Genomic DNA, 111,647 nt, shown 5'->3' on the forward strand with positions numbered 1-111,647 from the left:
ACTTACACCAAGTCGCGTCCTGCAGAGCGTCGACAAGGTAATATGGCATCCGCACAGCCAGGAAGTCATTGAGCGCTGCGCCCTTGCAAGATACCAATGAGCAGGTAGAACTGGCCTTAGATGCTCTGGCAGTTGCAGACACTTATTTGAAGACGTGGATGGCGGAAATAAAAACTCATCTAAAGGCAATTCAGGCTGAGATTACCACCCTGTCATCTGAGCTGCGTAGGGAAATTGCGGCCTTGGGCCTCCGGATGGAGGAGGCTGAGACACATGCAGAGGAGCACACAGATGCTTTAGTATCCTTGGAGCAAAATTATAAGGACTGCAAGGAAACAGACACTTACCTCTTAGATAAAATAAAAGATCTTGAGAGCAGAGGCTGACAACATAATTTGCGGTTTCGAGGGCTGCTGGAAACCCCAGACTATAAGACAGAGGACCAATGCATGGTCTGTACCATATTGCAGAAGGAGAGCCCCTCGTTAGACCCTGTGGCGGTACAGTTGGAGCAAGCCCATAGATCTTTGGGCTCACCTCGCCCTAAGGAGCGGGTCCTTTCAAGGGCCCAAGCAATGGGGACTGTTCTTTGGGACTCCTATACTATTGAAGTTTTCCAGGATTTGGCGTGTATTACACTGCGCCACCTGACCCAATTACTGTGAGATGCAGGAAGCCACTATAGATGGCAACACACTTTTGCACTAGTTTTCTACAAGGATGGCAAGCTACAGCGAGTGCGGTCAAGGGAGGAGGCTGTTGCCTTATGTCTAGATTCGCAACTCAACATTAAAAGCCAGATTCATAAATCATCCCAGACACCCCTGGGAAAGTCTCCACATCTTAGGACATGGTCTACTCATGTGATAACCCCTCCGTGAGTAGAAGTATTCAGTGCACACGTTCCATTATAAAATTTGAAAGCAAATAGGAATTGTGCTCAGATCTACTGAATATGGCACACTGGGTGGGAGACAAAGGCAGTTAACTTACTCTAAATAATCACCATACCACACTACCATAAGTAAGGTTTGGATAGCATGATTGGAAATGGGTGTGAGGCCTCCCTGGAAAATTTGGTGCTGGATCAGCAGGAAGGATATAGCTTTGGCATTAATAATGAACTGGCATGGTATGAGTGAGGGTTTAGTCACCAGGGCATCCTTTATTTAATTCTGTGCAATGCTTTGGATTAGAGCACTACACAAAAGTACTAATAATATTTCATAACACTTTACAAATTGCTTCTGAGAAATGGAGAGCAGGCATCAAACCTGTTCCCAGTCCTGCCAGATTGGGATTTTTTTTTTAATCCTTTAGTACTGTTTATTATTTAAACGCCTAGTGTGTTATAAATAAAATACACAATTCTGGTGAAATAGCTTGGAGGTTTAATAATTGTAGGATTTGAGTGAGATCTTGCCCAGACAGCCAGTGAAGTAGAAGGGGTGGGGGGAAGATGGAGTTAGGCGGGAGGCAGCTGATGATCTTATTTGCATAACTCACAAGAATGCTTTTATTTTCCACATTGAACAGTTGACATAAATAATCCTACCCTGAAACAAGACCAATTTGATCAGATTAATTTAATATGAAATAAATACAGTTGGAATCTATGATATACAAGTATGTGGTTTTAATGCTGAATTTGATCTAGTTAATCAGCTGAAATAATATTTCAGCATTGAGTCTTCTCTCTTATTAACTTAGTGGTGCATCTTCACAGAGACTCACTGGAGCCATGGAGTTTTCCCCATTTGTGTCAATGCTGAAAGTGATCCTGTTTCAGTGCAAGACAAACCAAGATGTTTATTGGTGGACCAAGCGACTGTATGCCTCAAAGTTGCCCAAACTGAAAGTCTTCACCTTTCTCATCTCCACCATCTATATAAATTAGAGTGTTAGGAGTTATAACAATTTTTCATAACGTGGAGGGGCTTTTTCGATAGGAAGTCTGAATTTGGACGTTTTGGGAAAGATGTCCAGAAATCCAGTAGAGAAAATGTCCAGTCAAAACAGCAAGACATCTATTTTTATTTATTTATTTCTTTTTTGAGAATGATCTATGTAGACATTTTGGTCCTTTTTTGGCCATTCTCACATGTCCACATGAAAAACGCACAGAAGCAAGTTTTTTGGATGTCCAAGCAGCTAGCATTCTTAGCAAACTGTTCAAAGACAGCAGACCATTCCTCAGCACAGCAGAAGGATTACTCAGGGGAAATCATATTAAAAGTCCCAGGTTCAGATGACACTTTAACTTGCTTCTATTGTATGGTGTACACTTCAAAACCTACCCAAAACTTACTATACCCATCTGTACACCACAACAATATCCCTTATGCCTGGAATGCGCTCCCGAGAGAGGTGGTAGAGAGTAAAACTGTGACTGAGTTCAAAGAAGCGTGGGATGAACACAGAGGATCTAGAATCAGAAAATAAGATTAAATATTGAACTAAGGCCAGTACTGGGCAGACTTGCATGGTCTGTGTCTGTATATGGCTGTTTGGTGGAGGATGGGCTGGGGAGGGCTTCAATGGCTGGGAGGGTGTAGATGGGCTGGAGTAAGTCTTAACAGAGATTTCGGCAGTTGGAACCCAAGCACAGTAACAGGTAAAGCTTTGGATTCTTGCCCAGAAATAGCTAAGAAGAAAAAATTAAAAAATTTAAATTGAATCAGGTTGGGCAGACTGGATGGACCATTCGGGTCTTTATCTGCCGTTATCTATTATGTTACTAATGTAGGTACAGTAGGTTTTGGAGGGCTCACCATACAATATAAGCAAGATATGGCGACATCTGTACCTGGAACTTTTAATGTGAAATTCACTGCAGTAACTCTTAGATTGTCCCTCTGCTCTCTGGGCTGAAATGTCTGTATTAACATCTGAAGCTGCTTGGGCTGAGAATTTTTCAGCACCCCCTCCTAATACAGGCTAGGATATACTGGGGGTTTTTTTAACATCTTTGGGTGGTGGGAGGGGGTCAGTGACCACTGGGGGAGTAAGAGGGGAGTCATGCCTTAATCCTTCTAGTGGTCATCTGGTCAGTTTGGGCTACTTTTTAGCATTTAGATGCTTTTAAAACAGGTCTAACACCAAACATCTAAAAAAAAAGCCCAGGACCTTTTGTTAAAAGTTTGATTATGCCTGATGAGCATCCAAGTCCTAAGCCTGCCCAAAACATGCCTCTAACATGCCCCCTTAAGATTTGGACACACTGGAGACAAAACAACCAGAAAAACATCTAGAAAGTCTGTTCTGAGAATGCCTACTTGGGCATTTTGACTAGTAAGACGTCCATGTGCTTGTTTATGCTGTCTTTTGGACATCTGTCATTTTTGAAAATGAGCCCCATAGTCTATGATTTCCTCAGAGTGATCACCATTAACCACTACCCTCTGTCGTTTTCCACTCAACCAGTTCTTGACTCAGCCCATCACTTTGGGACCCATCCCAAGGGCACTCAGTTTATTTATTAGACGTCTGGAACACTATCAAAGGCTTTGCTAAAATGTAAATACACCACATCTAGTGCACTCCCTCTATCCAATTCTCTGGTCACTCAGTCAAAGAAATTGATCAGATTTGTCTTGACAAGACCTACCTCTAGTGAATCCATGTTTCCTCCTGTCCTGTAATCCACAGGATTCCAGAAACTTCACCATTCCTTACTTCCACTTTTGTGGAGAGGGACCACATCTGCCCTTCTCTAGTTCTCCGGTACCACTCCCGACTCTAGGAGCCACTTCCTATGGAAGTCAGGTACAACACAGTTTAAACGTACTGTACCCCTTTTCTTTGGATTTTTTAGGGGCTTAAGTCTAATTAACACTTCAAACCAGGTTTGAGCTGATGTTACTAGAGGGCAATGTCATTGTGACTTGTCCACTCATTTCCAGCTATTGCTGGCATTAGGAGAGAGATGCATATCTGTATATAGATATGGAGGGTCAGACTGAGGCAATGGAGAAGTGGGGTTTAGTTAGTTTTCTTGAGACATGCAGGGTCTCTGCACAGCACATTTTTTAATTCACTAAAACTCCTGAACATCTTTATGCCAGAAATGGCTTTCATTCCTAATTTTGGATGAATGGAGCGATAATGTCTTTGCACTGCTATGTTTTCTTCAGATCTAAAAGCTTTGTCGCCCCATGCAAGTGACGGATGAATGCATCAGGAAGGCTTCTATTTGCATATTCTCTCTATCCCCTTCCTTTGTACAGAGCCCTTACCAGGATTTGCATTTTGCTTACTCAGCACTTTTCTCCCTTTCAGCAAAGCTCAGCTCTATTAATCTTCAGTATGGAAAGTTTATACAATAGGGCACACGGTGCCTAGGTACTGAATCTCTTTGGCCATGAGTTGTGTTGGTAAGAGAGAAAATTAAATCTCACTTACGCGGTTTACATATAAACTAGGACCAGGCTGGAGAGAGAAACAGAGCATAAAATGTTGTCATCCTTTCAAGTGCTTCCAATTCTCTATAGTGTCCTTTCATAAAAGCAGGGTCTGATGTGATGATTACAAAGCAGTACAAAGACATTCAGAATGCCTATGACTTACAAAATAAAATAACTGAAACAAGCTTCCGCCTTACAGAAGAATGCTTGAATTGATGTACAGAATGTCAGGTGCAACTCTGGGAAAAAGTGAACTAGAAAGGGATCTGGGTGTACTGATAGATAGGACCCTGAAGCCGTCGGCCCAATGCGCGGCAGCGGCAAATAAGGCGAATAAAATGTTAGGCATGATAAAGAAAGGAATCTCGAGTAGATCGGAGAAAGTTATAATGCCGCTTTATAGGGCAATGGTCAGACCCCACTTGGAATACTGCGTCCAACATTGGTCTCCCTACCTAAAGAAAGATATAAAACTGCTGGAGAGGGTGCAGAGATGAGCAACTAAACTAGTGAAGGGTATGGAGAAACTGGAATATGAGGATCGACTTAAAACACTGGGATTGTTCTCCCTTGAGAAAAGGAGACTGCGTGGGGATATGATCGAGACCTTCAAAATACTGAAAGGAATCGACAAAATAGAGCAGAGAAGATTATTTACATGGTCCAATTTGACACGGACAAGAGGACATGAAATGAAGCTAAGGGGGGACAAGTTCAGGACTAATATCAGGAAGTTCTGCTTCACACAGAGAGTGGTTGACATCTGGAATACTCTCCCAGGGGAGATTATTGCGGAATCGACAGTCCTAGGCTTCAAAAGCAAACTAGATGCATATCTCCTTGAGAGAGGCATATAAAGATATGGTTGGCTATAAAATAAGCCAGGTGTATACCTGGCAGGGCCTCCGCGTGTGCGGATCGCCGGACTTGATGGACCGAAGGTCTGATCCGGAGATGGCGCTTCTTATGTTCTTATGATATCATATATCTGCATGTGCTACTATGTGCCTCATATACATCCATGTACATTTCCATGTGATTTTACTGATTTAGGGAACTGGACTAGAGAATCACATGAGGATAAAGTTTGTCCATGTTCCTGCCCCGTCCGCATCCCTGCCCCTTTTCCACGGGCTCTTTCCCCATCCCTGCAGGCTCCATCTCTGTTCCCACCCCATCCCCACAGACTCTGTCCTTATTTGCATAAGCTTTGAACAGTTATGATTTTATATGTAATTCATTTTTATATAAAGTATAAAAAGAGACAATATTATGTACTACTGTTTATAAATCACAAATAGATCCTTCCATTTCGATCTGGTTTTGATACAACCTTCCCAAAGAGTCAGTTGCTTATGTTTTTACATCATCTGGGAAGGTAACTAAATAGTTTTTCAGACATGGATGTGGAAGAGAACTTAAACTTGTGTAGTGAATGAACAGGAAAATAAGTGTCTATTAAATGTTGGAAATGTTCCTTGATGTCAGCAACGATGGATGAATCTGTTACAGTAACAGTAAGATGCTTGAGCAGCTGGGCACATGATGGAAGGACGTTGAAGATGGTAGGAATCTGATTAGTAAACAGGACTCTTGTTGCCACACAGCAAAGAAAGACAAGACACAAATGATGTCATTTAATAGTAGTTCTTTTTAATCCAATAGCAGCTTTAGTTATTTTTTTAATCACTGAATTCAGTTGCCAATTGTCTAAGATGTATTAAGTTTTTAGAAAATGACATGGGGCATAGTTTGTCCCTGTCCCCGCAAGATTTGTCTCCGTCCCCGCTTCAAGGTCTCTGTCCTTGTCCACTCCCCGCGGTTAACTGCGGGTACCCGTCCCCATGTCATTCTCTACTTGAAGTGATATGTTATATTTATTTATTTGGATTTATAAACCATTCTCCCAGAAGAGCTTAGAATGGGTTATAACTTTGCATACATAATAAAACATAACAAGGTATAGTAATGTAGAGCACATGTGGTCTTATATCCCGCCAAATCTTCTGAAGCAGAGGTAGAGGCGGGTTACAACAGCATGATCATTACATAGAATAGACATACAATGTAAAGTTAAATTTAGAATAAATTTCCAACATGGGCTTTGATGTATCACTTACAAACAGTATTTTCATTGTACACATATAGACATACAGTGCGAGATCACTGTCATGCTAAACTCATGACCAAGATTTCTGGAAAAGCCAGCAAAAGTGACTCAGCAAGCTGGAGATCCTGAATATTTTAAGGTAGATTCAAGAAAGAGTGTAAAAATTTAGGTGCCAAGATTGAAACAAACTCTCCTCCAATTCATTTACACCACAGAGGTATTTTAATAGCTTTATCATATCTTTCCTCTCCTGCTTTTTTTTACAAAGAATACACATTCCCCCTGATATTCAGCCATCTGGGAACGACTCCCAGCCGGCTACGTCACACTGAATATCCAGCTCACAGGCTAGTCCAGTGACTGGCTATGTCACGTGATATAGCTGGTCACCGCCAATTTTCATTGGCTGGCCAGCTAAGGCATGCAACCGGATAGACCCACCTATAAAGCAGGTTTCTCTTTGGCCATTAGCCATAGACGTTCAGTAGTGCGAGCTACTGAACTTTGAACCAGATATTCAATACTGGTGACTGGATATGACTCCCGGCATTGAATATCCGGGATTGCTGCTAACTATGGAAGGAAGCCGGGCTGCCCCATGTTTTAATATCGGGCCCATTGACATCTTTAAGTCTGTCCCATGTGCTTTGTGATGAAAACCAAGGACCATATTAGTAGCCGTCCTCTGCACCAACTCCATCCTATTTATATCTTTTTTTAAGGTATAGTTTCCAGAACTGTACACAGTACTCTAAATGAGGTCTCTCCGGAGATTTATACAGAGGTATTATCACTTCCTTTTTCCTACTGGCCATTTCTCTTTCTCTGCACTCACGCATCATTTTGGCTTTTGCCATGGCCTTTTCTGTTGTTTGTCCACCTTAAGAGATCTCTTATGATCTCTTTCATACAAAGAAGTACTTCACCCCTAAACCACTCCCTCATGTTTTTATACTCCAAATGCAATAAATCATAGCTGCCAATTTCTCAACTATCATGTATTATTTTTTTTATTTATATTCCGCATATCCTACAATTCTATATGGATTGCAAATTATTCAGGCACTCAAGCATTTTTCCCTATCTGTCCCGGTGGGCTCACACTCTATCTAATGTACCTGGGGCACATGTAAGTGGCTTGCCCAGGGTCACAAGGAGCAGTGCGTGATTTGAACCCACAATCCCAGGGTGCTGGTGCTGTGGCTCTAACCACTGCATCACACATTCCCCATCAAGGATGTCTGCCCTATTGCAGATTTTGTAAAGAAGCAAACCTTATCAGATAAACTTTCTGCAATATCGCTTTTATAAATGTTAATAAGAAGTAGCCCAAGAACCAGCCCTTGCTTCAGACCCCTTTTCCATTTACCACTTCTCTTTGCCGCCTTCCACTCAACCAGTTTTGGTTTATTTTTAAGACTGCAGAACTGTGTCAAAGGCTTTATTAAAATCCTAAGTATACCGAATCTAGTGCTTTCCTTTGATCCCATTCTGGTCAGCAGTCAAAAAAATTCATCAGATTTGTCCGGCAAGACTTGCCTCTAATAAAGCCATGCTGCCTCAGGTCCTGCTGCAATCCTCAATTTTCTCTGTTTTAGAAGCATTTATATTCATTTACTTACCACAGAGGTAGGACTAACTGGCATGTAGTTCCCAATCTCCTTCTTCCACTTTTGTGGAGAGCGTCCACATCCACTCTTCTCCAGTTCTCCTGGGACCACTCTTAACTCTACAGAAGCATTAAAAGGGTCAGACAGTAGAGCCACAAGAACTTCCCTAAATTCTTTCATTACCTTGGATGCAGTGGCATTAGGATAGCTTTGCTGGGTCAGATCAATGGTCCATCAAGCCCTGTAGCCCGTTCTCATGGTAGCCAATCCAGGTCACTAGTACCTGGCCAAAACCCAAAGAGTAGCAACATGCCATGCTATCAATCCAGGGCACGCAGAGTCAATAACAGACTATGGACTTTTCCTCCAGGACATTTTTACCTGGAATTTGTCAAAACCTTTCTTAAAACCAGCATAGAGAGGGTGAGAGGCATCCAGGGCAGTGGAACCCCATCCCTGTCCTCTTCTCCGCACATGTGCACCCCTTCCCTACTCCGTACCGCTTTTAACTTCCCTATGACGTCACCAACTTGCTGCTCGCATCGGTGTCGGCTCTCCCTCTGACATCACTTCCTAAGTTCAGGACCTGGTCGGGATATAAAAAACCAATAAACTTGAAACTTGAAACATCATAGGGAGATTTTACACTGGTGCAAGCAGCAGGTTGGAGTGGTTCCTCACGCCGGTGAAGAGATATAGGTATGGGGAGGGGGGGAGGAAAGGCACGTGGAAGAGGAGAGGAGTGGGAAGGAGCGAGGGAGGGCGAAGAGAAGGAAGGGTGCTGGTACCCTCACCAAGATGGCACCTGGGGCAGACTGCCCCCCTGCCCCTTTCCTTACTATGCCACTGCTTGGATGTATGCCATCTGGCCCCATCGCTTTAACTAGCTTCTCACAAACATAGTTTGGATACTTTAGTTCCAAATGGGCTGAATGCATTTTTTTAATAGTGTGTAATTTATGTTTTTGTGCCTTTTTAATTCGATTTAAATCCACAATTTAGGATCTGGTATACTCCTGTGTTTCCCCTTTAACATGATCTCATAATTTTTGGATCCAATTGGGCAGTTAGTCCCGATGGTAAGTCAACTGCTTTCTCTGTTTGTAATTATTTTTAAGCATACTATTGGATCAAGGTTGATTTTGGTTGGGTCACTTTTATTGTATACATTATTTGGTTTCTATCCTGTGGGTCACTTGTAACTGAATACACCCTTTGTGTATTGTTTTTAAATTATTTGGACACTTATTAAACTCCCCCTGATACCCTCCCCTGTACCTTTTTTTTTTAAAGTTCGATAGGAGGGATGCCCACTCTCTCCTACCAGCAGGCCCACCTCTTCAAAATGGTAGACCTTCCCTTTCCCAGTATGTCCTGGCGCTTCAGCCAATCAGAGTCTTAGGCCCCTCCCAGTGATGCACTGGGAGTGAGCCAATCAGGGCCCATTTTGAAGAGGCGGGCCTGCTGGCAGAAGGGAGTGGGCATCTCTCCTGCCGAACTTCAAAAATAAGTTACGGGGTGTGTTGTGGGGAGGTCCTGACCCATATGGCCATGTGGGGGTAGGGGTGTCCCACTGGACCACCAGGTGTTTTTTACTGTTAGGGGGGCTTGGCAGGAAGGGGGGCAGGCGGGAGCATGAACGGGGAAGGACGGAGGGTCTTTTTTTTTTTTTACTGACATAGCCTTTAACAGCAGGGTCTGCTGTCAAAGTCTTACTTTCCTGTTAGTGCCTGAGCCAATCAGCGCTCAGGCACTGACAGGAAAGTAAGGCTATGACAGCTTAGACCCTGCCATTACATTGGCATGGGAAGCAATGCGTTTCCTTGCTGTGCATTACACGGAGTTCTCATTAGAATAGTAATGAACTCCTTGTAGTGCATTAGGCTAGGATTCTGGGTGGCTGTTACAAGGATTGGTAGCAGCCACAGAGAACCCTTTAGTGCATCAGGAAGAGGGTTTTCCTGCCAGTAAGAATGCTTTAATGAGTCTTACTGGCACAAAACACCTTTTGTGCGTTGGGGCCTCAGTCACAGAAGAGGACCAGTAGGAGCTGAAGCAGATGTGAAGAGAGCCTGGATATTATTTTTATTCTTTCTGATTTCCCTTCCCTGCCCCCACCCTTTGATGCTGAATTTATTTATTTAATTTTCTATACCATTCTTCCAGGGAGCTCAGAACAGTTTACGTGAATTTATTCTGGTACTCGAGCGTTTTGTCCTGGCGGGCTCACAATCTAATAATGTATCTTTCACATTTTTTTCAACAATGTACTCCTCCTCCTCTACCTCTGATCAGTTTCCCCCCCTTCCTCTTCTCAGTTTTATCCATCATTCTTTTGCATAGCTGACCACATCTTTTAGGATGGGGCCACTGGCAGCTTCCATTCTCCCATCCAGCTGCAATGGGGAAAAGGAAACAGGTTCAAAAAGGCTCCAAGTCAGGCTCTGTCAGGAAACCCCAGCTGACAAGGTGGAAATTGGAATAAAAAATGACCATTAGTAAATGGATGCAGCTGTCTACTCTATCTGACCCTGTGGGAGGAAGTGGTGAAGACTTAAGTCACTTTTACCTCAGATTTCTTCAAGAAAACCCCATATCTTATACTATCAAGCAAACATGATACACTTCTCCCTCTATATTCGCTGTGATAGGGGATTCACAGAACTGCAAATACAGAAAAACCGCGAATAACTTTTTCATATGTTATTCGCTGTTTTCTATTAGAAACCATCGTGAATATAGTGAAACCACGAATAACATGGTGGGAGACCTAGTCTGTTCCTGAAGGAGAGGCAAAACACGGTGAAGAAAATGCTGGGAATCAGCGATTTTCTCTGTAAACACTTGGAATCAGCAATTTCTCTATGCAAGCTGATGTAATTTGGGGGCAGGAGCCAGCAAGCTAAAAACCGTGAATATTCGAAACTGTGAATGCTGAAACCGCAAATATGGAGGGAGAAGTGTAGTTTGTTTTATACCTTTCCAAAAAAAGGTAGGAAAAGGAGATCTGATGATGTCATACTGACTATTGTTTCCTAAGTCTATTATTGAATGGTCAAGAATTCATTTTATTTTGAGTTGTATAATCTTTGAATTAAAATGCAATAGTAAATTCATCAGGCCCTAAATAAATAATATGTGGAAATCAGGTCCACAACCAAGTTGTATGGGGCCTCTAATAGTGAGCATGAGGGGAAAAGGCTGAAACTGCTATCTTTAGAGATCTCCCTACCTTGGAAATGCTCAATATTTTATTTACTATTAGATTTAATTGACTATTAGATTTTATGAAACCACTTTAAAAATTAAAGATATAATTCTATTGAATATCTGTACTGTGATCCATCAGCCTCTATCATACAGCAATGTTTTCTGTTATGAAATCTTGTCTCAGCCAATGACAAGTCACACATCCAAGCTTGAACGGTTTTTGCTCTGATTCCATTTCCTCGATTCATTGCTATTTTGTTATTAAACATTCTTTTCCCCGTCATGTCTTCCTTCTCATTTGCTTCAAGTCCTCTCTTCCTGTAAGTCTCTCTCACCCTTTACTCACACAATGTCATGACAAAAGCATTCGGTTCCCAGGGTCAGCAGCAACAGAACCTAGGAATTCCCCCTCCCTCTCGTATACACTCAGCATTTCCCACCCAGGAAGAAACTGGAGATGGGAGGGCAAGTAAGAGAGGGATGCGGATACTTGAGATCACACAAATATAGCCACAAACTTTTCTGAGAAAAAAAAGTTGGAATCGTTCCTTCAATGTCAGTGAGAACCGAGATGGGCATTTACAACAACCAGGCAGTCCTCTGATATTTTCAGCTGCACATCTGGATACAGTAATCAGTGGATGAATTTTATGTAATGAACAAAGCCAGGAATTCCAGACCTAAGAGCATATAGAAATAGCAGGTCTACCCAACTTTCAGAGACTGTAACAGAGCCAAGAATTAGGACTGAGACGCAGGAAAATAAAAGTGAGTCTCTAGCAACATCACACTGGGGCTCATAGTGATGCCACATCCATAATGAAAGCAAGAGGATTAAATCTCGAGTTAATATAAAAAGAAAGAAAACAGCAACCCTAAACAAATTGGGCCCGTGTGGTCTTTACTATATGAAGTTGGCTGCTTTGGTGCTTCCACATGTGTTAAGTAGACTGAGAGGGATAGGATAGTAAAAGCAGAGTGTAGTACTTTTGCACCCAGAGTATTCGACTCATATTTTCTAAAGGCAACATAAGCATCTCTCTGCCTTTGTAAAACAGGCAACCAGTACCAGTTTCTGTAGTGTATAGAAACTGACACATACATTTCATAATATATGCCCAACTATTCCCCTGTGTGCATACTTCTACTTGTGTATATAAAACCATCCAATGTTATTAAAACCTCTGTCTACACACAAATCAAGCTTTACGGGCTGGAAACCCCATAAAGTCTAACCACTCAGTAAGTTCTCACTCCCCACTCTCACTAGAGAGTATGTCTGCTGGGTGAATGTGGACATTCAATCAATTATAATTTAAATTAAAAACAATTACTAAACTATTTACATCTAAACTTTCAATCAAACTCCACTCTTTAGCTCAATCTAGCTAAAATTGCAAAGTCCAGCGCATAAAAACTAATGTCCTCTACTGTAAAGAATCACTTAGTTACTTTCTATCTCTTCTAGCTACTCCCTAAGAGGTTCCCCAAGGGGCAATCCCCTTTGGATAGCCCCTTAAAAGTCATGCTGCCTCAGGCAGCAATGCCTTCCTGTTCAAACATTTGGGGAAGGGGGAGACGCTTGTACACTATGGGTGAGACAAAGGGCTGGCCGGGTATCTGATGCTCTAGTCAAACCTTCAACCATGCACTTTTCCGTAATTTAGCATCTCCAAATCCTGGCCTATAATAGCATCAGCTGGCTAGAAAACCAGAGAGGGTAATATAACTTTACCTAGCTCTGACATCTAAAGTACAAGTGTGAAGGATAGGAGCTCCCATGTGTTTAAAGAAACTATTCAAAGAGCAGTCAAAGTTCCTGGGAGCAAGTTGGGCAGGATGGTTTGAGTTTCTGGCATACAGTTGGTATATCTCTGGCATCCCAACTCTGTCTACAGCAGGGAGTCTTGAAAGGAAAAAATTAGAGCTAGAGAATCAGCAGCTCTCCAAGCAGCAGAGACTATGCTGAATTCAGGCAAAGGGGCATTTTGTATGGATTTTCCAAACACACATACACACCCATAGGCGTGTGCAGTAGTTATTAGCCTGTTATATAAATTTCAGCTTTGCTTTTTAGGACACTAGGTATTTGCCTAGAGTGGCAACATCTGAGGAGTGGCAGTTAGCAAATTCAGTCAAAGCAAAATAATTGAAGTCCTGAGAGTGACACAAATAAACAAACAAAAACCACTTATCAGTGCATACTTCTACCGTGGGGGTGGGAGAGTGGTTAGCTGAGTTATTATGGTAATCACTTTTGGAAATTATTCTCATTAGAGAGTAAGTTTGAAAAGCATTGTTGCGATGTAGCCATGTGATAAAGGATATATGCTTGTACTTGTTGATGGACTGTGTGGCGTAGAGGAGAAGCCTATTGATTAGTGCAGGCGGTTAAGAACCTGGTGAACTGGGTTCAATTCCGCCTGCAGCTTCTCATGATCCTGGCCATGTCACTTAACCCTCCATTACCCTAGGTAGAAACACTTAGATTGTGAGGCCGCTAGGGATAGAGAAAGTGCCTGCATATAATAAATGTAAAATCACTTTGATTATACCACAAAAAGGTGACACATCAGATCCTGTTACTCATTTACCCTGTGTTCAGGCATTCCCAGGGGCAGAATTGGAACATACAAGCATATTTAATAAACTATACGAGCATACATGTATAGGGGTAGATATGGAAAATACTGCAATAAAAATCATCACAGGCAAAAGAAAATTTGACCACGTCACACCATTACTAAAGAACGTGCATTGGCTTTCTATCAAACACAGAATAACTTATAAACAGGCGCTCATCACATTCAAAGTTTTACAATTCAATGCGCCGCTATTCCTAGACCGAGTCATTATTCCATATTCTCCTTTCCGCTCCTTACAAACCAAGGATAAAAATCTACTTACTATTCCATCCCTACGAATTATAAATACTAGACATACTACACTCTTCCCTGTCACTGCTCCCCAAATGTGGAACCTACTACCAGCTCAGGTAAGAGAAGAAAAGAACCTTAAAAAATTTAAATTAAAACTAAAAAGTTTCTTATATAGAGACACTTTTAATTAATTAGCCTTTTAAACTGAGTTACTATTCCCATTTGAAGTAGGCAAGTACTGATCTAATATAACATAACTCCTATTGTCGTATCCTTATGTGGTCTCTTTCCTATATCAAATTGTAGTTCTTCCCCAATTTCTCTATGAAATGTATGTCTGTCTATCCCTATAATGTATGCCTACCTCTTTTAAAAAATATTTATTGTTCATCGCTTTGTAATCTTTGAAAAAAGCGATTTTATCAAATACGAAATAAGCTTGAAACTTGATAATAGAGCAGGAGAGCCTCTGTTAAATCACAGCCGATATCTAGTGGCACTAAATGGATCGTGCTGCTGAGTATCAGCTCTGACCACGCTAGCAGAGTCTGGGCACTGCCAGGATGGTCCAGGATAGAGCCAGAAGATATGAATGCAATGATGTTATACAGTGCTAGTGTTTTTGCCCACATACCTAACCAGGTAAACAGAACCACGCAGACAGCAGGCCTTTGCCTGGTTAGGTATGTGGGGGCTGGTACAGTTTAATTTGATTTATTGGGACTTGATATTATTGGTATTATATTATGCCCTCACAGGCTTTTTTGTTGGCATGGTGGTTATACCCTGGCCAGGGGGTGCAGGCAATTAATAATTTGATTGCATTAAAACATGGATGAGAATTTTTGTATGTTCAATATAAGTCAAATAAAACTACAGCCTTATTTTGATCATCAAATGATGACTTAATATATTTATTGGGTATTGATTTTCTTGTCTCAGTTATGAAGAAACTATAGGTGGAAAAATCCTGGGTACCACTATTACTAGTTAAACATTTCCCCCCCATATTGTATTTCAGAGAACTAGTTGTTTTTGAAACAGGACAAATCAGAGCAAAAAGCCCAAATATAAAATCATACAAAAAAAAAAAAACAAATATAAAATCATAGGTGTCGGAATGGGGGAGGCTGAGTAACGTATTCTTTCCAAACGAGAAGATGGAGAGATGGAAGAGCCAAGCGAGATTGTGAGGAGCAGAGTCCTGCTTGGGACATAAGGTTTCAGATTTTTTTTCAAGTTTATTTAAAATTTGATTATATCACCTATAAAAACTTCTAAGCAATGTAAGGGGAGATAAGAGCTGAAAGATAAGGGAACCTACTATTGACCTGTGTGGGTCAAAACAAGAACTGGGACAACTCAGGCTAAGAAGGACAAGACCTCATTGAAGTAAACCAACCGTTAGAACAACCTCTAACACACAAGCATATCCCTTTTCAGCGGTTAAACCCCCAGAAGTCACACTAGAAGCGCTGTGGAACTTGGTGGTGAATTTGGGTAATTCTTTAAATCTCCAATAAAAAATTTGGACAGAGAAATTAATTCCTTAAAACAAGATACATCTTTGTTAAAAGTAGATATTCAGAAGATAAATAAAGAATTAACATCAGTAAAAAATAATCATGACCAGTTGGTTAAAGACAATACAATTATGAGGAGGAAATTGGAAGCTCTAGAGAATAGTAGTCGAGCTAATGATTTGAGGATCATAAATTTTCCTAAGATCTTATCAATTTTTTCCCGAGAAATGGTGAAACGATATTTCATGGAGATTCTACAAATACCTGAAAGTTCGAAGTGTCGTGTCGAAGGGACGTGTCGAAGTGGAAGATGATATTTTCTTTCTCAAGGGACCCTCGGCCACAAGAGGGCACCCGCTCAAACTCAGGGGCGGAAAATTTCATGGCGACACCAGAAAGTATTTCTTCACAGAGAGAGTGGTTGATCATTGGAACAAGCTTCCAGTGCAGGTGATCGAGGCAGACAGCGTGCCAGACTTTAAGAATAAATGGGATACCCATGTGGGATCCCTACGAGGGTCAAGATAAGGAAATTGGGTCATTAGGGCATAGACAGGGGGTGGGTAAGCAGAGTGGGCAGACTTGATGGGCTGTAGCCCTTTTCTGCTGTCATCTTCTATGTTTCTATGTTCTCTACCTCCTCTCACAAGGGCTTATTATCTTCCTATTAAATCCCAAGTGGAGAAAAAAGAAAAGGTTGGGAAGTTGCAGGATGATCCATTGGACATTTCAGCCATACTGGAACAATCGGATAGAGAAGTGGCTACATCAGCCACCCTCTTGCTGTCTGTGGCCTTGGCTCCAGACAAGGATTGGATCCTAAAACTTTTCATCAAAAACAGATCCAAGGACTTCCTGGGATTCCATATCCAGATATTCCCTGATGTCTCTAGAGAGACTCAAAAACAGAGGAAGAGAATTCCTAATTTTGAAACCTGGAGTGACTCAAATAGGGGGTCTTTTCTTTTTGAGATATCCATGCAAGTGTGTAGTCAGATATCATTCTTTGAAATATGTTTTTGAGACCCATCTCATTTGATAAGTTTTCTCTTAATGAAACGTCTTGAGAATGAAATAACAACTGCGCCTAATAAGGATTAGTTCTCTGTTCTGCAGTAGTTATTGTGCTTTCTTTGATAAATATGTGAATTTAATTTACTCTACTCTTTAAGTCTTGGATCCGAGATTAGAGGACTAGTGTGTGATCAAGCAAGCTTTTCCTTTTTTTCCTTTTAATAATTTGATTTATCTTTCAAGTTTGAAAGTAAATTTAAGTTAATATGTCTTTGATTACACTTTTCTGTACTTTTCTGTACAAGATGTTTATGCTTGGTAATTGTTTAAAAACTGTATAAATAAATAAATTTTAAAAAATAGTTCTTCAAACAATCATTAAGAAAAAAAAAGCCCCTACAAATAATGTTTCCTTCAGGCCCTTTTTAAATTTATGTAAATCAGTTAACAACCGAAGAGGTCCTGTCAAATTGTTCCATAACCACACTCCTGCCACTGAGATAGTGGAAGCCCTAATTTTCTCATAATGTACGGTTGGTAGCTACTCACTAACTAACCATAACGTCCCTTCTGATTTCAAGGATCTTGATGGCTGGTACACTTTTAACACCTGTGTCAAGAACTATGGGATCTCAAAGTGCACCACCTTAAATATCAACACTAAGACTTTATAAGTAGAGAGTTGCGCGGGGACAGAAATCCCACCCGTCCCCGCCAAAGTCCCACCCGTCCCCACCCGTCCCCGTGAGGAATCCTACCCGTCCCCACCCGTCCCCGTGAGGAATCCCTCCGTCCCCACCCGTCCCCGCGAGGAATCCCCTCCGTCCCCACCCGTCCCCGTGAGGAATCCTACTGAATTAAAGGCTCTGGTAGAAACCCATTTACAAATAAGCAAAAAGACTTTATTAGTTTGAAAATATTAATTGGGAAGAATACATACTTTGCAAATGGGTTTCTACCAGAGCCTCTAATGTTTATAAATTTTTATCAACACAACTAATATACTACTTTATCCTGAAGCAAAATAAAAAAAAATAAATATAATTCTTTTCCTACCTTTGTTGCCTGGTTTCTGCTTTCCTCATGTTCTCATTCAATTCCTTCCATCCACTGTCTCTCTTCCTTCTGCATCTTTCATTTGCTCTGTTACTGTGCCTCTCCCTTTCTTCCCCCTTCCAAATTGGTCTGGCACCCATCTTCTTCTCTCCGCTCCCCCCATAGTTTGGCATCTGTCTTCTTCCCTGCCAGCATCTTCTCCTTACTCTCTCTTCCCCATTTCCTTTCAGCGTCCTTCTCCCCCCATCTTCCCCATGTCCTGTCAGCGTCCTTCTCCCCCCTCTGTCTTCCACATGTGCTTTCAGTGTCCTTCTCCCCCCTCTGCTTCCCCATGTCCTTTCAGCGTCCTTCTCCCTCTCTGTCTTCCCCATGTCCTTTCAGCGTCCTTCTCCCTCTCTGTCTTCCCCATGGCCTTTCAGCGTCCTTCTCCACCCCCCCCCGTCTTCCCCATGTCCTTTCAGCGTCCTTCTCCACCCCTTTGTCTTCCCCATGTGCTTTCAGCATCCTTCTCCCCCCTCTGTCTTCCACAAGTGCTTTCAGAGTCCTTCCCCCCCCCGCCCTTCCCATGGCCTTTCAGCATCCTTCTCCACCCCTTTGTCTTCCCCATGTCCTTTCAGCGTCCTTCTCCACCCCTTTGTCTTCCCCATGTGCTTTCAGCATCCTTCTCCCCCCTCTGTCTTCCACAAGTTCTTTCAGAGTCCTTCCCCCCCCCGCCCTTCCCATGGCCTTTCAGCGTCCTTCTCCACCCCTTTGTATTCCTCATGTGCTTTCAGCGTCCTTCTCCCTCCTCTGTCTTCAAGTGCTTTCAGAGTCCTTCCACCCCTCCTCCCGTCTTCCCCATGGCCTTTCAGCGTCCTTCTCCCCACTCCTTCTCTACCGCCCCGGGTGCAGCACAGCCGGCCAGGTCCCCTTACTTTTGTGCCACTTCCCCGACCGACTGACAACAGCCCCGGTCCGACAAACCTTCCTGCCCTTAACTGCGAATCTAAATTACCTTATTACAGCTGCTGTAAGAAGATAATTTAGATTCGCGGCTACAGGGCAGGGAGGATTGTCGGACCGGGGCTGTTGTCGGTCGGTCGGGGAAGTGCCACAAAAGTAAGGGGACCTGGCCGGCTGTGCTGCAACCGGGGCGGGGTGTGGCGGGGCGGACCGCCCCCTCCCTTGGTAGCCACTCGAACCGCGAGGCTACTCTCCTCCTTACCTGCACTGCCTGCAGCACAGAGCCAAACGGAAGTCTTCCCGACGTCAGCGCTGACGTCGGGAAGACTTCCGTTCGGCTCTGTGCTGCAAGCAGAGAAGGTAGGGAGAAGAGCCGCGCGACTGAGTACATCCAGCCCCGCAGGAACCCCGCGACCCTCGGAGGCGTCCCCACGGGATCCCCGCGACCCTAGGGGGCGTCCCCACAGGATCACCGCGACCCTAGGGGCGTCCCCACGGGATCCCCGTGACCCAAAGGGGGAACCCGCGGGTCCCGCGGGATTCCCGTCGTCCCCGTTCCCGTGCAGCTCTCTATTTATAAGTGACACAATATTGTACTGGTAGCCAGTGGAGCTGTTTCAATAGTAGAGTTATGTGTTCAAATCTGCTCCCTCCACATATGTTCCATCCTATTTTTAGAAAACCCACATACCATATATTTTTGTGCATAAGAGTTTATTATCCCTACTTATAAGCCTAGGTAAGGAGATCTCCCACTCCAACCCCTTCCCCACCCCACCCCACCCCCCAAAACCTAAACCACCCTAACCCAAGCCAAAAAAACACAGAAAATTGATTGTTGTGTTTAATTATAAAAATAATGACTCAATACCACTTTTCTGAGTTTAATTATCAAAATCTTGGGGGTGGGGGCCTAAAAGGTAATTGAAAGGGGACACTTTGTCTAGAGCACTAATCCCATTCTTTACTAGGCATTCTAAGATGGTCCCCTATCATATTAATATGTAAGCACTAAATTTACCTCGTACCTATATGTAAATGAAGGAGCATCATATGCAAATAAAGCCTTACTAGGTCCACAGGTCTGATAAAAAGCAAAAATATATGCCTGTCTCAGACCAGTGTGACAGGTACAGGTTGAGATCCTATCATTCAGATGCCACAGAGGATATTTCTGGCTCCCTGATTACTTGAAGTTAAAACTGACAAAGGAAATGGTAGAGGAAGGAAACTACATTTCCCATTAGGCTTAGAGGTGACAAGTTCCAGAGCCCAGAAAGGGGTGGAAGAATTAGAGAGACTAGTATATACATACTAGCTGAAAGATAATTGGCATGTGTGACTGGAAAACTGGGACAGGGAAGTCTAATTGGAAACTTCCCATAGCTGGGAAGCCTAATAAGAAAGCCTGTTATCCCAACTGACTCAGAGAGGAAGTGTTTGCCATATTAGAAGAGGCCAAAGAGGAGAACAGGGTCCTAATAGGGGGGTAATAATGGGTCAGGTCAACCAATAGGTTGTGAGTTAAAAGGAAGGGAGGGGTTAATAGCCTAGATTCCCTTGAAAAGAGCTAGAGAAGCCTGAATAGAAGAAGGTGAGGGAGGAAAATCCTACAATCTGGGAAAAAAGGAAGCTTGCATGGCCTGAGATGCTTCTGCCTGGAAGCCTGTGAGGGAAGGTCCACAGACGAACAAGGTACTTACCTTAGAACTGGGATAAGGTTCTCTTGTAATTTTCTTTATACTTTTGAACTGAGATTAGCAGCTGGGTGGACAGGACAAGACATTAAAGTCATGTTGAGGTTTGTCCTATCCAGTGTTTGGAGGCTGGTTAACTAAGTTTCTACTAATTACTCAAAAGAGTGCACTCTCAGTGTTTTGTAAATTAATAAAAGAGGCATTTTTGAATAGAGAAATAGTCCCTCCTCCCCAAGCTGGTTAAAGGATTAAATGGGAGCTTATTTGCAGAAGGCTTGAAGGAATCAAAGGCCTAATTTGCCTACAACCAGGACTCTTAACAATGGTATCCTTTTAAAGTATAGGAGCAAGGAGGCTCCAGAATTGACTGGCCTGGTTCCGACTCACAGAGAGAAAGGCGTCCAAGGTGATGGCTGTGGAGATGAGGTATCATGGAAAGTCACCCTAAATGTACGTGATACTAAGAATAAGGGCTACCGATTGTGGATGAACTGAATGTGTAAGTGTAGCCTGTCTCTGATTCTCTTTATTAGAGGCAAGGTTCCAAAAACCCCAAGGGCGGCAGGATCTGAAACTGCCCCGAAGCCCTGGGAATTTGGGGCCTCATCATACCAGGTACTCTATTTTTACCAAGCTCTGAAAGTCTTGAAATGCCTCTGTCAAGTAAATGAACATTAGCAGTAAAGATTTCTTCCCTTTCATCCCTTCCCACTGGCAAATTTTATTGTGCCTTCAGAAAGATTTTATTGCATTGTAAGTTAATCATGCCAGTATAAATAACTCTTGTGTATTTCAGTATAGAGCCTATGTATTGTAACACCTCGCAGAAGCTCTGTGTAACTCCGTATGGTAACATCTCTACAGAAGCTCGTGTAAACCACTCTGATTTGACTCCCCAGTCATTAGTAGTATAGAAGCTCTCGCTAAATATAAGCATAAGTTCCATTTTAATGTCTACCCCTGTGTATAAAAATGTACTGTGCAACTGAGCTTTTGCATCCATCAATTGTACTGCACATCTCTTAAGTCACCTTGCACAAGGATAAAAATAGCCTATAGCAGGATGCAAGTACTGTGCATGGATTTTCACCCACCTGAACATATGTGCATAAACTTGTATATGTGTTCCAGAAGTTGTATTACATTAATGTGCATGCCTTACAAGCGATGTAATTTGGGGTGACGAGGAAGGAAGAAGTTTCACTCTGTTCCAGCTTTTGAAGGCTCTCGGAGGAAGCCAATGGCGAAACGCGTTAGAGCCTGCTGGAGTGAGCCTGCTTCCTAACCACCCATGCCAGCTAAGTTTCAGTACATTATTACAAACACGCTTTGCTTGTATTATATATATATATTTTTGACACCAGTTAAGTTTTTGCACAAGTTTTTCACGGACTTCTTTCTTCCAATGGAGAAGATGCAATGATAGCGCATTGAAACACTTATAGGGTTTTTTTCCCCAGTTAGTGTTTTTCATCGCCTTTATTCAAGGTTCTGAGCACCTCTCGGGTTGAAAGTCTTCTCTTCTATACATAAGGAGTTCGCCTTTATTTTTGTTTCTTTGTTTGGTTCTATTCTTTGGGAGTCTTCTTGCTCTACTATTGACCCAGTATATTTGATTGGGATGCCTTACAAGGTCAACAGGTACATACTCAGCCAGTATGCTGTTAAAGGACTTCCCTTTAGACCCCATTCTACCTCTCCTAATAGAACACAGACATTTCCCTGCCTAACAACTCCACTTTGAAAGCCCAATGTATGTAGCCCTTTAAACGTTAGCGGAGGCACCAGCACCAGCTGCATAAGCACTTTTTAAAACAACTTTTCAGCAGATCTGTGCATAACTTTGGCATTTGCATTCACAGAAGGCATACAGTCTGAGCTGGAGCAAGGGTGGGCCAAAAAGTTACATATTCAGCTGAAGAATGTATAATTTACACATCCAAGTGCCAGTGGGTAAATAGCAGGAATAACTCATTATAGAGGTAATTCTAGAACTTGGTGCCAGGAGTGCCAATAATTGGTAGTTACGTGCAAATGTGCACTAGACTCTATTCTATAAGGTACTGCTATAGCACGTAACTGCATGGGGAAGTGTGCACATGGGTGGCCATGTTCATGTCTTCAAGCGATACATGTCATTTACAAGTTACATGCATCACTTGGCACGTGTAGGCGTGTCCATTTACAGAATTGCCTCCTAAATGTAGATTTTCAAAGCTAGTACTTGCAGGCTAGTGCCACTGAAAATATGTATAATTGTAAATATACAGTTCTACATTTTACAGTTTAAATGGCAGCCTTCTGCAGCTTGGCATCTCACTAAAGTGGCTAGCATCTTAAAATAGGTCAATGGACAATGATCTCCATGATCAGTCAACCCATTTCCTCCTCATCTGCTCTTATATACTGCACCCCAGTGGTGCCCAGTTACCATTTCTACCTATTCCTAAATGTTAGTAGTCTGTAAAGATTCCCTTGCTTTGCAGATGACACAATTATTCAGAATCGTTAAATCACGTACAGACTGTGAGAAATTGCAGGAGGATCTTATGAGGCTGGAAGATTGGTTATCCAAATGGTAGATGGCCACTAATATGGACAATTGCAAAGTGATACAGATTGGGAAGAATAACCCAAATTAAAGCTACATGATATTAGGGGCTCCTTTTGCAAAGGCGCGTTAGGGCCTTAACGTGTGGAATAGCGCGAGCTAAATTTCCACGTGTGCTAGCCGCTACCGCCTCCTTTTAAGCAGGTGGTAATTTTTCAGCTAGCACGCACTATAACACACGCTAATCTTGTGCGTGCACTAAAAACGCTAGTGCACCTTAGTAAAAGGAGCCCTAGGTTTCACATTAGGAGTCAGCACCCACGAAAAAGATCTAGATGTCATCGTGCATAATGCAGTAGACTCTCTGTTAACCGGAACTCAAGCAACCAGAAAAAAAAAAAATCTAAGAAATATTGTAATACTTTAAATAAAACTGAAAATAAAATCAATTTCTGGTGGAAATTTAAGTGTAAACTTGGCATGCTACACCTGAGTATGCCCATGCTTTGCCTACCACATGTCCGGTAGTTTGAAACAGTTTATGATATAGGGTATAGTCTTAGTTAGGCCTATTTGTAATAGTAACTCTCAAGCACCCAGAAACTACTTTTATCTAGCATCTATCAATCCCCATGGGTGCCGGTTAACTGAGAGTCTACGGTACATTGAAATCTGCTGCTCAGTGTGAGACAGTAGCCAAAACAGCAAACAGAATGTTAGGCATTATTAGGGAGGAAATAGAGAATACAATGTAGAGTCTGTAGGTTTTTTTTATTTTGTTAATCTGCTGGATAAAATATCCCCACAGCCTCATCCAATAGCAATATGTTGTTTTCTCAGAACCTAAGACAAAGGAAACGCAAGTTTCTGCAATGAAAGGGGTCAAAAGAGAATCCGACGATTATGTCTCAAATGCATCCTTATACAACCAGCATTTTAACAGTCCTTTAAATTTATTTAACGATTTTTCTTCCTTAATAAATGATGATAAAGAGTGCCATATTCTGGGTGCTATAATCACAAAGATCGTATCTTGTATTTTGGATTTGTAGGTACTTGGAGGGCCTCCGAAAAAAAAAAAATAGTTAATGTCTTATTAAAGAAATGACATTTTTGCATGAGGTAAAACACATTATAGTTTATAAATCTTTCTTTTTGGCTAAGTCTTAATAATAATATTGTAATTTATAGCTAAAGAGACATATGACTGTTTTATTTTACTTTTGTGATTATGATAAACATTCCGAAGACCTCAAAATAGTACCTGGGCTGAGAGTTTGAGATCACTGATTTAGATGTTTGGAGCTAGACCTGCTTTAAAAGCAAATAGGGGCTAAAAAGGTACCTAAACTGACCAGATGACCATGAAGGCATGACCCCCCCAAAGATAAGAATGAAACAGCACATGGAATGGGAAATCCTAGCAGAGAAGCAAGAAGGTATTTGGAGTAGCCTGTTGGGCAGAGTAGTGAACCATAGAACATAAGAACATAAGAAGTTGCCTCCGCTGAGGCAGACCAGAGGTCCATCTTGCCCAGCGGTCCGCTCCCGCTGCGGCCCATCAGGCCTATTGCCTGAATAATGGTCTCTGACTAATTTTATAAATTACTTCTAATCCTATCCCTATAACCTACCTCTACTCCTATCTGTACCCCTCAATCCCTTTTTCCTCCAGGTAATGTCCAGACCTTCTTTGAAGCCCTGTAGCGTGCTTCTGCTTATCACATCCTCCGGTAGCGCGTTCCATGTATCCACCACCCTCTGGGTGAAAAAGAACTTCCTGGCATTTGTTCTAAACCTTTCCCCTTTCAATTTCTCTGAGTGCCCCCTTGTACTTGTGGTTCCCCATAACATGAAAAATCTGTCCCTGTCCACTTTTTCTATGCCCTTCATGATCTTGAAGGTTTCTATCATGTCTCCTCTAAGTCGCCGCTTTTTCCAGGGAGAAAAGCCCTAGCTTTTTCAGTCTGTCAGTATATGAGAGGTCCCCCATACCCTTTATTAGCTTAGTTGCTCTTCTCTGGACTCTCTCAAGTACCGCCATGTCCTTCTTGAGGTACGGCGACCAGTACTGGACACAGTACTCCAGGTGCGGGCGCACCATTGCACGATACAGTGGCAGGATGACTTCCTTCGTCCTGGTCGTGATACCTTTCTTAATGATACCCAACATTTTGTTCTCTTTCCTTGAGGTTGTGGCGCACTGCGCCGACACCTTCAATGTTGTGTCTACCATCACTCCCAGGTCTCTTTCAAGGTTGCTCACCCCTAGCGGTGAACCCAGGCCCATATCCCACTCTAACCACTACATCTATGATGGAAAGTGTGAGCCCAACCAAAATCCTATTGTACTACCATATAGGTGACACCTGCAGCCATAAGGGCTATTGAGGTAGTAGATAGCTGGGTATAGTAGGTTTGTAGGGCTCACCATACATTATAAGGGGATTATGGTAACATATATACCTGGCACCTTCACAGCAGTTCCCCCTAAGATGCCCCACTGCTCTGCTGGCATGTCTATGTGGCCAGTCCATTAAGAATGCTAGCCCCTCATATGCAAATGGATTGTTATGCACGTGTTTTCATCTGGACATCCTATTTTTAAAAAATGGACAAAAGTAATATGTCTTGCTAGGTCAAGATGTCTAGAAGGTCATTTTTTTTGGGGGGGGGGGAAAAAGACTTTTTGCAGTTTCAAAAATGGACATTTTCTCTACTGGATTTTTAAATATTTTTCCCAAAGTATCCAAACTCTGAATTAAATGTCCTATCGAAAATGCCCTTCCATAAGTTTAACTCCTTCAGAGTCAAAGCAGCAGCTTCATTTTTCTACATGAAACGATGTTACCCCACCATGAGACCTAGCTGTCAAAAGGTGATATGATATGATCCATACGAGAGACAAGTTTCTGCAAATATCTCTTAATCCTGTAACTCTTTGACATGCAGAATATCCTGAGGCCCTGGCAGACTTACAGTACTTAATGCTTCAGAAACTCAAGAGACCTCTGGCCAATACATTTATTACTAACAGCTAAGAAGCACACTGCAGTAAAACTTGCACCATTGAATATTTCTCAGTACTGTAGTTCGGAATGGGAGATAAAGTTGGGGCTAGTAAAGAGAGAAATAAAAAAAATCAAACATCATGGCAACAGGAGTAGTATAAAAATTAGCGACTGTCAACTGTTGTGATCCATGTGCTGGAAATGGCAGTATATCAAGAAAAAAAATAAACAATATAAGCAAAGGAGAGCACATTTTCAATGCAATGCAGTTTTGAGATGAATCTCTTGAGCAAGAAAGAACTGCAGGTATGATTCTTCACCATCCCCAAATAATATGGGGCTCATAATCGAAAGAGAAAAACGTCCAAAAACTGGCCTAAGTCGGCACTTGGACAATCATAAGTCAAAAACGTCCAAGTGCCGATAATAAAACTGGGTTTTGGACGTATTTAAAAGCAACCTAGGCCTTCATAGTGCCGCTGAACGACCAAAGCTAAACGGGGCGTTTCAGGAGGAGTGTCGAGGGCAGAAGTTGGGCAGGACGTGGGCCGGCTTAGACTTAGTCGTACAGCATGCATAACTGAAAGTTTTACAACAGAGCCTAGATAAAACACTGCAAACACATAAAGCAGACCCCCACACACTACCCCAGTGATCACCGACCCCCCCAACCCCAGCAAAATCGTAATCACACCTTTAAAATTCAGCCTCCAGACCATCATCACCTGGCAGCCTGGCATAGGAAAGCCTAGTCGTCTTGGGGGTGGGTTAGGGACCCTTGGAGAGGAGGACCCATGCCCATAAGCCCCTGTAATTGTGCACTCCCCTATACACCCAAGAAACCCTTTTCTACTGGCATATAAGTGGCTCCTGCAGCCATGAGGGCCATTAGGGTGGTAGATAATTGGGTCTAGGGAATTCTGGAGGTGGTTTGGGGGACTCATCGTGACCTATATGGGAGCTGTAGTGAGTTGAATGCATGGCACCCTTTTTGTGAAGTTCACAGCAGTGCCCTGTAGGGTACCCCACTATTTAGGTGCTATGTCTGGGTGTTTGGTCCATCACTTTGCAGACCCCTCTCACGTCCAACAGGGCTTGTTCTAGGTGTTTTTGACTTGGACGAAAAGTTGGACGAGAATGTGGTATAAAGATAGACGATTTAGCGACTTGGACAATCAGATCGGCAGGACGTGTAGTTAGACGATTTTTGAAACAAAAAAAATTTTTCGAAAATGTGTCCTAGGCTGTTTTTTTTACTTTGGATGACTTGCGACTTAGACAAAAACGGACTTAGATGTTCCTTTCGATTATGCCCCTCTATGTATCCAAGTTTATTCTATATTTGATGCACTGCCCATCGACAAGTATCTGGTCAGTTTACAATACTAAAATATTTAAGATACAATTTTATGTTCAAATATATTTTATTAAATTTCCAACTATAAGGCACGTAAACATTCATAAACAATCAGCAGAGTAATCCACTAGAACATAAATCCTAGCCCCCCCCCCCCCCCCCATTTCCAACCCCTAGGAGTCCAGTGCAGTGTCAAGAAGCATAGGGTCAATCTCACAGATTTAATAATCTACTATGGGCATGAGGCGTAAGGTCCAGCCAAAAACATTCCCAAGTCTGACAGAATCGACGGCCTGGACCACAGTCCAGATCTCCCACCAGTCTCCGCTCCAACGTGGCATGTATAATCATCAAGGATCTCCATTGAGCATAAGAAGGGGGATCCCGGGACAACCAGTTCGTGAGTATTGCTTTTTTCCCCAACAGTAACACTCTGGTCACAAAGGCTGACATCCCTTTAAGTTTAGGCGTGGCTATATTATAATAGCCAAATAATGCTCTCGGCTGTGGGAGCCATCGCCTTCCCCAAAGTAATGTAGTGTAGTGTCCGAGACGTTTCCAAAACTGTAGAATTTTGGGGCAAGTCCAAAGCATATGACCCAGAGAAGCATGAGCCCGATCGCATTTCGGACAAGAATGATGTGCAGTAATTTCCATCCGGGCTGCTCGCTCCGGGGAAATATAAAGTTTAAGATACAATTTTAAAAGAAAAGGGTCATTTACTAAATATAAGAGACTGACGAGACATAGACTTGGTACATGAGGTACTGGGGTTAGGGCTCTGAAAATACATCGAAATAAAAATAAATTTTAAGAGGAAGGTAAGAAGGGGAGGGAAAAAAACAGGGATGGGGGGGTCGCTTATCATTGATCTTTAGTGGAGTTGGCAGGAGATATCACCATCCACCACAATCCTTCCATTGCTTGCACACCCCATGCTATTCATATACACCCCCCAGCTGCTATCACACACAATGTGGGGAGTGTGTGGTGCAGTGGTCAGAGCCTAGCCTCAGCACCCTGAGGGTGTGGGTTCAAACCCACACTGCTCCTTGTGACCCTGGGCAAGTCACTTAGTCCCCCCCCCCCCATTGCCCCAGGTACTTTAGATAGATTGTGAACAGACAGGGAAAAATGCTCGAGTACCTGAATAAAATCATGTAAGCCGTTCTGAGTTCCCTTGGGAGAATGGTATCGAAAATTGAATAAATAAATAAACTTTGGACAACACTGCATTGCCCCAGGTACAAAATAAGTACCTGTCTAAAATAAGTAAACCACTTTAATTGTAACCACACAGAAAAAGCAGTATATCAAGTCCCACCACCCCTAATTAAACGCTGGAATTCATCACTAGATATCTAAATAAGTGCCTTAGAAGAAAGCTGAGAGAGAGGCATTAACACACAGAGGCAAGTCTCTTTCAGTTGAAAGGAAGCTCTGGAATGAGGGGGCATAAGATGAAGGTGAAAGAGGATAGACTCAGAAGTAACCTGAGGAAATACTTCTTTATAAAAACAGTGGTGAATTCAAGGAAGAGCTTCCCAGTGGAGGTTTTGGATATGAAAGCTGTATCTGAATTCAAGAAAGTTTGGGCCAAGTACATGGGATCTCTAAGTAAAAAGAAGGAATAGATAGTAGATGGTTTGGATGGGCAGACTGAATAGACAATATGTTCTTTATTTGTCTTCATTTTTCTCTGTTTCTATAGGACTACCATAGCAAACCCTCCATGGGATATCTACATACATGACTATTATACCAAGCCCCACATGGGACATCTACTTATGTGACTACAATAGCAAGCCTTCCATAGCATGTCTGCAGAGCTTCCAAATTACCCAGTTCTAAGAGGGAGAATTTAGGCCAGCCCTGGATTTTGGCCATCCTCATCCTGATGCACTCTGGGACCTGCACTCTGGGACCTGCAGCACTGATTTCAATGGGGTAGAATCAGGGGTTACAAATACCACACAACTTTGGGATGCAAGTTTAAAACCAGGCCTGACCAAAAGTCTCCCTTCTGAACCGAGTCACGTGGCAGCTCTGCATATGTGACTATTACATTAAATCACCCATGGAATGTCTGCATATATGACTACCATATTAAGCCCTCATGGAAGAACCCTGGGTTCGGAAACATAAGAAAATTTATAATCAATAGTAGTGTACCAAGTGTGTGAGACTGAACATAACATAACATAAGAACATAAGCAGTGCCTCCGCCGGGTCAGACCATAGGTCCATCCCGCCCAGCAGTCCGCTCCCGCGGCGGCCCGAACAGGTCACGGCCTGTCTGAGTCACCAGAAGGGGCCCCCTTGCCACCTTGGTTTCCCATTGAGTCCTATCTTCCCATCGAAGTCCTAACCCTCCGGTCTTGCACATGCACGACCTGGTTGGATTTCTATACTTATTACCTAGTTAGCTTTCTATACCTGTGTTACATCCCAGCACCTCTCTCAGTATCCCACGATCCCCCTATCCCTCAGGAATCCGTCCAATCCCTGTTTGAATCCTTGTACCGTACTCTGCCTGATCACTTCCTCCGGTAGCGCATTCCAAGTGTCCACGACCCTTTGTGTGAAAAAAAACTTCCTTGCATTTGTTCTGAACCTATCTCCCTTCAGTTTTTCTGAATGCCCCCTCGTGCCTGTTGACCCCTTCAGCCTGAAGAATCTGTCCCTATCCACCCTCTCTATGCCCCTCATGATCTTGAAGGTCTCTATCATATCTCCCCTGAGCCTCCTTTTTTCCAGAGAGAAGAGCCCCAGCCTATCCAACCTCTCGGCGTACGGGCAGTGTTCCAGCCCTCTTACCAGTTTCGTTGCTCTCCTTTGGACTCTCTCAAGTACCGCCATGTCCTTCTTGAGGTACGGCGACCAATATTGAACGCAGTATTCCAGATGTGGACGCACCATCGCTCGATACAATGGCATCATGACTTCCCGCGTCCTGGTTGTTATGCCCCTCTTTATGATGCCCAGCATCCTGTTGGCTTTTTTCGAGGCTGCTGCGCACTGTGCAGATGGCTTCAGTGATGCATCCACCAGCACACCCAAGTCTCTCTCAAGACTGCTGTCTCCCAACAATGCCCCTCCCAATTTGTAGTTGAACAACGGGTTCTTTTTCCCTATATGCATGACCTTGCATTTTTCCACGTTAAAGCGCATTTGCCATTTGTTTGCCCAGTCTTCCAGCTTGTCCAGGTCCCTTTGCAGGTCCTCACACTCCTCCCTGGACCTAACTCTGCCGCACAGTTTGGTATCGTCTGCAAATTTTATAACCTCGCACTTTGCCTCCTTTTCCAGGTCATTGATAAATATGTTGAAAAGTAACGGCCCCAGCACCGATCCCTGTGGCACTCCGCTCGTGACTCCCCACCAGTCAGAGTATTGTCCCTTTACTCCGACCCTCTGCAGTCTACCCGACAACCAATGCTCGATCCATCTGTGCACATCCCCTCCCACCCCGTGGTTCCACAGCTTCCTAAGCAGCCTTTCATGTGGCACCTTGTCGAAAGCCTTTTGAAAATCAAGGTAAATGATGTCTATAGGTTCCCCATTGTCCACCCGACTGCTTATTCCCTCAAAAAAGTACAGAAGGTTCGTTAAGCATGACCTTCCCTTACAGAATCCATGCTGGCTTGTTCTCAGTAGGCCATATCTCTCGATGTGCTCGCAAATACCGTCCTTGATCATAGCTTCCACCATCTTCCCTATAATTGAAGTCAGGCTCACCGGCCTGTAGTTCCCGGGGTCACCCCTCGATCCCTTCTTGAAGATAGGTGTGACATTCGCCAATTTCCAGTCCTCTGGTACCTCTCCAGTTTTCAAGGATAGGTTGCAAACATGCTGGATTGTGCCCGCTATTTCTTGTCCTAGTTCTTTCAGAACCCTTGGGTGGATCCCGTCCGGGCCCGGCGATTTGCCGCATTTTAACCTGTCTATCTGCTTGAGGACATCCTCCTTACTTACCTCTATGTGTTCTAATTTTTCAGCCTGTTCCCCACTCATGAGCTCCTCTGAGTCCGGTATATTAGATGTGTCTTCTCTCGTGAAAACCGATGAGAAGAACGTGTTCAACCTCTCAGCTACCTCTTTATCCTCCTTAATCACTCCCTTCCTATCCCCATCGTCCAACGGCCCCACCTCCTCTCTCGCTGGTCGCTTCCCCTTTACGTAACTGAAGAATGCCTTGAAGTTTTTCGCCTCCCTGGCCAGCCCCTCTTCGTATTTCCCTTTTGCTTTTCTAACTTCTCGGTGGCATTCCTTTTGGCATTTCCTGTGCGCCTGGTGATTTTCCTCCGTTGGGTCCTTTTTCCATCTCCGGAAGGACACTTTCTTGTCGTTTATTGCCCTCTTTACTTCTGTTGAGATCCAAACTGGGTCCTTTGACCGCTTGTTCTTGCCGCCTTTCCTGAAACTTGGGACGTACATTCTTTGTACTTCCTGCAGGGTGTCCCAGGCGCTTCCTACAGTCTCCATCCTAAGGATGTTTTTGAGCTTCCTCCCCACCATTTCCCTCATAGCAACATAGTTCCCTTTCCTGAAGTTGAGCGCAGTTGTTGCGGTCCTCCTTACTGTGGGTGTCCCCCTTTCTAATGTGAATCGGATCGCGTTGTGGTCACTGTTGCCTAGTGGTCCTCCCACTTCTACCCCTTTTGCAGGCCCCTCTAATCCCTTCTCAAACAATGGGGGACTAATATAACTGAAAATGCAGTGGGGTCCTGTGTATGTAACTTGCATTTGATGAAGTGGCCAAAGCTTATTCATTCCCATGAAGCCCTTTGAAAGAACTCTGGCAGGTTTTCAATCATTGGAAACAGACATGCAGTTCCCTTTTTTTTTTTTTTTACATTATGGACACCTTTGAATATGGCGGTGGGTACTAAAGAGAGATTCTGTGCTGCTTAATTCGAGGCAAGATCTCTGCAATCATAAGAACATAAGAATAGCCTTACTGGATCAGACCTATGGGCCATCTAGCCCAGTATCCCGTCTTCACTGAGGTCAATCCAAGTCACAAATACCTGGCAAAAACCCAAATAGTAGCAGCATTCCCTACCACCAATCCAGGGCCAGCAGTGGCTTCTCCCATGTCTGTCTCAACCACATTTTATGGACTTTGCCTCCAGGAACTTGTTTAAACCCTTTTTAAAACCAGCTACATTAACTGCTCTTACCACATCCTCTGGCAACACATTCCAGAGTTTAACCACTCAGTTTCCAAACTGTTCTAAATTCCAGTTGTTCTTTTTCTTATTCTGGGGCAATTTATTAAGTTTCCTGAATGCGTCAAAGTGTATCTCTGCTGCTCAGCTTGAAATTTTATTTACTCTTTGAAGGGGCAGCTTGGACTGAGAAGCTGTTGCTCTCCACTGATGTCTTTTATTCGTGTTCACATGTTCTTCCTGATAGCCATAGAACGCATTCCAGAGAAGATGGTGGTGGGGAGGGGTTTCTCTCTGTTGGAACTGTGTAGGAGCTGGGAGTTTCCCATGCCTGCCATGACAAGTGGTAGATTTTTTTTTTTTTTTTTTTTGCAGGCAATCTGATCTAAGTGGAACTACCTGAGAAAAGAGACAGCTGAGGGGAGATATGATTGAAGTCTACAAAATCCCGAGTGGAGTAGAACAGGTATATATGGATCGATTTTTCAGTCAAAAATTACAAAGACTAGGGGACATGTGATGAAATTGCAGGGAAATACTTTTTTTAAACCAATAGGAGGAAATATTTTTTCACTCATAGAATAGTTAATCTCTGGAATGCGTTGACAGAGGTTGTGGTAAAAGCGGATAGCGCAGCTGGTTTTAAGAAATGTTTCGACAAATTGCTGGAGGAAAAATCCATAGTCTGTTATTAAGACATGGGGTTGCCCCTGCTTGCCCTGGATCGGTAGCATGGAATGTTGCTTCTCTTTGGGTTTTGGCCAGATACTAGTGACCTGGATTGGCCACCGTGAGAACGGGCTACTGGGCTTGATGGACCATTGATCTGACCCAGTAAGGTTATTCTTATGTTTTTAGAAGCAGTGCAATCTTAGCCTACAAAACTCCAAAATCAGTAGAACTGGGTAGAGATTTTGCCTTTATACAGCTAATAAATATTTAATGTGTTTACATATGTAAGCTTCCAGTACTTTGAAGGATTCTGTCAGCACCTGGAATTACGATGATTTCCCATCAGTATCAAGAATTATGAGCACCCCATTAGCTTCTAAAAATACAAAGATTCCTTCCTTAGGCAATCATAGAAATCCACAAATCTTGGGGAGGGGTCGAACTATACAGCGGACTTCTCTTAGAATAATATCTTTAGAACATCCTTAAATGAATCCTTCCTGATATCAAAGGTTCAGACACGTTAACATCTTTGGATAATTTATAGGTTGATACAGTAACAGACAACTCACAAAGAATCCAATTGTTCCAAAATATGAATGAGATCACTCTTATATGATGAGACACTTTGGAATTCTGGTCAGGTTTTCTGATAAGAGTATTGTGACTATATGAATTTTTATAAACCAAAAAGCCCCAAATTCTTTGAATGTCTGGAGAGGGAGATGATCACCTAGCCTGGCTAAAATTAAGAGAAGACATATGTAAAAAAAAAAAAAAAAGTGTTTGAAGAGGGATCCATTCTGTACCCTGGACAGTAGAAGCAAACGGTGAATCTATACAGTGGCTTAGAAATTTCTCCCGCCTTCACCAGATCAGTCCAGCGCATTTCTTGTGGAAGCCTTCTGGAAGGAACCTCACAACTCCAGGGGTAACTTGAGTCAATGCTCAGGAGAATGTGTTCTGTTGTATATAGTAAGTGTAGCAGTTTATTTCTGATTTTTGAATGGTGCTACCCAAAGTAAACAATTATATCAATATTCTTTCTAACGCTTTTGGGGGGTTTTTATACACAAATGCAGCTTTGATATTCCGTATTGGATTCTGGGTCATTAAAGAGGTTTTCCCAGGGTCCTCTGTGCAAGGAAGTTCATAAAGTAATTCTGCTGGACATGAAGAGAATCTTCCAAGTGCCCATTCTGCCAGGGAGCTCAGGAACAGCTCTGCTGATCACTGACCCTGCAATGAAGAGCTTGACATGAACCCTCTTAATGCCTGCCCACTAAGTTCACGGACAAGCTCTTCTGGACAAGACACTCATCTAATGAACACCATCCTAGCAGTGGAGTTGATTAAGAAGTTCCGAGGGATGACAGACAAATGTTCTAAGTGCTGACTTACCCATGGAACCAACAAAACTGTTATGTTGGCTTAATAAAGATACTTTTGTGCTAAATACAAAGAGGATTGTGTTGAAAATCTGAGGGGTACTAAGCAATGTTGCTGTCTCTGTACATAAGAACATAAGAGTTGCCACACTGGGACAGAGCGAAAGTCCATCAAGCCCAATATCCTGTTTCCAACAGTGACCAATCTCAGGCAAGATACCCCCAGAACAATAAGAATGGCTTACATCTTGCTGCTTGTGAAAATGAGATTTCAATGCGTTTTAAGCATGGGTTGAGGAATCTTGACTGTCTGCTGGGGTACTCTTGGTGTGTCTGCTGCATAGATGGAAAAACAAGACTTTAGGCATTGTGATTCCTCAGTTATAGGTACCTGTTCCTTTGACAAGTGACAAACTCCTCTGAGGTGGAAGGGAACTCCTGTTCTAGGATTTCTCTTTCTTCATGCTGGAATGTGAATGCTGAATGTGGAGGGCAGATGCGCTGGCGCTGTGTATTGGTGAAGAAGGTGTAGGCGATCTGGAGATGCCAACAGGGTGTGATTCCAGGTGCAGATTAGCCAGGACAACAGGACAATACAGCTGTCTAAATAACAGAAGGCAAAGGAAAATGTTAAAACAGCACATGCCAAGAAAGATCAAATGTCTAATGAGCTTTAAACAAATTAAACTCCCTAAAGCTTCTTTTCCAGATTTCAGATTATATTATCCTTATCATTTGCATGAGCTTGCCTAGTCTATGCAACAAGCTGGGCTATCCTGCTGCACTTTTAAATAGATGCTGGTGTGGGTAGTCAGATTAGTTCTGATGGGTTGGGAATGATAAACCTTGAGACAGCCTCACTCCTTCCAGAAAGACAGAGCAGTGCGATAGCCCTGTTAGTCCACTTGAACGTGCAGAAAAAAAGATTATCGAGACAAAGAATAACATAAGATGAAATGTTTTTATTGGACTATCTTAATGCAATGCTTGATTAGCTTTGGGGATTTAACAACCCCTTCCTCGGTCAGAACAGAATGAGCAGGGTCAGAACCAGATATACAGTACTATAGTCAGAAAGTATAAATGGAAGCAGGAGTTCTAACGATTCATTCCGTTTGGAGTGAACCCAACTAGGATATGATGGCAGTTCTGTGCAGAGGACCCAACTTTTCATAATTATTGGGGTGTTAAACTCAATGAAAATTACCTCTCTCTGATGTATGTTCAATATTGGGAGTGTTGTCAAGCTCCCATAGAGTTGGCTTCTTTGACTCTGTGGATGCTAAGCCTTCCTCCCTCCCCAACACTAAGAAAACTCCTTCATTATATCCATAGAGGGGCAATTTGTATTGTGTTTGGCATAGGATTAACAAATTTTTCCACGGAGAAACCTGGACATATGGGCCCACCCCATTCTGCCCCCTGCTCTGCCTTGTTCCGCCTCCAGCCCCGCCCCATAAAGCCTCATCTTTCTTTTCTGACCTCTGGACCACATATGGAGGGCCTCTGAGCATGCACGGATGTGTGTGATGTCATCCATGCATGCTCAGAGGCCCTCTAGATGCATCTGGGAGGTCAGGGCTTTGCAAAACCATCTGAAAGTCCATCTGGGCACCCAGACTATCCTCTAAAAAGAGGATATATCCGGGTTTTCCCAGATGTCTGGTGATCCTAGTTTGGCACCCTACTCCATTTGAAATGTTGGCACCCATGGACTCAAGAAAGAGGGTGTTAGCTTTTGGCTTAGTGATTAGAGCACCTGCCTCAGCACCCTGAGATTGTGAGTTTGATTCCCATTGCAGCCCCTTGTGACTCTGGGCAAGCCCCTTAACACATTATTGCCCCATATAAACCGCTTTGATTGTATAAACCACACAGAAAAAGTGGCATATCAAGTCTGATCCCCTTTTTAAGACCTAGTCAAAAAATATATTAAGTTAGTCCATTGATTTCACCTTAGGTACTTTTTCTGTTTCTCAACCCTTATTTGTGTGAGCTCACCAGTGAGGTCTTTACCAGTATCCAGAGTTTAGCTGAGACCTGAAGGGAATACATGCATTCAGCACAATCATCTTCCACCCAGCCCGAGTCCAAACAAGCTCAAGCCTCAGCCTGAGCCCGCTGTTTCCTTCCCACCCACTGTTCAGTTCTAGCTCTGCTTTCAGCACTTTGTGCTGCCAGAAATGTTGCTAGCTTGACAGTTTTGTTAAGGAAAGGAAAAACATCCAGCCTTAGCACAGATAGAAAGCTGGTGGGGGGATTAAAGATGAAGCAGCCACATCCTGCACTATAGACTATTTGAGAAGCTTCAGTGACTACTCAGGTTATAGGTGTGTCTTCTACTGCCTAGGGGCAGTAATGCTTGTGACAAATCAGAACTTTCCATATCATCAGCAGAATGAAGTTTAATTCTACTAAATAGGGACACAATAATAAGAAATCCAGCAGTGCCCCCAAATGGTACTTCTCAGGTATTGCAATTAATTGTTCTTACATGATTGGAATCAACTACTGTGCAAAGCTGGTGTTAAATATCCAGGAACCCCAAAAGAGTAGACACCTGCAACTTATATCTCCTTCAGGTTAAAACCAGACATGAGGGCTCTTTGTGACATGGGAGCCCAAGGTAATTACACTATTTGCTACCCCCTAATGTCGACCATGGATGAGATGTGCACAAAATTTGGCTCCTAGAAATTTGACAGGGATTTTGATGTGGACATGTTTGCTATGACTATGACCCCCAGAACTCAACTCAGACCACCAACTCATTTCCCACATGACCAGAAGTTGGCCTTAATATTGAGTGGGAGGAGTTAAAGTATTCACTGAGAGACTTGTGGCATTTGTACAGGATAGATCTGGAGGCCTATGTTCTCTCTTTCATAGCTCCTTTTGTGCATCTCTGCACATCAAGCAACAGACTTTATCCATCTGTCTTGATTGGCTGCAATGGCTTCAGTTTTCTCATAGATTGCACCTCCATTGCATAGATCTCTCTAGATCAGTTTCAATCTTCCTCTTCTTCTTGATCAACTGGCTGGTCTTTGTTTAATACTACTTTAGGCCAATGATGATCTTGCATAAAATAGGCCCTATCAACTAGACCAGTGGTCCCCAATCCTGTCCTGGAGGACCACCAGGCCAATCGGGTTTTCAGGCTAGCCCTAATGAATATGCATGGAGCAGATTTGCATGCCTGTCACTTCCATTATATGCAAATCTCTCTCATGCATATTCATTAGTGCTAGCCTGAAAACCCGATTGGCCTGGTGGTCCTTCAGGACAGGGTTGGGAATCACTGAACTAGACTATGCATTTGCTAACAAGATCCTGTCATTTTCTGGAACTGCTTCCTCAGTATTTCATCATTTGTGATGTGAGGTAAGTAACACCTAAGATTATTCTCAGGCATTGCTGGTGAAATCATCTAGTTTCTTTCCTATTTTCGTTGATATCTTCCAGGCTTCATTGGTATATTATGAAGTTGGCAAGACAATGGGTGAGAAAGGTGCAATTTTGTTTTGATACTGATCGATGCTGCTGCCAAGCAGTGAGAGCTAAATGCTGAGCCACTCATAGGAATAGAATGGGCAGCTTGGCATTTAGCTTGTGAGGCTCGGCAGCACAGTTTGATAAAAGAAGGGTATATTAAATGCTGTATCTACTGAGAAAAGTCAAAGCCAAAAGTCATAACATAGGATTAGAACTGAACATAAACAAGATGAAGATCATGAACATGGAAAATGATGAAGATTATTAGCTTGAAGGCAGTAGAATAGCAGTTGTAAAGTATTTCAGTCTCCTAAGCTCTTTTGTATACTAGCAGGGAGGAAATATTCTGCAGAATAGCACTTGGTCCCTCTTCAATGAAGGCTCTTGACAAAGTATTCAAGGCAAGGAGGTAACACTCCAAATGAAAATCAGACTTGTCTACACACTCATTTTCTCAGTGGCCAGTTACGGATGCGAAAGCTAGACATTACAAAAATAAGACAGAAAGAAGATTGTCTCATTTGAGCTTTGGTGCTGGCTAAGGATTTTAGACATGCCATGTACTGCCAGGAGACACAGGAGAGGAACAGAGGGCGAACAGGAGAGGAGAGAAGCAGGAGAGAACAAGGGGCAGTGGTGAAAGTTAGCTCCGCCCACCCCCTGATGTCATCCACTGGAGCTCCCTCTTAAAAGGGGAGGGGCCAACGGCGCCAAGTTAGAGGCTTTTAAAAAGCTAGGAGTCACAGGAGAGGAACAGAGGGCGAACAGGAGAGAAGGGAAGCAGGAGAGAGCAAGGGGCAGCGGTGAAAGTTAGCTCCGCCCACCCCCGAAATCATCCACCGGAGCTCCCTCTTAAAAGCAGAGGGGACAACGGCACTCAGCCATTTGGCGTGCGTCAAAGGTGAACGTTAAAGACGCTCGCCTTAGTGAGAGCACATTTGCGAAGGGTCTTAAGGAGGGATGAGTCACTGCAAAGAAGAGCAGAGGGTAACCACAGCAGACACGGAGGACACACAAGCAACAGGCAAGCAAGAAGAGCAGGCTTAAAATCAGGCGAGGGACCTCACAGTAACACCAAGGATGCTACATAAGGAACCAGAGAAAAGCCACTTCAGACAGCAGACCAGCAAGCGAACAGCAATGGAAGCAGCAGACAGAAGCAGGATGTTGAGCTACCCAGTTTTCTGCACCGTTTGCCATATGTATGACTACCTCCCCTCTGGGAGGCGGTCTTAAGTATGCACTCGATGCGAGGAACTGGAGGGCCTGAAGAAACAAGTTAGACTCCTAGAAGGCAGAATACTGGAATTAGAAGCTCTTCGAGAAGTGGAGGAGGAGGACAGAGAGGCAGAAAACTTCAAGACAGAGGAAACCATTGAGGAAGAAATCTGGGAGTTAGAGAAGTTCATCGAGGAGGCATACAGGGAGGCTGTGGAAAATCACCAGCAACAGTGGAACTGCCAAGATACACCAACAGTAAGTAAGGAACACCTGGAGCACAACCACAAGGAAGAAATGGATGACATAGCAGCAACACCTGGAAACAGCGGAGGGATCCCACAGGAAGACAAGTCTGGTGCAAGCCAACACCAAGTTGAGGGAAGATGGAAGTGCACAGAGGACACGGACCTACGGCTGAAGAGATGGACATACACCGGGACACAGACCTACAGCTGGATAGAGAAGACAAAGAGGACAGCAATCGTCGGGGAGGGGGGGACACTCCATTATCAGACAAGTTGACAGCCACATAGTGGGAGGAAGACAGGATCGGCTGGTGACCTGCCTACCGGGAGCCAAGATAGAAGTTATAGCAAGTCACATCGACAGGATCATCAACAGCGTGGAAGAGGAAGATACGGTGGTGTATATACCATGTATCAACAAGGGATCCAAGAGGAAAAAGAACAAGGAACCAGCGTGGCTCACTGTAGCGGTGAAGGAAGCGATCAAAGACAAGAAAACTTCGTTTAAGGAATGGAAAAGGTCAAAAATTGACAAAAACTGGAAAAAGCAAAAACAACATCAAAGCAGGTACCATAAGGTGGTAAGAGGGGCCAAAAGAGACTAGGAGGAAAATATAGCCAAGGAGGCAAAAAAACTTCAGGCCGTTCTTTCGATATATTAAGGGGAAATGACCTGTGAAGGAAATAGTGAGGCCGTTGGATGACCATGGAATAAATGGAGGGCTAAAGGAGGACAAAGCCATTGCCGACAAACTGAACACATTTTTTGCATCTGTATTTACCGAAGAGGATATGCACAACATACCAGAAGCCGACAGGTTATATACAGGAAACGAAGACGGGAAACTGACAGGGTTGACGATCAGTCTAGAAGCGGTATGCAGGCAGATTGATAGGCTTAAAAACGATAAATCCCCGGGACCGGATGGCATCCATCCGAGGGTAATCAAGGAATTGAAAGGGGCTATAGCTGAACTGCTTCAACTAATAGCCAATCTGTCGATCAAATCAGGAAGGATTCCGGAAGACTGGAAGGTGGTGAATGTTACGCCGATCTTCAAGAAAGGTTCGAGGGGAGATCTGGGAAACTACAGACCGGTGAATCTGACCTCGGTACCAGGAAAGATGGAAGAGGCGCTGATAAAGGACCGCATCATTGATCACCTTGACGGACACGATCTGATGAGGACCAGCCAGCACGGTTTCAGCAAAGGAAGATCTTGCTTGACGAACTAGCTGCACTTCGAGGGAGTAAACAGGCAGATAGACAAGGGTGACCTGGTCGACATTGTATATCTGGATTTTCAGAAGATGTTCGACAAGATTCCGCATGAACAACTACTTTGAAAAATTGCGAGCCATGGAATCAAGGGTGAAATACTCACATGGATTAAAAACTGGCTGGCGGGTAGGAAACAGAGAGTGGGGGTAAATGGACAATACTCAGACTTGAAAAGCGTCACAAGTGGAGTGCTGCACGGTTCGGTGCTTGGATCCGTGCTCTTCAACATATTTATAAACAACCTGGAAATTGGTACGACGAGTGAGGTGATTAAATTTGCAGATGATACGAAGTTATTCAGAGTAGTGAAGACGCAGGAGGATTGAAAAGACTTGCAACATGACATAAACACACTCAAGAAATGGGCCGCAACATGGCAAATGAAGTTTAATGTGGATAAGTGTAAGGCAGGGGTGTCCAATGTCGGTCCTTGAGGGCCGCAATCCAGTCGGGTTTTCAGGATTTCCCCAATGAATATGCATGAGATCTATTAGCATACAATGAAAGCAGTGCATGCAAATAGACCTCATGTATATTCATTGGGGAAATCCTGAAAATCCGACTGGACTGCGGCCCTCGAGGACCGACATTGGACACCCCTGGTGTAAGGTGATACATGTTGGTAACAAAAATCTTATACACGAATACAGGATGTCCGGTGCAGTACTTGGAGAGACCTCCCAGGAAAAAGATCTGGGAGTACTGATCGACAAGTCAATGAAGCCATCCATGCAATGCGCGATAGCAGCAAAAGGGCAAACAGAATGCTAGGAATGATTAAGAAGGGGATCACGAACAGATCGGAGAAGGCTATAATTCCGTTGTACCAGGCCATGGTACGCCCTCACCTGGAATACTGCGTCCAGCACTCGTCGCCGTACATGAAGAAGAACACAGTGCTACTTGAAAGGGTCCGGAGAAGAGCGACTAAAATGGTTAAGAGACTGAAGGAGTTGCTGTACAATGAGAGATTATAGAAACTGGGCCTCTTCTCCCTTGAAAAGAGGAGACAGAGGGGACATGACAGGTTGTTCATCCTCTCCAAGGCAGAGAGAACGAGAGGGCACTCTCTAAAGTTAAAAGGGGATAGATTCCACACAAACGTAAGGATTTTGTAGACTTCAATCATATCTCCCCTCAGCCATCTCTTTTCTAAGCTGAAGAGCCCTAACCTTTTTAGTTTTTTCCTCATACATGAGGAGTTCCATCCCATTTATCATCTTGGTCACTCTTCTTTGAACCTTTTCTAGTGCCACTATATCTTTCTTGAGATAAGGAGACCAGAACTGAATGCAGTACTCCAGGTAAGGTCGCAACATGGAATGATACAGAGGCATTATAACATTCTTAGTCTTGTTAATCATCTCTTTTTTAATAATTCCTAGCATCTTGTTTGCTTTTTTGGCCGCCGCCACACATTGGGTGGAAGGTTTCATCATATTGACTACAATGACACCTAGATCCTTTTCTTGGGTGCTAACCTCCAAGGTAGACCCTAGAATCTGGTAACCGTTTTTCGGGTTATTCTTTGCATTTATCCACATTAAATTTCATCTGCCGCTTGGATGCCCAGTCTTCCAATTTCCTAAGGTCTGCCTGCAATTTTTCACATCTTTGAACAGTTTAGAGTCATCTGCAAATTTAATCACCTCACTTGTCATTCCAATTTCCAGATAATGGTTACTATAGATGGGCCAATTGGTCTTTATCTGTCATCATGTTTCTATGATTCTGGAAGAGATCAAACCAGCTATGTCACTCAAAGCCCAAATAACGAAGTTATGACTGTCTTATTTTGGTCACACCATCAGAAAAGAGAGATCACTGGAGAAAGACATGATATTTGGGAAAATTAAAGGAACCTTGCGAAGAGGGTGATCTTCAATCAGATGGCTGGACGCATTGAAAACAACCATGGGGATAACGCCGGAGGAACGTTCCGGACTAGCATAAAACTGATTTCTTTTTAGATCTGCAGTTCATCAAGTCACTAGTACTCGAGCATGATGGCACCTAACAACAATATATTACATGCAATTAACGAATGCTTCCGCCACCTTTCTAGTTCTACAATTCATATCTGCCTTGGTGGCACCATTGTTTGACAATATATTCCAAAGAGCGGAAAATCATTCTACATCTTCAGCTGATTTCTGCCAATAACTGTTTGTGGCTACTAGTTCCAATCTGCATAATCTTTTTTGTTTCTCACTATTTAATATCAATCCTAATTTTCCAGCAACCTCTTCTAATCTAGTTGTTAAAGTTTGTAAACATTCTCTTGACCCATTAAGGACATATCTTCAACAAAATCTAGATCTGTAAGTCAATCCAGTCGCCGTCATTCGATGCCAATGTTTGATGTGGCCAGATGACATAGCCTTGTTGTACCTCCAATTTTTCACATCTTTGAACAGTTTAGAGTCATCTGCAAATTTAATCACCTCACTTGTCATTCCAATTTCCAGATAATGGTTACTATAGATGGGCCAATTGGTCTTTATCTGTCATCATGTTTCTATGATTCTGGAAGAGATCAAACCAGCTATGTCACTCAAAGCCCAAATAACGAAGTTATGACTGTCTTATTTTGGTCACACCATCAGAAAAGAGAGATCACTGGAGAAAGACATGATATTTGGGAAAATTAAAGGAACCTTGCGAAGAGGGTGATCTGCAATCAGATGGCTGGACGCATTGAAAACAACCATGGGGATAACGCCGGAGGAACGTTCCGGACTAGCATAAAACTGATTTCTTTTTAGATCTGCAGTTCATCAAGTCACTAGTACTCGAGCATGATGGCACCTAACAACAATATATTACATGCAATTAACGAATGCTTCCGCCACCTTTCTAGTTCTACAATTCATATCTGCCTTGGTGGCACCATTGTTTGACAATATATTCCAAAGAGCGGAAAATCATTCTACATCTTCAGCTGATTTCTGCCAATAACTGTTTGTGGCTACTAGTTCCAATCTGCATAATCTTTTTTGTTTTTCACTATTTAATATCAATCCTAATTTTCCAGCAACCTCTTCTAATCTAGTTGTTAAAGTTTGTAAACATTCTCTTGACCCGTTAAGGACATATCTTCAACAAAATCTAGATCTGTAAGTCAATCCAGTCGCCATCATTCGATGCCAATGTTTGATGTGGCCAGATGACATAGCCTTGTTGTACCTCCATTATAACATCAAAAGAAGTCTGTAATGCCTTCCTCTGTTCAAACAGAGGAGATTGAGAGGGGACATGATTGAAACATTCAAGATAATGAAGGGAATAGACTTAGTAGATAAGGACAGGTTGTTCACCCTCTCCAAGGTAGGGAGAACGAGAGGGCACTCTCTAAAGTTGAAAGGGGATAGATTCCGTACAAATGTAAGGAAGTTCTTCTTCACCCAGAGAGTGGTAGAAAACTGGAACGCTCTTCCGGAGGCTGTTATAGGGGAAAACACCCTCCAGGGATTCAAGACAAAGATAAGTTCCTGCTGAACCGGAACGTACGTAGGTAGGGCTAGTCTCGGTTAGGGTGCTGGTCTTTGACCAGAGGGCCGCTGTGTGAGCGGACTGCTGGGCACGATGGACCACTGGTCTGACCCAACAGCGGCAATTCTTATGTTGTTATGTTCTTAACTGCAGTTACCCCAGAAGAAGATAGAGTTCCAAGGCAGACCTAGCCTCCACTGAACTCTTCCAAAGAGAACAAGCCCAACTTTATGGAATCTAACAGTAAGCAGATAGGTGGAAAGCCAAGTCTACTATAAATTTTAATAAAAAGGAAACGAACCCCTTCCTGCCTCTTGCGTTCAGATCTATCCAACTAGGGGGAAAGTCCAAACTCTTTAATCATAGAAAGATGAATCCCCTTTACCCACATCATCCATGAGAACTTCCCCATTGTATATGCCCTGGTTCCTGTCTCTTAATTCCACTTCTAACAAAGATGCCTGTTTAAAAATTATTTATCAAACTTTGCTATACAAGTTTCTGGAATACAATATGGATGGATGGAGCCTCTTGTCCATGACAATATATAAGTTTGCAGCAACTTCCTTGAAATGAGTTAAATATATACATACTAGGGATGTTGGACAATTTAAAATTTGTAATTGTGATTAATCTCATGATTTTAAAAAATGATTTTAACTGTATTGCATGCAATGCATTTGTTTAGAACATATGCAGGTTTTCAGACAGGACACTATACTTCCATTTAGAGAATGACACGGTGAAAAAATTGGTCCCCGTCACCGCCCCGTCCCTGTCTCACCATCCCCGTCACCGCCCCGTCCCCGTCTCACCATCCCCGTCACCGCCCCGTCCCCGTCTCACCATCTTCTTCACCGCCCCGTCACCGCCACTGCCACCCCATTCACCGCCCCGTCACCGCCACTGCAATCCCATTCACTTTTCTTTATTTACGTATAAAGGAAACATTCTTTAAAACTTTAAAACTTAGTTAAATATTAGTTAATAACTATACAAAAACAAAACACGCAGAGAAAAAATTAATTAATATAAATTCCCTGACTTCCCTGCACTGTCCCCCCTTGAAGGTCTGTCCCCATCCTGAAAGCCTGATGCCCCCCCCCGACGTCCGATACATCCCTCCCCCCGAAGGACCGCCGACTCCCCAACAATATCGGGCCAGGAGGGAGCCCAAATCCTCCTGGCCACGGCGACCCCCTAACCCCACCCCGCACTACATTACGGGCAGGAGGGACCCCAGGCCCTCCTGCCCTCGACGCAAACCCCCCTCCCCCCAACGACCGCCCCCCCAGCCGACCCGCGACCCCCCGGGCGACCCCCACGACCCCCCCACCCCCCTTCCCCGTACCTTTGGTAGTTGGGCCAGAAGGGAGCCCAAACCCTCCTGGCCACGGCGACCCCCTAACCCCACCCCGCACTACATTACGGGCAGGAGGGATCCCAGGCCCTCCTGCCCTCGACGCAAACCCCCCTCCCCCCAACGACCGCCCCCCCCAGCCGACCCGCGATCCCCCTGGCGACCCCCACGACCCCCCCACCCCCCTTCCCCGTACCTTTGGTAGTTGGCCGGACAGACGGGAGCCAAACCCGCCTGTCCGGCAGGCAGCCAACGAAGGAATGAGGCCGGATTGGCCCATCCATCCTAAAGCTCCGCCTACTGGTGGGGCCTAAGGCGCGTGGGCCAATCAGAATAGGCCCTGGAGCCTTAGGTCCCACCTGGGGGCGCGGCCTGAGGCACATGGTCGGGTTGGGCCCATGTGCCTCAGGCCGCGCCCCCAGGTGGGACCTAAGGCTCCAGGGCCTATTCTGATTGGCCCACGCGCCTTAGGCCCCACCAGTAGGCGGAGCTTTAGGATGGATGGGCCAATCCGGCCTCATTCCTTCGTTGGCTGCCTGCCGGACAGGCGGGTTTGGCTCCCGTCTGTCCGGCCAACTACCAAAGGTACGGGGAAGGGGGGTGGGAGGGTCGTGGGGGTCGCCAGGGGGATCGCGGGTCGGCTGGGGGGGCGGTCGGAGGTTCTTGGGGGGGGCGGTCGTTGGGGGGGAGGGGGGTTTGCGTCGAGGGCAGGAGGGCCTGGGATCCCTCCTGCCCGTAATGTAGTGCGGGGTGGGGTTAGGGGGTCGCCGTGGCCAGGAGGGTTTGGGCTCCCTTCTGGCCCGATATTGTCGGGAAGTCGGCGGTCCTTCGGGGTGGGGGTGCGAGTGGTCCTGCCGGGGGGGGGATGTATCGGACGTCGGGGAGTCGGCCGGGCAAGAGGGCTTGGGCTCCCTCTTGCTCCGATCGCGGGTGCGGGTGGGAGCGCGTTATATGCGTGAAAATACGGTAAATAGCGGTTCCTAGAAGGGGGTACATTGGCCCGCGGGGACAAACCTGTTCACCGTTTCCGCGGTCGGTGAATGGCCTTGTCCCCGTCACCGCAGCGACTGCTAGTTTTCTTCCCCGTTTTCGGCGGTGACCCGCGGCTTAAATGCGGTGGCCGCGGGTAAACCGTCACCGTGTCATTCTCTACTTCCATTCTCTCCCCAGATGTTCAACATCTCTTTCTCCCTTCCCTCCTCCACTTCTGGCAATTTCTAAACTTGCCTGTTTCACAGGCAGCAATTTATCTTCATTATTAGCAGGTTCCTCTGCTGGCCCTGAGAGCCTCAGCCTTCCCGCAGCTACATCCCACTCTTACAGAAACAGGAAGTTGCATCACAAGAGGTATGGTGTGGCTTTGGCTGGTGGAGGAAGCTTGCTTGCATTGCAGATGCTGCCCATGAGTCAGGCAAGTTTAGAAAATGGTTGGAGTAGGGAAGGAAGGAAGAGAGAGAACTACTGGTCCGCCGAGGGGGAGTGAGGTTGGAGGTACAGTGTCAGTGCTGGTAGGATTGTATACTAATACATATATACTGACAAATGCTGATTCCACCTCCACTGTGCCTGTTCATTTTTATTTTTTTTTGGGGGGGGGGGAATGCCTTCACATATATCCCATTCAAAAAAGACACTATGCTCTCCTAGTGTCTACTTTTGTATATGTAGATGCTGGCACCTGTGGCTTTGGCTCACCCAAAATTTGTACTCCTGTATTGTGGCTGGTGGGGGATCTCCAAGCCCTGCAAGCTGAAGACCTCCTCCTCACTGAATGAACCTACACTTTGGGTGGCAGGCAGCAGGGTTCCTGAGCTGCCACTGCCCCGCACATTCTCAGATTCCGTACAAATGTAAGGAAGTTCTTCTTCACCCAGAGAGTGGTGGAAAGCTGGAACGCTCTTCCAGAGGCTCTTATAGGGGAAAACACCCTCCAAGGATTCAAGACAAAGTTAGACAAGTTTCTGCTGAACAAGAACGGGCGCTGGTAGGGCTAGTCTCAGTTAGGGTGCTGGTCTTAGACCAGAGAGCCGCCGCGTGAGCGGATGCTGGGCATGATGGACCACTGGTCTGACTCAGCAGTGGCAATTCTTATGTTCACTGCTGCTGCCTGTCCAAGATATAAGTTTGCCACTGGCCATTACAGTTTTATAAACATTTAACATGAGCATGAAAAACACTGTTCTATTCACTCAAGTTGCTTAAAAAATTAATTCCAAATTTATCTATATTCAAGTAGTTAAAATAGATAGCAATTAGCAGACAAAAAGGTCTAACTTCTGAAATTATGTTACACTTCCAAAAGGAAATTGGGTTTGATTTTAGATTTACTTACCACACACTAGACCTGTTAGAGAGATGATACAGGAGAAAGAAGTGGAATAGAGAATGACACAGGGAGAAATTTTTCCCTGTCCCCCGCAGAAACTCAATTTTACCATCCCGTCCCTGCAAGTTTTGTTGCTGTCCCTGCCCCATTCCTGTATGCCAGGGGTGTTCAATGTCGGTCCTCGAGGGCCGCAGTCCAGTCGGGTTTTCAGGATTTCCCCAATTAATATGCATGAGATCTATTTGCATGCACTGCTTTCAATGCATATTCATTGGGGAAATCCTGAAAACCCGACTGGATTGCGGCCCTCGAGGACCGACATTGGACACCCCTGCTGTAAGCTCAGCCTTAACCACACAGTCCTCGAACACTTATGATTTTAAACTGTTTGAGGCTTGTGCAGATGAGGACAGAGCTTGCAGGAATGGGGCAGGGACAGGAAAAGAACTCGCCGGGCCGGGCCAGGAAAATAAGTTCCAGTGGAGACGGGGAAAAATTTGTCCCCATATCATTCTCTAGAGGAAAAAACAGACTTAACTTCTCTGTCAGGGATGAAGCAGGGATGTGCCCAGATGAGTCCTGTTCAGAATGAGGCACTACCTCTATGTTTGCAGCTGTACCTGTGGTGTTAAATAGGAGGTGTTGGAGAGTGCACAAGGTAATTCTGTGCTGGTCCTTTCTTTAGAAATGTCCTCCTTACCAGCTTGTGTGGAAAATGTGCCTGCAAACATCAACAAGTGACTTTCAGAATACCACCCTCTACAACAAGCTGCATGCATATTTCGGGCCATCAATGACTGATTCCTCAATATACTTCTCCATGTACTCTTCGCTATGGCTAGTCTGGTCTCTAGAATTAGATCTGTGATTGTTTACTGTAACCTATTTGTTGCCATGACTAGTCTGTCTTAAAACAATTGTGTCCGTCTTAAAATGATTGTGAATGTCAATTTGTAACCCGTTCTGAGTTTCTGGGAGAACGGGATAGAAATCGAAATAAATAAATAAATATTTCCAAACTGTTCATCAAATTTTATCCCCATGAGGGGAAGGGAACTGCAGTCCTGTCTAGAAAATAGAACTGTAGTCTTCCAAAGCTCTTCCAGGTAAACTTACCTGATGCTAGTGAAGACCTTGTTGGACTGGAGCGGTGTACAAATATTTTAAGTAAAATTCAATTAAATTAATAATACATTTAGGTTTCTTGGCTCCATAGGAGCCAACATTTCAAAATTATTGAGGGTGCTAAACCCAATAGAAATGACCTCTCCTTGGATACAGTCAAAATGTTTGCTCAAGTACCCATAGAACCTACAGAGCTGGCTCCTATGTCCATATCTACTTTATAACCTGTATAACTCAGGCAGGTACATTCTCCATCCTACTGCTGTTCTTCAACTGTAAAACTGAGATGATTTATGGTTTATTTAATTTAATATACCGCCCCTCCTTATACAATAACAGAGCAATTCACATAATCAATAATACATACAGTAAAATTAGCTAAATCACGAGTTAAAAAAATGGAAGACAAAATGTAAAATTAAAAATAATAAAAGTTAAAAACAAAAGGAAAAAATTATAAAATAATAAAAAAAATTGCAGGCTGATGATAAAAAAAAGAAGCATTGGTCACCCAAGAACCTAGACAATCCATTGCTAAGAGTGTTTCCAAAAGGAATGGCTTCAGAACCTGAACTGGCTGAATGAGAATTCCATTACTTTGGTATCTTGAGTCAGAGCACTGTTACATTTTACCTACCGGTCCTGTGCTAGCTGAGTGGGGCATTCTCCTCTGCTCGTTCCCATCTTTCTCTTCAGAGAGATCCATGCATCTATGGGGTGATGAGGATTCTGGGAAAAGGGCTCTCTTATTACATATGGAAGTGATGACAGGATGGTGTATGCTGGGTGTATACTTCTCTGCACTAGGATATAAGGAAGCAAAATGAGCTGCAGGCCTGATCCAAAATACTACTGACATTTCTATACTATAAAGACCAGTTTAAGTACATCACACAGGACTTTTTTGTGGTTTTCATGGTCTCTACAGTCTCGTATCTCCATCCTCCTAACTTTTACCTTGAGACCATCATTGGAATGCTTTTATGTTTCACACATATTCTGATATATCATTTGCTCATTTCTGAATTTCTGATCTGAAAAAGAAGGTATTGCCTTTTGAAATCTAATCAAATAATGTATTAAGATAGAATAAGATAACTTTTTTTATTGAATTCTTTGTTTTATTTCTTTTTATTACCTATAAAACACAGTAATGCCTGGAAGCTCTCACCTTATGTCTTTGGCTAATCTTGATGATTGTTTGAGTGGTACACAATTTTGCAGCTCAGAGGTGACACCTGTCTTCCTGGTACTGCTGCCTGAACCCTCAGCTGAGCTCCTCCTTATATAGCTCTGCAAAGTTTTTTTCACTTTACTGTATAAATATGAAAATTCCTTCACTAAAAGGAAAACACAAGCAAACAAAGAATGCACACAGCAATCAGTAGTGAGTTTGTGGCAGGGAATTTAAATGTTGAGAACAATTAAAAAACTACAACTTCAAAATCATTTTTCTACAAGGGGGTGGTGAAAAGTTCTCAGCCCAACTAACCAACTTCCTAAATTCTGAGCGTTATTTTGCCACTGTGGCTGAAAAGAGTATTATTTTAATTCATCAAGTGCCTATTTCCAGAAACAAAATTCTATGTTTTGACATTGTTTCAGATCATTGATTGAACCATATCCATGCCATTCTCTTCTTGGTTGAGCTAAGAACTTTTCAGCACCCCCTGGTATGTGCCACTATTGAATTAACCCTATTTGTGCAAGCACTCTATCAGGACACACAGTAGCATTATTTTGGATACCATGTATTTGTAATGAGTCTATTGATTTTGTTCTTAATTACTATATACCTGTATACTTGAGTATAAACTGAACATTTCTTTAAAAAAAAAATTACCTAAAAAATCATGTCAGTATAAGTTACGACAACGGGAACAATTTTGGATTTACAAATTGCAATCTCTTGAGCCTATGGGGTTGAATAATGCTATTGAATGGAAAGCATTTTTTAGAGGTTAGTAGCTTTTTTTTTTTTTTTTTGAGGGGGGGTGTTGATGAAATTTTGAGTCCATTTATTATCAGCTGTTTGTGATGTAATTCATATTTACTTGTTGCTGATTGCTTAATTTTGAAACAAAACTGTCCGCCCCTTTTTGAGCATGGGTGTGGCAGTTTGTAACTCTTCTTCACAACAGCAGTATTTGCCAGCTTCCTTCTTTCCTGAAGCAGCAGAATTCAGTGAAACAAGGCTCTTGTTGAAGGGGGAAGAATGTGATCAGCTCCCTGACTCTAGGTGGATTACAAATTCACGTGTGGGAAAGGGTTGTTTACAGGCACGGGTGGATCCCTTGGAACTACACAGTTGCAACCGTCTGGAGATAAGTACTGGTGGAGCTTTTTTTATATTCATATTTTTGTGATTTTGATTTTTGTTTTTATGCTACTACACTGTGATTACCATGACTAAGTTCTGGGAACTTTGGGGAGATATTATTGCTCATCTGGTAGGTGCAAATGCATGTTTTTCTCAGCGGGCCCTTTGAGTTTTTTTTACTGCGGTTTCTCCCCCAGTTAGAGGAGCCTATGATTTAACAATTTTTTAGCCTATTATGGCTTAATGTTCAGCTTGATGGTTCTGAGGCTCATTTTTTAGTGTGTGGTTCCATCTCCCCAACTAATCCTGGCAGATGTTTGGCTGCCAAGTACGTAAGTGTATACATTAAGTAGTTAATTTTGGTAGCTGCAACCATTTTGTGGATTTAGTATATATTTGAGCCCAGGACTATCCCAAGCTGGAAACATGCTCCATGCAACACGCCTCCTTGAGTTCCTATCTCGCCCACTGCATCGCAGCCAAAAAGGGAAAACAATGGACAGGACACAGTTTTGGAACCCTTGTCTCCCTTGTGCCCTGTGCAGCTGCACTACCCATACATAGCTCTCTATGGCCCTACTCAAGCCTCCTATCACCAGCACTTCTCTTTTTCCCCTCTCTTCCCACTTGAGGTATTCCTTCCATACCCAGCTCTCCCAGCTTGCCACTGGTGTATGCAGCAAAAATCAGAAGCATCACAGTTGGCTGGCTTGACTCTGTGCATGCTCAATGCCTGCTAGCTCCTGCCCACTAAAACTTCCTGTTTTGGAAAGGGCAGGAGCTGGCAGGCCTTGAGCCTATGCAGATACTCAAAGTGCCATGCTGGCTGACAGTAATGCTTCTGGTGTTCAACAGTTCAAGAAAGGGATAAAGATCATCCTCTTCACAGACTACTTCAACTATAATGCAACATAGAGGAGACAGCTGGCTAGTCCCCACTAGGAACATGATAAGGTGAACACAATAGAGATACCCAGAATTGCTGAGGATTAGGGTTACCAGAGACGTAAGGGATGTTCCGTCCCAGGTCCGCCCTGCCCCCCAAACCCAGTCCCACACCAGCTTTTCAAAACCCAGACAAAGTGCTGAGTTTTGAAAAGTGGTCTGAATGCCCAGACATGTCCCGGGAAATCTGGACGTCTGGTAACCATTCTTAGGATATGATAAACAAAGTGCAAATAACCTAATACTATCAGGTTGTATGTACATCTAAGATAAACATGGAACATGATACAGGTATTATGCGTGCAAATAAGTAGGATGGAAAGTTAGCCTGGACTCACAACTTGCTCCATTAGGGTTTCCAGTTTAATTGGAAGTAATCTCTGTTGGTGCTGTAACACCAGGAACTATTTATTATTCATGAGAACTTTTCAAGTGTCAGTAGCTAGTGAATTATTATTACTGCTCTTTTTTCCTCTGCTGATTTTAAACTAATTTAATTATAAGACATAGTCAGATCATGGAGATGGTCTCCGTACATTGAAGAAGGATAGCACAAATTTAATGTGCTTGGCTATATTGCAAGAGAAATAATATAAATATTTGCTTAAGATGTTTATTTCTCCACAAAGCGCATTTTTGTCTAAAATGACTGATGACTCACAATGTCCCAAGTGTCACACTTCTAATGCTACATTGTTTTGGACCTGTGAGAAAATAGAGTTTTTGAATACACTTAATGACTTATCTCAATCATATCCTACATAGAAGAATTCCACAATGTGTGGAAATACAATTGCTCACAAACTTTATAGACTTGGGTCTGAGAAAATGAATACATACCTTATTGAAAAAAAGGCTTTCCTATTAGCCCGTAAATGTATTCTGTGTCAACAAAGGAATTGGCAAGCACCTACAATGACTGGTTGGAAGAATGAGCTATATTACTTGATAAAGCTTGAAAGATTGGATGCTTATGGGAATCTACTTGAGCCTGGAGGATGTTTCAGTGGACTTGGTCAACAGTTTGGGAAGGACTCCCTCACAGAGCCCATAGCTTCCTGTTAAATCATAGAAGCTCATGTAAACCGCCCTAAATTGACTACCTAGTCATCAGTAGCGGAATAGAAGCTCTCAATAAACAATATTGAGCACTAGGAAGGGGTTTATAATATAGTTTGGGGTAGTAAGGATAGATGGGATTGAATACTATGTACTAATTTTCTTCTAGGATCATCATAAAGGAACAACTCATGTGACTGCAGACAAGGGAGATTTTGCAAACTTGGGGTGGTCAAGGGAGTGAGGGGGAATAGAAGTTCAAACTTAAAAGTACAACATTTGTATGTTTTTTTAGACATATAATAACTGGATGATAATTGGTGAGAGTTCTTATTTCCCGGTGTTGTACATATGTACTGTTTGGTTGTTGAAGTGGTTCAATAAAAATATTTTCCCCCAGAAAAAAAATCTAATTTCATTTTTTATGCTAATTTCAATGAAGAGAATACAATATCATTAATTTCATGTTTGACTAACACAGTGCTGCTCTTTTGTCTTCTCTCACTAGAGGTCACCATCTAGTTTTAAAATTCTGTTCTTCCCTTTTGTGATGTCTCCTTTTCTCTTTCATGTTATGCATTACCTCATGGTACCTTTAATGTGACTCTTCTGCTCTACAGCACCAGCTCAAAATATATTACTGAAGGATAGAAGTAAAGGAACATGAGCTCTTCTGTACCTGAGTGCTGTTTCCTGACTTCGGGGCTTCCCATCAAGGGCCAGTGATGATTGCAATCCACAACTGGAGTGGAGGCTGGGCTGTGGGCAGATGAGCTGACTTTCAACATCAGAGGCTGGGTCTGCTTTAATGCAGCTCCTGACCAAGTCTGGCCTGTTAAGACGGTTTCTAGTGAAATCTGCACTTTTTCCTTGGGTGTTTTGGATTGTGGGACCTGCAATCTTGGTAAATGTCTTCTTATATCTCTTTTACTGCTGTGGAATGTCTCCAAGCAGCTAAGGTTGCCATCACTGGGGTTGTCTGCATTTTTCAGGGCTCTTTTCTCTCCATGGTTCTGCCATTCTGTAGGCGTTAAACTAGAAGAAATGGGAGAATGGCTGTGAAAGTTAAGACTAATTCCGCCCAGAGTCACTAACTCATTCTCATTGGGCTGTGCAATATTTTCACCATCCCTACCCTGATTAGCCACAGTGAAAGGTAACGCTTGGAGGTTGGAAGAGTCATCAGCTGGTTGTCTGGCCATTCCCTTTGACCATGATAGTGACCTTTGACCAGAAACCTCATTGATATTCATCTCCTCTGGCTGTGAATGATCTTTGGACACAGAGTATTCTACCACACTCTCACTGCCCTCTTTCCTCTTTCTATAAAAGGCCCTTTCCTGATAACGACACTCTGCATCTTTCAAAGATTCATCTTCAAAGCGTACACGAGGTGTTGGCACTCGTCTCCCCGGTTTGATGCCATCATTTGAGCTGGTTGTGGAGGTGGTTGAATCAGAATGGATTGTCACACTCTCTGTTACCTCTACAGTCTGTATTCTATGAGAAGAAAATACAATATAAACAAAAAAAAAAAACCATAAGAAATTACAGCAGATAACACCTACTGTATATGACCTTTCTAATCTGCCCATCCACACTAGCTACTAAGTCCTATAAACCTTCTCCCTCTGAGATTCTTTCTCTTTCTTGAATATCCAATGACCCCTCTTCCCAGAAATTCCTTTCAATTTAAAGAAGCCCATCTCATGTGCATTTATATTATGGGGCTATTAAAATGTTTCTATCATCTTTCCTCTTCTGCCTTTCATCCAAAGTATATTGAGATCTTTAAGTATATCCCTATATGCTTTATGACAAAGACTGTTGACAATTTTAGTGGCTGTCCTGTTTAGTCTTTTGAAATTGTAGCATCTACATTGAGGGGGACCAAGAAAAACTGCATTAAAAAAATAAAAAAGACAGAATCACATGAGCAAAGCCTCCGTTTCTCTTTTAGTGTAGTTTTGGAAGAATTTAGAAGTTTCAGTTTCTAATGAAATAGCCTGCCTGAGCTCCAAGGTGAGGGAATCTCTTTGCTGTCTTCTGAAAAACGATTATTGGGTTAATGTAACCCTCATCCCCTCTCCCTAAAATAAAAGAATGCTGCTACCTTATAGAAAGCTTCTGCGTCATATGGCATATCCAACATAAGAGAGGTCAGAAAAGACAGAGTGTCAATACTGATCATGAGTACATCAAGTAATGTAATTTCAAGGGATCAAGCACACCTCTCCAAAGTGACTGGCTTTCATTTGCTTATGTGGCAGCACAAAACCAAAGGAGAAATTGCAGAGATAATGTACAAGATTCAGGAGATTTTATTGAAGTCAATAAAATCTTGATTTCCAAAGGATGGTTCACAATATTAGAACTATCCTTTGGAAATCAAGATTTTATTGTCGTCAATAAAAGCTCCTGAAGCTTGTACATCATCTCTGCAGTTTCTCCTTTGGTTTTGTTGTTCGACTTCCACTGCAGACTCGTTGGACTCTTCCTTGTGTTGTCGTATGTGGCAGGAGACATGAAGTAATGCCTGATATAGTAAAAGGCTGGCAACTCAGTGGATTCTTTTCACTCAGAGAAACCTGGAAACTTACAATGTGTTTTTTCCTATAGTATGGTCCGCTCTCAGGGGCCCAGAAGCAGTTTTGGGTTTAGCCGAGAACCTCTTGATGATTTTGGTCTGAGTGGGACATCTTTGAGGGCTCTTTGGCTTAGGCCTTAAAGATAAAAGAGGGAAAAATAAAGGGGCAACACTGGGACATGCTGTACATTCTCTGTTTGGCCAGATGCATCTGATCCTTCAAGCTCTAAGTTAATATCACCCATTTGAAGCTGAATATCTGACTGGCTCAGCCATTGGAAGGGCTGAGCTTCTCATTAAGCACAAAAGATATGTGTCCAGGGGTTTGAACAGACTCAACATAGTGTAGCTCTTAACGAATGTCTTTACTTTGTCTCAGAAGTGTTTTTTATTTAGGAGACAACAAAATGCACTTTCTATGCTTTGATTTATTTTTGACATTCGTTAAGAGCTACAACTACATTGAGTCTGTCCCAACCACAAGATAATAGAGGGCTGTTTAACAAGTTCCAAATAACTGTAAAGACTCCTGATGCAGGCTGTTTAGGCCGAAACATGGAGGTGTCGAGTCTTTATTGGAAAAAAATAACATAAAATACTCTAGAACCCAGAGGTCACATTCGCTGTGCTTTTTGTTTTCTCCGGTGTGAGAAGGGACTTTCTCCTGCGTTTGTCACTGCTATCAATGATTGTGCCACTTAAAACCAGTCAAAACACTTAAGTTAGGCATCAGCAAGTGCAATCTAGGTGCCTGCTGGCGTCTAACTTTCAGCAACCATTTTGAGAATTCGGTCCTTGATGACTCCATTGAATGGAATCCTTAGTTTTTTGAATAAAGTTATTGTATGATGTCATCTGACAGTGGCAGAGGCAGGGCGTTTCCTTCTGGTTAACGCCACCACAAACAAAGTGCTTGGGATCCCTGAGAGCATGATGATATTTAATACAAATTGCAGGAGTTCCTGAAGAAAGAGGCAGCACTATAGAAATGATAAATAGTAGTAGTATTCTGTGAAACCGAGCTCAGTAGAACCAATCCATAAGGAGCTAGTTTGTGGGAAGGAACCAAAGAGAGATGGAAGATCCTTCATATGGAGACAAGCTGTAGATTTTTAATGACTTTGTCTCATGGGGGGATTAGACTGTTGAATACTGAAGTGAACATTCTGTCTGAGGGGATATTTTGTTTTTCATTTTTATTTTGTCACTAAATATTGAGTGTCACGGACACATATAATACACGCTTGGGATCTGATGATGGTGTGTGGTATGAGTTGGTGAAAGTAAGCCAACTCCCAGCATCTTGGCTAGAGATAAACATTTGAGCTTTGTTCCCCTTGCGGAATCGGCTCATAATAGTTTAAAACTTCACACTGAGGATCCACATACACTTCTATTAATTCACTTTGTTGGATTTATTTGTTATTTTTCCCCCTCAGAGTGAATGTAATAGTGACTATTAGAGTAATTTGTACACTTCCCCCTCCGTATTCATGGTTTCTGTATCTACAGATTCGATTATTTGTGGTTTTGTAACAAAAAATGCTTTTTCATTTTTGGGGCTATTTTAAGCCCTGTAAGCCCCCCCCCCCCTCCCTCAAGCCTTACCTGGTGGTCTAGCGGGTTTTCGGGGCAGGAGCGATATTCCCACGCTCCTGCCCCGCGCAGATCGCTCACAGGAAATGGCTCGAGAGACTACGGGAGCTCAAGGCAACCATTTCCTGTAAGCGATCTGCCTGAAAACCCACTAGACCACCAGGTAAGGCTTAAGGGGGGGCTTTCAGGGCTTAAAATAGCCGGGGGAAGTGATGGTTAGGGGCAGAACTGGCCCAAATATTATTCGAGGATTTTTTAATATTCATGGGCCGGCTCTGCCCCTAACCACTGCGAATATGGAGGGGGAAGTGTATATCTAGCTTACGTTTGCTGTACACTGCTGTGGGTGAATTTCTACCAAAAAGTCGGTAAATGAGTCCCAATAAATAATAAAATAAATAATAGGGTTTGGCTCTAACTGTGATGTAAAAGGATGCACTAAACTAAAGACTTCTACACAAAGACAGTATATTGATTATTAAACGAAATCACCCATGCAATGTCTGAATAATTAACCTTCTCCCACTAGGTTCTGCTGCTTATGTCTCTACAGTTCATTAAGAAACAGGGCAAAAAAGTTCTGGGTTATCGCTGAACTCTGTGCTGCAGACGGACGGTACCTGAAGATTTTGGCTGGTGAAGAAATATAAATCAGAGACTCACAATCACCATTCAGATGGCAGCTCTCTGGGGAGAGAAAAAGAAAGAGCTGTATGAAAGGGGAAAGGAGACCCACTGAAACATTCCATTAATGCTCATACTCCGTCTCAGCTCCAGCACTGGCCCAGTTAGCATACAAAACAATGAAGGAGTGAAAAAGATTAACCAAAAACCATCAGATCCACACAGGGTTAATCAAATGGAGATTAATTCATTAATTAAATGAAGGGAAGAATCTCAGAATTGCCACTCCAAGGATCATAATGGTATCATCCATATAAGGAATTGTGGCATCGGTATCTTTCATCGATCCAAAACCTTCATATACTAAAAATGACTTTCTTTGTCAATTTTAATCAATTTAATATCCAACGTATGGTGTGTTAATGCTACAATCTGCAAACCCTGCAGAAGCCTTGTGTTAGCGGCGAAACGGGTCCCCATTGGCTATACCCTGAATGGGGGATATACACTGAATGGGGCTAGAGCGGTAGACTTTACAGTGCCGCTTGACACAAAAGTTAAAGCAAAAGATAAGTGTTCATGTTTACAACTATTAATGCTGGTTGTGATTCCATACTATCAAAGATATTTATATCTATACATTGAGACTTTGCTATATATTTTTAGTATTGAACTATAGCACGGAATGTCTATAACCGTTAACATTGGTTGAGACTTTAAAAAGTATTTTCTATGGTGTTATATACACAAAAGAGAAAAAAAGAAAAACAAGAAGAAAAATTTAAATAATGTTTGAGTAGCAATAATTTATTAAATTGATTAAAATTGACAAAGAAAGTCATTTTTAGTATATGAAGGTTTTGGATCAATGAAAGATACCGATGCCACAATTCCTTATATGGATGATATCATTATGATCCTTGGAGTGGTAATTCTGAGATTCTTTCCTTCATTTAATTAATGAATTAATCTCCATTTGATTAACCCTGTGTGGCAGTTAGCATACACACAGTACCACTAAAGAGGTCTGTTTAGCGCAGTCCTCTGTAGAGCCATTTTCAAGCATACCTCCAGATCTGTTTCAGTGGCTGCATTGCAACCCTATTACATGTTCTTTTGATCTCCCATCTCAACTTTGGCAATTTGGTTTATGCACGCAACATAGGACCGTAACAGTCTGCCCAACAGTCACACTCATTAGTCATTCATAATTAAATTGTCTTTCTTTGGCATTTCTGGCACATCTCAATATAATATCGAGCGATTGCAAACAGTTCAGAGTGAGAGTTTGGGGTATCCTGTCGAAGTATGATCATATCACCACCCTCTTTTTAAAATGTCATTGGATACTGGTTCAATATAGAATCAATTTCAAAATTTGTGCAATTTCTCTTAAAGCATATTATAATAGAACCCCTTAAAACCCAAATAGGCTTGCTATCCCATATACCCCTGCAAGAGCTTTGAGATCACTTCAGAACTACAAAAATGGTCCTGTTTCTTGTAGCCCATGCATAGTGGGAATCTATACACGTAAGCACCTTTGCATGTCTGGCTCCACCATTATAGAATAATCTACCTAAATCAATTTGTATGGAACCATCTATAAAAAATAAATAAATATATATATATATATATATATATATATATATATGTAAAGTTCTATGTAAAATGTATCTATGGGGTTGGAGGGGGAATGGGGTGGTTTTTCGTCTTCTTTTTTTGTTAGGTGGGGTGGGTGATGATACAAATGGGGATTGTTTTGAATATACTCCAGGGCCTATAAGAACACAAGGTCTTAGATATTGATTGGAATAATTGGTTATAGATGGGTAGCTCCCGAGGGTGGGGGAGGAGGAGGTTCTTGGGGGGGAGGTTCTTGGTTGCATCATCTTTGTTGAACTTTATTTCATTGTATCATCGATGTTCATATGTATCTCTCTGTTCTCTTATCAATAAAAATTGTTTCAAGTTACAATTTTTCTATTTGCATTAGCATTTGACGTTCAGTCTAGAAGAGAATGGAAAATCGATGCACCAATGTAAAGCAAAGTGGTAGTGAATTTATAATAAATCTGTAATAAAGTAATTTCTTTCATTCATTCATTTATCTATTCCCTCCCCCCCCCCCTTTAACTAAGCTGCAGTAGAGGATTCTACCGCAACCTGGAGCAATAAATGCTCCAATGCTCATTGAATTTTTATGAGTGTCAGAGCAGCTTTGGGGCATTTAGCGCTCCGGGTCATGGTAGAAACCTCTATCGTGGCTTAGTAAAAGAGGGCCTTTATTTAAGGGGATGAATGAGTTAGGTCTTTTTATTTTAAATTATTTTACGGTGTTCTTTTCTAGTTCTCTATATTATATTGTAAATCGCTCTAATCCGTGAAGGCTGAAAGGTACATCAAATTTTAATAAATTGTAAAAGGTTTAGAGGCAGTTTTCAAACTGGCAGAAAGACCACATGTACTTTTTACATCAACTCTTAAAGCAAAACTAAATGGGGACTTTAGCTTTGAAATTTGCCACAAGCACAAACCCCCCTAATTCTATAAACTTGGGCTCACAATTTTGCAACTATTGTGTAAAACTGAACAGGCAGGTGATAGAATAGCACCTAACTTAATTGCTTAAGGGGCGCTAATCGGCTTTAACTGCTAATAATGACCCTTAAGTGGATTTAATTGGCAGTTATGCATGTAACTGTACTTAGGGCTAGATTCACGAAGCAAACTGATCATTTACCAATCGGTTTGCGACCCCTTTACTATCAAATTTCCATCCGGCCTAATTCACTTACCTGTCCTGCGATCCGCTTTGAATCTGTGCATGCAAATGAGGTGAAACGCATGCAAAGTAGGTTGTATAAAGTATGTTTCAGGTTTTATTTTGCTACTTCTCTTTTTCTGCTCGTTTAATAATTGCTTTGCATCAATCTGCTTATGTTTTTTAAAAAAAACTTATCTTTGGTTTATTTAACTCCATTTTTCTAGCATGACATTCAGTTTTACCTCATGTATTTGTTTCTCATTATTTGTTTTTATGCATTCAACTTTGTATTAGAGGTGCTCTTCATGTTTTGAGTTTTATCTCTGTTTTATGCCGTCATTGTTTTATGCCATTCAGGTTTACTTTGTGTATATTATTTCTTACATGCTTTGGATCCTCAATGGTTGATTTGTACCTTCTTATGTGTTTGTTCAGGGTTTATGTTATATTTATATTTGTAATACACATATTTATATATTTACATATTTTTGTTTTTTGTTTTTAGTTCAAGTTTATTAAAAATTTGATTATTTGCTTATTCAAAATTCCAAGTGATGTACAAAAATTAAAATTACAAATTTCAGGGGGACAGAATAAACAATTTGGACTAACCAGACAGAACATACCAAACAAAAGAGAGAAAAAAAGGGGAAAGAAATACAATTGGAAAAAACAACAAGGAGGGTAAAGGCGGAAGACTTGAAATAAGTCAGAAAATAAAATTTGTTAAAGGATCCTAATCTAGCTTACTAACAGTCAAATGCATCTTTAAAAAGAAAGCATTTTAACTTGCTCTTGAATCTGTCAAGAAGGCGCTCTTCCTTTAAATAAATGGGGAGGGAATTCCATGTTTGGGGCGCTGTGACAGAGAAGATAAATTGTCGACGTGTGTTAATGTTTTTGAGAGAGGGAACAATTAATAAATGTTGGTCATTTGATCTAAGTATTCTTGCTGGGGTGTAAGGAATCAAGAGTCTATGAATGAAAGCGGGGAGAGACTTGAGAGTTAGCAAACATATTTTATATGTTATGCGATGAACAACTGGAAGCCAATGTGCCTTCTTAAGGAGGCAGTTTATACTGCTGAAACTGGGATCCTAGTTGGGACCTTAGTTTTTACATTCAGACATATCAATAAAGGAACTGTTGGTTGATTTAGACCTCTCACTTGCCTTCTTTGTTCTTTGTGACACAAGTGGTGTCCCCATAATTTGTTGTGACTTCATACTAGTACACAAGGAACTACTTTAACCTTTTAGGCTGGTCTCAGGCGTGATGCACTTATTCTGTGTACAAATCCAGAGTTACCAAGTTCCACTCATTAGGAGTATGTCGCTCTCATTTGAAAGCTTTCTCCTTCTCACACTCTTTGAGCCCTATTTCTCACTCATCATCAGAGCTTCAGAACCAGAGTGCACTGATCCTCATCACGGTTTTCATGATCGAGAAGCCTTAAAGAAGTAAACCAAATGGTCCAACCAGTAAGAAAAAACCTGAGTGCACCTTGCTGCCAACTGCTTCCTCTTGGCCTGTCCCTTTTCCCTTTACTGCAAGTACATGTGCTCTGAAACTGATATAACCATTAGATGGAAGACAATTTTCAGCTAAAAATATTTTTACCCAAATTGCTCCTCACTTTGTTTTCTTTTAGAGGCTCCAAAGAAAAGCCAATATCATTTAATGTTGCCTTGATTCATTTGCAAAGCAATACTACACTTAAATCATTCTAGATATTTAACCATCTGAAAAATTTCACTCTTTGGCTTTCAGTCTTACTTCTTGGGGTTGTAAATCTCACTCTTGGGCATCTCTGCAAACCAACACTTGGGCACACAAAGATTGAAACTGAAAAGAAGGTTATTACCAGTAGTTGTAAGAGAGGCAGGTGCAAAACATATTGACCATGCTGAGAATTCACAATTCAGGTGAACGTACAATCTCATTTTTATCCTTCCTGTATACCATGTGACTAAGACTCAGGGTCAGATTAATAAAGCTTTTTCTCCCATTTTCATGTTTAAGGAATAAAAACTCCCTCAGAAATGTGTGCCTATCCTACACCAGTATAAACATTATGGAGTATCACAGTAGCAAATCAAAGATCAGCTCTCAATGATTACTGAGCTCTCCCAGAAAAGATTCTATATTAATTCAGATCTAAGTCTGTCACTAATACAGAATAAGTCCAATATCAGGAAAGATCTTACCATCTCTGCTCTGTCCCTCCTTTCTGTCTTTGGGCAGAAGCTTTCCTGGTCTGTTGGGAAGAAGTTCTCTCATAATGGTTCCTAAAGGATCTGGCTTTCCAGCAAAGATTTTCTTCTCCCCCTCATCTATTTTCCTTGGAGATTCCACATGGTGTCTGATGGATCTGTGGTGATTTAAAGTTTTAGACTCCAGAAGATACTGTGTGCTGAAAGAACACTGCTGAAGTGGGTCACTGCCCCTCACAGATCCACTTGGTCCATTGGTTGTTCTGTTTTGAGAGTGCAGCCTGGTCCTGAGTTCTGCCTGATTTTGTTCAATTTGTGACCTTAAGTTTGGCAATTGAACAGAGTGACCAGAGGTAGCCTGCCTATTGTTCTGATAGGGCACATGAATGGCACTGTTGTTGATGATGAGTGGACTGGCTTTTTGTTGAACAAAATCTGCTGAACATTTCTGGATACTGTGAATTTTCTGGAATTGCACCTTGGAGAAAAAGTTATTTGTTGCCCATTTGGCATGAGGAAAGTCCTGTGGTATTAGCATTAGTGATTTTCTACCAGGTATTATGGTATCTTTGAGCTCCAGTGCTGGCAGTCTCTGTAGGGGACCCCTTTCCTGTCCCAGGTCAGTAACCAGGGTGAAGGTATGGGGATATTTTTGTCTGAGCTCATCATAAAATTCATCTAGACTACTAGAGACACTTTTAACTACCATCTCTCTTCACTGTATGAACCTCCTTTGTTTCTTCAACTTCATTGGTAACTGGTTGACAACTTCATTGTGACCTAAGGAAAGAAATGAAGTGTGACAATCGTAAGTCCATTTCTGAAAATGGCCCCATCATTTTGGAATACTTTGTCTCTTCATTTAAAAGAATTGATTGCAGGAGGTTATGTGGAGTATTAGTAGAATTTTAAAACATTGTGTAACATCTTCTCTGGATGTGCATCACTGGGTTTCAGGTCCCCACTTTCCTGAGCTGCTTGGGAAAATCTGGTGCCCCTTTCTATAGGTGTGAGAGAGGGAGTAAAAGGAATATTTAATGGACAGGTCATGTATTCCTGCACAGAAAATATGCAAGCAGATGCCTTAAGATATGCACAAATTACAAAGAATAACACACAGACCAATTGAATATATACCAATAGACTAGGGGTAGGGAACTCCGGTCCTCGAGAGCCGTATTCCAGTCGGATTTTCAGGATTTCCCCAATGAATATGCATTGGAAGCAGTGCATGCAAATAGATCTCATGCATATTCATTGAGGAAATCCTGAAAACCCAACTGGAATATGGCTCTCGAGGACTGGAGTTCCCTACCCCTGCAATATGCAATGTTAGGAAATTCTACTTTACGGAGAGGGTGGTGGATGCCTGGAATGCGCTCCCGAGAGAGGTGGTGGAGAGTAAAACTGTGACTCAGTTCAAAGAAGCGTGGGATGAACACAAAGGATCTAGAATCAGAAAATAAGATGAAATATTGAACTAAGGCCAGTACTGGGCAGACATGCACGGTCTGTGTCTGTATATGGCCGTTTGGTGGAGGATGGGCTGGGGAGGGCTTCAATGACTGGGAGGGTGTAGATGGGCTGGAGTAAGTCTTAACAGAGATTTCGGCAGTTGGAACCCAAGCATAGTACTGGGTAAAGCTAAGAAGAAAAAATTAAAAAATTTAAATTGAATCAGGTTGGGCAGACTGGATGGACCATTCGGGTCTTTATCTGCCGTCATCTACTATGTTACTATGTAGACCAAAGTTAAAATTCACCTGGGAACCAGCCTTGTGTCTTATTTTTCTTTACATATTTAGAAAACTGGTCATTTAAAATCAATTTACTTGCTAGACACACATTTTAATACAATCATGCTCTAAAAGTCTAAAAGAAAGAGATTGGATTACATACTCTGAGTATAGTGTGGCAGAGCAAATGACCTACTCACACTTTTCTACTGTTTGAATAAGTCTCATTCCTCTGGTGGATATCAGCTGTCTCTCAGGTCCCTTTAGTCCAGTGGGAAGATACCTTTTCTTCACAGACTCCCAAAAGTTACCAGTCCTGGTACAATTGTTAGATTACATGAATTTTATTGTTTGATTATTTACAAAATAGTTATAGCCCTTGCTGGAGAGAGCTGTGATTGAGCCTCATACCTCAGTGGGGTGTGACTGTTGTGTCCTGGTGTCATGGTTGCAGAAAGTAGATATGATCATTTCCCGGTCCCATCATGAGTACAGAAATAGTACTTTAACAGGTCACCCTATTATTTGAATCATAAATTTGAAAATAACATGCAAACAGAAACAAACTTGTGGAATTTTCTTTTTATATGCAACTATACATCACCAAGTGACAACTGCACAGTTTTAAGACAACAAGAGTTGCTTTTGATTGAAACCTGATTCCCCAGTTATGTTTCAAGCTGAAAAAGGAAAGAGCTAATGGATTGTTTCATCCTTAATAAGACACTCAATGTGCAGTGGCTGTTAAGAAAGCAAATAGAATGTTAGGAATTATCAGGAAATGAATGGAAAACAAAGATGAAAATGTTATAATGCCCTTGTATCGTTCTATGGTACGGCCACACCTCAAATACTGTGTGCAGTTCTGGTCGCCATATCTCAAAAAAGATATAGCGGAATTAGAAAAGGTACCGAGAAGGGTGATAAAAATTATAAAAGGGATAGGACAACTTCCCTATGAGGAAAGGCTAAAGCGGCTAGGGCTCTTCAGCTTAGAGAAGAGACGAATCAGGAGTGATATGATAGAGGTCTATAAAATAATGAGTAAAGTGGAAAGGGTAGATATGAATTGCTTGTTCACTCTTTCCAAAAATACTAGGATTAGGGGAAATGTGAACAAGCTGCTAAATAATAGATTTAAAACAAACCAGAAAATATTTCTTCACCCAATGTGTAATTAAACTCTGGAATTCATTGTCAGAGAATGTGGTGAAAGCATAGAATATAAGAAATGCCTCTGCTGGGTCAGACCAGAGGTCCATCACGCCCAGCAGTCCGCTCACGCGGTGGCCCATCAGGTCCAGGCCTGTATAGTAATCCTCTATCTATACCCTTCAATCCCCTTTTCCTTCAGGAAATCATCTAATCCCTTCTTGAAACCCCAGACCGTACTCTATCCTATCACACCCTCTGGAAGCGCATTCCAGGTGTCCACCACCCTTTGGGTGAAGAACTTCCTAGCATTGGTTCCGAGTCTGTTCCCTCTTAATTTTTCCGAATGCCCTCTCATTCTTGTAGTTTTCGAGAGTTTGAAGAATCTGTCCCTATCCACTTTCTCTATGGCCTTCATGATCTTGTAGGTCTCTCTCATGTACCCTCTAAGCCTCCGCTTCTCCAGGGAAAAGAGCCCCAGTTTCTCTAATCTTTCAGCATATGAAAGGTTTCCCATACCTTTTATCAATCATGTCGCTCTTTTCTGAACCCTCTCGAGTATTGTCATATCCTTCTTAAGGTACGGCGACCAATACTGGATGCAGTACTCCAGATGCGGGCGCACCATCGCCCGATATAACGGCAGGATAACATCCTTCGTTCTGGTTGTAATACCTTTCTTGATAATACCTAGCATTCTGTTCACCTTCTTTGAGGCCGCTGCGCACTGTGCCGACGGCTTCATCATCTTATCCACCAGTACCCCTAAGTCCTTCTCTAGGCTACTTTCACCCATTACCAGCCCTCCCATCGTATAGCTGTACATCAGGTTTCTGTTTCCTATATGCAAGACTTTACATTTCTCTACATTAAAGTTCATCTGCCATTTATTCGCCCACTCTCCCAGTTTGTTCAGGTCCCTTTGTAAATCTTCATAGTCCTCTTAGTCCTAACCCTACTAAAAGGTTTTGTGTCATCTGTGAATTTTATAACTTCGCACTTCGTCCCTGATTCTAGGTCATTAATAAATACATTGAACAGCAGTGGTCCAAGTACTGTGGAACACCACTCATGACCCTTCTCCAGTCTGAGTAGTGGCCCTTCACTCCTACCCTTTGCTTCCTACCCGCCAGCCAATTTTTGATCCATCTATGTACATCTCATTCCACCCCATGGTTCTTCAGTTTCCGTAGTAGGCGTTCATGGTGTACCTTGTTGAAGGCTTTTTGGAAATCCAAGTATACGATATCTATGGGGGCCCCTTCATCCATTTGTTTGTTAATTCCTTCGAAGAAAATCACCAAGAGTTAGATTTGGTCAATAAGTTTTTAGAGGAGAATACCCGTTAATGTCTATTTGTTATAATGATTTGCTTGTTTGATATATAAGTCTTTATTTGCTTTGGGCCACCACACTGCATTTTAAGTTGGGGTCTAAGAAGAAGTTATGAATGTTTTTGTTTTATTAATATTATATTATCTTGTATTTTGTTTCCTTTCGCTTTGCCTAAACAAGCGTTGATGCTTGCTTTATACTTTAAAACATAATAAATAAATAATTTAAAAAAAAAAAAAAAAAATTTATTCGAAGAAGTGCAATAAGTTCGTTAGGCAAGATCTTCCCTTGCAGAAGCCATGTTGGCTTGTTTTCATCAGTTTATTTCTTTCTAGATTCTCTTTGATGCTTTTATCAGCGCTTCCCCGGGACCAATGTCCCAAGATTTACCGGTCTGTAGTTCCCCGGGTCACCTCTCGATCCTTTTTTAAAGATGGGTGTAACATTTGCTATCTTCCAATCCTCCGGGATCACCCCTGTTTTCAGGGATAGATTGCAAACCTGCTGTAGTGATTCTGCTGTTTCTTCTTTTAGTTCTTTCAAAACCCTAGGGTGGATTCTGTCTGGGCCCGGAGATTTGTCAGTTAGCTTAGCGGGGTTTTAAAAAAAGTTTGGATGATTTCCTAAAAGAGAAGCCCCTAGGCCATTATTGAGATGGCTTTGGGAAATTTATTGCTTATTCTTAGGATAAGCAGCATAGAATCTGTTTTGCTACTTGGGATCTTGCCAGGTACTTGTGACCTGGGTTGGCCACTGCTGGAAACAGGATTACTGGGCTTGATGGACCTTTGGTCTGTCCCAATATGGCAACTCTTTTATTTTCTCAGCCCAACCAACCAACTTCCTAAATTCTGACATTGGTTATTTTGCCACTGTAGCTGAAAAAAGTTATCTTATTTTGTAAAATGCAAATTTGTAGAAACGAAATTCTCTGTTTTAACATTGTTTCAGATCATTGATTGAACTATATCCATGTTATTCTCTTCTTGCTTGGGCTGAGAACTTTTCAGCACTTCCTTATATACTACATTCATATCCCTTCCAGCCCAGCCAGGCCTATCCATACCACCCACACTCAGGCAAGACGACTGTTTTATTTTTTGTAAAAAAGGAACACGATGTTCCTCTCCATTTCTCTTTTAATCTGAGGCTTGACATTAAGTTCTCTCCATTACAGAACTTTTTCAATGGCATCAAATACTGCCAAATCTCCTTCTGCTCCCCCATGTCCTTTCAGTAAAATAACTTATTTATCCTGGTGACTGTAGTATTGTAGGAGAAGGGTAAAATACTAGCTATTCCTCACCCTTCATCCAACCCAATTAGCACAAAAATCTTTACTTTTGTGTCTATAGTTTGTTTATATCATTTGTTGCTGCTTATTCTTCCTCTTTGCCATCATGTTCTTTGTCTTTTATGAATTCATTTTCAGTCTTCTCATTTCTTTCATTTCTCTTTTCTCCATGTGATTGACTCTCCATAGTATGTTTTCCTATCTTCTTTCATCTCATCAGTGGTATACCAAGGGAGGGACGGGAGACGGTCTGCCCCAGGTGCAGCTCATAAAAGGGTGCTCTGAGTGAGGGCCAGCATCACGGTCCAACTCCGGAAATGTCTTCCACCAGCGGCAGTATTCAGAATTCGCAGCTCTGCCGGCGTTGGGCCTTCCTCTCTGCTGGGTCCTACCTTCGCAGAAACAGAAAGTAGGTGAGACCCAACAGAGAGAAAGGCCCACCAGCAAGAGCAGTGAGTTCTGAACATTGTGCTGCCAACTGGGGTGACAAAGAGAGGGAGGGAGTGGGAGAGAAGTGCTGCACCTGATTGGGGAGAGGGAGGGAGAAGGAAGACCAGGGAAGGGAGAGAAAAAAGAAAGAGAGATGCCAGACCATGGGGAAGGAAGTGAGGGAGAGGAAGAGATGCCAGTGCATGATGGGGAGGGAAGGGAAGGAGACAGAGATGCCAAACCAGGGAGAGAAAGGAAAGGAAAGAGAGGAGCTACCAGAGCATGGAGGGGGAGGGATAGATGGAAGGGAAAGAGAGGACAGAGATGCCAAGTTAGGGGAGGAAGGAAGGGAAGGAGACTTAGATGCCAGACCATCGGGAAGGGAAGGAAAGGAGATGCCAGAGCATTGTATCTGTATTGATAAACATTTATAAATAAAAAATGAAAATAAGGTAATCTATTTATTGAACTAATTTTAATACATTTTTTTACTAACATTTGGAGAATAAAATCCCCTTCCTCAGGCAGTGGCGTACCAAGGGGGGAGCAGAGGGTGGTCTGCCCTGGGTGCAACTCCCTTTTTATATGGGGGGAGGTGTTAAAAAATGATTGGCTCTGGTGTCACATACTCTAGGTACGCCATGGCATCTCATTTCCTTAAAATGTTACCCATTCATGCCACTTCTCACCTTTTTCTTCATGTCTCTTCCCTCCATCATGACCCCTCTTTCCTCTCAGCCTCTTTTTTCCCAATCCATCAGAGATACACTCCATCTCTTTCAGTTCCTTTTCCTTCTGCATCTTATGTCCCTTCTTCCTTTTTCCCAAATTATGTCTCCTTCTCCCAGCTCCCTTCCCCATCACAACCCATGCTCTCTCCCTGAGTTTCCTTAAATCCTCACAGCCTGTTCTTGCCCCTATACAGCTATACTCCCAGTTGCTGTCCTCATTAACCAGCCTCTCTTTCTTCCCTTTAGCATTTTCAGATACTTCCAGGACTTTACAGCAACACTCTTTCTCCCAACAAATAATACCTTTCAATTCCCTTCACCCCTTTGTAGCCCCTTCTAATTCTTCCCATCATTCAACATCCAGACTTTGTCCTCATTACCCAGCCTCTCTTCCCTTTACAACTATTTTCTGCCTCTTACAGCCCTTTCACAGCAGAATTATCTCTCCCTACCAGAAACTCCTTTCAATTCCTTTTACTCTGACCTAGCACATTCTATTCCTCTCCCCACAGCTTCACTACCCAGCCTTTCTCCCCCTTACAGTTCAGTTCTGTTTCTTCCAGCCTTTCACAGCAGCATTTTCTCCCAGACAGTAAACCCTTCCTCTCCCCAAAGCTCAACTCTCAGCCTGTCCCAATCACCCAGCCTCTTTTCTCCATACTGCTCCTTTCTGCCTCTTCCAGTTCTTCCCAGCAAAATTCTTTGTTAGTAACTCCTTTTAGTTCCTCTCATCCCTTCCGGGCTCCACTCCCAGCCTTTTCCAAGGGTGAACCATCCCAAAGTTTACCATGCCAAGGACTGAGATTGAAGGCCAAACTGTATTTTATAATCACATAAGAACACAACAATGGGACATGCAAATAAACACTTAATTGATACATCCAAAGTATAAATTTAGAATGATTTAAGTGTAGTATTTCTTTGCAAATGAATCAAGGCAGAAGTACATGATATTGGCTTTTCTGCCAAGTCTCTAAAAGAATACAGATAAAATGAGGAGCAGTTGGGAATTTTTTTAAGCTGAAAATTGTCTTTCACTCTGTATTTAAAAGTATGTACATCGGTTTTACGAAGTCTGACAATTAAGTTTGCACAAAAAGACTCTTTCCTGGAACTGAGTAACTTGGCAGGAAAATCCATTTTAGGATATTTCTCTTGTCAAGAATCAACATTTGCTTGCGATTTTAGGAAGAAGTGTTTACGTTTTTCTGGCTTTCACTGTGTTAAATGAAACTTAAGAAATTCAATAGATAAAAAATAGCAAAACAGACTTGTGTCTAAAAGTAACGCTTCCAATAAAATCGTTTTAAGCCGATTAAATAAATACTGCTAATGCTTTTCTGCACCCCAGACACGAAAACTTAAAGCAAACGACATCATTTTTGCTGCCTTATGAGACTTTAGCAACGTCATCAGACACGCGAAGCTTTAATCCTCCACGTTTTAAGTTGCCTGCTCAAGAGTTAATTCACGGCTGAGCCAGGAGGCGGGTCCGGAAGTGACGTGCAGGTGGGTGGGCGGGGCAGCTCGAGACCGGAACAGCATGTATTGGAGCACGGCGGAGGGCAGGAGGAGGTGAGAGGTAGCTGCGAAGCGGTGGAAGGAGTGATTTGGGGGGAATCACAGGGAAAGGAATGGCAGAGTGAGAAGGGTGACAAAACGGGGGGAGGAGGTTACATGGAGGCTCAGGAAGAACGCCTCCAGGGCGGGGATCACAAACAGGTTGGTAGTTGTAATCTAAGAATTGACGTTGGTGCTTGTCTGCTTCTGCAGTGGCAGCATGTTTTCAGTAATAGACACGTTGCTGCCACAGAAAGTTAAATTGCCTAAACAAAGTGCACGATTCTAACTACAGGTTCTATGTTTGCAGGGACGCACTTTTACGCTGATAGTTGTGGTAATATGGTGGGGCATTACTCTGAATTTCTGTGCATTTGGTTTATGTTCATAACAGTACTCAGGGAATGGATCTCCTCATTAGGATCTGTTAGATAGTTGTTGTTTTTTAAGTGATCCAGATTATTACTGCTAGACCCAAGGGCACCAACAATATTTTTTCTAGTACTGCTCAGGCAGCAGAGTTGAAAATTTTAGGATACAGATCTCCAGGGGAAAGCAGGAAATAAGGTTGTGCATCCTAAACCACTGCTCCCACTTCCCCCTGGAGCCTCCCTCTCCCATCTCCCCCCTTGCACACCTTTTCACTTACACAGAGTCCAGTGCTTTCAATTCCAGATGATTTCAGCCAGCTAGCTGGCCATCAATAGAGATCTGGCCACCATACCTTGCTAAATGCTTCAACTTCCCCCAGCCTCCTCATCTGGAGGCTCTTCTGTCTGGCATTTGCCATCTGAATTGAGGCAATTGGTACTGACCCCACACATGATGATGTTGATAATGCTGCTTTGTTCCATATACTTCTTGCACTGTAACCACTTTTCTATGCTTCCCCTGAATTGTGATAAAGAGGCTAAAAGAAAACAGCCAGCAATATCTGATATTTGCTTTGCAGGGCTGCTAACATCTCTTTAAATTATTGGTATTTTTTTTTTTTAAGTAAGAGCAGCAAGGTCCTGAAAAATATCTACTTTGTGATTTTTCCATACCAGCACTCTTTTTTCCCCCCCTTTGGCTTTTCTCCACAATGCTTCCTTGTCTTTGTAGTGGCGCTTTAAGCCATAGTGTTTCTCAGGAGATCTTTATTTTTCAGTCCCAGTGCTGTAAGTTCTATCCACTTTAATTTGAATAATTTCCCTCCATCTGTTATCTCCCCAGGGTCCATCAGTTCCATATAAATCTGTTGTACGACCTACTCAGAATTTTGGTAGACTTCTTTATCGGGGATCCCTCTGATTCTGGTATCAGGGCCTATTTTCTAATTCCTCCATATGACAGAGAAAAACAAATTGTTTTCTGCAATCCCTGCACCACTCCATCTGAATCTGTAGTCAGTTCTTCTTAGAAAAATAGAAAAAAAATGTAGGTAAGATCAGATGGCTTATCTAGTCTTCCTAACTCTCCACTTCTAGCCTGCTTGCCAGATCTGCAGTGTCCTTTTTTTAAATTTATTTTACAGCCTCTTTAATGCAGCTCCACACTAGCTGGAACTAATTTTTTAATAGCAGCCATCCACGCATGCAAGTTCCCTTTGATAAGGGCTACTGTCTCTGTCAAATTGTACTGAGATCCCCACAGCTCTGTCTCTTCCTCTGAGTTGCTCTCATCTAATGCCAGCATCTCCACCATTTTGGAGGTGTGTGCTGTCTATAGGCTCCCTCGATCTACGCTCATCAGAACTCCTCAAGCTGATTTTTTTGCTGGCATCACCACACTGTAACTGGCATCACCGCACATTAATGGGGACCATACTGTACTGGTTCTATGTTTGATGAAAATATGCTTCATTTTTAAAGGGGTGTACACTCGTAATAGCCCAGAACTTGCGCTTCATGTGGCCACATACAGTGCTAATTTTACTGGAAGTCTTTCCTTGCAGCCTATTGGATAATTAAGGAAAGTCTGCCCAATAGGTTAACAGGGGAGCAGAGAGCAGTAACAGTGTAGGTCAGATTTCTGCCGAAGAACGAGGGAGACAAAAGAGGCATGAGAAAGGGAATGAACTGATAGAGGAAAGGGAAAGGTAAAAAAAAGATTAAGAGAGGGGCAAAAACCTGTGAGGGATACAAGAGAACTACTGGTGGAGGAGATGTTAGAGGGACTTGAAGAGGAGAGGCTATCTAGAAAGTGGGTCTAGATTCTAGAAGATACTCCTCTGGACTCTTGCATCAGTATTATAACCAAAAGAATGAGTTCTTGCTGGGAAAGAGGGGAAGAACTGGGGGGAAGAGGATGAAGAGGCGGCTAATAGTGAGACTGAGGAAGAGGGAGAAGAATAGACATAGACACTGAGAGCTGGAAGACAAGGTTTGTGAAGAGAAAAGAGTACAAGAGAAGAGACATGGGCTGTGAAAAGGAGAACAGAACTGAAGTCAGTGCAAACTGAAAAGAAGGGGGGAGGGAAGGGGGGTGCATGCATGCATGGACTATGATACAAAAAGGAGTGGGCTTAAAAAAGAGAAACTGTGAGAATAGGGAAAAGACTTGGGAGGGAGGGCTATTAGAGGGAATAGGCTTAGAAAATAGCTCTGAGAAGAGAGAGTATCATAGAATGTAAGAGGACTAAGGTAAAGAAAAGGGTGGAAGTGATGGGAGGAGTGAGGCTAGGAAATGAAATAGAAAAAGAGGATATATTTGAACCATAGGCTCAATTTAAAATTATCAGCTTCTTCCCACAAATGAGCAAGTATCACTGGGGGTAGGAGATATAATATTGCTAATTGGGCTGGGTCAGTTGAGGGGTGGCAACTGATATCTGGGGGGGGGGTCCTCCAGCCTTGCAGTTACTTGGCTAAATAAGGTATTTTGTTTAGATTGGGGATATGGAAAGGGGAGGAGCTTGTGGTAGCATGCAGTACCATGAACTAAAAGTCTCCCCTTTAAAATTATTTTTCTTTGCAGCTCTACTATTGAGAGGAACTATGTTTAGTTGAGGGGGGAATGGAGAGTAGCACTGTTCCTATCCTTCACAAAGAAGAGGTGACAGGAAACTACTGGTTCTGGGAGTAACAAGAGACATATTACTTCACAGATGCTGTGTGTTTCCTGGTTTGGCTCCCTGGCTTGGTTTTGAAAAGGAGGGGGGTTAATTACACGTTGAGTGAAGAAATATGTTCTCCGTTTGTTTTACATCTACTACTTAATTAGCTTCATTGCATTCCCCCTATTCTAATATTTTTGGCTGAAAGTGCTGATGATGACTAGTTAGTGGGGAATTATGGTACGTGGAAAGACTAAAGGGAGAGAGAGAGAGATGTAGACTGGCTGCAGGGAGTGAGGAGGGAGGAAAGACTGGCAAGACTCTAGCTTTTGACAAGTCTTCATGCCCACATTTCCAATTCTGCTCTTGACGTTTAAAATATAGGTTGACAGTTCCCAACTTGCTATACTTTGTTGTTTGTGGGTTTTTTTTGGGGGGGGGGGGTTGGGGGGGAGGGTTCTGAGTGAGGGGAAATTTTGTGTTGAGTTCATGAGTTCACTTATGATTTTTAAAGTGTTTGAGGCTTGTGGGGACAGGGACAAATTTATCCCCATGTCATTCTCTAGACTGAACAGCTGAACACAGCCCTGGCTATCCAGTGGCTATAGAAGTGCTACCAATTTTGGTTGTTTGCTGTGCTTGGGCCTTGTCTGCCTTCTTCCTTAGTAAGGAATATACTGTGAGATGGTTCGTGATAAGCTTTCCAGAGGTTATTTTGGGCAGGAGATGTAGTGACTGCAGTTATATTTAGAAGAGGGGCTTGTCCTGTTTAAAAGGCTTCTAGAGCCAGAATTAGAGTGGTACTGTTCCATGTCAGCTATGTATGTACAAGGTTGTGACTGGGAGGGTCTTGGAATCTTACGAAAGTTGGAGATAGGGCTGCAGTGTGTATTGATCGAGCACAACTTTGAAATAAAAAAAATAAGGTCTGCTTTTGTTTGATGACTAAGGCCAAATTCACAGGCAGGAGTAGTGGAAAGAAACTTGCGAGGCAGTGATGGATGATGCATAAGAAGTGTTCACATATGCCTTTTGTTCTAGAAAACCCTTCCTCTTTTGGGTGTGGTCCACTGCTTTTTTCTCATCCAGCAGGAGAGAAATTTCTCAGAGTGCATGACAGAGATGCCCCTTCTGATGTCCCTGTCAGCACAGGTTTTATAGTTCAGACGAACATAAAATAGGCTCCCAGAACCAGCCCCAGGACTGCACAGATTTGCACCTGCTCCAAAGATGTGACGTATGTCTACACATACAAATCACACACACTTACAGGGCTATCTGGTTTCCCCTACTAGTGAACACGATCTTGGGTATATTTGGCTGCATAGTTTTAAAGGAGCCTTCACTCTTCCACATGAATGGAATTGCCTTCATTGAGTGTACCTGACATCAGCAAAGGATGTTTTCTTATTAGGCTGTTCTGTCCTGTGCACAATGAGAGCTGGAAGCCTTTCCATTCTTTCACAGAAACGTACTAGATTGAAGTACTGTCCCCGTTTGCATAGTCTGTATCTGATACCACTTTCTCAGAGCATTGTTTTCCTTCTAATTGACATCTAATTTTACATTAGGAAGTGAAGAGCAGTCTCTTTGAGCAAAAAGTAGCATGTCGGAGGAGATGGTGGAAGATGAGACACAATTCTATCGCAAAGCTAAAAAGTATTGGAAAGCAGTTCCAGCCACTGTGGATGGCATGCTGGGAGGCTATGGCCACATTTCTAGCATCGACATCAATAGCTCCAAACGCTTTCTTCAGAAATTTATTCGGGTAAGTAGAATTGCATTTGTAGTGGAAGCCAATATAAAAAGCAATTAGTATATCTGGCTGGTATACAAATCTGTTTGTTTTTACAAGGAAATATCACTGAATCATCTAAGGTGATACTGTTAGTTCACCCTTTCTACCTTGTATCCAAAAGAAAGTGTAACGTTTGTTTTTAGACCCTCAGAGACACCACTAGAAGATCACATTATCATATCCTCTGGCTTTACGCACCTGATCCTCACCGGGTCAATGGACCCGGTGAGGATCAGGTGCGTAAAGCCAGAGGATATGATAATGTGATCTTCTGGTGGCGTCTCTGAGGGTCTAAAAACAAACGTTACACTTTCTTTTGGATACAAGGTAGAAAGGGTGAACTAACAGTATCACCTTAGATGATTCAATATAAAAAGCAAAGCACATTCATGCGATTTACAGATGGCATGATAGAAACATCATGCACTGAATAGTCTAAATGTATCTCTGCAACAGAACGGCAGAAAACAAGAAAGCAATAGTCGATACAGTACTGAAATGGTCTATTACCAGCAGTGTGTTGACACTGAACTCTGCACTGTACACAATTATCACAAGATTAGTCCATGCCTCATAGATTTATAAAGCCTACTAGAGTCTGATAATGTAAGATTATGGAAGCTAGCAGAAAAATTAGATGGGGCCCATCCAGTGGTGACCCATTTCATTTTAATGCAGTTGCAAGAATGCTTCCTGTACAGTTTAAATGAGTTTCTAGTGCAATAGCCGTGCAGAAGGAATCCACTTCAGCTTTTGAATCTCTCCTCTTTCAGTAGAGAGCTCTGCTGCCCCCTCAGTTTTTCCTTTTGTATGTGACCCAGAAGGTGTCTTTCTGATCTGCTCAGTTTTTCCTTTTGTATGTGACCCAGAAGGTGTCTTTCTGATCTGCTCAGTTTTTCCTTTTGTATGTGACCCAGAAGGTGTCTTTCTGATCTGCTCAGTTTTTCTTTATTTTTTTCAGTTGGGTGTTTTGGTTTGTTTGGGGGTTTTTGTTTTGTTTTTTTGTAATATTTTGATGGATTTGATGCTCAGAGCTCCCCTAGTCAAGGGTCCAGCTCTGCATGGAGGAGAAGCAGACAGGTCTGCAGCTGACTGACCCCTCTGTGGTACCTGTTGGCCAGCCTGCAGAAACCCTTTGGAGCTTGAGCGTAGGCTGTCGGGCATCTGTAGGGGACTCAGCGGGGGTCCCGCAGGGTGCTGGTTGTGTTTCGCCTCCCTCCTTTCTGAGTTTGAGGCTCTGTCAGACACCAGTCAGACTGGCAGCCTGCAGATTCAGCGCTGGAAGAGCAGTCTTGTTTGAGGCAGTGATTTTGTCTCCCAGATCCAGCTACCTTTGGAGTTGAGGCAGGCATTTCCAGCACAGGTGAGTAAGGCTGTTACTATCTATGAGGAAAAGTTGAGGGTGGAGGGCGTCTTTTAAAACTTTTTTTTTTTAGATTTCTGCCCCTTACCCTAGGATTCCCCACCTCAAAAATCTTATAATCGCTGTTTTTTTTTATTTTAGTTAAGAGTTTTGGTATCATTTTTTTAACATCAAAATACTGCTACAGTGGCATCTTAGATTTCCCAATTTTTTTTTTTTTTAATTTCTCTAGAAGCTTAAAATTGCCTTGTTTTGCCTCAAAGCTGGCAGAGATGGAGTCCTCGGGCTCCTTTACCCCTAATTCATGCCACGTTTGTGCTGGATGGGCACCGAAAGAGCGCCCTTGCGCCACATGCCATGTAGCACGTGAAGAGGGATGGGAGCGGTTGGCTTAGCCTCCCTTTTTGCTCTCTAGGACTGAGGAATGGTTGGGGGTGGAGGGTGATTTCCATTGGTTGGGATTAAATCCCTTCCAGAACCCCGGAATGGCAGTCATCCTAAACGCAGGGGTGCAGAGGCCAAGAGTCGCAATCTGGAGTCATCTAAAGGAGACTCTGTGCTGCCTAATACAGCATTTTCTCCGGAATTTGTCAATCTAATGTGGAAAGCTTATCTGGATTGTCGAAATCCCTGTCTGGCAGCGCACCAGAAGGTGCATGAGGGGGCTGAGGCTCCCACAGCATGTCTGCCTTGGTTTCAAAGGCTGACCAGGATCTGGTGGGCATTTCAGAGGGAGACTCAGAGCATGAGAGATCTGTTTCTATGCTTTTACTGTCACAGAGCGAGCCTTCCCTTTTGGGAGATGCGGGGTTGCAGGCAGATGTGTGTTTTCTAGATCAAGGGGATCGGCTATTCAGTCCATCGGCTATTCAGACCCTTCACTCTGTTAGAGCTTATCACCGACTCTCTGGAGGAATTAAATTTGGACTCCCAGCAGGTTCCCTCTACTCCTGCTGTATAATGAACAGAATGAGAGCCCAGTCGTCTTCGTTTCCCTGGCATCCTAATATCAATGTATTGGTCAGGGAGCATTAGGATGCTCCTGAAGGGTCCCTTTAAAGTAGCCAAGACAATGGCTCGGCTGTATCCGATGGCACAGGAGTTTCAGCAGCTGTTCGCTCAGTCCAAGGGAGGCATGGTATTAAAGGATATGCAGAACCACAGAGTGGATGTGATTCTTTAAATACCATCTGAATGCTGGCCTTGGGAATCAAAGCAGTTGCAGCAGCTTCCTTTGTGACACGTGCTTGTCATACTAGGTTGTGGAGTCTTGAGTTCGCAGAGGGTGAGCTTTTACCTCAGCTCCTGTTAATTGGAGTGGATTACATAGCCAGTGCTGTCTATGACATCATCAGTCATGAGCAAAGTTTCGGCTTAATCAGACCACAGAATGCTTCTGATCAGGCAATGGGCAGGTGATTCCACTTCTAAGGCTACCCTTAGCAGACTTTCTTTCAAGGGACAAATGTTCGGAAAGGGACTGGATGATATTATGACCAGCATGGCGGATTGCCGGCCAAATCTCTTCCTGACATCAGACCACAAACCTCTAGAAGCTCTGCACATTCCCATATTTCTGGACCACAAAGTTCCTGAGATTTCATGTCCTGGAATACCATTACCAGTTCTCGTCCCTTCCTTTTTGACTGCAACAGCACCTCGCATATTTACCAAGGTGATGGTAGTGGTAGCTGCAATACGGGCTAGCAGGTTTATTCATACCTGTACAACTGGCTGATCAGAACTTGGTTTCCCAGAAGGAGAACAAGCGGTGTCTCACGTGACCAGGTCTTACAGAGCCTGGATTGGATAGTGAATTTCCAAAAGAGCCATCTGGTTCCATCTCAATCCCTGGAATACCTTTGGGTCTGCAACACAGCAGAAGGTTGTGTCTATCTTCCAGAGGCATGCAGACAGAAGCTTCGCACGCTGATAACGAGTTTGTTGGCCAGACTAGCTCTGCATGGCACTACCTCCAAGTGCTAGACTCCATGGCAGCCACGATAGACATGGCCTCCTGGGTGAATGCTCACATGTGTCCTCTCCAGGACATGTTGCTATTGTGGTGGTTTCCTCAGTCGACCCTGCAAATGTCTCTGCCATGGATATTGGAAGCACAGTCCAGTATGAACTGGTGGCTCCATCCACAGGCGTATCAAGGGGCATGCCCCTCAGAATAGCTTTATGGGTAATTGTGACAATGGATGTCAGCCTGTTTGGCTGGGGAGGGCTCACTGCAATGGCCACCCAATCCAGGGGCGTTGGTCAGCCTCCCAAAAAAGGTTGCTTGAAGTTCTATTCTATTGACGTTGCAGAGGCTGCAGAGGAGTTTGGAAAGAACATAAGCATGGCCTCTGCCGAGTCAGACCATGGGTCCATCATGCCCAGCAGTCCGCTCCCGCGGCAGCCCCTCCAGGTCCATGACCTGTAAGTGGTCTTATACCTAAAACATTCTATTCTATTCCTTAATCCTTTAATATCCTGTATGGTAACCCTCTAACTATACCCTTCAATCCCCTTTTCCTTCAGTAAATCATCTAATCCCATTTTGAAACCCAAAATCGTACTCTGCCCTACCACCTCCTCTGGTAGCGTATTCCTAGCATTTGTTTTGAATCTGTCTCCTTTCAATTTTTGCGAATGCCCTCTTGTTTTTGTTGCCCCAGCTAGTCTGAAGAATCCGTCCCTCTCTACCTTCTCCATACCCTTCATGATCTTATAAGTTTCTATCATGTCCCCTCTAAGTCTCCGCTTTTCCAGGGAAAAGAGCCCCAGCTTCTCTAGCCTTTCAGCATATGAAAGGTTTTCCATGCCTTTTATCATCCTTGTTGCTCTTCTCTGGACCCTCTCGAGTATCGCCATATCCTTCTTAAGGTACAGCGACCAGTATTGAACGCAGTACTCCAGATGCGGGCGCACCATCGCCCGATACAGTGGCAGAATAACTTCCTTCGTTCTGGTAGTGATACCTTTTTTGATAATGCCCAACCTTCTATTCGCCCTCTTTGAGGCCGCTGCGCATTGTGCCGCCAGCTTCATTGTCCTATCCACTAAAACCCCCAAGTCCTTTTCCAGTTTGCCTTCTCCCAGTACCATCCCCCCACATCGTGTAGTTATACATCGGGTTTTCTTTCCTTATGTACAAGACTTTACATTTCTCCACATTGAAGCTCATCTGCCACTTGTCTGCCCACTGCCCAGTTTGTAGTTTTTTGCATTCCTGAATATATTGAACAGCAGCGGTCCCAGTACTGACCCCTGCGGGATGCCACTCGTGACACCTTTCCAGTCAGAGTAGTGTCCCTTTACTCCTACCCTCTGTTTCCTGTCTGCCAGCCAATTTTTGATCCATCTGTGCACTTCCCCTTCCACCCTGTGGTTCCACAGTTTCCTTAGTAGGCGCTCATGGGGTACCTTGTCAAAGGCTTTTTGGAAGTCCAGATATACGATGTCTATGGGGTCACCTTTGTCCAATTGTTCGCTTATCCCCTCAAAGAAGTGCAGTAGGTTTGTTTGGCATGATCTTCCTTTACAGAAACCATGCTGGCTTGTTCCCATCAGATTATTTCTTTCTATATGCTCATTGATACTGTCCTTGATCAATGATTCGGCCATCTTCCCTGGAACTGAGGTTAAGCTCACCGGTCTGTAATTCCCTGGGCTTCCTCTTGATCCTTTTTTAAAGTTAGGTGTAACATTCGCTATCCTCCAGTCCTCCGGAATTACCCCTGTTTTCAAGGATAGGTTGCAAATCTGCTGCAGCAACTCCACCGTTTCGTCTCTGAGCTCTTTCAGTATTCTCGGGTGGAATCTGTCTGGGCCCGGAGATTTGTCAGTTTTTAATCTATCTATCTGTTTGAGTACGTCTTCGAGGCTTACCTCCATACATGATAATTTTCCCTCCTGATCCCCCTTGAAGATTTTTTCTGGTTCCGGCATGTTGGATGTGCCCTCCTTTGTGAAGACCGACAAAAAGAACGTGTTTAGTCTGTCTTCCACCTCTTCTTCCTCCTTCACCACTCCCTTCCTGTCTCCCTCATCCAGAGGTCCCACCTCCTCCCTCGCTGGCTGTTTTCCTCTCACATATCAGAAGAATGATTTAAAATTCCGTGCTTCCCTGGAAAGTCTCTCTTCATACTCTTTTTGCTTTTCTGACCATGCGATGACATTCTTTTTGATGCTTCCTGTGCTCTTTCCAATTTTCCTCGGTTTTATCCTTTTTCCACTTCCGGAATGATTTTTTCTTGTCCCCTATCGCATTCTTGACTTAATTGGTTATCCATGCCGGGTCTTTTGCTTCATTCTTTTTGCACCCTTTCCTAAATCTGGGTATATATAGGTTTTGCGCTTTGTTTACCGTGTCTTTGAATAAGGACCAGGCTTGCTCCACCGTCTGTGTTTTCCTGGAGCTGTTCCTGAGTTTCTTCTTCCCATTTGTCTCATGGCATCATAGTTCCCTTTCTTGAAGTTAAACGTTGTTGCAATGGTTTTCTTCCCCTTTGGCACTCCTATTTCCACTTTGAACTGGATCATGTTGTGATCATTGTTTCCTAATGGTCCCACTACTTCCACTTCCTTGGCAGGTCCGTTCAGCCAATTGAGGATTAGATCCAGAATAGCTGACCCTCTCGTTGGTTCCTTGACAAAATGTTCCAAGAAGCAGTCCCATACAGCCTCCAGGAACTCCGTTTCCTTTGTACATTTTGAAACTCCAAAACTCCAGTCTATCCCGAGATAGTTGAAGTCTCCCATAACTATGGTGTTTGCGTTTTTGCGTTTTTGCATTCCCGCCTCAACTCGGCTCCCAGTTCTGTGTCCTTTGCTTCAGTTTGCCCTGGTTGTCGGTAGTACAGCCCCATCTTTATCTCGGCTCCCTTTCTTCACGGTATTTGACCCATAGTGATTCCATTTGGTCATTTGTCGTTGCTGCATCCACTCCGGTTGAGTGAATAGTGTCCTTTATGTAAAGTGCTACTCCTCTTCCTTTCTGATGTGTCCTATCTCTTCGGTAGAGCTTGTACCCTGGCAATACTATGTCCCATTTGTTTTCCTCGTTCCGCCATGTTTCCGTGATCGCTATGATGTCTAGGCTCTCATCTTTGGTCACGACTTCTAGCTCCCCCATTTTGTTCTTTAAGCTTCTTGCATTAGTGTACATGCAGTTCAGGTCTTGGTATTTTTTCCTCTCTGAACTACAGGGCTCATTCTTGCAGAGAGCCTTTCCTCAAATTTGCAGAGGCCGGAGTTTCTTTGCACACCATTTCATCCTTTTTGCCAAAGGTTGTTTCGGCTTTCCATGCCGGCATTCCAGTCCACAGGTTCTAAGATGAAGGCAGGATTCTAAAAAAGTTTGATGTGTGAAGAATGTTTCTCCAATAACCTGAACTTGTTGGAGACCTCAAGATATCTGATCATCTTTTTTTGCTCGCTAGTCAGGCTAGATACGATGCACCGGCTTCCAAGGCCACCATCTCCAGATGGATCTGTAGGGTCATTTAGTCAGCATATATTGCTTGTGGAAAACAGTCATCAGTCTCTGTAAAGGTACATTCAACTAGAAGTGTGGCTTCTTCATGGGCAGAAGCTTGGGCAGTTTCCTCTGAGGAGATTTGTAGGGCAACGACTTAGTTCACTCCACATACATTTTTCAAAATTTTACAGAGTGGATGTATTGGCAAGAGAAGACTTCACCTTTGGGTCGTGTTACGAGCTGGCACAGTGGTCCCACCCTAGATTTCTGGGCCTGCTTTTGTACATTCCGTCCATCTAGAATGACACACCTATTGCACTAGAAAAACAGATTAGGTTCTTACCTTGCTAATATCTTTTCTAGTAGTTAGGGCGGGACTCCAGAATGACACATCTATCAGTTATCTCCTGCGCCTGTCTACTGTCTCAATCAGAAAGTTCAAGTCCAAAACTGAAATTTTAGATGTCAGTCAGTCAGTGTATGAAGAATTATCTTTTGCTACACATTTGGGAATTATTTGAGCTCCATAAAAGATTGTTTTGATTGTTGAGTGGAAATGTTTAACATGTTTGTTGTGTTTTCAGAGCAGAACATAATTGTAGTTTGAAGAGTTTCCCCATACCCCTCCTTCACATGTTTTCCTATATGGGGCTATCACCTGCTTTGGTTCAGACTGAAGGGGGCAGCAGAGCCCTCTAGTGAAGGAGGAGGGATTCAAAAGCTAAAGCGGATTTCTTCTGCATTGCTCCCGAGCACTGGGATATTACCCGTCTGTCCAGAATGACAAACCTATCTATTAAAAAAGATATTAACAATATAAGAACCTAATCTCTTTTTACAGAAAATGCTTCTGCCCTGTTTATTGCATGTACACTTTATTAAACTATGTTCTAGCAGATGCCCACAAAACATTGATGGTGGCCTCTTCTTTCAGCCTACCTCCCAACCTGACCCATGTATTTTCTCTCTTTCCTACATCCATCTTCCTGTACACTACATCTGTGTATCCCTTCAGCTCCCTTCCCTCTCATAAAGCACACAATCTTTCTTTCTGTCCCCACAGCACACATCTGCTGTGGCTCTTCTTTGCAGCTGGGTGCTTTGGAGAAACGTAGCTCTTTGCCTCTAGCTTTTTGATATAGCCTTCAATCCATAACCATATTCCCCACTGTCTACCAAACTAGCCAGAAGATTAACCATTCCCCTTAACTGTATCCATGACATCCTGTTTGTTTAGCTTCTAAGCTCTTTTGAGCAGGGACTCTTTTCTTTGTGACTCTGTACAGCGCTACTTACATCTGGTAGTGCTATAGAAATGATTAATAGTAGTAGTAGTTCCTGATATCTACGAATGAAGCCCCATGGCAAGATCTGGCTGTTTTATTTATTTGTCAGGACCATCTGCCTTTGGGGTGTGGGGAATGGCAGAGGTTTACCCTATTCTATAGAAATACAGATGGTGTAGTGGAAAAGTCATATAGTTATGATTAGGTAACATTAGACCATAGGTTTCCAAACCTGTTCTGTGGGAACCCCAGCCAGTCAGGTTTTCAGGATATCCACGTCGAATATGCATGAGAGAGGTGGATCTTCTGAAAACCTAACAGGCTAAGGTTCTTCAAGGGCAGGTTCAGGAATCACTATTAGACAAAGGGATTAGCAGCCCAACTCTGCACATGCTTGCTATGATCTTTAAGATACAGCAGGTAAAGTATTTTAAGTTTGGTCATTTTTTTTTCTTTGTCCGCTGCAGGATGGACCTAACAAAACAGGGACATCATGTGCCCTGGACTGTGGAGCAGGAATTGGCAGAATCACAAAACGACTTCTTTTGCCTATTTTCAAAATGGTGGATATGGTGGACGTAACAGAGGATTTCTTAGTCAAGGCAAAGTCCTACTTGGGAGAGGAGAGCAAGCGTATTGGGAACTTCTTCTGTACTGGCCTGCAAGATTTCACCCCTGAGCCAAATCATTATGACGTGATATGGATCCAGTGGGTAATAGGTGAGAGCTGCACATCACCCACTCTTTTATTACCCTTTCAATCTTTGTTTTCTTCCAGCTGTGTGTGTGTGGGGGGGGGTTGGTTTTTTTGGGGGGAGGGGAAAAATAAATTATTCACTGGTTGGGGGATGTAGGGTTCCTTTAGTTTGAGTTTAGCTTGGTATCTTTTCATTGATAGTTCAAGGTGAGCTACACTTGGGTATAGTAGGCATTTTCCTGTCTGAGAGGGCTGTATTTACTAATGCACATTGTTAATAAAATGGGACCTACGATAAATAGCACATGTTAATGCATATTAGTGAATGTTAATAGCACATTTCAGTTACCTCAGATATGAACTGAGATTAACAGAGGATGAAGTGCCCTAAACAGGTTGGGGCTCTTTAGCTTGGGGAAAAGACAGCTGAAAAGGGGCAGAATGGAATGGTTTAAATGTGAAACAGTGAAAAGACAGAGAGAGGCCATGGAACTAGTAACCAGCAGATTGAAAACAAATTGTAGAACGTCTTTCTTTTTCTACTTGTAGTGCATAATTAAGCTAAGGCATCTGATATAAGGCCATATGGTCAGGGCAAACGAGTGGGATTCAGAATAGGCTTGGACATAGTTTGGGGGAAAAGTCAATAAAATAAAATGATTAGCCAGGTAGATTTGGAAGAGCCATTGCGCATCCCTGTAATTAGGGGAAACGAATCTATTTTGTGGGTTATGCTGGGTCCTTGTGACCCAGACTGGCTGCTGACAGAGACAGGATGCTGGGCTTGATGGACCTTGGTTTGACTCGGTATGATTTCTTTTTTTTTTTTTTTACATGAGTAATGTGCTCACAGTTACAAGGTGCAGGTACTGAAGCAATCACCTGTATTTTGAGGCTCAGAATCCCCCTCTAAAACTTTAGAGCTCTGTGCTGGAGGGTCTTTCTGTTCAGTCAAACACATTCAAGCCTGTCAAGCTACTGAGCTTCCCCATAGAAAGAGAAAATGAGGCAGATTGACTGACCCTGTTCATCCACATCAACTACTAAGCTCTACTATCCCCTCCTCTCCCTCAACGGTTTTCTGTTCTTGTTAAATGCTTTTATTGAATTCTGATATAGTCTTTGTCTCCTTTTTTCAAGACTACTTGGCAGCATGTGGAAGCTGTTAGATAGTTCTTGTTATTATTAGTACCTCACTTATGGAGAATTTTTATATTTTGACATGGAATACTGGAGTACCTTTGTTTATAGGTTAGAGCCTCTTTCTGTGCAGACTAAAGTGCTTTTTCCATTCCATTAAGCAAGAAATGTATTGTGATTAGCACAGCAATTTAACATGGTAATCGCAATGACAAGTTTATTCAGCTAAGTCTTTACACAGATTTTATCCAATAAATGTTAACTTAAGTTCTTTCACTAAACACACCCTGACACACTCAGACAAAAGGGTAACCTGAGTATGTGTATTCAGCTAACTAGCAGAGGAGGGTAAGGAGTATGTATGGCAACACAGCCCTGGGACAAAAAGGGGTAGGTTAGGTGAACAAAGTTGTCCAAATTTGCCACTGGCTTGCTGTAGAACCTGGTCCTATTTACCAGTGTTTCTCAACTCGGTCCCAAAGTACCCCCTTGCCAGTCAGGTTTTCAGGATATCCACAATGAATCTGCATGAAAGAAATTTGCATATAAGGGAGGCCGTGTATGCAAATCAAGTTTATGCATATTCATTGTGGATATCCTGAAAACCTGACTGGCAAGGAGGTACTCCAGGACCGAATTGAGAAACATTGCTCTAGTCCACACTTTTTGGGCTTGTGAGCTACTTTTAAAATGACCAAGTCAAAATGATCTACCAACAATAAAATAAAAAAAAAAAAAAACAACAACACAAAGCACACTGTACTCAGAGAAAATGTTAATTATCATTTATATTCTGGTTTTTTTTTCAAAGAGGTCAAGGCAGATGACTCTATGCACTGTCACCTCAGTAACAACTATACAAAAATAGACAAATATACCCCCCTCCCTTTTTACTAAACCGCGATAGCAGTTTTTAGCGCAGGGAGCTGTGCTGAATGCCCCACACTGCTATCAACGCTCATAGGCTCCCTGCGCTAAAAGGGGGCCATAGTGCAAAATATAGACAGCAGATATAAATTCTCAAAACGGACACATTTTGATCACTAAATTTAAAATAAAATCATTTTTCCTACCTTTGTTGTCTGGTGATTTCATAGTCTCTGGTTGCACTTTCTTCTTCTGACTGTGCATCCAATCTTTCTTCCCTTCTTTCACCCTGTATGCTTCCTCTCCTCCAGACCTCATTCCCTCCCCCAACTTTTTCTTCCTCTCTCCCTGCCTCCCTTTCTTTTTTTCTCTCTTCATGCCCCCTTTCTTTCTTTCTCCCTCCCTGCCCGGCCCCAAAGCCACCGCCACCCCAAGCTCTCCGTGCATCGGGCCAACCAGCATTCCTCTCCTCGACGTCAATTCTGGCATCGGAGAGGAAGTTATCCCAGGACAAGCAGGCAGCATATTCCCACACATGGGTGACGTCACCGACGGAGCCCCGCAGCGGACAGCCTCGAAAGCATCTTGCTTGAAGATCTCGAGCTTTCGATTGCTGCATCGCGCATGCGCGCGTGCCTTCCCGCCCAAACTAGGGGGCGCATCTCCTGAGAGGATCCTCAGTTCAACGTTTTCCGCGGAGCCGAGAAGACTTGTCGACTTGGTTCCCGTAGCGTTGTGCCTTCTCTTCACCGCGGCTGAGTACTCTTTATTGTTTTCGGTCGCTGTGTTCGTAATTCTATTTCTACTTATATTTTATTTAAAAAAAAAAAAAAAAAAGATACATCTTTTGGTTTTTCTTTAGCGTCGGGTTAGAAGATTGAGGCCTAGGCCTCTCTTCTCCGTTCTCGACACGGACTTTGTCCTATCTATGTCCCGGCCTGTTACCGGGTTTAAAAGGTGTTATCAGTGTGGTAGAACTATTTCCATCACTGATCCACATAGTCGGTGTATGATCTGTCTTGGGTCGACTCATCGCCCCGAAGATTGTATTCGCTGCCTCACTCTTCAACCTCGTGCTTTTAAACGTCGCTGCGACAGATTTTTGGAGCTTTTTCCTCGTATGGAGCCTGAAAAAGCTGTGGCCTCGGTCGAGGCATCTGTTAAATCCTCGACTCCGGGACCAACCTCGAGTACTAAAACCTCGACCTCGCCTCCTCGACAGGCCTCGGCCTCGAAGACCTCCGGGTCCTCGGCCTCGAAGGCCTCGACGATGTCCTCGAAGCCTGGATTGGGGGGTAAGTCTCCTGCTTCCTTTTCAGGTACCATCTCTAAGAAGCCGACAGAGTCTACCTCCATTCAGCCTGGGGCCCCAGGTTTGACTCCGTCTTCCAGACCTTCAAAACGTGCTTCCAAGTCCAGGGAATACTCTCGATCGAGGTCGCCCTCCTTGGAACGCACGAGACCTCCTGTGACTCCGAGTCCTTTGGTCTCCGTCCCCATGTTTGAGGATATGCTGAAGTCAATTCTGACTACGCAAATTTCCTCAATAGTGGCTCAGTTGGTACCGGTCTCGACTCTGTCTGCGCAACACCAGCCTGAGCATAAATCGGCACCCTCTCGGCGATCTCCTCGTCGCAGGTCTCGATCCAGGGTTTCCTCGTCAGACTCCTCGTCTGAACATGGAGCTAAACAAGCATTACCTCGATCGAAGCACAGGTCTCGATCTTCGAAGCTTACCTCTACAAAGAGCTCGAAGCATTCTGATATTACTTCTAAAGCTCATACTACCATTGCCTCTTCAATATCGTCGAGGCATTCGAGGTCGAGGACACCACCTTCGAGGCATTTGTCTCGAGAAAAATCTCCTCTTACTAAACCTCGTACTCCGCGCACTTCTCCGACTCGGAGCCTTAAGCGGAAACATTCAGCCACTCCTCCCCTGACAGGCAGTGGAACATCTTCCATCACTTTACATCTTGAATCTGAGCCTCTATCTCAGTATTCACGCGAGGCTTCTCCATCTTTTTCAGTGACACATCGTTCTCGTTCTCTTTCTCCTGAGGAAGCCTCGACCTCGAAGTCTGCTTCTTTTGCTAAATTTGTCTTCGACATGGGACAGGCTCTTAATATTGATTTACATTCTGATTCAAAATACACGCCTGAATACCTTGCGGATATGGAACTTTCTCATCCTCCTAAGGAGACTTTACGTCTACCCATGACACCGGTGCTGAAGCAGACGTTTCTACGTAACATGGAGACTCCTTATTCTGTGACAGCTATTCCATCGAAGCTGGAGTCTAGGTATCGTACTGTTCCATGTAAAGGGTTTGAGAAATCCCAACTTTCTCATCAATCCCTAGTGGTGGAATCTTCCCTGAAGAAGGCTCACCCATCTAAGGTGTCTGCAACAGTTCCACCAGGACGCGAAGGGCGTACTATGGACAAGTTTGGGCGCAGACTTTATCAAAATTCTATGATGACAAATAGAATTTTGAATTATAACTATGTCTTTACTTCATATTTTAATCATTTTTTGAAGCAGTTGTCATCTTTTTGCCCAGACTGGCCCAAAGAACGCCTTTCTGAATATAAAAACATTATTCAATCTCTGTCTCAGTTACGTCTATTCATGTTGCAAGCATCTTATGATGCTTTTGAGCTATCCTCCAGAGTCTCGGCATTTGCAGTGGCTATGAGACGTCTTGCATGGCTCAGGATTGTAGATATGGATCCCAACTTACAAGATCGTTTAGCAAACCTGCCGTGTCAAGGTTCTGAGCTCTTTGATGACTCTATTGAAGCAGCTACTAAAAGGCTTTCTGAGCATGAGCGTTCCTTCGCCTCTTTGATTCGTCCGAAACCAAAACCTTCTCTGACTAGAGCTTACAGACCTCCAGCTCGTCGTTACCCCATGAAGTCCACACCGGCTTTTTCTAGGCCTCCACCTAGACGGCCACAACAACAACGTCCTCAAAAGCCTCAGACACCTGCTCCAACCAAAACAGCTCCGTCTTTTTGACGGTCCAGTGATGAGCATTCCAACCTCTTTGCATCCAAATTCCTCCCTACCAATCGGAGGTCGTCTTTCCCTTTTTTCATCTGTCTGGGAAACCATTACATCGGACCTTTGGGTCCTTACGATCATCCGAGAGGGATACTCTCTGCGCCTGCTTCAGGTGCCTCCAGATCACCCTCCAAGAGAGTGTCTTTCCAGTTCCTCGCAACTCCCTCTTCTTCTTCGGGAGGCTCGAGCTCTTCTTCACCTTCGAGCAGTGGAGGAAATTCCTCCTCCCGAACGCAACCAGGGGTTTTATTCCAGATATTTCCTGGTTCCAAAGAAGACGGGGGATTTGCGACCCATTCTGGATCTACGAGCTCTCAACAAATTTCTAGTCAAAGAAAAATTTTGCATGCTTTCTCTCCCGATCCTGTACTCCCTCATGGATCAAGGGGATTGGATGTGCTCACTGGATCTCAAAGAGGCTTATACTCACATTCCTATTCATCCAAATTTTCGCAAATATCTCAGGTTCAAGGTGGGGAACCTTCACCTTCAATACAAGGTTCTTCCATTTGGCCTAGCAACCTCTCCTCGGGTCTTCACCAAGTGTCTGGTTGTGGTAGCCGCGGCTCTTCGAGCCCAGGGATTGCAAGTTTTTCCTTACCTCGACGATTGGCTTATAAAAGCCCCTTCTCGTTCAGGGGTTACGCAAGCGACCCTTCAGACTATTTCTTTTCTTCAAAGTCTGGGGTTTCATATCAACTTCCCAAAATCTCACTTAGTTCCAACTCAATCGATTCAATTTATTGGGGCGGTGTTGGATTCCATCCGCATGAGAGCTTTTCTTCCTCTCAATCGACAGAATACTCTCTTAAACCTTTGTCATCATGTAACTTCCCTATCAACTATCAGAGCGCGTCAAATGATGGTCCTTCTCGGTCACATGGCATCTACAGTACATGTGACTCCTTTAGCAAGACTACATCTTCGCATCCCTCAGTGGACTCTGGCATCCCAATGGCAGCAAGCTCTAGATCCTCCTTCTCGCCATATAACGGTGACGCCTTCTTTAAAGAAGTCTCTCCGCTGGTGGATGCTCTCTTCAAATCTTTCCAGAGGTTTGCTGTTTCACCATCTTCCTCATCAGAAAGTTCTCACAACAGATTCGTCCGAGTACGCATGGGGAGCCCACGTAGATGGTCTCCGTACGCAAGGATTATGGACGGCCACAGATCGTCGATGTCATATCAATCTGTTGGAACTCAGAGCGATATTTCTGGCTCTCAAAGCTTTTCTTCACATCCTTCACGACCAAGTAGTCCTTGTTCGGACGGACAATCAAGTAGCAATGTATTATGTCAACAAACAGGGGGGAACGGGTTCCCATCCTCTGTGTCAGGAAGCTCTGAAGTTGTGGCATTGGGCGATTTCACACAACATCTTTCTTCGAGCCGTTTATATTCAGGGTATTCAGAATTGCCTTGCAGACAAATTGAGTCGTCTGCTTCAACCTCACGAATGGACGATCAACTCCCCCACACTTCGTCAAGTATTCAACCGATGGGGGACTCCTCGGGTGGATCTTTTTGCGTCACCCAACAACTTCAAACTTCCTCTGTTTTGTTCCCGCATCTTCTCCCCTCTTCGTCTCGAGGCGGATGCGTTTCTACTAGACTGGAGGAATCAGTTCCTTTACGCCTTTCCTCCTTTTCCTCTGATTCTCAAAACTCTTGTCAAATTGAAGTCGGATCATGCCACAATGATTCTCATAGCTCCTCGGTGGCCCCGACAACATTGGTTCTCTCTTCTTCTGCAACTCAGCATCAAGGAACCTCTTCTTCTGCCAGTTTTTCCTTCTCTGCTCACTCAGAGTCAGGGATCCTTACTTCATCCAAACCTGCAGTCTCTTCATTTGACAGCATGGTTCCTTTCCACCTGATGGATTCTGCTGAATTTTCTCAGTCTGTTCAGGATGTTTTTCTGGCTTCCAGAAAACCGTCAACTCGTCAATGTTATAGTCAAAAGTGGACCAGATTTTCTTCTTGGTGTTCCACTCATAATCTTCAGCCAACTTCTTCTTCTTTGGCTTCTGTTTTGGATTATTTACTTCATCTATCCCAGTCGGGTCTCCAATCCACATCTATTAGAGTTCATCTTAGTGCAACTGCTGCTTTTCATCAGCCTTTAGAGGGGAAATCACTCTCGGCACATCCTCTAGTTTCTCGTTTTATGAAAGGTCTTTTTAATCTCCATCCACCGATCAAACCTCCCCCTGTGGTATGGGATCTTAATGTGGTCTTGGCTCAACTGATGAAACCTCCTTTTGAACCTATTGACTTGGCTCATTTTCGATATCTTACTTGGAAAACTGTTTTCTTGATTGCTCTCACTTCAGCTCGTCGAGTTAGTGAGTTACAAGCTTTGGTTTCGGATCCACCTTTTACTGTTTTTCACCATGACAAGGTGGTACTCCGTACACATCCCAAATTCTTACCTAAGGTAGTTTCTGATTTTCATATCAATCAGTCTATTGTTCTACCCGTATTTTTTCCTAAGCCACATTCTCACCCTGGTGAGGCGGCTTTGCATACTTTGGATTGTAAACGTACGTTGGCTTTCTATCTTCAACGTACTCAACCTCACAGAAGTTCTCCTCAACTTTTTATTTCTTTTGATCCAAATAGATTGGGTCATCCCGTTTCGAAGCGTACTATCTCCAACTGGTTGGCTGCGTGTATTTCTTTCTGTTATGCTCAGGCTGGTCTTCCTCTACAGAGTCGAGTAACGGGCCATAAAGTCAGGGCTATGGCGGCTTCGGTTGCTTTCCTCAGATCAACTCCTATTGAGGAAATTTGTAAAGCTGCCACTTGGTCCTCGGTTCACACTTTTACTTCTCATTATTGTCTGGATACTTTATCCAGGAGGGATGGCCATTTTGGCCAATCTGTGTTACAGAATCTTTTTTCTTAAATTGCCAACTTCCCTCCTCCCTTTTGATTTAGCTTGGAGGTCACCCATGTGTGGGAATATGCTGCCTGCTTGTCCTGGGATAAAGCACAGTTACTTACCGTAACAGGTGTTATCCAGGGACAGCAGGCAGATATTCCCACAACCCTCCCACCTCCCCTGGTTGGCTTCTTAGCTTGGTATCTGAACTGAGGATCCTCTCAGGAGATGCGCCCCCTAGTTTGGGCGGGAAGGCACGCGCGCATGCGCGATGCAGCAATCGAAAGCTCGAGATCTTCAAGCAAGATGCTTTCGAGGCTGTCCGCTGCGGGGCTCCGTCGGTGACGTCACCCATGTGTGGGAATATCTGCCTGCTGTCCCTGGATAACACCTGTTACGGTAAGTAACTGTGCTTTCTGGGCCAGCCAGGCAACGATTGGCTGGCCCAGAACTTCCACTCCGATGACAGAATTGACAGCGGGGAGAGGAATGCTGGGCAGCCCAGTAACGGGATGATCGACTCACTTTGCCTTCGCGATTGACGTATTGGGCATCCCTGCTCTAGTCTATACCATGTCCCTAATAAAAGAAAATTGCAGCTAACTGGGTAAAGTGGAAATGCAACAATCTTGCATCATAGTGCAGTGTGGCTTTGCCAAGGACCAAATCCACTCAAAGCGTAGTTTCTGCCGAGGCCTTGAGAAATTTTGTGACTGGTAGGATTACTTGCTGTGGCTGCATGGCTCTAGCCTGTATCTTTCTGCTAATCTGTTTTGTATTTTTCATGCCAGGACACTTAACAGACGAGCACTTAGTAGATTTCTTGAAACGATGCAAGACTGGGCTTCGACCTAATGGGATTATTGTTATCAAGGACAACATGGCCCATGAAGGTGTCATTATGGATGATGTGGACAGCAGTCTCTGCAGGGACCTGGATCTAGTCAGGAAGCTCATCAGACAGGCTGGACTTGGCCTCCTGTGCCAAGAAAGGCAAGAGAACTTCCCCGATGAAATTTATCATGTTTACACTTTTGCAATGAGATGAGCTTCTGCTCCTGGTCTGAACTGGAAGAGACTCCCACATAAGGCTACTGACGAGCCATTCTAGAAGTGTCATTGCCAAACCTGAGTGCCATTTTTTGAGCATGCTCAGTGGGGGCGTGCTTAAAGTGAATGTTTAGACTTAACAAGCTGCTACTGTTCTAAGAATTGCACGAGAGAAGACGCACCCTGTCTATTCTGCTGTTTACTTGTAAGTTTTCCAGGGTCTTGGCAAGGTCTGTTTCCAGCTCTGTGTTGAAAATGTGTGAATTTTAAATCTATAAAGCAATGACCTTAAACATTACACTGTCCTGTAGAAGAGGTGACTCAGAATGGGTAGGGTAAGAGCCCTGTTCTGTAGGAAAATTAAACTGTCCATTGTTCCTGTATATATCCCAGCAGTACTAGAGTTGGCAGGTATGAGAGTCCAGGGTAGGCTTTGGCTAGCAGGAAGCTGCGACCCTTGACTTGGTGAATGCGCACTAGTGCATTTCCAGCTGCTGAAAATTTTGGAGTATTTCAAAAGCCTCATACCACTACTTTTCTCCTTTCAATGGTGTGCTTCTATAGTAAAGTAGAAGGTGATGGAGCATAGTTTTCCTGTCCATACCCCTGAGGTTTCTAAGATGTTTCTCCTTGTCTATGACAGAAGTTCATTCTTCAATATCTACCTAAGAGGATGGTGTATAAAGGTGAAGCTAACTAAATTTAATCTTAAGCCAGAAAGCCTTCCGTACTAGCCTTACTGCTATGTAAATTTCCAGCTATGTCTGTCTGTCTGGCTGCCACTAGCAGCCTGCTGCCAACCCTGCTGTGGCTGGAGCTTGACCGACATAACTGTAAAAGTAACAATTATCAAGGCATAAATTATGGTTCTTTTCTACACCTATAGCAGTTAGAACACTTATTCTGCTACATTAGTGATGATTCTGCACATGGTAAGGGTTATCTTATAACAAGGTGCCTAGGTTTGGAGGAGAATGTGCTTTTTTTTATTTTAAACTCTGTTTCGGATGTCTGAAAACTGGCATTCAGATGTCCAACACTGCAGGACTAGGGAAGGCCTGAAATGTGGATGTCCTATAGTGATTTCCGAACGGGAAGAAATGTCTATACCTAAAAACAATGTCCTTATTTTAGACTGGTTTAAGTACATGTAAGGTACAGAACGATGCTCTGAGCAGCTGCCCATGCTTTTAACAAATCCTCAGAGAAGCTAGCTACGGTGTTTTTATTTGAGAATTGAGCAAGAATAAATTGTGTATGTTTTAAAAGTATATAGGCAGTTGACAGGGACAAAATAGCACATACCCATTTAGAAATTTAATGTACATATTGGATTGATTTCACTTAATATACCACTGTTGAAATATATTAAGTGGTTTACAAAACTACAGATTTAAGAAAATAATTTTACTTGACAGTACATCAATCTTTTGTATAATGTACTGTTTTCCTTCCCTCTATCTAAATGTACCCAAGAAACATCTCTTTGACCTTGCTTAAAGTGCACATACTGTAGAAGCTGGGCCTAATTTTAACCAGACCTGAATGGGGCACTTTTAATCAGGTCAGTCTAGCCAGGTTCATACTTCCTGCAAATATCCTTTCTGAAAATATGAACTGCTATCATGAGTTTCTTGGAGATTTTAAGAATAGAATTATGGCCAGAATAAAATTTGTCCTAACTTTTGCTCCTGTACAGTATAAGTAACTCCCACTCACCATTAAAAAAATGACCTATGTCTACCCTATCATTCTCTGCAAGAAACTCTCTAACCCCCTCTTTATGTCCTGTCTGTCCAATTAGATTGTAAGCTCTCCTGAGCAGGGACCGTCTGCTACATGTTGAATGTACTATGCTGCAGAAATGATAAATAAGAGCAGTAGCAGCTGCTACCCACCTTAATCTCTTAGTAGTTGCTGTCCTCCCCTCCTTCTCTGCTTAAAGTGGAACTGGAAGGGGATACTGGATGCTATGATAGCTTCAGCTATTATGGGCATTCTTAACAGCAGCTAGTAAAGCTGAGGAGTAGCCTAATGGTTGGTGCAGTAGACTGTATATCAAGGGACCTAGGTTCAAATCCTACTTCGGCTTTTTTTTTTTTTTTTTTTTTTTTTAATTGTGAGCCCTCCAGGATCAGAATAATACCTATGCTATCTAACTATATATAAGACACTCCCAAACCTGAAAGGCTATTGAAGTGATATACAGTCATATAAAGGCACTGTCTTTCTGTTCTGGGACTTTAAAAAAAAAAAAAAAAGGTTAAAATAGGATTTTAAACCTGGTCCCTTGGTTCATAATCCACTGCACTAACCCAGGATGTCTGTGTACCAGTTTTCCAAGATGCTGCTCTACAGATATGTCCTTGACCCTTGTTTTGCCCTGTTCATAATTTGGCCATGTCAGTTTGCAAAATGGATGTTCATGCTGGATATTTCTGGCACAATGGATATCTGTCTCCTATTATACAGCCTGTTTTGAAAATTCATGAGATGGATGTCCTTTTGAAAATGCCCCTCCAGGTGTATTTATAAAATACTAGCACATATCCCACAGCAATCACGGCTAGGTTGAAGGGGTGGATGTTATTGCTTGTGAGCAAGTGTAAAGTTGTATACATGTACATGTGAATTTATAAATCATGACCCTCTATAGTAAGAGTTTATGTAAAACCTGCATGTTCTACATATTCCTTTTACTGTGTTTGGGTAGCGACTGGGTTGATTATGTAGTGACACCACCCCACTGCTCTTTAAATAAATTTGAGTTTACAGTTTGTTAGGACAGTGATGCCCAGCCATTGTCCTGTAGGCAAACTGTGTCGGTCTTATTTTTAGGATTATAAGACTATGCATGCAAATCTCTCATTCCTAGCCCTTGTGATAATCATAAAAACACAACTGGCTAGGTGTGCTTCAAGGACAGGATTTAGAAGCACTACCTTAGGATACAACAACTAGTTGTATTCTAATAACTGCAAGAGAATGATGCACTGAGTGTACTCGACCTAGTCCTGAGCTGTAAGGTAAGGCTAGTATACATGGACAGGCCTTCTGGGGGTCCAAGAGCTACCTTTCCTAATGTCTGGCTTTCGTATCCACACCTAAACCCAAATGCTATCATCATAAGGACACATTTAGGCAGACTGAGGGATTAGAGATTTTATTTAGCATCTATTTTCATTCTTCAGCCATTACATAATAATAGCTTGTTTTTCCTATCCATCACATGGTTGGTCCCTTTGAGCCTTATGCTACAAGCATCCAGGATGAACAAAAATGAAAATGTATTTAAACCAGAGGATTACATGGTAAGATGCATGTATGGCAGTTGTCCATGATAATATAGCACTTCATTCACAATTACACAAAAGATATGTACAACACAAATAGCATTGTTCAAAATGAGAGCACAGAATGAAAGAGAATGGATATCAAAAGTCGTCCTCGGTGAAAGCAGTGTGTTCAATTAAGAGATACCATTTGAGCCTGTCTGGAAGGGGTAAAGCTTTCACTTTGATATCAACTGGCCATGGCCTTAGCTGCTGCCGGATACAAACCCTGCACAGGTGCTTCAGGGTTGGTGATGACTGTTCCAGCTGTTTCAAGGAGTGGTAAAGAGCAGTCACCTTCTCCATGTGAAGCCTGCTGCCCACAGGTCTGAGTTCAAAGTTGCTGGGCAATTGGATCCTGGCTGAGTTAGCAACCATGAGCTCTAGGACAGTCTCGGCTTTTTGCAGCAGCTCATCCGAAGTGTCCAGCTGACTGCACAGCTTCTCAAACAGGGTGTAAAAACCAGACCAGCAGGATGGTCCATGCACAGAGCAGTCATAAGAGGTGCCGGACTCTAGCAGGAACCGCAAGAGCTGGAAGTGGAGGTTGAAGTTCTTGAGACACGTGTGAGTGAGAGACTCGTGTGAGGGACACTGGCTGGGATCAGCACCATGGGCCATGAGCATCTGTGTAACCCTCAAACAGAAGTGATTGATCATGCGTGCTTCTTCTTCATCTCCTCCAACCACCTCTCCCAAGAGGAAGATGATACAAGTGAAAACTGTGTCTCCATCTTTAGTAGTGGCCGTCACATCAGCTCCTAAAGGAAGAGGGAAAAAGAATGGGAATGTATATCAGATCTGTGCTGGATATTTACAGTGGTGTCATTTAAGTGAGTAACTCAAACTGCAATAGGCAGTTAGCTTTTTTTTTTAGAGTCTTTTCTGATAGGACTGCTTTTGAACAGCTGGTGAAGTGGCGACACCCTCAGTATTCATAACAGAAGGCACGGAGAAGACCTTACCTCTCTCAAGCAGTAAATGAATGTTTTCAGTGTTATGGATCTGAACTCCATCACTGCTGGCCAGAGCATGCAGCAAGGATGTCTTTCCTAGGATGAAGGAAGATAAAACTTAGGGTGAGTTCTTGCTCGCTGGAAGGCTGAGATGTGAATGCTGTTCCTCAGGCTCTTTGCCAACAGCTTGTTGGCTCAGGTGTGTATTTTCACATGTGCTTAGATCTCTGGCTCAAATTAAAGTGCCACACTGGCTGTACAATTCTTTCCTCACCCACTCTGCAATTTGTAGAGATGGGTGTAGCAATGCTGGGATATTATCCCAAATTTCTAATTCAGCATCAGAGTGGTGTTACTTTAACAACTTGGCACAGCACTATTTACAAAGAGCCTTGGGATCCTTTGGAAGGGGGGGGGGAACTACATGCAAAAACTATTTAGTGTTTCCAACCCTAACAATAAAAGTAATCCCAATCCTGAAACACTTGGGCCTCTGTTAGACTGAGTGGACTCCCAGAAACTTCTTGTAAAATTTGCTTAATTTACGAGCCATGGAGTTCTTTGAAAAAAAACAAACTAGTAGCTTCCATCAAGTGAGAATACAAAGGTGGCTGAAGTCCTAAAATCTGTGATTCAAGGATGGATCAGGAGCACAAAGCAAGAGGCATTTCAGGCAAAGTGATAACGCTGTGCCCATTAGGGTAAATGGCCTTCAACAGGGGACAACACACTAAACTTGCTTCTTCATATGTGAAGGAACTTTTACAATATACAGCATTCTTGGGAAGAAAATTATATACTTCCCCCCACCACCACGTTACTAGCAGACACCCACAAAACATTTGTTGTCCCCTCATTCATCCCAACCTGATCCAGGGTCTTGCTCTCTCCCTCTTCTCACCCCTATGCATTTTGCATCCACCATCCCTCTCTCTTGCTCAGCTTCGTTGGCCCTGTAACTGACTTGGTGGCCCATGCAGCACATTTGCTATATACAAGGTGTACATACCACTTTCTAGCAAGACAGCTGGTTTATATTGACAGATTATCCTCTTTGGGGCCTACAGGACAATATTTTATGATGACACACCCAAGGGGCAAAGAGCAAGCAATATGAATTGGCTAAGCTGACATGCAATCCTTGGTACTGGATGCAGCCATGCATGAAAATACCAAAGTTTTATTCCAGCTCACTATATTAGTTTCCTGTTAAAAGGAAGCACTGACCATTTCTGTCAGCTGAGTTGATGTCGGCACCAAGGTCAAGAAGACGCTGCAAACAAGGGAGGCGCTCGGGCTCTTCGCTGGCAAGATCCAGTGGGCTGCTCTCGTGGATCTAAATGAGGAAAGAAAATTCAGCTGTGTTCTAGGTCAGAATGTCATGGTCATGGTCTATCAAGATTGTCACCAGGGTTAGGCAATGCTGTTTCTCCAGAGACAGCTGTGGCTAATCACTTCTCTTTCAAAAAAAATAAGCCCCAGCGGTATGTCTTGCTCCAGGGATTGCAAGCCAGGCATATGTTAAAAGAGGCCCTGCAGGTTCATCCTCTCCCAGCAGGGGGCAATGTAGTGAACGGGGAAAAATGCAGCTCCTACAGTCCTAGCTTTTCCCTGCAGAGGATGCTATGGGGAAGCTCAGATCCTGCAGTCTCAACCTTGTTGTGGAACTGCTTTTGTAAGGAACAGTGTACCAGAACCTAGCACTAGCCCCTCATAAGCAGAAGTGTGGAAATGCACGTCAGGACCTCATGCATTATATAGGATAGATTCTTTACTGTGGCCACAGTATCAGCGATTTTCTCACCCTATCTCTACGATTAACGTCAGCTCCATGCTGCACTAGCAGAGCCACCATGTCTGGCTGATTTCGAAGGACAGCAATATGTAGAGCAGTGTAATAGGTGACGGGATCTAGAGACAAAAACATTGAAAATAACTTTAACATACAAAATCAGTAAAACAAGAAAACTGGAGGTGAGAGTGAAAATGTCATCTTTGAACTAACTCCCTAGAACAAGGGGTTCTTAACCTCGTCCTTGGAACACACCGAGCCAGTCAGAGTGTCAGGATATCCACAGTGACTATACATGAGATAAATTTGCATGTAGATTTATGTCAATCATGTTCATCTTAGGGATCCCGAAAACTTGAATGGCTAGGTATGGCCCAAGAAGTGCCACCCTAGAATAAAACATTTACCATACCATGTCTTATATCCCGCAATTTATCCCGCAATTCACGAGATATCTATGCGGTTTACAATAAGAATTGAAATCTAGTTCTTTGAGCTACATTTTTTAAGTCGGATCTTGTAGTTGTTAAAGGGAAGAGGTAAAAGATAGGAGGTTGGCTATAATAATAATAATAATTTTATTCTTATATACCGCCAAAGCCATAGTAGTTCAAGGCGGTTTACAATAAGAAGAGCTGGACAACCAGCGAAATAATTACAATGAAAGTCATCGAATACATGTAGGTAATCAGAGAAAGTCAGAGTATTAGACAGAGAAGAGGATTATTCTTCATTGACCCTCACGCTGCTAAGTGTTTCAGCGCCTTGTTTAGAAGTCTGTGCTCATTAACCATTTTCTATCTGTGTTATATGCTACCAGAATCCATAGAATGCAGTTTCATTAATTTAGCCCAGCAAATACATAATAAATATTTACTGTATACTCGAATATAAACCTAGGTACCATTAGGGGAAAAATGGTAAATCAAATATGAACCGAGGGTTTATATGCTACCATTCCTCCCTTGTGATACCCTACCACCCTTCCTCCTAGTAGTAGTCTTACCCCTTCACCGCTGCTGCAAGCCTCCCCTGAACCAGCAGACTTTTGCTCAACCCCACTGGAACATCAGCTAGTGCTCCCAAGCGAGAGAAACGGCTGTGCAAGCAACCCTGCCTGCACCCCACTGAACGTCAGCCAGTGCGCCTTCCCTCCCTCCCAAGCAAGAGTAACACCCACACCCCCACTAGAAGGTCAACTAGTACTCCCTCCTTTCTTCAGAGACAAGAGTTACACCTGTGCCCCATCCCCCATTGGAATGTCTGCTAGTGCTCCCTCCCAAGTGAGAGAGGACACCCATGCCCGCAACCCCACCTGTGCCCCAAGAGAACATCAACTAATGCTCCTTCCCTCCCTACCAAGTGAGACTGACATCCCCCCAGGCCTACTGTGATTTCCTGTTGGCGCAATGGGCTAGGTGCGATTCGCACTCACTTCTGCCCATTCTTCCTCTGCAATAAAATTGACCACTGGAGCCTCACGAGACTGCTGGTGGAAGTTCCAGCACCCATTTTTACTGCAGAGGAAGAATGGGCAGGAGTGAGTGGGAATTGCTCCTGCTCCAATGCACCACTAGACCACCAGGAGATCACAGTAGGCCTGGGGGAGGTCAGTCTCGCTTGGTAGGGAGGGAAGGAGCACAGACAAGGTTGTGGGCATGGGTGCGGGTGTTCCTCTGGCTTGGGAGGGAGGAAGAGCAGGAGGCCGGGTATTCCTCTGACTTGGGAGGGAGCAGTAACTGATGTTCTGGTGGGGGTTGGAGCACGGGCATTACTCTTGCTTGGGAGGGAAGGAGGGAGCATTAGCTGACATTCTGGTAGGGATGGGGGGTGTGGGCATGCGCTGATCACGGCAGTTCAGGAGGGTTGCTGCAACAGTGGAGGAGAAGACTAATAGAAACCGAGACACCCCCCCCTGGGTTTATATTTGAGTATATACACTATATTTCTAATACTCTGCTATTTTAGAAAATCCTAATTTTAGAGCAGAGACCACCACTAAAAAGTCTTTGTAAGTACGTTAATGCTAAACTGTAACATTCCGAAATAGTAGCGGTCATGGGGAGCAGCAGTGAAGTTGCAAAGTCATTTTGGCTATCTGAGCCTGAAGTTGGCGACAAGCCAGCTTGCTGCCACCTTCTGAGCCTGATGCCCGCAAAACGAAGCCAGCTTCCCAGCACTCCCTGTGCCTAATGCTCATAAAAACAAGTCACCTCACTGCCGCTTCTCTCTGAACACGATGGAAAAAATAAAAATAAAAAAAGCAAGCATTCTGAGCCCAACGCTTGTGAAAACAAGATTTTTCTTTTGCTGTTTTATCTTCATATTTCCCCTTACCAATGCAATAAAAGGCCCCTCTGGTGCATTCTACACCCTGATGGCCTAAAAGTACTTTTTACCAAGAAAGCAAGACAAACTCAGCAGCTGTAACATCTACAACAGCTTGGCTGCTCTTTGAAATGATGTCTTGCCAAGACATGTATCTACTCTGCAATTTAGAATCCCTTCACCCGAGATTCCATGTGTATTTATGAATGAGGAGCACAAAGCTCAGGGTGAAGAGAAATGGATGAGGAGCTGGGCTAATCCATCAAACAATACAGAAGGGAAGGGTGATAGAAGAGAAATCAAAAAGAAATGAAGGGATCACAGAACAGGGCTGTAGTAAGTTACTCATATTCCACATCTGGTGGTTTCAGATACATCTGTACAATAAATGCCTGACAGAAGGGAAAAATGATAGAATGGGTTAAAGCAGTGGTCTCAAACTTGCGGCCCGCTAGGTACTATTTTGAGGCCCTCGTTATGTTTATCATAATCACAAAAGTAAAATAAAACAGTTTCTTGATCATATGTCTCTTTAGCTATAAATGACAATATTATTAAGACTTAGCCAAAAGGAAAGATTTATAAACTATAAAGAGTTTTACCTTATGCAAAATTGTCATTTCTTTAATAAGACATTAAACTATTTTTTCTGAGGCCCTCCAAGTTCTTACAAATCCAAAATGTGACCCTGCAAGGGTTTGAGTTTGAGACCACTGGGTTAAAGTGAATCGATTTGTCACTCTGTGGAGATGATGCGGTATACAAACCTAAGGATTACCGTATTTTCTCGCATATAACGCGCACGTTATACGTGGTTTTTACAAACCGTGCATAACCTTGCGCGTTATACGCGTGAGCGCGTTGTACAAAATTTTTTTTACATAGTTCCCCCCCCCGACGTCCGATTCATCCCCCTCCCGCAGAACCGCTCGCACCCCCACCCCGAAGGATCGCTCGCACGCACCCGCACCCCGAAGGACCGCTCGCACGCACTCCCACCCGCACCCCCACCCTGAAGGACCGCTCGCACCCCCACAGCCTCCCGACCCCCCCCCATCATGTAGAAGCTCCTACCGGTGTCCTGCTGCTTCCTCTAGGCTGTCCCGGCCCTTCTGTGAGCCCTGCGCTGCTTCCTCTTCCGGCGGTTCGCCCTTTCTCCAACATCAAGCCCTCTTGCCCCGCCGACTCCCCGACACAATCAGGGCAAGAGGGAGCTCAATCCCTCTTGCCCCAGCCAACCGCGGCACCCCCAACACGATCGGGGCAAGAGGGATCTCAAGCCCTCTTGCTCCCCCGACACGATCGGGGCAAAGGGAGCCCAAGCCCTCTTGCCCCGACAATATCGGGCCAGGAGGGAGCCCAAACCCTCCTGGCCACGGTGACCCCCCTACTCCCACCCCGCACTACATTACGGGCAGGAGGGATCCCAGGCCCTCCTGCCCTCGACGCAAACCCCCCTCCCCCCAACGACCGCCCCCCCCCAAGAACCTCCGACCGCCCCCCCAGCCGACCCGCGACCCCCCTGGCCGACACCCCCACCCCCCTTCCCCGAACCTTTGTGTAGTTGGCCGGACAGACGGGAGCCAAACCCGCCTGTCCGGCAGGCAGCCAACGACGGAATGAGGCCGGATTGGCCCATCCGTCCCAAAGCTCCACCTACTGGTGGGGCCTAAGGCGCCTGGGCCAATCAGAATAGGCCCGGGAGCCTTAGGTCCCTCCTGGGGGCGGGGCCTGGGGCACATGGGGCGGTCGTTGGGGGGAGGGGGGTTTGCGTCGAGGGCAGGAGGGCCTGGGATCCCTCCTGCCCGTAATGTAGTGCGGGGTGGGGGTAGGGGTCGCCGTGGCCAGGAGGGTTTGGGCTCCCTCCTGGCACGATATTGTCGGGGAGTTGGGGAGTCGGCGGGGCAAGAGAGCTTGGGCTCCCTTTTGCCCCAATCGTGTCGGGGGGGGGCAAGAGGGCTTGAGCTCCCTCTTGCCCTGATCGTGTCGGGGGTACCGCGGTTGGCTGGGGCAAGAGAGCTTGAGCTCCCTCTTGCCCCGATCGTGTCGGGGGGGGCAAGAGGGCTTGACGTTAGAGAAAGGGCGAACCGCTGGAAGAGGAAGCAGCGCAGGCGCAGGGCTCACGGAAGGGCCGGGACCGCCAAGAGAAAGCAGCAGGACACCGGTAGGAGCTTCTACATGATGGGGGGGGGGGGGTCGGGAGGCTGTGAGGGTGCGAGCGGTCCTTCAGGGTGGGGGTGCGGGTGGGAGTGCGTGCGAGCGGTCCTTCGGGGTGGGGGTGCGAGCGGTCCTGCGGGGGGGGTGAATCGGATGTCGGGGGGGGGGGCATCAGGCTTTCAGGGTGGGGACAGGACTTCAAGGGGGAGAGGAGAGTCGGGGCGGGCGAAAGGAGAGTCGGGGTGGCCAGAGGAGAGTCGGGGCGGGCGAAAGGAGAGTCGGGCGGCGACGGGAGAGTCGGGCAGCATGCGCGATATACGGGTGTGCGCGGTATATAAAAATTTCTGTACATAAATTTGTGTTTTCCGCGCGCTATACCCATGTGCGCGTTTTACACGGGTGCGCGTTATCTACATGAAAATACGGTAGATTAGATTAGATTACAAAAACTAGGGGACGCTCAGGCTGATTCTATAAATGGCACTGGCCGTGTGTCAATCACACGTAGGCACCATTTACAGAATCACGGCTAATGGCGTCTATGTAAAAACTTAGGTGCCTGAAATGTCGGCAAGGGTTTTAAAGACCTATATTTCAGGCACCTAAGTTTTAGGAAAATCGCACTAAGCAGTGCCCAAGTCATGCTCCACCCATAGGCATTAGGCACCTATCGCATGGTGCTTAGCGGCACCTTTCTTTTATAGAATTGGGCAGATACCTATCACCCAATTAAATTTTTTTAACCAATTTTTTGCAAATTAAGTTAGGCACCCTTTATAGAATCAGCCCTTTAATGAAGTTCCATGCCAAAATACCTTTAAAACAAATAGGAGGAAATATTTTGTTTCATTAAAAGAACAGTTCAGCTCTGGAACTCGTTGCCAAAGGATGTGGTAATGAGACAAGGTTTAAAAAAGGCTTGGACAAGTTCCTGGAGGAAAAGTCCATAGTCTGCAATTTAGAAAGACTGCTTGCTCTGGGATTGATAGCGTAGAATCTTGTTGCTAATTGGGTTTCTGCTAGGTACTTATGACCTGGATTGGCTATTGTGGAAACAGGATACAGTACTGGACTAGATGGACCCAGTATGGCTATTCTTATGCCATGCACTGTTGCTGCTATCATTCCAAACACAGCTCTCTGGCACTTAGGCTACAAGGGGTTGCAAATGTTGCAAAAAGGGTCAGACACCAAACCTGGGGCCTCTTTTACAAAGCCGTAGCAGCAATTCCTGCATTGCAAATGCAGTGCAGCCCATTCAGTTTCTATGGGCTATGCACATTTGTCATACCAGGACTCACTACTTTGTAAAAGGGAACATTAGGGAGTTAAGAAACTAAGCTGATCTATCTGAAAACGGACTATGGCTGGGTTCCCAAAAAAAGTGAAAGGTTTGCAATTATTACAGGGTGTATTTGGAGTGTTGAGGAAAGGTTTTAGTGCTAGGCCCTAAATTATGCTGAACATGTTCCTAAATTTAGGTATTTAAGTGGTAGAGACCATTTTTTGAGAACTGATTCCCTACTGACCAGTGACGGATTAAAGAGTACAGACGTCATCTTTGACGCCTGTCTCTCTGCATAAATTCAATAGACCGCCACAACCTGTCATTTCTCTATATCTCCAAAACCTGATCCTTCCTCTCTGAGCACACTACCAAAACCCTTATCACCTCTTACCTAGACCACTGCAACTTACTTCTCACAGATCTTCCACGTAACCACCTCTCTCCCCTTCAATCCGTTCAAAATTCTGCTGCATGACTTATATTCCACCAGAGTTGCTACGCTCATATCACCCCTCTCCTCAGCTTCACTGGCTCCTTATCCATTTCTGCATAGAGTTCAAACTCCTCTTATTGACTTTCAAATGCATTCGCTCTCAGCTCCTCAATATCTCTCCTCTCTTATCACTCCCTGTACTCATCCCCACAAACTCTATTCATTGGGCAAGTCTCTCTTATCTGTACCCTTTTCTTCTACTGCCAACTCCAGGCTACGTTCTTTCTCTCTTGCTGCACCATACATCTGGAACAGACTGTCTAAGTCAGTACATCAAACTCCATCCCTGGCAGTATTCAAATCCAGGCTCAAAGCCCACTTTTTTGAAGTTGCTTTTAACTCCTAAACCCCATGTCTGAGAAACTCCCTGAACCCCTACTGTCCTGTTTGTCTGTTTGATTAGATTGTAAGCTCTACTGAGCAGGGACTGTTTCTTAAATTTTTTGCATACTATAGAAATGATAAGTAGTAGTAGTAATAATAATAGGTGAATGTGTGTGGACAGAGAGCAGGTCATGGCCTAGGTATCCTTAATATGCTTGTGAGTGGCCAGATTGGTCTATGTGTCTTGAAGACTCTGAAATAGGGAACCGTCTTGGATAACTGTGAGACTCATGCCTGTACCAACTGAGCTAGGGGACCAAAGATACAGGGGGAAACTACTGGGCCCAAAAAAATAAAAACCTCTCACACTCTGCACAAAGATAGCTCCTTTATTTCTGCACCAGAATGGATGACAAACTTTATGGCTTCACAAAAAAAGTGATAAGAGCTTGTCTTTCATGTGCACATCTACTAGTGATAATCCTGAAGCAAGGCTCACTAGAACAGAAAAGGCAGTTAAGTAGGATGTATTTACCTTCAAAGCTGAGATCAGCTCCATACTGCAGCAAGATTTCTGCTACATGTAGCAGCCCCAACTCAGCTACCTTCAGCAGAGAATAGCTCACTCCCTCCCGATAAAAGAGAGTCTGAGCCTCCCGCTCGAGCAGTTCAGTCAGCAGTCTAGTGCTGTCTTCTCTAGTATGGCTGGAGCTAATATGGAATAATAAAAAAAATTGAATTGCACAGTGAGTCACTGGTACTAATGCATTGTACAATCTACTACTGCTGAATATGGAGCATGAAATCATGAAGAATATTCTTTAATGTCTTGATAGGTAAACACAGACAAGATATAGCCAGTAAAAATATCTGTGGCTCTGAGATATATAGGAATAGTATTGTTCAAGAGAACAGGAAGAGTTACTCGGGAGAAGCAGTTTGTTTGCGCAGCCTGCTGAGAGCCAGAGTCACATATAGTAAGCTCCAGTACTGCATATGGTTTGTGGCAGTAATTCAAAAATCTCAAGCATTCCCCCAAGCAATGGCAACTAATATGCACCACTTCCTATGGCTAACTCATCCTCTCATTCTTGCAGCTAAGCTTCAGATGGGAAAGAGGACAAGAGTCAAGTTCTTAATATCAAACTCATTCAAAACTTTCTCTATAGGGTATGGTTTCTAACATGCTGCTGTGAAACTGTTCCTGAAGCTTTCCCCAACCTTCTTAAAGCTGATGCTTTTAATTATTATTATTATTTTTTTTTAATTTTCAGAATTTGCTTGATTGCTATTCAAGCCAAAAAAATAGTTTACAGTCTAAAAATGGTCCACAACATCATCACAAAAGTAACCAATGAAATATATTTGTGATTCCATGACTGTTGTGAAGATTATAATCTGGAGCATTTTTATATAGATGTTTACATATAATTACAGATCTATGATAGTAATATGTAAAAATAAGGCTTACCTTTTTTATTGAACTAACATTTTTTTAATTAGCTTTGGAAGGTAACCCTATAACACAATTTACATTTCAGGGAATGTTTTGACCTAAGATTTTGTTGTGTAACATTAAAATTCAATCAGTGGGGGGGGAGAGATTTGGGGTGGGATTATGAGGAGGGAGCAGTTCCTTAAGTGCCAGCCTCTTTAAAAAGCAGCTGGGAGCATTGCCATCCATTATTCCTGAGACACACAAAAATAAAATACTGCCATCTTTTTGTTGCTCAGTCAAAATATCAACGGGGGAAAAATTAATCACTATTTGTGACTGAGGGTATACCAAACTGGTTGAATATAAAAAATAAAAGTCACTCCTCTAAAAAGATTAACAACCTTGTGCATATAAGCATTAGACTTCTCATATATATAATTCAAAAGCTGAATATGCTCACTTTAAGCATATGTGATGATTGGGTGGTGAGGCAATATTCTTGGGGTAAATACCTAACGTGATCATTTATTTTTTTCATCAAAACGGGACATCTATTAATATTCAGTCCTGCCCTCAATCCCGCCCTAGCCCCACCTCAGTCCCGCCCCCAATTTCTTGCATTCATTTTTCAAGTACACACAATATCGTATTATTTCATAATGGTAACCATAAAATTTTTTAAAAACACAAAGCACCCTATACGCAGAGAAAATGTTATTTGGGGGGTTTTCAACGATGTCACCTCAGTAACTATAGAAAAATAGACAAATATAGTGCAAAATATAGACAGCAGATATAAATTCTCAAAACTGACACATTTTTATCACTAAATTGAAAATAGAATAATTTTTCCTACCTTTGCTGTCTGGTGATTTCATGAGTCTCTGGTTGCGTTTCCTTCTGACTGTGCATCCTATCTTTCATTTCTTTCTGTACTCAGGCCCAACAATTGTCCCTTTCTATTCCCTCCCTCCTTCCTTCCTATATCCTTAGTGTCCCCAGCGCCTCCTTCCTATATCCTTAGTGCCCCTTTCTATGTCCTTAGTGCCCCCAGTACCTCCTTCCTATGTCCTTAGTGCCCACAGATCCAGTGTCAGTTCTCCTTTGTACCTTTGTTCCAGGTCTCCCTCTCTCTCTCTCCCTCCTCTGTTATGATCTTGCCTCTCTCTGCTCTTCCTCAGGGGCTCTCCCCCTGTCTGCACCTCCCAAAGTCCTGCTTCTGCCTCCTGTCTTTCCCCTTTAGTCCAGGCCTTTATCTCTCTAGTCTTTCTTCTATTTACAACCCCCCCCTTCTCTGCCTTCCTATGTCCCCTCACTGCTTTCCAGCCTTTGTCCCACTCCCTCCCAAAAAGCCTGCCGGCCTACCTCCCCCAAAGCCAGTCTACCTGCCTACCTCCCACAGTCAGCCAGCCAGCCAGCCTGCCTGCCTGCCTGCCTACCTCCTTCCCTCCCCTACCGCGGAAAACAAAAGCCTCCCTCCAGGCCCGATTTAAACTTCCCCCGGTCCACCGCCACTGTTCCTCTGCTTACCTCCCTGACTCTAATCACACCCAGAAACCTTCTTCCCAACATCAATTCTGACATCGGAGAGGACGTTCCGGGCCAGCCAGGCAGCAATTGGCTGCCCGGAACGTCCTCTCCAACGTCAGAATTGACGTTGGGAAGAAGGCTTCCGGGTGCGAGTAATGACAGGGAGGTAAGCAGAGGAGCAGTGGCGGTGGACCGGGGAAGTTTAAATCGGGCCTGGAGGGAGGCTTTTTTTTTTTTGGTGTGGCACGGGAGGGACAGGAAGCGATCGCCTGTCCCGTTGTCCCTGCACACAGCTTCAGGACCCTGTCCCTGAAAACGGGACATTTTGGTGTCCCGAAGCTGTGTGTGGGGACAACGGGACAGGGGATCCGAAAACGGGACTGTCCCGTTCAAAACAGGACGTATGGTCACCTTATAAATACCCCTTGTTTTTGCTTCTATATCTCTGAGCATATTCAGCCTTTGAATTATATATAGGAGAAGTCTAATGCACAAGGTTATTAATATTTTTAGAGAAGTGACCGTTATTTTTGATATATTTTTGTTGCTAACATGTTTCCAGAAAGAATACAGCTTTTTCATGTTATTTGATTTACATAGTAAGGAGCTGCTCTACGTACATTTGCATAGCCCTTGGCCTCCTATAGTAAGTACCCTGTGGCTGGTTATGTGCACAGGAGGCAGTCCATAAGACTATCAGAGAAAAAGAAGGTAAAAAGGACAATAGAAATTTTATCTTTACCAGTACATTAAGCGTTCTGGAACACTGATCCCCAGAGCTATATGTATAAAGGTAACCAGCTGCTTAGAGACATATAATGTGTACAGTGCTGTGTACGCCTAGTAGCACTATAGAAATTATTAGTAGTAATTTGCAGGTTAACTTTATCTTTCCTAACATTAATGTTTATTATAGCAGTATAATACATTATTCCCTTTCAATACGTATTAATAGAAAAATAAAATGCATTAGGGCCGTCATGGACTTTAATAACTATCCCCTCTTTAGGACATAGCCAAAGACTGCAAACAAAGAGAACTAGACCGTCCCCATCCCATCCCCCCCCCCCCCCCCAGATCCACAGAGACAATTCATCCAGTTGTGGATTATTTTGCTGAATTGCATGGACAGGTAGGGTTGATTGTCTTGAATTGTTTCCTCTAGGGGAAAAAAATACAGGCCGGGATCGTTCCTCACCTGTCCAGCGCTTCCGAGCCGTCCAACCTCTCAGGGTCCTGGATCCCCACTGAGCCCAGGATTTCATCCACCAAGGGCTGATATTCAAAAATGATCCTCCGGAAGCCGTGCAGAAAGGGCATGGTGCAACGTGACACTAAAACCCGGAGCTGAGCCGGGCCGGATCCCTTTCTCCTGCTACTACAAGTCCCGACATGCTAGTCCAACCGGATGCGAAAACATGGGCAACGCCTCTCGGCTCTCTATGATGCAAGGTGAGAGAGTGAATGGGAAAAAAAAAAGGGGGTGGGGGGACTGAAGCTCTCAAATAGGGCGGAAACGGAAGCGATCATTAGTGAGAGAGTATTGAGCCGTGGTGCTGGAGTAGCAATGCGACTAGCAACCGCCAGATGGCGTTCGCTAGCGAAGCTTTCTGGTGTAGTAAAAGCATAACTACCGGTGGTAGCATGCCAACAAATTGCAAAACTATTGTACAGAGTTGAAAATACAGTACTCGGGTTCTGGGATATGTGGAACTCACTATGGTGCCTGCCATTGTTTACGGTTTGGGGGAGGATGCAAGCCTCTAGTGGGGGACAAGGGAGGGAGCGTGGGTTTCTGGCTTAGAAGCAGGAGTAACAAAAAAAAGAAAGAAAACAGATTGCTGTGATTTTCTTCTAAAAAGA

General features: G+C 43.5%; 3 protein-coding genes across 7 annotated transcripts; 1 reads left to right on the forward strand and 2 right to left on the reverse strand.

Annotated features, from left to right (window-relative positions):
• Nucleotides 1-33,729: 33,729 nt before the first annotated feature.
• On the reverse strand, nucleotides 33,730-65,530 carry LOC117368384. 2 transcript variants are annotated; one of them, XM_033961981.1, is made up of 10 exons: nucleotides 65,399-65,530; nucleotides 65,188-65,303; nucleotides 63,246-64,252; nucleotides 58,268-58,334; nucleotides 56,065-56,187; nucleotides 54,144-54,964; nucleotides 50,312-50,480; nucleotides 49,778-49,943; nucleotides 48,636-48,736; nucleotides 33,730-35,197 (listed from the first exon to the last, which is right to left on the reverse strand). In XM_033961981.1, the coding sequence occupies exons 3-9, from the start codon at nucleotides 63,958-63,960 to the stop codon at nucleotides 48,644-48,646; spliced, it is 2,154 nt and encodes a 717-aa protein (XP_033817872.1). In that variant the 5' UTR covers nucleotides 63,961-64,252; nucleotides 65,188-65,303; nucleotides 65,399-65,530; the 3' UTR covers nucleotides 33,730-35,197; nucleotides 48,636-48,643. The 2 variants fall into 2 exon arrangements, with proteins under 2 accessions (XP_033817872.1, XP_033817873.1); XM_033961982.1 differs by lacking the exons at nucleotides 65,188-65,303; nucleotides 65,399-65,530 and adding an exon at nucleotides 65,151-65,179 and having other exon boundaries at nucleotides 63,246-64,031.
• A 5,848-nt stretch (nucleotides 65,531-71,378) lies between these two features.
• On the forward strand, nucleotides 71,379-95,897 carry NTMT1 (N-terminal Xaa-Pro-Lys N-methyltransferase 1). Of its 4 annotated transcripts, none has more exons than XM_033960969.1 (4): nucleotides 71,379-71,503; nucleotides 76,097-76,293; nucleotides 84,910-85,162; nucleotides 93,888-95,897. In XM_033960969.1, exons 2-4 carry the CDS (start codon nucleotides 76,132-76,134, stop codon nucleotides 94,142-94,144), a joined length of 672 nt encoding a protein of 223 aa, XP_033816860.1. In that variant the 5' UTR covers nucleotides 71,379-71,503; nucleotides 76,097-76,131; the 3' UTR covers nucleotides 94,145-95,897. The 4 variants fall into 4 exon arrangements, with proteins under 4 accessions (XP_033816860.1, XP_033816863.1, XP_033816862.1 ...); XM_033960972.1 differs by having other exon boundaries at nucleotides 71,414-71,437; XM_033960971.1 differs by having other exon boundaries at nucleotides 71,488-71,510.
• A 1,396-nt stretch (nucleotides 95,898-97,293) lies between these two features.
• ASB6 (ankyrin repeat and SOCS box containing 6) lies at nucleotides 97,294-111,241 on the reverse strand. Its single transcript, XM_033960968.1, has 6 exons — nucleotides 110,983-111,241; nucleotides 107,352-107,527; nucleotides 100,239-100,345; nucleotides 99,662-99,770; nucleotides 98,444-98,530; nucleotides 97,294-98,239 (listed from the first exon to the last, which is right to left on the reverse strand). The coding sequence occupies exons 1-6, from the start codon at nucleotides 111,102-111,104 to the stop codon at nucleotides 97,581-97,583; spliced, it is 1,260 nt and encodes a 419-aa protein (XP_033816859.1). The 5' UTR covers nucleotides 111,105-111,241; the 3' UTR covers nucleotides 97,294-97,580.
• Nucleotides 111,242-111,647: the final 406 nt, after the last annotated feature.

The sequence above is a fragment of the Geotrypetes seraphini genome, chromosome 10 (assembly GCF_902459505.1).
Source record: "Geotrypetes seraphini chromosome 10, aGeoSer1.1, whole genome shotgun sequence".
NCBI lineage: Eukaryota > Metazoa > Chordata > Amphibia > Gymnophiona > Dermophiidae > Geotrypetes > Geotrypetes seraphini.

What these genes read in the sequence shown, in the direction of transcription:
- NTMT1 (XM_033960969.1), top strand. Translation starts at nt 76,132, where the DNA reads ATGTCGGAGGAGATGGTGGAAGATGAGACACAATTCTATCGCAAAGCT. An exon ending in TTCTTCAGAAATTTATTCGG is followed by an intron (nt 76,294 to 84,909) that starts GTAAGTAGAATT and finishes TGTCCGCTGCAG; the next exon opens with GATGGACCTAACAAAACAGG. An exon ending in ATGGATCCAGTGGGTAATAG is followed by an intron (nt 85,163 to 93,887) that starts GTGAGAGCTGCA and finishes TTTTCATGCCAG; the next exon opens with GACACTTAACAGACGAGCAC.
- LOC117368384 (XM_033961981.1), bottom strand. Translation starts at nt 63,960, where the DNA reads ATGGTAGTTAAAAGTGTCTCTAGTAGTCTAGATGAATTTTATGATGAG. An exon ending in AGTCAGGAAACAGCACTCAG is followed by an intron (nt 50,481 to 54,143) that starts GTACAGAAGAGC and finishes TTTTCCTTTTAG; the next exon opens with TGAAGGAATTTTCATATTTA. An exon ending in ACTCAGCTAGCACAGGACCG is followed by an intron (nt 48,737 to 49,777) that starts GTAGGTAAAATG and finishes TGATGTTTGCAG; the next exon opens with GCACATTTTCCACACAAGCT.
- ASB6 (XM_033960968.1), bottom strand. Translation starts at nt 111,104, where the DNA reads ATGCCCTTTCTGCACGGCTTCCGGAGGATCATTTTTGAATATCAGCCC. An exon ending in ACGTTAATCGTAGAGATAGG is followed by an intron (nt 99,771 to 100,238) that starts GTGAGAAAATCG and finishes TTCCTCATTTAG; the next exon opens with ATCCACGAGAGCAGCCCACT. An exon ending in CAACTCAGCTGACAGAAATG is followed by an intron (nt 98,531 to 99,661) that starts GTCAGTGCTTCC and finishes CCTTCATCCTAG; the next exon opens with GAAAGACATCCTTGCTGCAT.